Source organism: Rhea pennata, unplaced genomic scaffold, assembly GCF_028389875.1.
Source record: "Rhea pennata isolate bPtePen1 unplaced genomic scaffold, bPtePen1.pri scaffold_33, whole genome shotgun sequence".
Taxonomy (NCBI): Eukaryota; Metazoa; Chordata; class Aves; order Rheiformes; family Rheidae; genus Rhea; species Rhea pennata.
Window position 1 is genome coordinate 1,287,082 of NW_026907680.1, and position 141,426 is coordinate 1,428,507.

Sequence of the window (141,426 nt, forward strand, 5' to 3'; positions counted from 1 at the left end):
TGCATGGAGAGAAATTTTCACTGTGGTTGTTTCCAGAGCTCTCCTTCAGGCATGACGTGCAGCCCTGGGTGTTTTGTTAGGGGGTGATCCCCGTTCCTGTGGATGTGACCCCAGTCAGTGGGACCCACGTGCTTCTGCTACAGAACTGCCTTCTGTGGCAGAAGCAGGTGCCCAACTTGTCAGGCTGAAATGGGGACCCCACTCCCCCTGTGCTCATGCCACCTCCCCGCGGTGTGTATTTGCAGTCCATTCCTAGGCACCCCAGAGTGCTCTGCCCAGAAGGCAGTGCCAGGCGGGAGGAAGCCATCTTCAGAAGCTGGAGCACTTACTGAGTGGCTTGGGAATGAAGTGGATGAGAATGCCAGAGCAGTAAGTGTCACTGTTGGAGGCCCTTCTTCTGCCGGTGTGCATCCTGCAAAAGCCTTGTGCTATGGGCGCTGGCTCACAAGAGCCCTTCCCATGGGTTCACTGAGCCCTGCCCGACATCGCCCAGTCCTGCCTTCAAAGGCAGCAGTGGTGAATGTAGTTTTGGAATGCACACGCTGTTGCACCTTGCTCTCCGTGAACACACCAGCAGAGCCTCTGGGGCCCTCCTGCTGGTGGCACTGGAAGTGCTGGGCCTTTCTGTGATAGAAAGTGAAGAGTTTCTGCTCAGCTCTGTCATAATTCAGATGCCTGGTTCAAAGAGAATGGGATGTTCAGCCTTTCTGGGCTTCCCTTCAGGGTAAAAGGGTGCTGACAGGAAGGCTCCCGGGAAGGCTCAGAGCAGAGGCTGGAGAAGAACCTTCCCTTCTGCAAAATGGAGCTGCCATAGCCCCCCCCTACCCCCTCCTGTCCTCCCTAGCAGGACTGCCCTGCACATTGCCCTAGAGTTTAGTGAGCTGCCTTCCCCTGTGCTTGCCTCCCTTGACTCCATGCTCTTCTGGATCAGCCTTTTGGCTCTTCCCTTGACAAAAGCCTGCCAGAACATTTAGCTCTTTGCCCATATTCCCCTGCAGCTGCTCTTGTGTGGAATGGAGGGGCTGCTGTGAGCAAAAGCAATGGGTGTTTCTGCAGTTCTGAGAGGCAGCTTCTTCTCCGGAGCATGGAAACATGGGCTGCCCTTGCCAGGAGCAAGAGCCTTTACTTGGCAGCATCTCACCTCTCTTTCTCACCTTTGCAGATGAAAATACGCAGGGATTCAATCCTGACAGCCACTAAAGCAGCTTCGATTGTGTCCCCTGCACCTCTTCCAAGTATTTTTCCAACGTGAGTACTTTGCCTTCCTTCTTTCCCCCTGCCTCAGAAAGGCAGCAGCCTCGCCGCACAGGTTTGTTAGGGCTGCAGTGCCAGGGCTGGGGGAGGCTGCTCTGAAAGTGCTTTGGGAACAAGTCTTCCCAGCGGCTGGGTCCCTCTTATAGTTAGATTCCCGGGGGCCATATGCCCAGGTTGGCAAGCCGGCACAAACTCACTCACACACACACACACACAAACACTCTTTAGGAGCAAGCAGTTTATTAGTAGATACTTACGAACAGACCGACCCAATGGTAATCTCGAGGACCACCTCAATGCTTGTCCCAATCATCTGCATGATGAGAGAGCGAGAATCGGCAGGTACAATCTTTTCGGATGTCCCCGAGGAGGCAACGTGGTCCTCTGTTGTGTAGCAGCCTCTCTCTCCTTCAGAAAAACTCCGGTATTTATGATTACTTGTGGTAGGCGGGAGTCCCGGCACCTGGGGCCAGCAAGTGCAGGGAGTCTAGCCCAACTCCACCCCGGTTGCATAACCAGGCTATGATACTGCGCACGCGTGCAGACTTATTTCGGGGGCCACATTTGGCTTTGGGGGTCGCTATTTCACTACTCTTCAGCTTCTGACCTTCATGTTGACTGCTTCTCATGGTGATTCTGTAGCTGGAAGCCACCGAATCTACATGTAACCAACCACTGTTCTTTCTCACAGATTCCCAAGACCTTGTCAGTTACTTATTTGTATCCCGCTTAACACAGCGGTATTGTTCAGGCACTGAAAAGTTACAACACTAGACTATTCCCACCAAGTATCAGGTAGTACAGATACAAAAAGTTACAACACGGACCATTCCCATCAAGTGTCAGGTAGCAGGGATACAGTCGCAGTGACCTGCATGCATGCTCTGCCTACATCTGGGCTCTGAGGGTGGGGAGAGGGTTCTGCAGAACTCTGTGCTGTCGTCCACCTGCTAAGGGCTTTGTGTGTAAATGCTTGATGCCTTTCTCCTTCTTTGACACTGGGTGCCCAGCAACAACCTATTGCCCACCCCTGAACACAGAGTCTTTGGGGCCACAGAGCAGTCTTGTGTAGTTGGCAGGACAGCAGGTAATGGTGTGTTTCAGAGCCTGTCCTGGCAGATGACCCTGCTGCTCTCCTCACTGCCTGGAGAGAGTCTCCCTTGGGCTCCTGGAGCTCTCCTTCAGGCATGACGTGCAGCCCCAGGTGTTTTGATGGGAGGTGATGCTCTGATGTGGCCCCAGTCAGTGGAAGCCCTGTGCTTCTGCTGCAGAATTGCCTTCTGCTGCAGGAGCAGGTGTGAAGCTGGTGAGGGCCAGATGGGGACCCTACTCTCCCTGTGCTCATATCACCTCTCCGCGGGGTGTATTTGCAGGCCGGTGCCAGTCACCTCAGAGTGCTCTGCACAGAGTGCAGCAGCGGGCAGGAAGAAGGAACGGAGAGAAGCCCGAGCACTAGTGCATGTCCTCTGAGCGAGGGCTGTCAGAGGTCTGGAGTGGTAAGTGCTCCTCATTGAGGCCCTTCATGTGCCAGCCTGCTCTCTGCCCAGGCCTTGTGCTATGGGTGCTGGCTGTACAAGAGCCCTGCTGGGCCCTGGAAGGCTTTGCGCAGGGCTTTGTTTTCAGAGATGCCAGCTGTGCTCTACTTCTGCAATGTATCTGCCTCTCCAGCACTCTCTGTGAGCAACCCAACAAAGCCTCTGGGGCTCTCTGCTTGGTGGCTGTGGAACTGCAGGGCGTTTCCACGCTAGAAGATGGAGAGTTTCTCTTCAGCTGTGTGATGAGTTAGATCTTTGGTGTGAACAAGCAAGGGATGTTCAGCCTTGCTGGGCTTCCCTTCAGGGCAGAAGGGTGCTGACAGGAAGGCTCACAGGAAGAGTTAGGGAACAGGCCTTTCCCTTGCGGGAAAAGAGACCGGCTCTGGCCCCCACTGCGCACCCCTGTCCTCCCTAGCAGGACGGCCTTGGCCTTTCTGCCGCAGGAGAGCACAGCCTGTTCCTTTCTGCCTCCTTCTCCAGGGGGAAGAAGAGCCATGGGCGGAGACAGGGACAAGCAGGAGAAAGAGCAGCAGCAGTGGCAGTGTCAGCGGCAGACCCGGTGGCAACAGAAGACAGAGCAGCAGTGGCAGGGGCAGTGGCAGCATCAGTGGCAGCCACAGTGCCGGCAGCAGCCCCACTGGCAGTGGCAGTGGGAGCCCCAGTGGCAGACACAGCGGCAGCCCCACCGGGAGCCCCAGTGGCACTGGGAAACCCACTGTCAGACAGAGCGACAGCCCCAGTGTCAGCAGCAGCCTCACTGGCAGTGGCAGTGGAAGCTCCAGCTGCAGGCACAGCGGCAGCTCCAGTGCCAGTGTCAGACAGAGCGGCAGCGGCAGTGGAAGCTCCAGTGGCGGGGACAGCAGCAGATCCACTGGCGGTGGCAGCAGCAGTGGAAGCCCCGGTGGCGGGCACAGCGGCAGCCCCAGGGGCAGGCGCAGTCGAAGACCACATGTCAGACAGAGGGGAAGCGGCAGTGGGAGCCCCGGGGGCAGCGGCGGTGGCCACAGCAGCAGCCACAACGGCGGCAGCGGCGGCAGCAGCAGCAGCAGCTCTGCTTGTGAGCCGCGCGAGCACCCAGGAAGTTCTTGTGTGCTGAATTAAACCAGCTGCCCCAGGCCGGGTGGCTCTTGGCGGGGTGTGCGGCGCGCTCGCCCGCCTGCAGCGCGGCAGCTCTGGGGAGGCCTGAGGAGCGGAGCGGAGCAGCCGGGGCTCGGGGCCAGGAAGGCTCCTCCTCACAGCGGCTGCTCCCGCGAGGCGCCAGGGAGGGGGCGGGGCTCGGCGGCCGCGCTGCCTGCTGGGATTGCAGTTCCCGGCGCGGGGCGGCAGCGGCATCGCTGGGCCTGGGGGAGGGAAGGGGGCGCGGCGAGGGGCCCAGGCGTCCGAGCCGGCGCTCAGGTAACGGGGGTGGGGGGAGGGTGCTCGGACGCCTGGGCCCCTGGCGTGGGAAGGGATGGGGACTTCCTGGGCACGTGGAAGGAGGGGCCCAGACGCCTGGGCCCCTGGGGTAGGGGGAGGCAATGGGGTGTCCGGATGCCTGGGCCCTGGAGTCAGGGCGGGGCAGAGGGATGCCCGTACGCCTGGGCCGCTCGCGTAGTGGGCAGAAGAGAGGTGCCCGGACACCTGGGCCCCTCGGGTAGAGGCGGGCAGGAGAATGCCCAGATGCCTGGGCCCCTGGGGTGCAGGGGGGCAGAGGGGTGCCTGGACCCCTGGGGTGGGGGGGAGCAGGGGGGATGTTGCCCCAGTGGTCCCCATTGCGCTGCATATGTGTGTGCGTGGGGCTGCCGTGTGTGTGTCTTTGCCTGTGAAAGGCCCAGCTGTGTCGTTGGCATGTGCGTGTCGGCGTGTTTGTGGGGCAGCCATGTTGACGTGTGCATGGTTGCTGCAGAACAAACCAAGGGTGATGAGCTCAATTGAACGTATTTGCCATGACACTGTCTGAAATTAGCTTAAAACTCCAATGCAGTGAGTTCCCAGCAAGACATACAGGTTGAACCAGGTGATGGGATGTCTCCTCCCTGTCAGAGGTGCTCATCGTACATCATCCATAGCTCCAGCATTTCCCATGGCCAGTTCACACTGTGCAGCTGTGGTGGTCTCTGATAGGGCTGTAATTAGCTGTGCTGTCACTTGATGGCACTGGCTGAGTGGAGATGGGAGCAGCCGTGAGAAAGGGTCACCAGCAAGGCTGGGAGGTGGCCTGGGAGTCCTAGTCCCCTAAGGGAAGGAGCCTCCTTTGGAAAGGTGTCTGCTCTGTCCTTCCCTTCTGCAGCGCCCCGTCGACTGTGCAAGATTGGAGCTCCCTCCCATTGCTTCCCCTCTCATTTCTTTTCTGTTTTGCTGTCCCACAGGCTTTAGGGGCAGAGAACAAATCCCCAAAGAATCTGTTCAAATGTTGGCAGTGACAGGTGAGACTTTTGGGGGCAAAATGCCTCAAAACCAGGGGCAGGGGCTCAAACACCCACTCTAAAACACAGCATTGGCCCCGGCACAGCCCCAGTTTGAATTAGACCTTCACACGAGCCTCTGCTTTCGGCTAGATGCTGCCATCACCCACTAACAACAGAGAGGACTGGGTGCTCCGTGGTGCCGTTCATTTCCTCCTTGGGTCGTGCTAGCTCAGGCAAACCCCTCTCTGAAGTGGCTGCTGCTCCATGACCTGTGAAGCAGCTGAAAGAGCACCAGTGTGTCCACAGATGACTAACCCTTTGCTTCTGGCCTCCCCAGGGGAACACTTTGTTGATAGGCACTGAGTGGAGCTGACTGAACGCGTTGTTGAAGTGAAAGGTGTCCTGGACCTCCTGCTCGGGGACATTCTGGACTTTGAGCAATACCAAAGAATTCTGTCGGAGAAACCATCCCACACCATGATGCGTGAGCTGTTCAGGCTGATGCCGAGCTGGACTTATTGGTGCAAGGATCGCCTGTACGAGGCCCTGAAGAAAAAGCCCCCACCCCTTGTTGAAGCCCTTGAGAAGTAATTTGCCGAGGCACTGACTGCTCTGTGATACAGAGGAGTTCTTCCATGGAGAAGCAAAGTTCCTCTAGGCAGCTCACAAGTGACTTCACAAATGGCAGCATCACCAAATCACTGAATCAACGCATTGCTGAAGTTGGAAAGCACCCCTGGAGAACATCTGCCTCCACCCTCTTTTCTTTTATACCTGGAGGTATACCTGGAGCATGCTGACTGAGACCGTGTCCAGTTGGGTTTTGAGCAGCAGCAAGGATGGAGACTCACAGTCCTGCTGAGCAACTTGGTCCAGTCTTCCATCGCTCTTGCAGCAGAAAATCTTCTCTTACATTTCAATGGAATTTCTTGTATTTCTACATGTGCCTGTTGCCTCCCATCCTGCCACTGGCTGTCACAGAAGAATCTGTCTCTGTCTTCTTTATGCCATGTCCCCATCAGGTACTTCTGTACATTCAAATTGCCCTGAGCCTTCTCCCCTTACACACTGAACAGGCCCAGCTATCTCTGTCTCTCCTCATACAGGAGATGCTCCAGGCCCTTAGTCTTCTTTGTGGTTGGACTCACTCCAGTAGGTCCATGTTTCTCTTGTGCTGGTGGACCAAGCTCTCCAGGTGCGGCCTCACCAGTGCTGAGCAGAGGGGAAGGATCACCTGCCTCCACCTGCTGGCAATGCTCTTCCTGATGCAGCCCAGGATACCATGGCTGCTCTTTGCCACCAGAGCACATTGCTGGTTCATGGTCAGCTTGGTGCCCACCACAGCCCCCAGGTCCTTCTCTGAAAAGCTCCTTTCCAGCACAGCCAGGTATCAGCACCCCTCCCTGGTTACGCACCAAGTCCCTGCTTCATCAGGACATTGTTGAAGAAGCAATGGGAGACAGCGTGGAGCCCTTCTGGAGGCAGCTGCACAACACCTGCTGCTCTCCTCTCCTGCACTGAGCTTGCCAACACCCCTGCTGCCTCCCCAGGCTGGTTGCTCCCTCCCAGGCACTAACAGCAGCTTTGTGGCCACTGGTGGCCTCTCAGGTCTTGAGGCACAAGTGAGCTCACTAGCAGAAGCAGCAGCAAGCTTCCTCCTCCTGGCTTCCAGGTGGGTGGGGCTGGAATCACCTCCCTGTCAGCACTGACACCATTTTCCTGCTGCGACGCTCCCGGATGCAAGGCACAAGTGCCCTCACACTCAGCATCAAAGCCTTGTGCCTGCCAGTGGCCATGCTGGGCTGCACTACAGGGTTTTCCAGTGCAGGAGGACTGAAGTAGGGGACACAGAACAGATCCAGGAGCAATGTGCTCAGTGCTAAGAGAACGTTGAAAACGCTACATGGCTGTAGCAGGAAGAGAATGGAAGGGAGCAGAGGGACTGCTTTGGCTAAAAGGCAGCACCTGACTTGAGCAAGACCATACGTGTGCTTCCATACAAAATACTTAGGCAGCTCCATCAAGCTGCAGAAGAAAGGTTAGCCAGTTGGTTACTCGCACGAGAAGGAACATGGACTTTACGGTGCCAGACAAGCTCCGTATCCCTGCAGGCTTGTTAGAGGGAAGTGCCATGTGCCTGGCAGTTTTTGAAACCCCTTGGAGTTTAGATTCAGCCTGCGGCAAGGATTTCTCACAGCCAGACCACTTAGTGGGAAACCATTACCGTGCTGTGTAAAGCAAATATTTTTCACCAGCATTGCATTGTATTTTGTGCCGGTCACATCCTTTCTGCTCAGAATATCACAATGCCTCTGTATTGCCCTGGAAAGTGGCATTTGCTGAAGATCCTTCAGTAGATGCATGGAGGCCAACACATGTACTTCCAACTTCACCTGCACCTGGGAGAGGGGGAAAAAAAAACCCAGTGTTAGTTTTTCAGCACACACAGCCCAAAACGTTTGTGGAAATAAATAGTACATGGGAGTGGATGGTGCAAAAATGTAGAGAGATGTAAAGCCCTCAGAGGAACTCAAAATGAAAGGGGCCCACACAGAGGAAGACATTTGATTTTTTGTGTTTGATTATCACTCAACGGGCTCTTGAAAGAGAGTGAAGGAAATTCCACTGGATATCCCCATCAAAGGGATGGGGCCGAACTCTTTTCACTAGTGCCACGCAACAGGACAAGAGGCAACGGGCACAAACTGAACCAGCGGAAGCTCCGCCTCAATATGAGGAGGAATTTCTTTCCTGTGAGAGTGACCGAGCACTGGCAGAGGTTTCCCAGAGACATTGTAGAGTCTCCTCCTCTGGAGAGATTCAGACCCTGCCCGGATGCAACCCTGTCTAACATGGTCGAGGTGACCCTGCCTGAGCAGGGAGGTAGGACTAGATGATCCCCTGAGGTCCCTTCCAACCTTACCCATTCTGTGATTCTGTGATATGCCCCACACGTTTTCAGAAAACCCACCGACCATATCTACTTACACCACTGCCCAACCTGGACTCCTGCAGGTTGGACTCCTGTCTCCAAGCGTCCCATCTTCCTTCACAGCTCAGAAAGGCAGTTTTATGGAGGACAAATCTTTTAGCCGCTTTCTGCTGAGCCTTCTCGATGGAGATGTATATGCATACACAAACACACACACGGGTACCACTTGCCCTGTCGAAACTTCCTTTTTTTCCAGGGAAACTCCTCTACAGGACTATGTAAACCAACCAAGAAGACCCTCAGTGTCTTCCTGCATCGAGCACAATCAGATAAAGTCTCAGAAGCCAATAAATGACATTGCTCCCAGTCAGCACGGGATGACATTCAAAAATGCTAGTGTTAGGCAATAGGTTTGTGGACACGCCAGCAAATGTTGAAAGCTATAGAGAAACAAATCACAGTGCTGGGTGAGGAAAAGATCCTGGAGCAAAAAGGACCTCTCTGATGAGCTCCGTGCTTTGAAATAGGTCCTGTCACAAAGCAGGGACTCCAGAGGAACCAGTTTGCCCTCCTCCTCCGCCCATCCCTTTCCTTTGTCAGAGCCTGGGAAGCACACTGCATACACGAGTGGAAGGCCCACATCTCCAGTGGATCTGAGGAGCTTTCCTTCTCTGACAATACCTATGCAGACTCTTCCTGTGCCCTTCTGCGAATGGAGCCATTAGGAGCCACAGTCATCTCAGTGTGGCCGGGGACACTGGTGGGGAGTTCTTGTTTTCTTCTTGAAATTGTATGAGTAAAGAGAAAAGCAAGAACTCAGTCCCTTCAGGAGAGCTCCTGCTGAAGGTGGCAGCCCAGCATGCCAAGAGGCCCACTTGTGTTCTGAGGCCGTACTTGAAGACCGGGCTGAGAAAATTGTTGGCTTTACCTGAGGACTTTGGCTCCCCAGTATGGCTTAAGGCCTTTGTGATGAGGAGTTCCCGCACCCTTTTCTGATCCAAATCATGCTCCCATACGGGCAGCTGACTCTCTGCTGTGACAAACGTGGTCTGGAGGAAAAAGCCAGCCCAAGATGTCTTTCTGCCTTGCTTGCTTCTGGTAGGGATCAATCTTTTCAAACAAACCAAAACCAGAACCTCTCATTCCTCTCCATGTTATAGGCTCCCCAAATAAGAGCTACAGAAGGACCAAAGCACAGGGAATGGCTGGGCAATAAAGTGCCAGAGGGTATTTGCTGCAGGAGGAGTAAGGCCTCTTGGGGAGTAAATGACCACATCTGAACTTTGCATGCACCGGGGCAGGCTGTGAGCTAACAGCTCTTGGTCAGGAAGGAGAGGCAAGAGAGAGGTCGCTGAAAGCCGCATCTCCTTGCCCTTCAGAGGTGAAAAGAAGCCCAGCAGAAGTGCTTTGAAGAGGAAGAGAGAAGCCAAGCAAGGAGCCGCATCTGGCCCTGCCACAGGTTGACGGTGTGCTTTCAGCCCAAGGTGGGGGTGCGCTTCTGGAAGGACCAAGCGGACAAAGGCTTTGTGGCTCCTGCCTCTGGCTGAGGAAGCTCCCAGGCCCCAGGCTGCTGGAAGAAGACCCTGTTGGGGCAATCAGTGCATTTTTGGCTGTTCTGCACCTACTTGCTGCTGTTCCAGCCTGTGCTAGAAAGACTGTGCTGAAGCACCAGCAGCTCTCGGAACACTGGCCTCAAGCACTTAGTGAGCTGCAGTTTGCAAGCAGAACCTCCGTGTACTTGCTGCTGCTCCAGCCTTTGCAAGAGAGGCCTAGGCTGGAGTAACATCTCGTTGGAATCGGACTCTCTCCTAAGCCAGAGGTCTGTCTGCAGAGAAGGCAGTGCCTGGCCTGGCCCTGGGGCCTGTGGGGCAGAGGCTCTGCGGGCTGGCAGAGGCCATGTGGGGTTTTCTGGGAGGAAAACATCTGCACTGGAGGAGAAGAGAGCTAAATTCCCTAATTCTCCCTCCCACCGCACTTCTGTTCTGCCTTCCTCCCCTTCTCGCACCATGGCTCCACCGCCTGCAGCTTTTCCTGCCAGCACCAAATGCCCTCTCCCATGTCTATTGCCTGCCTTAGCCAACACACACCAGCCCACTTCTGGGGCACTTGGCTGTGCCCCAGAGAGCCCTCCCGGCAGCAGGGCACTGCCTTGGGGCACCCACCTCTTGGCAGGTGCCAAAAAGCAGCTGCCACAAAGGCTCCTGGGGCCAGCAGAGCTGCTGCTGCTGCTGCTGCTGTGCGTGGGCAGAGCAGGGGCAAAAGCACTTTCTGAGCTTCCCCACAGACCTGCTGACCCCTCAGCAGCCTCCCCAGTCTCCAGCTCTTCTCCAGCCTTGGCACCTCCTTTTCCCTTCCCCCAAAACAACAGCGTGGAACAGAAAGCCAACACTCAGGAAACCTCCTTCCCTGTGGAGTGGTCCCTGCCTTGACTTTCCTCCGGGCAAGCTCCTGGGGCTGAGCAGCAGCTCTGAGCAGCCTTGCCCCACACAGCCTCTGATCTGGGACAGCAAGATCCTGCCCTTCTGTGGGCTGCTACTTCCCACTATGGCTTCTCCACGCAGCGCTGCAGGCAGTTGCCCAGGCGGGCTGAGTGCTGACCAAGGCAGGTGGCAGAGGCATGGCCCTGGGCACCCTGACCTCCCAGGACACTGCTCTCAGCCACAGCCCTGGGCACACCTGGCTGCACGCACGCCCTGCTCGCACAGCCCTGCCGCCCTCCCCGGCAGAAGGGAGCCATGCCGCCCTGTCCCTCGGACACTGTGGCAGCAAGTCCCTGCCCTAAAGCACCAGCTGCTCCACCGAGAGAGCTCTCCGGAAAGATGGCCTCAACCATCGCCTGCGCGAGGTCTCCAGGACCCCGCGAGCAGCTCAGCAGCACTGCCCTGCAGCCAGAGACTTCCCACTGGAAGGGCTCTGCCCATTTCTGCCAGAAGGAGCTCTCAGCTGCTGCCTCCCTCCTGAGCGTCCGGAGCTTCCCTCAGTTTTGTCTCAGCTCAGCTCAGCACGGGCAGGCAGTGCCCTCAGCACTGCGGCTCCTGGCAGAGGAGCTGCTCCTGCACCCAGCAGGGAAGTCATTTCCCCAGGCTTCGGGGAGTGAGTGAGCTGAGTCAGCCTGGGCCCCTCATTTCTTTGGGGAGAAGCCCTCTAGGTGGTGGGGCAGACACCTCCATCCCATGCACGCCACCAACCCCCAGGATGGTTGTGGGATTCATCCTGCTTAAGCTGCCGTGTGCCCAAAAGAGGTGCACAGAAGTGTGCGAGCTCCTTGTCCCCCCTCCCATTTCCAGTCCAAGGTGGTGGAAGGTGGGAGTCAGCTGCTGCCGTGGAAACACTGGGTGACACCAGAGGTGCCAGAGGTGATCCAGGGCATGCGCAAGTGCCTGCGAGCTCTCCCTGGGCAATGTGGAGAGACACAGACCCGTGTGTGGCATCATCTGGGGGCTCTGGGGGACATTCCCAGAGGCAGGATGCACCAGCTGCCTACGCCTGGCAGGAAGAAACTTCTCCTTCGGCACTGAGCCAGGGCTTTGCTGCCTGCCAAGGCCTTGCTGGAGGTTTCCCTGCCATCGGTCCGTTCTCAGCACTTCCTTGCACTGGGGGCAGCAGGAGCCGCAGCCTGTGCTGTGTCGCCATGGGTGGAGGCTGGTGCAGTGCCCCACTGCCCCCCTCCCCTCGCAGCCAGGTTTCCCGCATGGGGCCATGGCTGGGCTGAGTGCAGCCGCAGCACCCAGCCCAGCCGGTCCCCCGGTGGGGTTATCCCTGCCCCAGGACCTCCCCAGTGCGGGGGTCACGGCAGCCCCACAAGTGCCCCGTGCAGCCCCTCCCCACTGCAGGGCCAGCACTGGCCGGGGGCCCCGGGGGTCCCGGTCCCCTCTGTGACATGGGCTGGCGTCACAGGGGACATCCCTGCTGGGTCACAGCCACCACTGCCCTCTCCCGCCCGCCCACGCACCCTCCCCACTCGTCCCGCACAGCCCGCCGCAGCGCAGGCGCTGGGGCTGCTCTGGGCACCACTGTGCTGCCAGGAGCTGACGAGCCCCAGCGGGAGCCGGCGACGGGAGCCCGGGGCAGCGCGGGGCTGCGCTGAAGGGCGCAGCAGGAGCAGCCGAGTGGCCAGGAAGCCTTTGCAGGGACTTTCCCGCTGCGCGGCCAAGCCAGAGCGCCCGGCACGGACATGGAGCTCCGGGACGCTGGCCGTGCCACGCAGCGTGAGCAGCGGGTGCCCGTCATCCCCCCGCGGGGTAAGGCCTTCGCGACCTCCTTGCCCAGGATCGCTGTCGAGAGGCTGAGCACCAAGATGGGTTGTAGATGCCCGGGGGCTGCGGGGGGCCTGGGCAGTCTGGGGGTGCCCCAAGGGTCCTCCGCTGATGGTGCCTTGTGGTGCAGGGGGCATGACGAGTCTTTGCCTTGCTTTGCAGTGGCCGTGCCCATCTGGGAGGGTGTCTCCAACTACATCCAGGAGAAGCTGGTGCTGAACAAGGTGGGTGTGCCATCCTCTCCCTCCCCTCCCATACCCATGCTGGCAGCAGCACTGACCCCTCGGGGCCATGGGCCGCAATAGTCCTGCCCCTCCTCTCCAAGCAGAAGCAACCTCCCTGCAGAAGCATGCTGCAAATGACAGCTGTGCCCCAGACCGACTTCTCCCAAAAGGGAGGTGCCCAATGTGCAGTGCAGCTGCGGTTGCTGGAAGGGTGGGAGGCTTTCTGGGCCCTCTCTGGAGATCCTGGCAGAGTGCAAGGCCAGAAAGGGAGCCGTTCTGGGAAAGCCTTTTCTTCGTGTGCTGGAGGGGCGGCAACGTTGCCTTTGGAGGCTGAGGAGGAGGGGGAGGAAACTATGGGGAATGGCCTTCTCAGGGAGTTCTCCAGGGCTTCCGCCAAGCTTTCCAGAAGGCTCTGTCTTGCCCCTTTGCATGCCAGCCATGGGCAGGGCACCTAGCACCGTGGCCATGCTTAGAGAACAACTCTCTCTTTGTCTGTCTCCCATGCTTCTAAGGCTTCTCTCTACTTCTCTGGCTGCAGGATGTGAGAATTATTCCCCTTGGCACCTTCAGTGTTGCTACAAAACAAGTCGTTGCTGGCAAGAACGGTCCTCTGACTGTTCAGAGACCCGCATTTCGCCTCTCAAGCAACCTTGTGGATCTTCACGGCCTCAGCCACGAGGAGGCCTCTGTTGCTGGTAAGAAGGCAGACTGAAACCTCGGCTTCCCCTGGGGACATCGCGGGGCTGTGGCTCTCTGCTGTTTCCCAGGGGCTGTTAGAAATTGAGACTTGCTGCCCCGGGTGCTGAGCAGAGCTTCAGGGTGTTTTGATTATCACAACATTATAATGCAGAATCCAACGAGAGTCTCTCGGTGTGTCTCTCTCTTGCACTGGCTCGAACACGTGGCTCCATAGTGGGGCTTTTGTGGCTGCTGCTTCCAGTGCCGTGTAGTTGCCACTGTTGTTCCCCGTTGATGCCACAGCAGCCGTCTGCTCAAAAGGACAAGTCCTTCCTATTGCTTCCTAACACCGATGGATTAAGAGGCAGCGTGGAAGGCTGTTGTGCAGCCCATGTGTTTTCCTCCTCCTTTGGAGCCAGCGTGACATGGCACAGCTAAGGCTCGTCAAAGCTGGCATGGCCTGAGTGCCGGCACCATTCCTCTGTGCACTGCCTTCTGCTGGCAGCTGGCCCCCTTGCTGCTCTGCTTGGCCTGCCCTCCTGCCTCCCGCTCCCAGGAGATGGTCAGGGCTTGCTCTTGGTGTCTGTGCAGGGAAGGAAGCCCTGCGGTAGCCTTGTCCCAGGAGGCTGCAGAGTGCTTTGAATTTGGGCCAGGGAGGGCTGACAGGAGCCTCCTGTGGGGGCTTTTGTGGGGGTTAAAGCAGAGAGCTCTGCAGCTCCGTGCTGCCACAAGACCTTCAGGCGCCCAGCACTGTGTGGGAGCCTGCTGAAGGGCTCCATCCGTGACTGTGCTGCTCTTTGCTTGTTGCCTAGGGCGCAGGAAAGCTGAGACCCTCAAGTATCCTCACGTAGCCGTGGCCATCTCCGTGCCTTGGAAAACAGTGGCGGCCTGCGTGGAGGAGACCGTGTACCTTCTGTCTTGCTGCCTGGCCAATGGGAAGAACGTGGCCCTTCTTTTCAAGGGCATTGGCGTGCTTCTCATTGAAGGCAAAGAGGTGACAATGTGGTTTTACAGAGGCTTTCTGCGCAGGCTGAATGCCTCCCCACAGCTGCTCGAAGCTCTTCTGGATGTAAGTCTGCCTTTTTCCACAGCTCTCCTTCTCACCCCTTTGCAAGCCTGGCCAAGTCCAAAGCAACCGCTTTCCCCCCACTGCCAGGTCCTGGGAGTTCTTTCCTGCTAGGCTTCCTCCAGAAGTCTTCCAGAAAGTCAGCCTTTCCTTGGGGTCTTTGTGTTAGGATCCCATTTGTCTCCAGGCCTCCTCTGGCCATGTTTGGGATTGTGGGGCAGTGCGTCCAACAGCTGCTCCTCAAGTTGCAGAAGACTCTCGGGGTTTGTCACAGACAAAGTCATTGCAAGCCAGGGCCTTTGCCCAGGTCTCCAGTGCAGCCGTGTCATTCAGCCTGGGCTTTCTGGTGCAGAAGACCTCTGCTTGCCTCCCTTGACTTCTCCACTGGGCAACAACTGCTCTCCTGCATCAGCCTCTTGGCTCTTGCCCTTGACAGAAGCCTGCCAGTGTTTCTGGCCATCTGCCTGTATTATTCCGCACCTGCTGGTCTGTAGAATGGAGGTGGGGGTGGCTGTGAGCAAGAGCGAGGGGTGTTTCCCTCTTTCTGAGTGGCAGCTTCTTCTCTGATTAGTGGAAACATGGTCTGCCCTTGTGGGCAGCAAGGTCCTTTTCTTCGTAGCATCTCACCCATGTCTCTGCCCTTTGCAGATGCCAGAGATGAGGCATTCAGTTCTCGCAAGCACCCAAACAGCGGCTTCCCTGATCCATTCTGGCTCTCTCATTGTCTTTCCAATGTGAGTACTTTGGTTTGCTCCTTTCCACCTGAGTTCCTGGCTCACCCAAGGAGCAGCTCCTCCCTGCAGGTTTGGTCGAGGTGTGTTGCCAGAGCTAGTGAAGGCTGCTCAGGATGTGCTTGCAGAGCAAGTCTTCCGAGGAGTTGGATCCCCGTGTGCTGCAGCCATGCCCTGGCTTCGTTTGGGCTCTGTGTGGGGGTTCTGCTGAGCTCTGTGCTGGCTCCCACCTTGTGAAGGCCTTTGTTGCACTAGGGGCCCAGGAATGGAGGCTGTTCTTTGCAGATGCTCTGCCCTGAGCTTGGGAGGGATTGCAAGGGCTGTGGAGGTCTAGATTAGAATTTCCTAAGAGGGTGGAAAGCTGGAGGAAAGGGGCCTTGTCTGATGTGCCTGCACAGGAGCCTGCTCAGGAGCTGTCAGACAGGCTGCAGTGTTGACCTGGAGGGTTTGCTTTGGAAAGCTGAGAAGGAGCTCTCTCCCCAGGGGTAGAGGGAAGGCCTGGAGCAGTGTGAGGAGGAAGCTTGTGGGCCTGCAGGCAGGCATGCTGGGTCCCTGCACTTCCTGAGGGAGTCTTCCAGGAGATGAGACCTGTCCTGCATATTCCCCCTTTGGGAAAGGCTGCTCTTCCTAGCAGCTGGGCCATGTGTCTGTGTGCCCAGAATTCACAGAAGCAGCAAAGGAAATGCGGGGCCCTTCCTTGCGAGTGGTGTCTTTTTCTGGTTTACAGGTATGTGCTTGAGAGTGCCCCTCGAAGACCATCTGTGGGAGCTGTGAAGCCCACGTGGGAAGAGGAGAAGGGACTAGATGTTGCCAGCAGCAAGGAAGGTAATGGAGTGGCTGATGCCTGGCTGGGCTTTGCACCTTCTCTTTTGTTGGTCCTTGGCAGGGCATTGGAGCCAAGGCTGCAGCACCGTGGCTCGCCTAGCATGAGGCACTAGAGGCAAGGCAGCTCAGCCCTGATGGGGAGTCGACAATCTGCTCACTTGTGCCAAGACTTCCTTCCACCTTCAAAGCAATTCGTTCTGCCCTTGCCTTCTGTGTTTCTCCTACACATTCCCAAAGCACAGCCTTTGGCTTGACTGTGTGTTTTCTTCCCTTCTGATTGCAGAGCATGTATCTGGCCAGCGCCTCCTCCAGCGAGAGAGGCAGCCTGAATCCAAAGTGGTGGCTACCAATGTGGAGGAAGGCACGGTGGAGGAAGAGCCTCGAGGCAGGTGAGACACTTGGGGGAATGGCGGAGGGTGACCCTGTAGCCTTGTGTGTCTTGGAGGGTGATGTTTCCCTTGGACACAAGGTCCCAGCAAGCTCTGAATGCCTTTTAAGCTCTGCCACGAGGACTAGGCCTCCGTTGCTGGCTGGGCAGACAAGAGCAAGTGCCTGGCAGAGCCTGCTCTTGGCTTTCTGCCCCCGCTGCCTCTGCTTCCAGCTTCCAGACCTTTGGGCAACTCAATGTAATTGGTCCTTTGGGAAGAGGAGGGCCTTTTCCCCTAGCCCATAGATGAAAGTAAGGAGAATGCTGCTCCTCTGTGGAGAGCAGGGCTGGGTGTCTCAGGGCAATTTTGGAGGCTGAGGAAGAGTCTGCATGCCCTTGTCAGGCCTTGTGAGGAGCTAAGTGGAAAAGCTCAACTGGTGTGAGGTGCAAGAGGGGTGTGCAGGGAATGCTGCTGGAGGGGAGGATGCCTTGGGTGAATATCTCCCCAAAGCTGTGGTGTTTCCCCTTGGGCAATGCCCTTCCTTTGACTGCCAGCAGCAAGGAGGAAGGAGGGTCATTTCCAGGCAGCAGTCAGGGGTGGCGAGCAGCAGGCTCGAGAGGGTGTGGCCATGGCTCAGGCAGCCCTTAGAGGCAAGGACGAGTTGTTTGGGCACTTTGAAGAGGATGGGAAGGAGGGACATGAGTGCCTGAAGACGGAAGGACTGCAAGGGACAGAGCAGTTATTCCCGGTTCCCTTTCTGAAGCTTCCAAGAAAGCTTGTCCTTGGGGGCCACACCGCAGAGGCTACTGGAGTGCTCAGGACAGTGGGTAATGGTGTGTGCTGGAGCCTGTCCTTGGAGCTGACGCTGCTGCTCTCCTTGGTGCCTGGAGAAAAAGTCTTGCTGTGGGCACCCAGAGCTTTCCCTCGGGCACGCTGTGCAGCCCTGGCTTTTTGGGTGGTGGAGAGTCTCTGTGTCACACTTCCCCACGGTGTGTATTTGCAGCATGCTGCCAGCAATTCAGCCTAGCTCTGCAAAGGAGGATTTAGTGGGCTGGAGGAAGCAGCTGCCAGAGGCCAGAGCGGGAGCTGGCGGGCCTGAGATTGGCTATCAGAATTCAAGAGAGGTAGGTGCTCCTGATGGAGGTCCTTCTTTTGGCAGCTTGCTTTCTGCCAAAGCATCGTGGTGTGGGCACTGGCTGGACAAGAGCCCTTCCCATGGGTTCCGCTGGGCCCTGCCTGACTGTCCCCGGGGTTTGCTGTCAAAGGCGCTGCTTGTGCTCTACTTCTGCAATGCATCTCTCACGACTCCTTCACTCTCCATTAACCTCTCCCAGCAGAGCCTCTGGGGCCCTCGCTCTAGTGGCCGTGGAACTGCTGGGCCTTTCTGCTATAGCAGATGGAGAGATTCTGTTCAGCGGTGTGATTATTCAGATGCTTGGTTCAAACAGGAAAGGGATGTTCAGCCTTGCTGGGCTTCCCTTCAGGGTAAAAGAGCACTGACAGCGAAGGGTCAGAGCAGAGGCTGAGAAAGAACCTTCCCTTCTGGGAAAACAGAGCTGCCGTAACCCCCACTGCACTCTCTCATCCTCCCTAGCAGGACTGCCCTGCACATTGCCCTAGAGTTTAGTGAGCTGCCTTCCCCTGCACTTGCCTGCCTTGACTTCCCAATGCTCTGCTGGATTAGCCTCTTTGTGCTTGCCCTGGACATAATCCTGCCAGAGCTTTTAGACTTTTGCCTATATTCCCCTGCAGCTGCTCTTGTGTGGAATGGAGGGGCTGCTGTGAGCCACAATGATGGGTATTTCAGAGTTTCTGAGAGGCAGCTTCTTCTTTTCTGAGTAGTGGAAACTTTAGCTGCCTTTGCCAGCAGCAAGATTCTTTCCTTGGCAGCATCTCACCGGTGTTTCTCACCTTTGCAGATGCTGGAGATGAGGGACTCAGTCCTCGAAGCCAGCCAGAGGAGTGAGACTGAGGCCCCTTGTGCTCTTCCAAGTATTTTTCCAACGTGAGTACTTTGCCTTGCTTCTTTTCCCCTGACTGACGAAGGCAGCAGCCTCTCAGCACAGGTTTGATAGGGCTGCAGTGCCAGGGCTGGGGGAGGCTGCTCTGAAAGTGCTTTGGGAGCAAGACTTCCCAGCAGCTGCATCCCAGTAGCCTGCACGCATGCTCTGCCTTCATACAGGGTCTGTTGGAGGCCCTAAGCCAAGATTTATGCTGTCTCCCACCATGCAAGAGCTTTATTCTGGACTGCCTTGATGCCTTTCTCTGTCTTTGTCACTGGGTGCCCAGCAGCAATCCATTGCCCATCCCGGAACACAGAGTCCTTGGGGCCATGGGGCAGTGACTAATGTAGTCGGCAGCACAGCGCGTAATGCTGTGCCTGGGAGCCTGTCCTGGCAGATGACCCTGCTGCTCGCCTCCCTGCATGGAGAGAAAATTTCACTGTGGTTGTTTCCAGAGCTCTCCTTCAGGCATGATCTGCAGCCCTGGGTGTTTTGTTAGGGGGTGATCCCCGTTTCTGTTGATGTGACCCCAGTGAGGGGGACACACGTGCTTCTGCTACAGAACTGCCTTCTGCGGTAGAAGCAGGTGCCCAACTTGTCAGGCTGAAATGGGGACCCTACTCCCCCTGTGCTCATGCCACCTCCCCGTGGTGTGTATTTGCAGTCCATTCCTAGGCACCCCAGAGTGCTCTGCCCAGAAGGCAGTGCCAGGCAGGAGGAAGCCATCATCAGAAGGTGGAGCACCTACTGAGTGGCCTGGGAATGAAGTGGACGAGAATGCCAGAGCAGTAAGTGTCACTGCTGGGGGCCCTTCTTTTCCAGCTTGCTTCCTGCAAACTCCTTGTGCTATGGGCGCTGGCTCACAAGAGCCCTTCCCATGGGTTCACTGAGCCCTGCCCGACATCGCCCAGTCCTGCCTTCAAAGGCATCGGTGGTGAATGTAGTTTTGGAATGCACACGCTGTTGCACCTTGCTCTCCGTGAACACACCAGCAGAGCCTCTGGGGCCCTCCTGCTGGTGGCACTGGAAGTGCTGGGCCTTTCTGTGATAGAAAGTGAAGTTTCTGCTCAGCTCTGTGATAATTCGGATGCTTGTTTCAAGCAGGAAAGGGATGTTCAGCCTTTCTGGGCTTCCCTTCAGGGTAAAAGGGTGCTGACAGGAAGGCTCCCGGGAAGGCTCAGAGCAGAGGCTGGGGAAGAACCTTCCCTTCTGGAGAAGCTTCTGAGCTGGCTTCCCCTGCGCTTGCCTCCCTTGATGTCTCCGTTCTGTCCTGGATCAGCCTTTTGGCTCTTCCCTGGACAAAAGCCTGCCAGAACATTTAGCTCTTTGCCCATATTCCCCTGCAGCTGCTCTTGTGTGGAATGGAGGGGCTGCTGTGAGCAAGAGCAAAGGGTCAACGGCTGTTTCTGCAATTCTGAGAGGCAGCTTCTTCTCTGAAGCATGGAAACATGGGCTGCCCTTGCCAGCAGCAAGATCCTTTCCTTGGCAGCATCTCACCTCTCTTTCTCACCTTTGCAGATGAAAATACACAGGGATTCAATCCTGACAGCCACTAAAGCAGCTCCGATTGTGTCCCCTGCACCTCTTCCAAACATGTTCCTAAGGTGAGTACTTTCCCTTCCTTCTTTCCCCTCTTCCTGACAAAGGCAGCAGCCTCTCCGCACAGGTTTGTTAGGGCTGCATTGCCAGGGCTGGGGGAGGCTGCTCTGAAAGTGCTTTGGGAGCAAAAATTCCAAGCGGCTGGGTCCCAGTGACCTGCACGCATGCTCTGCCTTCATCTGGGCTCTGTGGGTGGGGAGAGGGTTCAGCAGAGCTCTGTGCTGCCTCCCACTATGCAGGAGCTTAATGCTTGACTGTCTTGATGCCTTTGTCCTTCTTCAACACTGGGTGCCCAGCAACAACCTATTGCCCATCCCTGAACACAGAGTGTTCAGGTCTTATGTAGCTGACAGGACAGCAGGTAATGCTGTGCCTTGGAGCCTGTCCTGGCAGATGACCCTGCTGCTCTCCTCACTGCCTGGAGAGAGTCTCCCTTGGGCTCCTGGAGCTCTCCTTCAGGCATGACGTGCAGCCCCAGGTGTTTTGGTGGGAGGTGGTGCTCTGATGTGGCCGCAGTCAGTGGGAGCCCTGTGCTTCTGCTGCAGAATTGCCTTCTGCTGCAGGAGCAGGTGTGAAGCTGGTGAGGGCCAGGTGGGGACCCTACTCTCCCTGTGCTCATATCACCTCTCCGCGGTGTGTATTTGCAGGCTGGTGCCAGTCACCTCAGAGTGCTCTGCACAGAGTGCAGCAGCAGCGGGCAGGAAGAAGAAACGGAGAGAAGCCCGAGCACTAGCTGCATGTCCTCTGAGCGAGGGCCGTCAGAGGTCTGGCGTGGTAAGTGCTCCTCATTGAGTCAGGCCCTTCATGTGCCAGCCTGCTTTTTGCCCAGGCCTTGTGCTATGGGCGCTGTCTGTACAAGAGCCCTTCCCATGGGCTCTGCTGAACCTTGCAAGACTTGGCCCGGGGCTTGCCTTCACAGGCACCGCTTGTGCTCCAGGTTTGCAATATAGCTCTTGCTGCTGCGCCCTCCTTGAACACACCAGCAGAGGCACCGGGGTCCCGTTTTTGATTGCCTCTGAACTGCAGAGCCTTTCTGCGATAGAAAATTCAGTTTCTGCTCAGTTGAGTGATTATTGAGATGCTGGGTGCAAATGAGAACGGGATGTTCAGTGTGACTGGTCTTTCCTTCAGGGCAGTAGGGTGTTTGCAGGAAGGCGCATGGGAAGGGTCAGAGCAGAGCCTGAGAAATAATTTTCCCTTCTGGGAAAAGAGACCTGCTGTAGCCCCCACTGCCCCCTCCTGTCCTCCCTAGCAGGACTGCCCTGCACATTGCCCTTAATCTTAGTCAGCGGCCCTCCCCTGCGCTGCCCTCCTCAGTCTCTCCCCTAGGCAAGAACTGCTCTCCTGGATCAGCCTCTTGGCTCTTGCCCTGGACAAAAGCCTGCCAGAGCTTTTCCCCATTTGCCTGTATGTCCAGGGAGCAGCTATTGTGTAGAATGGAGGGGTTGCAGTGAGCAAGAGAGAAGGTTGTTTCTGCTGTTCTGAGAGGCAGCTTCCTCTCTGAACAGTGCAAACATTGGCTGCCCTTGTGAGCAGCAAGATCCTCTTCTTGGCAGCATCTCACCTGTGTTTCTCCCCTGTGCAGATGCTGGAGATGAGAGACTCGATCCTTGCAGCCACCAAAGCCCTCGATGTCCAGGCCCGTACTCCCCGCCGCCATATGTTTCCAATGTGAGTATATTTGTTGGCTCCCTAGCCTCCAGTTTAGCAAGAGAGCATCTTCTCGGCGCAGGTTTGTTAGGGCTGCAGTGCCAGGGCTGGCGAAGGCTGCTCTGAAAGTGCTTTGGGAGCAAGACTTCCCAGCGACAGTGTCCCTGTGACCTCCAGGCATGCTCTGCCTTCATGTGGGCTCTGTGGGGGGCTTTGGCCAACTCTGTGCTGGCTCCCACCACACAAGGGCTTTATTCTGGGCTGCCTTCATGCCTTTCTCCTTCTCTGTTGCTGGGTGCCCAGCAGCAATCCATTGCCCATCCCGGAACACCGAGTCCTTGGGGCCACGGAGCAGTGGCTAATGCAGTTGACAGGACACAGGTAATGGTGTGAGTTGGAGGCTGTCCTTGTAGGGGACCCTGCTGCTCTCCTTGCTGCCTGGAGAGAAAGTCTCGCTGTGGGCACCCGGAGCTCTCCAGCGGGCACGTTGTGCAGCTGTGGGTGTTTTGGCGGGAGGTGATTTCCGTGTCTGTGGATGTGATCCCCGTCAGTGGAACCCCCGTGCTGCTGCTGCAGAACTGCCTTCTGCTGCAGAGGCATGTGCCCCCCCTTGGGAGCGCTGCGTGGAGTCCAAACTCCCCAGCTTCCCCGGGCTCATGCCACCTCCCTGGTGCCTATTTGCAGGATGTTTTCCACCACCCCAGAGTGTTTTGCCAAACGGCCGGCCCCAGGCGCCTGGGAACAACCGCCACGTGCTAGAGTGCGAGCTGTGTGGGCTGTGAATGAAAGCGCTCCGAAGGCAAGACAGGTAGGTGCTCCTCCCTGAGCTCCTTTGTCTGCAGAAGCATTCTTCTCTGGGACAAGAGCCCTTCCCATGGGCTCTGCTGAGCCCTGGCTGACTTGGCCCAGGGCTTGCCTTCAAAGGCACTGCTTGGGCTCTAGTTTTGCAATATAGCTCTTGCTGCTGCTCCCTCCTTGAACACTCCAGCAGAGCCCCTGGGGCCCTCTCTTTTTTTCTGGCCATGGTAGTGCTGGGGTTTTCAGTGAGAGACCATGGAGAGTTTCTGCTCAGCTGTGTGATTATTGAGATGCTTGGTGTGAATGAGAAGGGGATGTTCAGCGTGGCTGGTCTTCCCTTCAGGGCAATAGGGTGCTGGCAGGAAGGCTCAGGAGAAAGGTCACAAAGCCTGGGACATGTTGCGGTGCCCCTTGCTCTTCTGCCGCTGGGGCTGCGGAGCCCTTGCCTGCAGCAGCCGTTGTCCGGCGGGGTGCCCCAGGCCAGGTCAGAGCTAGGGGCCTGGTGATTGCCAAGGTCCTGCAGTCCCCGGATGCTGGTGAGAAGGATGTGGAGAGCAGCGGAGTGGACTTGGAAGTGGGGCACATTGCACAGTGTGGAGTTGTCTTGCAGGTGCAGCAGGGTGCTGAGAATCTGGCTGAAGAAAAGCCCAGTATTCAGAAGATCGTCCGATACCAGCTGGGAGAAGACAAGCAAGTGACCCTGAAGGTCTACTTCTCCTGCCTAGAGGAAGAGGAGGAAGGGCTGGACAGTCAAGAGGGGCCTTGCAAGACAGGGCAGGTATGTGGCAGCTCCAGGAGAAGCCTGGCAGAACTGAGGGGCAGTGAGGCAGCAAGGGGTGCCACTTGTAATCCCAGAGCCACTGTGCTGCCTAGAGCGTGCTGTGACTTTTCCTGACATGAGATTTACGTGGCTTAAAGCTTGTCACTAAGTCCCTCCCTGCAGCCCCCAGCAAATGCCCAGCACTGCTGTGGAGCTGAAGGGCTGTGGCTGCAAATGGGAGCAGGGTTGAGGGAGTAGAGGAGGAGAGAAGCAGGAGGGCTCTGAGGCTGAGTGAGAGAGACAAGGTGTCAGTGCGGCTGCAGCCCCATTGCCCCATGAGCAAGCCACAGGGCTGGCCTGGGCTCAGCCTTGCCTTCCAGCCAAGGGGCAGCTGTTGAGTGCTGAGAATGGCCTCCAACAGTGGCACCTGCAAGATCTGAGCCGCTGAGCGCAAAGGGATGCTTCCAGTGTTGGTGTGCCCCTTTGCAAAGCTCTCCCTGACTGCTGAAGCCAAGACGACACAGGTACCCGCCAGTCCTGGCACCAGCAGCCTCAGCCGCAGGCTGATGAGCTGTGTCCAAACAAGCTCCCATGTCCCGAGACGGTGAGGCTGGCAACACCCTCAGAAGCTCCCAAAAACATCCCCGGCCCTCACGAGTCTGCAGTCTTCCTGGGCTTTCTGGCAGGGCAGAACACAGCCTGTTCTTTCTGCCTCCTTGTGCAGGGGGAAGAAGAGCCGTGTGCGGAGACACAGGCAAGCAGAAGAAAGAGCAGCAGCAGTGGCAAAGAGCCCAGCAGAGCCAGTTTCAGCAGAAGACGCAGCAGCAGTGGCAGGGGCAGTATCAGCGGCAGTGTCAGCGGGAGACCCAGAGGCAGCGGCAGTGGAAGCCCCACTGCAAAAGAGAACGGCAGCCCCAGTGTCAGTAGCAGGCAGCGTGGCAGTGGCAGCGGGAGTCCCAGTGGCAGACAGAGTGGCAGCCCCAGTGTCAGCGGCAGGGGCAGTGGAAGCCCCACTGTCAGACCAAGCGGCAGCCCCAGTGTCAATGGCAGCGTCACTGGAAGCCCCAGTGCCGGACACAGCGGCAGCCCAAGTGCCAGCGGCAACACAGCGGCAGTGACAGTGCTAGCTGAAATGTTGGACACAGCGGGAAACCCGCTCGTAGCAGCAGTGGCAGTGGAAGCTCCAATGCTGGACACAACGGCAGCCCCACTGGCAGTGGCAGCGGCACACGAAGACCCAGTGTCAGACAGAGCATCAGCGGCAGTGGGAGCCCCAGGGGCAGCGGCAGTGGCCACAGCAGCAGCCACAACGGAAGCAGCAGCAGCACTGCTTGTGAGCCACGCGAGCACCCAGGAAGTTCTCTGAAGCTGAATTAAACCAACTGCCCCAAGTCGGGTGCCTCTTGGCTGGGTGTGCGGTGAGCTCGTCCGTTTGCAGTGTGGGAGCTTTGGGGAGGCCTGAAGAGCAGAGCTGAGGAGTCAGGGCTCAGGGGCTGCTGCCAGGGCAGCTCTCCGCCGTGGTCGTGCTGTGGCTCTTTGGCTGCAGCTGTGGTGGCTGTGGCCTAGGGGTGTGCTGCGTCTTGTTGGTGCTGGGGAGAGGCGTGGAGAGGGCCCTGCCATGGCCAACGCATGTCCTGGGGCCAGGGGGCCTGTGGGGAGAGGAGGAAAAAGCTGCTGTATGCCTCTGAGGGGAGGAAGTGCTTGAGCCTGGGCCCCCCTTGCTGGGGCCCAGTGCTGGCGTCGTGGTGGGAGGGAACTGCCAGCTCTTGTGTGTGTCTTGGGTGCCCTTGAGTGCCGGGCTTTTGCGGGCGTGAGGGGAAGAAGGCGGGTGCCCAGGGCCAGAAGGGGAAGCGGCCACCCCGGAGGCTTGGTGCCAGCAGAGTCCATGGCCACCTGGACTGTAGCACCCGGGAACTAGTGGAGTTGCAGAGACCGAGGGCAGGTAGGAAGGAGAGCAGCAGAGCCCAGAGGCTGGCCTTGAGGCGAGCAGGCTTCCCCTTCTGCAGAGACCTGCTAGGGGGACGCCAGGGGAGGCAGCTCAGAAGGGCAAAGGAGGTCAGGAAAGCTGGCAGGCCTTTAAGCTGTTGAAGGAGAGCCTCCTCCAAGTGCCACTCTGCTCCACCTTGACACTCCAGCCAGCCCAAGTCAGGGCAAAGCCTGCGGCCCCTCACTAGCCATGGCGATTCTGGAGGACCAGGCTTCATCGTTCCATCTGGTGCATGCGCGTCTGCAAATGCAGGAGCTTTGCTTGAGCGCCTGCTCAGGGAGACTTTCATCAGCACTTCATGAGCACGCAGTCCCCTTCTCTCTGCAGACTGACAAGCCTCGGTAAGGATCTGCACCTCAGACCAGCTTCTAGCTTCTTTGTCCTCCACACATTTTCCATTCCCCCCACAGCAGGAGCTGCGAGAGAAAGCGCCCATCACAGAATCATCGAAGGGTGGAGGTTGGAAGGGGCCTCTGGAGATCATCTCGTCCAACCCCCCTGCTCAAGCAGGGTCACCTACAGCACACTGCACAGGATCACACCAGGCAGCCTCTGAATGTCTCCAGAGAAGGAAACTCGGAGGTTCTGCTTGCAGACTGCGGCTCACGCAGTACTTGAGGCCAGGGTTCCGAGAGCTGCAGCCCGCAGTGGGAGAAGAGGCCTTTGCTGTCTTTGGGCTCATTCCTCAGCTCTGTGCTTGCGTCCTATTTTCTGCCAGATTTTTCTGCTCTTGCACCTCTCATCCCTGAGGGGAAGACAAATGGAACAAGCCTGCCCTTCAAAGGTAGGACTCTGAGAGACAAAAAGAGGTTGCTCTTGCAAACTAAGCAGCAAGCGGAGGGAGCCAGAGCTCCAGTGCTGGGAAACACGAGGCATTAGACTGATCTCATCCGAAGCTGGCGTCCTTTGATGGCTTTGCTGTGGATGCCGAGGGAGTGAAGAGGCTTAGGCCAACAGCTTTGCAGAGCAGGAGCAGAGAGCACTGGCTCCAGTCACATGGTGTTTCAGCACAGGCTGCCTCAGCAGCAAGTAGGCACAGAACAGCAAAGAATGCAGTGATTGCCCCAACAGGGTCTTCTTCCAGCAGCCTGGGGCCTGGGAGCTTCCTCAGCCAGACGCAGGAGACACAAAGCCTTTGCCTGCTTGGTCCTTCCAGAAGCGCACCCCCACCTTGGGCTGAAAGCACACCGTCAACCTGTGGCAGGGCCAGATGCAGCTCCTTGCTTGGCTTCTCTCTTCCTCTTCAAAGCACTTCTGCTGGGCTTCTTCTCACCTCTGCAGGGCAAGGAGATTCGGCTTTCAGCGACCTCTCTCTTGCCTCTCCTTCCTGACCAAGAGCTGTTAGCTCACAGCCTGCCCCGGTGCATGCAAAGTTCAGATGTGGTCATTTTCTCCCCAACAGGCCTTACTCCTCCTGCAGCAAATACCCTCTGGCACTTTATTGCCCAGCCATTCCCTGTGCATTGATCCTTCTGTAGCTCTTATTTGGGGAGCCTATAACATGGAGAGGAATGAGTGGTTCTGGTTTCGGTTTGTTTGAAAAGATTGATCCCTACCAGAAGCAAGCAAGGCAGAAAGACATCTTGGGCTGGCTTTTTCCTCCAGACCTTGTTTGTCACAGCAGAGAGTCAGCTGCCCGTATGGGAGCATGATTTGGATTGGAAAAGGGTGCGGGAACTCCTCATCACAAAGGCCTTAAGCCATACTGGGGAGCCAAAGTCCTCAGCGAAAGCCCACAATTTTCTCAGCCTGGTCTTCAAGTACGGCCTCAGAACGCAAGTGGGCCTCTTGGCATGCTGGGCTGCCACCTTCAGCAGGAGCTCTCCTGGAGGGGCTGAGTTCTTGCTTTTCTCTTTACTCATACAATTTCAAGAAGAAAACAAGAACTCCCCTGCAGTGTCCCCTGCCACACTGAGATAACTGTGACTCCTAAGGGCACCATTTGCACAAGCACATGGGAAGAGTCAGCTTGCCTGCTGTCAGAGAAGGAAAGCTCCTCAGATCCACTGGAGATATGGGCCTTCCACTCGTGTATGCAGTGTGCTTCCCAGGCTCTGACAAAGGAAAGGTATGGGCGGGGGAGGAGGGCAAACTGGTTCCTCTGCAGTCCCTGCTTTGTGACAGGACCTATTTCAAAGCACAGAGATCATCAGAGAGGTCCTTTTTGCTCCAGGATCTTTTCCTCACCCAGCACTGTGATTTGTTTCTCTACAGCTTTTAACACTTGCTGGCGTGTCCACAAACCTATTGCCTAACACTAGCATTTTTGAATGTCATCCCGTGCTGACTGGGAGCAATGTCATTTATTGGCTTCTGAGACTTTATCTGATTGTGCTCGATGCAGGAAGACACTGAGGGTCTTCTTGGTTGGTTTACATAGTCCTGTAGAGGAGTTTCCCTGGAAAAAAAGGAAGTTTCGACAGGGCAAGTGGTACCCGTGTGTGTGTTTGTGTATGCATATACATCTCCATCGAGAAGGCTCAGCAGAAAGCGGCTAAAAGATTTGTCCTCCATAAAACTGCCTTTCTGAGCTGTGAAGGAAGATGGGACACTTGGAGACAGAGAGACCTGCAGGGGTCCAGGTTGGCCAATGGTGTAAGTAGATATGGTCGGTGGGTTTTCTGAAAATGTGTGGGGCATATCACAGAATTACAGAGTGGGTAAGGTTGGAAGGGACCTCAGGGGATCATCTAGTCCAACCTCCCTGCTCAGGCAGGGTCACCTAGACCATGTTAGACAGGGTTGCATCCGGGCAGGGTTTGAATCTCTCCAGAGAAGGAGACTCCACAATGTTTCTGGGAAACCTCTCCCAGTGCTCGGTCACTCTCACAGGAAAGAAATTCCTCCTCATATTGAGGCGGAGCTTCTGCTGGTTCAGTTTGTGCCCGTTGCCTCTTGTCCTGTTGCATGGCACTAGTGAAAAGAGTTCGGCCCCATCCCTTTGATGGGGATATCCAGTGGAATTTCCTTCACTCTCTTTCAAGAGCCCGTTGAGTGATAATCAAACACAAAAAATCAAATGTCTTCATCTGTGTGGGCCCCTTTCATTTTGAGTTCCTCTGAGGGCTTTACATCTCTCTACATTTTTGCACCGTCCAATCCCATGTACTATTTATTTCCACAAACACTTTGGGCTACGTGTTCTGGAATACTAACTGGATTTTTTTTCCCCCTCTCCCAGGTGCAGGTGAAGCTGGAAGTACATGTGTTGGCCTCCACACATCTATTGAAGGATCTTCAGCAAATGCCACTTTCTAGGGTAATACAGAGGCATTGTGATATTCTGAGCAGAAAGGATGTGACTGGAACAAAACACTACGCAAAGCTGGTGAAAAATATTTGCTTTACGCAGCACGGTAATGGTTTCCCACTAAATGGCCTGGCTGTGAGAAATCCTTGCTGCAGGCTGAACCTAAACTCCAAGGGGTTTCAAAAGTTGCTAGGCACACTGCAGTTCCCCCTAACAAGCCTGCAGGGATACGGAGCTTGTCTGGCACCGTAAAGTCCATATCCCTTCTTGTGCGAGTAACCAACTGGCTAACCTTTCTTCTGCAGCTTGATGGAGCTGCCTAAGTATTTTGTATGGAAGCACATGTGTGGTCTTGCTCAAGTCAGGTGCTGCCTTTTAGCCACAGCAGTCCCTCTGCTCCCTTCCATTCTCTTCCAGCTACAGGCATGTAGCGTTTTCAGCGTTCTCTTAGCACTGAGCACATTGCTCCTGGATCTGTTCTGTGTCCCCTACTTCAGTCCTCCTGCAGTGGAAAACCCTCCAGTGCAGCCCAGCATGGCCACTGGCAGGCACAAGGCTTTGATGCTGAGTGTGAGGGCACTTGTGCCTTGCTCCCGGGAGCCTCTCAGCAGGAAAATGGTGTCAGTGCTGACAGGGAGGTGATTCCAGCCCCACCCACCTGGAAGCCAGGAGGAGGAACCTTGCTGCTGCTTCTGCTAGTGAGCTCACTTGCGCCTCAAGACCTGAGAGGCCACCAGTGGCCACAAGGCTGCTGTTAGTGCCTGGGAGGGAGCAACCAGCCTGAGGAAGCAGCAGGGGTGTTGGTGTTAGAGAAATACTGTGGGGAAAACCTTGCAAATAGTTAACAAGACTCAAGGACACGGGGGAGAGAAAAACAGTACTGCAAAGGATAACCAGCTCCGGCTAAATGACCTTCATGAAACCACAGCGCTGTAAAGATTGCGAGGAGTAAGTAAGACAAAAACAGCAGAATAACCCAGAAGTGACCTGAGGTTCATTAAGGCTTATTAACATATTGAACTTCACACTCCTAAATGAATAATGAGATGGAAATGACATGATAATGATGTTACCGCCTCTTCTTCGCTTCCTGTGCTAATTAACAAGAATGTGAAAGCACAAGCGCAGAGCGATTACCTGAGGTAATGAAACTGTAACCAACAGGAAAACTTGCATGAAGTACTCTCTGAACAGCGTGTATAAACGAAGAACGAGAAGGGGAGAAAGTGTGCTAGCTCTGTGGATTTACCAGCTAGCCCCCATCTCTGCGCAGAAATGAAATCAACAAACACCTCGACCCTGTGTGTCTATTGGTTGCTTGCACACCGGGTAACAGAACCCAGATTTTGGGACAACAGTTTGGCGACCCAGGTGGGACTTGCCAGAAGGCCTTGCCCAGATCATCTTGCCGTTCCCGACAGCAGACTGGATCGGATCGAGCTCCAGGATGCACTGACCTGTTGATCGGGGAGTCCTCTGACCTCCCACCGAATTCGGGACGACAAGAGGCTCAAAGGTGCAACGCCGACCAGAGATATTTGTGCCAGGGCGAAAGGGGGGTGAATCTTTGGATTGGTGAGTATCAAATTTACTTACTTCCGCGGAAGACTATGTTGAATTATGTCACACATAGACACTCGGCAAAGGTTGCCTTAAATTGACCAGAGGGGTCAGAGCAGAGTGCGCACAAAGGTACGGGAAAAAAGGTATTTCTAGGTAATAAGGTTGGTATTTCTAGGTAATTAACATGGGATCAAGCCAATCCATGATTCCTCCCTGTAGCCCTTTGGGTTGTATTTTGAAACACTGGAATATTTTTGGAGGAGATCGGATGACAAAAAAAAAAAGAATGAAAAGATGTTGTAATCAATGGTGGCCAATGTATAAGCTGGAATGTGATGAGAAATGGCCAAAAAATGAACTATAACACTATATTGCAGTTACTGCTGTTTTGTTGCTGGAAGGGGAAGTGGGATGAGATACCCTATGTGGAGGCTTTTGTGTCACTATATAGGGAAGCAGAAATGCAGAGGGATTGTGAACTTATAAGTAAGGAGGAATCTGTAATGGTTGCAGTAGGAAAGAAGGAAGAGAGCGGGTATTGTGCTAACAGACAAATTCTGAATGGAGAGGAGCAGGAGGATGTACAACTACTGACAGTGCCCCCCTCTTGTGGAAACGATTCCACCGCAGTTGAAGCATCGGCCCCCCCGCTAGAAAGCCAAGAGTCCAGCCCTATTTCTGGCCAAACTAGGAGACGGAAACAACCTGTTCTACAGGCTCCTTTGAGACAAGCAGTGGGACCAGAAGGGCTGCCAGTATTTGTACATGTTCCTTTTACAGCCTCGGATTTACTAAACTGGAAGCAGTCTGTTGGATCATATAGGGAAAATCCTGAGAAGCTGCATCAGCTTTTGGAGACTATTATGATAACTCATAATCCGAACTGGGGAGATGTGCAGGCGCTGTTGAATGCTTTCCTGACGGGAGAAGAAAGGAGGCTGGTAGTTGCTAAGGCAAAAGAAGAGGGTGAGAGAAGGGACAGAAAGGGGGAACCTGAGGTCTATTTACGCACCAGAAAGGATCCAGAGTGGGATCCAAATAGGAGTGGGGGTAGGGAGCTATTGAGGCAGTATCAACAGCTAATCTTATACGGGTTTCGGTACAGAGTTCCGAAACCAAAGAACGCATCAAAACTGTATGAAGTAAAGCAAGGGCCTGAAGAAAATCCCTCGGCTTTTTATGAAAGATTATGCGAAAGAGCCAGAAAATGGACAGACCTGGATCCAAATGAGGAAGCAAATCAAAGGCTGTTTAATATGCTCTTCATTGGCTAGTCAGCTCAGGATATTAGAAAGAAGCTGCAGAAGGTAGATGGAGCTGGGGGAATGTCTATTCCACAGCTGATAGAAATAGCGTATAAGGTATAGAATAATCGAGATGAAAAGAGAACAAGAGAAATCGAATGAAACTGCAGGCTTCTCTCCTGGCAGCTGTCCAGAGGAATGAATTCCAAGGCAGGGGCAGGGGAAGCAGGAGAGGTAACAGAGGAGGAAGAGGTGGAAGGGGAGGGAGTCCAGGAGGAGGCCTCCCTAGACCCGCTTTGGGTCCAAATCAATGTGCAATTTTGTAGGCAGGAAGGGCACTGGAAAGATGAATGTCCAAATCGAAGAAGGATAACAAAGCTACAGAGCCCAGCAAACACCAACCTAATTATGTTAGAGGAGTCACATATGGAATGAAGGGGACCGGGGGAGAAATATAGTATTTCCTCAGCTGATCCCCTGGTTCCAGTAAAGCTGGGGAAAGAAACTATAGATTTTTTATTAGATAGTGGAGCCACTCATTCACTGATAACTATTTGTAAAGGACCCTTAAGTAAGACTGCTACCACCATTGTTGGGGCTACGGGAAGGAAAGCTTTGAGGCCATTTTTGCAACCAATGGAGTGCATGACTGGAGGTACTAAATTGACTCATGAATTTCTCTCTATGCCAGAGTGTCCCCTCCCTTTATTAGGACGGGATTTACTATGCAAACTGAATGCGCAGGTGACCTTTTCTGAGAGTTCCGTGCAGCTCCACAGCCCTCCAGAATCGGCATGGAGAGCACAAATCTGCCTTTTGATGGGATCGGCTCCAGACGATAACAGTGCAAGTATCCCTTCAAGTGTATTGGATGCGGTGATTCCCTTGGTTTGGGCCTCAACAAAGCCAGGCAAAGCAAAAAACGCGACTCCAGTCAAAATAGAGCTGCAACCAGGAGCGAAGCCAGTTAGGGTGCATCAGTACCCTATCAAGCTAGAAGCACGTAGAGGATTGGAACCCCTAATTAATGCCTTCTTGCAATATGGCTTGCTTAGAGAGTGTCAGTCTGAATTCAATACACCAATCCTGCCGGTAAGGAAACCGCACTCCCAAGAATATCGACTGGTCCAGGACCTGAGGGCAGTGAATCAAATAACAGAAGATATCCATCCAAGTGTGCCAAACCTATATACTCTTTTAGCCTCGGTGCCTGAGACTAACAATTGTTTTACAGTGCGAGATTTAAAAGATGCCTTTTTTTCTGTATTCCTATAGAAGAACAAAGCCAGACAATTTTCACCTTTGAATGGGAAAGTCCCACTACAAGGAGGAAGGAGCAGTTATGCTGGACGGTTCTTCCTCTAGGATTCAAGGACAGCCCTACCGTGTTTGGTGAGATCTTGGCCAAAGAACTAGCCCAATGGCAGGAAGGTAACAAAAATGTCACTCTTTTACAGTATGTGGATGACATTTTGAGTGGAGCGGATTCAGAGCAAATATGTTTAGAGGCGACAGTGAGTCTGTTCAATTTTTTGGGACTTGCCGGGTATCGTGTTTCAAAGAAAAAGGCTCAGATTGCGAAGAAGGAAGTCCAATATCTTGGATTTAAAATATCAAAAGGAGACCGTGCACTAGGAGCGGAAAGAAAAGAGGCTATATGCCGAATTGCAGGACCCCGCACAAAAAGACAGCTGAGGGGATTCTTGGGAATGGCAGGATTTTGCCGTATATGGATCCCTAATTTTGTGCTGATAACTAAACCTTTATATGCAGCCCTAAAGGGTCCGGAGGAATGGTTAGAGCGGACCCCAGAATGCCGTGCTAGTTTCGATGAAATAAAAAAGAAATTGACGGAAGCTCCAGCACTGGGACTCCCAGATATGGCTAAACCCTTTCAATTGTATGTGCATGAGCGGCAGCAGGTGGCCTCGGGAGTAATGACCCAAATGCTTGGGAGCCGGAAAAGACCGGTGGCATATCTTTCTAAACAATTAGACAAAGTAAGTAAAGGATGGCCGGCCTGCCTCCGGGCTATAGCAGCCACCGTCTTTATTAATACAAGAGGCCCGCACATTGACTGTGGGTAGCAGCTTTGTACAGAATGGAGAGAGAAAGGCTGGATATGCAGTAGTGACTCAGTGGAAAGAAGTAGAAGCTAAACCATTGCCACAAAACACCTCAGCAAGAAAGGCTGAAATCATTGCCCTTTTACGAGCCCTTGAAATCGGAAAGGGCCAAAGAGTAAATATAGATACTGACTCAAAGTATGCTTTTGGGGTAGTTCACACTCATGGAGCGATTTGGAAAGAACGAGGGCTCTTAAATTCTCAAGGAAGTAATATCAAGTATGGACAAGAGATATTAAGATTGTTCAAAGCAATAATGGAACCCAAAGAAGTAGCTATAATGCATTGCAAAGCCCACCAGAAGGGAAATAGTGAAGTGACACAAGGAAACAGGAGAGCAGATATGGCAGCCAAAAAGGCAGCACTAGCAGGACAGGTGATTGGGGCTTTATTACCCAGTAGAAAAATACAGGTGAGACGTCCTGAATATTCAGACAAAGAAAATCAGTTGGCATAAAGGCTAGAATGTACAAAAAATGCTAAAGGGTGGTGAGTCACCCCAAATGGACAAGTTTTAACTACAGCCAAAATGATGGAAGTGCTCCTCAAGAGACTGCATGAAGAAACTCACATGGGAGCAGATGCTATGATAAGCAGCGTAAAAAAGATATGCTGTGGGATCAAAGATGCTATCAAATGCTGACCTTATTGTAAGGAGATGCCCCACCTGTTGTGCAACTAACCCCAAAATTCAGAAGAAACCACCTATGGGAGAACTAAGAAGAGGATTAACCCCAGGGGAACACTGGCAGATCGATTTCTCTCAATTGCCTAAATGTGGTCGGTTTAAAGATTTACTTGTTTTGGTAGATACATTTTCTGGCTGGCCAGAAGCCTTCCCATGCTCCACCAATCGTGCAAAAGAGGTAATTAAGATTTTACTAAAAGAGATAGTTCCTCGATTTGTGATTCCTGAAGGTATATCCTCAGATAATGGACCTCATTTTATTTCAGAGGTGGTTCAAGGAACATCCAGATTTTTACAGATGAAATGGGAATTACACACTCCATGCAGACTCCAGTCTAGCGGTAAGGTAGAAAGAATGAACCAAACACTTAAAAGACATATTTCAAGACTGTGTCAGGAAACCCATCTTAAATGGGTAGATGTATTACCAATGGCCTTGATGAGAATAAGAATAACCCCAAGAATAAAAAAGGGAGTAAGCCCTTTTGAAACACTTTATGGGAAACCTTACCCAATTAATGAAATAGGGGGACGAAGTGATCAAATGCATGTAAGAGGGGAAGAAATGTTGAGAGAGTATTTATTGTCTTTGTCTCGGGTACTAACATCTTTACATAGGTACCTTAATCAACGTACCCCCCTTCCATTGGACTCCCCTGTGCATGACTTCAAGCCTGGGCATCTAGTTTATATTCGGACATGGAAAGAAGAACCACTAAGAGAAAAGTGGAAAGGACCTTACCTGGTGCTTCTGACAACTCCTACTGCAGTAAAGGTGGAGGGAATAAGTTCCTGGACCCACTATTCCCGAATACAGAAGGCACCTTTGAATGACTCGTGGACTGCCACACCCACAAGATAGCTCTCAAGAGAAGAACACAGAAGTTACAAAAGTGATGAACTGCACTTGGAAAATTGAACTCTTTTATATGGAAATAGAGTGCTCTTAAGTGTTATTAGGTGTTATTTTGCATTCTGATAGTATTGTTAATTATAGATAGAGCTGATTTACAAGAATATTGATTTGTTTAATTTAATTTGTTTGCTATAGAGTTAAGATGGAAAATGAGGACATTGTTAACTTTGTTATGCACGCTCATTGGTAGAGCTAACCTGATTTTGTAGCTTATACGGGCCTTCAGAAAAAGTGACTCAGATTACTGCTTGCTTCTCTATCCCCAGATCTCCTGGATTACCCATGCCATGGGAAATACTTAGAATTAACTTAACATTCATGTAAGAATAATTGAAGTTGTTTAAATGAGACTTGCTAGATAAGTGATATTAACAAGTCTCAGAGGGGGGAATTCTTAGAGAAATATCCCCCCCCTTAAAAAGCAGGGCCCGCTCTTTGAAACAAAGGCAAGTGTTTTCCCCCAAAAGACAATTCCGCAGAAGGGGAACGGCGGCACGTGCAGGTGTGGTGAGACGCTCGCGCAGGCGTCGTTCCGCAGCGGGGACGTTCCACTGCTGCCCGAGCTTTGAGCCCGTCACTGCAACGGGAACCGCAGCTTGCCCGGTGGCCCCAGAGCTTGACTCGTTCCCGAGAAGCCGGAGGCTCTGGCCAGGCGGCGGCCGCTCGCCCCCAGGGGAAAAAAAGAGAAAAAAGCCATTTCTGGGCACGCTCTGGCAAGGCAGCAGGAACTTCGGGGTGTTCCCCGAAGTTCCTGGGATGAGCCCACGCAGGTGTATCCACTCTGGTTTCATGCAGGGATGCTGAAGCCACATGCCAGTCTGCAAGGCCCTAAAAGTAAGGAGCTGCTAGCAGAAAAGCTAACATGAGAAATAAAAGAATTTTTAAAAAATTAAAAAGCAAAGGCAGGGTAACGTTCTAGTCGTACTCAATCACCCACAACATCTTCTGTCTCGTAAGATGGTCACATTTGAATGGTAGGGTTATTTTGTTTTGTTTTAAATCTATTTTAAAAATACCTACTGAAACCAGCAAGTCAAAAAATTTTCTCTTTCCCTTATATCTGCAGTGGAGACACCTGAAGCATCCAGAGAGGTCACAAAATCCAATTATTCCAATGAGCAGGGATAAAAGACAACGTCCTTTCAGATCGCATCTAATTAAATTAACCAAAAATCGGTTTAAGCGCTAACTTGGCGCCTGTTATGCCCGTCTGGAATCTCTTGGATCTTGTGAATCCGGCAGTTGGCCGCGTTGCAGTAACTGTCTTTTCAAGGGACTGCTCGCCAGCGAGCGGCTGGGTACAACTGCGGGAGACACGTCCCAGCTGCGCTGCTGCATTCCACCCTCAAACGCGGCAAGCGCGGGTTCATTGCTGAGCCCTGCGGTCAGTTAAGCTCTTTAGAGTGCTTGAAGAGTAAATGCAACAGAAATAGCAAGGGGGGTTTAAATACGATTTGTTAAGGTGAGGAGCCAAATAGAAAAGACCTGCCTGGAGTTCCTGTTTAGATACATTTCATCAGTAAAAAACAATACAACGTTTTACAGAGTATCCTCCCCAAAACTGTACAGAAATTACAAACATTTCCCCTCTGTCCATAAAGCAGAGTTTAAATTATCCCATTTCATAGTCCATATTCAAGGCAACAAGTGAAACGATGCTGCTCAGCTCGTCTTGTAGGAGAAGCAGGATCGTTCTTCTGAGCTGCAGTCCTGCTAGAGATGTTACTCTCCAAACACCCCTAGAACGTTGACTCCTGATGCACCAAAATTCACTCGCCTGCAAAAACAGCATTATAACGATAAGACACAAGTAAGTTAAAGCTCCTATTTAAAACAAATCTTCATTACAAGAAAAACTGCCAATCCCACACATCAGCATTTTAACATTTATGTAGGTATCGTGTTTCACCTCGAATTAAAGACAGCTCTTTCAGAACAAAAAAGTCCGGACATTGCTTTTATGTCAGTGCAGCTTTCACTGTGCACTCGAAACTCCTCTTGTTATGCCAAAAACAAGAGATTACAGCACTATGGCAGTGTCTGTCTCCTGTTTATAAATAGCACAGTACTTCTAGCAAGAAGGTAGCAACCTGGTTGTCTGGCCAAGGCCACTGTTCCGCAGCATGGACTCCACAGGATTTTTCAGCCAGGACAAGACCAAAGAAAAGCACAAAACATTTCCTGCACGCTCATGCACACAAAACTGACATGATTTTGTAAAAAGGCTGCCATTACTTAAAATGAGAAGAGCATTTTAATTCCATCAGTATCGTCCTATGATAGCAACTTCAGTTACGGTATTTCAAAACAGAAAGCTCCTGCTCGGATCTCGTGCGCAGCGCAATGATACGGAACGTTTGACACTTACCCAAGCATCCCAGATTCTTTTGTCTTTATGATGTACAGAAACATAAGCAATGTATGGAACATGTTGTTTCTGCCCTGAATACCACAGGAAGAGAAAAAAACTTGGAAATGAAATCACATGCAAACAACCATACTAATATCTTAGAATGTCTTATTTAAAACAACTGTCATCCCCTGTCCTGATCTTAGGTGGAGCAGCACAATTTTTCCTTCAAAACGTTTTGCAAGATACATATACTGCAGTGCGAGCCCTGTTGGCCTGTTATATCATCAGAGATGAGAAAAAACTATAACAGAGACCTCGCGAAATGGTATTACAGCTTAGACTGCTGGGGTTTTGCCTCAATTCTTATCTTTCAATTAGGCAAACACCAGAAAAAGACCAAGCTTGTTTTCTAGATGGATTATCACCCTCAAATATTTTTAAATGCTTTTTAAAAGAGCTTTTCTGAAATCAGAAAATCAAGTCACAATCGGGGCTCAATAATAAAATCAAGATGTACAGGAAAAGTCTAGTATTTTGATATTGAGATTAGATGTTTCCCTCCAAAAACTCTTACAGACAAGCATCAGTCTTGTTGGCAATGAGGAATAGCAACACACCTCAGAGCTTACATAAATTAGGATTTTAGAATAAATCATCAGAAAATAAACAACAAGAGGAAGCTGCTGCCTGGGCACTGATGTACCTAAGTTAGGCACTGAAGCTATCATTCAGCAGCAGACTAAATACCACACGATGGTCAAAGATTGTGGTAACATTTGCTTTCTGCACTGAGCCAGCCTACATATTCAATAGATGTGGCTAGTTCCAAAGGAAAAGGAAGAATGAAAAAGAAACAGATCAGGTCTGCTCAAGGTTTCCTGACAGCAGAAAAAACTAACACGATCATACCTCAGGCAGATTGTAGACCTGGCGGTGGTAGATCAGCTCATAGTGGGGTGGATTGATGTTGCTTTGGTAGATGCAAAATACATTTTCATTTGTAATGTCTGTGAATTAAAGTTTTAAAATAAGATAGGGATTTTAAGAGCGCTGATGGGATTCAAGCAGGAAACAGCAGCTAAACAAGCAGTCCAAGAATGCCAATACCTGGTTTATCTGGTGTTTGAACAAAGTGTTGGGCAGTGAAGGTTTTGCCATCGGGGTATTTGGGGCTAGGGGGCAGTCTGGCATCGAGGTAAGTGCAGAATATGTGCATAAGGATCTGTGCAAACAAAAACAAATCTCATTTTAGTATCATTAAGAAGACTGACAGGACAGCAGCTTTCTTTCCATAATCTCAGACATTAGTTAGGGTATTTGAGAGTCTGTTGCTGCATCATGGACTTAATTAATCCCACCATGTTTAGAAGCCCAAGGCAGCTTAACACTTAGAGCACTGAATTCAATGGTCCAGGGCACGCCACAGACATCAAGACAAGTTTATTCTTCCTGTAAATGAAACCCTTTCAGTCACAACACGTTAAAAAGGTGCTGCATGTGAACTGAACTCCTGACATACAAGTAACTATCTTCACATCTCACAGAATTTGCAGAGTCACAGATCTGAATAGCATGTATAGGACAAACTACAAGATACCTGATTTCATGATGGTTTCTACGCTAGCTGCAAAGATTTGGCTTAGAGAGGCCGATCCGATCTAATGACAACTTTTCCAAACACTACACTTACCCAGCAAGTTGCTCATCTCTTGTCAAAAATGGCAAAACAAAATCAATGGACAAACTTGAACTGCTCATGAATCTTACCAGCTTTCAACATTTTGGAAGAAAGTCCTAGAACAAGTATCTTCTTAGCTAACAGCGAGAAAATCGCAGTACTGCATGTTGTATTTTAACTCTTACAGTAGACTTCTCAACATTCTTTGGGTGCAGCGTGACCAAATTACTCTGTAGTATGATACCTCCTGTGTTCAACATAGGATTTGTTTGGCAGACAGAAGAATTTCTATGGGCTAAATGCCCAAAGCCTCAAGAGGTCTAGCAGAAATTATTGCTTTAAGTTGCACGCAATGAGACTAACATTACAGTTAAAAACTCTTCATTTGGCACTTATTGTCTTAAGTTAATGCCAAAGCTTCGAGACAAGTGTTCAATATTAATTTCATCTGTTATATCAGAACTTCTTTCCCAGAATCTTTACAAGTTTAGTACATTGTCCAATACTACCTCTCTTAGCTGGTTTCATTAAAAGACAATGAATTCAGGGTGTGATGGTCTGTGTTACGCTTGTCATTCCCAAATATTTAGTCATCTTCACAACTAGAAAATCAAATCTTATTTCAAGACAGATTTTGCTCAGCTTTAGCTTCCAGCAATTCAATCTTGTTGCATCTTTGTCAGCAAGGTTGTAAAACTTGCATATGAATCTTCTTTCTGCTTCTCCCCAGTAACTGAACATCTACAGAGGGAATCAAATCACCTGAACTCTCCTTTCAAATACAGAGTTCAACTGAAGAGTCACACGTGAAGCTTGTTCTCCACTACTTGGATTATCTTGTGGCCTTTCTTTTATCTATTTCAGTTGAATTTTCAAGTCACTGTATTCACTGAAGTGCTTTCTCCTGACCTTTTGCATTAATTGGCTAAGCATGACTACAAGTCTGTTCTCAAGTAAGATAATGTAATGCCTGTGGATCTCTCAAGAAATTACTGAATTAAATAAACATGAAGACACGCCACTTAATCCGTTTGTTCTTCTAACCATTACAGCACAGGAAAATTTTAAGGTTCATCTTGCATGAGAAATTATGAGGTTTGGTTAAAGCAGACTTTTTTTTTTTTTTTCTTTTTTTTTTTAATAAGGTAAGAATATTGCTCTAACAAATCCGCAACCTTCTGTCAGGTTGCTCCCAAAACAGTTACCTGACTGACATCTCAGATGAGTCTAAATAAGAGGCCGGCTTAAGACTAAGACATGAAATCGCATTTTTGTGATCTGCACAATGTCCAATCCCATTTGCATTATTCCTTGCATAATTTCACTGACTACAATGGGATTATCAGGATAGGGAGGCAAACAGGATTTTGACCATGTTCCTCAAAAGACTTAATTGCTACCACACACAAAAATCTACCCTGAAAGACACACTTTAGGAAGTTATATTAAGCCTTCTTTGAAAACTTACAGCACAGTCAGTGGGCAAGTCAGCATCCCACTTACGGCCCTTGAAATCTCCTCCTCTGTTCCATCGGAACGAGCTCATGTATCCTCCCTGAGAAAGCTCTGAAAAAACAAAATTTATTCAGCTACTGGAGGTTGAAGGTGCAAGAAGGACATATTTGACACTAGCTTCAAGAACACTGCATGTATTTTCAGTGCACAAAATAGGAAAAATTAAACTAAGGAAGTGCTTATAAAGATATAAAGTTAGGGGAGTGGAGTTTACAAGGTATTTTTTATTGGTAATTAATGAAGGGATTAAATAGGACACTTCACACCCCAAACTGAGAGAAGAAATAAAAACTTCCATGCCAAGTCCCACATCATTACATTGGTATGAAAAGAGGAAGTTGCAAAAACTACCTCTGCTACTTGAAAAGCAGCTCTTCTCCCTGCTGTGACTGTAGTTCAAACCTCTTAATTGACGGGGTATCTGACACCACTGACGCTTGACCCAGCTAACGGAAACGTTTTAAAGTCAGTATGGTTGACCACATACCTTTGACCCTTTCAACCAAATACTCTTGGTTCGCTGCAATATCCAAATACTGCATTATAGCGTACAGAGTTGGCATGACTGGAGCTTTAACAAGCGCTGCTTGTTTCAGATTGCTGATGCTGGCTTCTGCATGCGACAAGAGCCAGCACGACATCTGCATCCACGACAGAAATTTGAACATCCTCCCTTACAAGGCATTAACAAATGCAATGTTACAAGGAGGAACTGGCTTTTTTGTCTCACTATTTACTAAGGTAACTTACTAAGATAATTTACTAAGATTTATACAAAGTTAACAGCTTATCCAATACTCCAAATGTTTGTTTCCAATCCCAGTGAAGTACTAGCTGTCTCCCTTAAACCACAGAACATAAACGCTATGCAGCACTGTGCGGTCGCAAAAGACGACAGACCCTTATCTGAAGGGCTTGCATTCCAAAAGAAAACAGAAACCTATAGTGTGAAAAAGGGAAGAAGTAACATCCATTTTACAGAGCAGTAGGAGGGCAGCAAGGTGGAGATGAGGTCAGTAAGTGATCAGTTTTTCACAGGCACCACAACAGATGCAGATCTTGAGGACAAACTACAAACAGGCCAAAAAAAAGTAGGCTTTGTTTAAATGAAGCCTATCAAATCCTGCTCTTGATTGAGGGGGATATGCATGTGATAGGGCAACAGAAGGAGTTCCTTCAGAGTTGCACTATGAAATTTTAGCTAGAATTCTAGCTCATCAAAATGCTTAAAAAGGAGGGGGGGGACCCCAAAACAGCAAAAATCAACTGCCCCAACCAAAAGATCTTTTCTTCTAATGCCCATAGCTCTCCAAAATCCACCTGAGATTATCCTCCCCAACCCCACTTAGTGCTACACCTAGTACTTAAATAATCTTTAATGTATCTTAATCTTAAAATGATCTTAGATCTTAAATGCAAACGATTAATAGCCTATCTGTGATAACAGAACTATTCTAAGTTAAAATAAATAAATAAATAAACTTTAATGTATCTTAACCTTAAAATGATCTTAGATCTTAAATGCAAACGATTAATCGCCTGTGATAACAGAATTAATTTAAGTTAAAATAAATAAATAAATAAATACTTCCTAGGTCTATAGATTTATTATTATCACAGTCATAAGATGACTTCTCAGTTCTTAAACACTATTTGGATACAATGTATCACATCTAAGTTTTCATAAAACTTTTTGTGGCCTGTTTGCTTTCAGACAAGATAGCAGGTAACAATTTAAGGAAGGAACAGCAATAGGTTTTTCAGGAAGTAGCTGATTTTAAGGAAGTTTGGAAAGACACATACTAACGTAGACAGAGAGGGCTGACAGGCAACCATCCTTGCAACGTGTGATAGTTTTCTGACAGTTTAAGATACAAGGATGTTAATCTGAGCCTTTAACTCTCCAGGAATGAATTCAGAGGAAACAAGAGGCTTAAGAATTTTATGCTATTGCAGCATCAGCATGCCTTTATCAGTATTTCCAGAAATCCTATGAAGAATCCTTCCAGTTTAGTAAAATGCATTACATGAAGCAAAGATCACACCAATACAAACAGGAAACGGAACTGTAATTCTTAGCAGACTTGTTTTCTATACTACCTATGCAGTGCCCTGCTATGGGGTGGCCTGCTACCAACCACCACAGGGAACCCCCCAGTTACTCTATCATTATACCTCCAACCTGCATTTCTGGGTACCCCGTTCTTCTCAGCTGACTGCTCACAGACTCAATCTCTTGTACAAGTGGCACTAAAATAGTCTCATTAATCCACTAGGAAAGAGAAATGCAAAAATTAAAAAGCTTAGAAGCAACAAGAATGTGACAAAAATGTTAGTTTACTCTCTAGTCAGCATCACTGTTACAATCACAAAGGAGTTTAACAACAGGAACTTTGAAGTCAACCAAGGAGGAAAAGTAATTAAGAGCTCCAATTTAGATAGGGGTGATTGGCTCTAGAAAGACCCTCTAAAATGCCAAAAATTCACTATAGAGGACTTGGGAAAACAAATCTCCAGAAAGCAGTGATACTGATAAAGCTTTCCTGAACAATGAGAAAAGGGGTATTCTGAGGCACTGCACGTCACTCATAGTGGTAATTTAAACTTTCATGGGTCCACTCCCTCTCAAAACCCTTTCAGGAAATGAAGGGCCTGATAAACACAATATGTGACACTTGTATGTGACACGATTTGGGAACTGAAGCCAAGCTGCCTGTAGGTTTATGAACAGATGCTTAGGAATCTGCTACAGAACAGTCATAACCCCACATCTCATAGAAATCTTTTACTTTTCACTCGTCCCACTACTTAGAAGAACTACATACGTGATAGTTGCTGACTGAAGGGGTAATTCAAAGTTAGGCTTACAAATTATTTTGTCATAGTATGTGATTGTATTTCCTCTGCTAAAGCAATTGCCTAAGACCAAAATTTTCTTTTTGTTTTTTTATTACACTCCTCAAGGCTGTTGGAAAAAGTCAACGGGCTGGCATTTCCCATGCTTTATTTGAGTCCAGAAGGAGTTTGAAATACAGGAGAAAAAAAACAGAAAAAATTCAGAAAATTGGGTTGTAGAAAGAAAAAACAAGTCTTTTCACATCCACTGTGTGTTAAGATGCACGTGTCTTCATTCAAAGGTGGGTGAACTTTACAGCTGTAAAGTTTTCAGAACAGAAAACACCTAGGTCAGCAAGTGCAAAAGTTCAGGTTGAAAATGTGTCCTAATACTTCTTTGTTACAAGCATGCTGTTCTAGTCTCCATGTCCAAGCCCACCCTAATCCTCAAATAGACTCAAATATGTAATTCTTTTCACTTCCTTAGGTATACATGGAGCACTGAGGTACTTTTTCATTCTGCTGTACCTATTCTAACAGCAAGAACAGGCAGTTCATAGGGACAGGACTTACACTTCTGAACCTAGCGGTCCAGGAATCCAGGTAATCAAGCTGTCGTCGATTCACAATCACCCTTGCCCAAACCTATGGAAAGAACATTATTACCTACATACAGCAACCTAACAGAATACTAAAGAGTTTTTAGGGCCTAAGACGTTTTCTGACCGCAGCCACAGCACATAATTCAAATTGCATTTGTTCCAGAACTCTCATCTAATGGCTGTATCATGTGAATTCTACAGTAGCTTACCATACTACTCTCCTACTCTCTGTTCACAGTACACTAAATCTCCCGTGAGTCCAAACGCACAGTTTTGCGTTCCCTGCTCTGTTAGGATAAAATTGGTCCAAGTTGCAGGGTAGACTAAGTTAATGTACGACATAAAGAAAACAGATCAAATTTAATTAAAAGCTACGTTAATGACATTCTTTTGAATCAGACTTATTCCAGACACAAATGTAAAGGAGAACAATTTTACACACCTTCAACTATTTCACTACATTAGGTACAGGTCAGTTTCCAGTCATTTTTTATGTCACAAGTTTATTTTATCCAGAGTACAAAATGGTAAAAAAAGTTCCGCAACCACCATTCTTGAGTTGAACTCGAAGTCTGTCTGTTCTCAGACACACAGTAATATTAAACAACTTCAGATAAAATAATTCTGAAGAGTTGGCCAAACCAACAGAAGTTTCCAGCTTTCCACCGTGGCCTACACGGTGAGTATTAGTTAATTACAAAGACCACAAAGCATGAAACCTGAAATTCTCTCAGGAGTCACTTTTCCACCTAAACACAGGTACCTTGTTCACCAAGGAAGAAATCATTTTACAATTTTACAATTGTAAAATTTTACAGTCCGGAATTTGAAATGTATACCCCTTGTGGCAAAAAGTCTTACAAGCTGTATGAAGATGGTTAAATGCTATAGGATTTCTCCCTTTCTAGCACCGTTGACGGAGTTCACATTTGGATGGAGCCACATATTTTAGAGCCCTGTTTTTCTCTCTTGGCTCCTTTGGTGCTGAGCTTACTTCTTCTGCAGTCAGTGGAGAGCTCAGACGAGCTTCGTCCTTGTGTGCTGATGGAGCTTGGGGCATGCAAGCCACCTGATACTGGTACTTTCTCAGCACCTGTGCTTGCTCTACTAAGGAACGGCTGTAGTTCCAAAAGGTTGGGCTGCTGGAAGGAGAGCTGGAACATGAACTTGCTGAAATGACATTGAACAGCCATAAAATTATCACCAAGTAATCACAGAAGCAACACTGCAGGCAATAGGTCACTATATTAAGGCTTTGACAGGAGAGATGTGCTCATGAATTATCATAAATACATACACCAAAATCTGTCTGCATAAACACTGATTTCATCTTTATATTAATAAGGCACTGTCCCTATCCCAGACAAAAACTGCCTGCAGGTAATTCACCACCTTTAGCTCAACTGCCTTCTCCACAAAATATCCCTCTCATCGAGGTGATAAAGCCCTTCAACTCATTGTAGTCCACTATACACAACAAATGCTACAGAGATTATTAGTATATCTATAATATAGACTAGTACTTCAGCAGCTCTCTTTCTGTGCAGGAATCTTTTCCAACTTTTCTCATCCACTCCTCATCAATAAAACCAACATCCCCTCCTTGCCAAGCTTTTCAGGCTACATGAAGTTATTTACGTACCCAATTGAAGTCTACGCTGTTTCTCTTCTTCGCTTCGAAGGTACTTTTGCAGTGACTTGCGGTCTGTGATTTCATCATCTTGACTCATACGGGAATTATACCGCATTGGTGAAAAGTGGCAACGAGACCTTAGCCCGGTGCTTTCCACTGGCCCAACACTTGAGGCATATGGTGAACCAGTAGGAGAAGAGCTGAAGCTGGAAAGCTTTGGGAAACAAAAGCAAACAGTTGTGTCACATGAGGAAAGTGAGAGTTCCATTTTGACTTTATAAACTAAATGAATAGATCGACTCAGCATAAGAATTGATTACTCTGCTGATTGCTGCTATAAAATATGCTCTCGTTTGGGGGAAGGTTTTTGCTATTTTGTAGTTACATTCTAGTTTCTTATTTTTGCTGTGCTCTGAAAGAATCTAGCTACTCTAAAACAAATAAATTAACACCAGGGAAAGAGGATGAATACTGACAAGACAAATTTCATCTGCTTTGCAAACAAAGCGAACACACACACAGGACCCTCCACTGCCCGCCGCACACCTCCAATGGCTTACAGCACAACACAAGGACACGATAAGCAAAGCCAAACCATTCCCCTTGAAGCCACCTTGGTCATTACCTTACTGTAGCTGCTGCTTGGTGAATAGGTTAAAGCACTGCTATAAGAAGCGCTGTTGCTTGACAGAGCCTGCCGCTGAGGGCTGTACCCTGAGATACAACCAGAAGTAAACTTTGGACTGGCCCTGAAGGGCCGGGATGGGCTGTAACTCAGCACAGTTTGACCCTGGACTCTAGGAGAAGGCGTAGAAGAAGGGACTTTCTTCGCTGCCAGCTCATGTGCTGGAATTATTTGTACCGCTGCAATAAGCAAAAAAAACCACAATCAGCACTGTACATGCAGCAGCCCAGAACTCTCCTCCTCACTTTAAATACACAGCAAAACACACATACACAACTCTCTTCCCTTAAGGAAATTCTAGGACACTAAAAAGACTATTCTAGTCTGACCCCTACAGGATTCAGCAGTCAACCCCAAAGACATAAAAATCAGAAAACTGGGACACGTGATCATAATTCAATACAAATTCTACAATTTAAAATTTCAGTTAAATTCTACCAAGCACCTTTGCATAGCCCGAGGCAATTATTTAACTTATTTGGTCAGCTACTCTACCTGCCTGCTTCATGTGTCTTTAGCACATCTAATGTCTCATTTACCTGTGCAAACCCAGATATTACACTCCTCAGCTGCGGTGATATAACCCTACTCCCGTATCTGCCGCTCTTTCTCTGGAGGCAGCCTAGTAGTATGTAACACATTGTACTAGCACCTTGCTTTTGCTGTATTTTCAAACTCTGCCAAGTTTTTCTATATTTTACAACATCACTCAGACGTTCAGAACTTTTCAGAGCAACTCCTCTCTAGCCTGTCATTTTCAGACTGCACACTAAGGTCTCTTTTCTCTTTCTAATTTGGCGCTCTCCAGTCAGTATGATGATAGTAGGATACCAAATTTAAATACAAACCTATACACTCTGCCTTGTTCTCAATCCCATTTATAGGTTACAAATTCCTTGTCCAGCTTCATAAAGTTTAAGTCTCTCTCACTGCCCTTTAACAGCCCACTCTCCTTTTGTATTGGTTGCTTCCTCTCCACTTCTCCCCTTAATTGCTCATCAATTTATCACTTTTATTTTGAATTTTTATAGGCTGCAGTTAGTTCATCTTACTGCTCTTGTCAGATGAGGTAACTGAGAACTCACTTCACTAAAGATTCATGGGCTTGAGAAAGATATCATCTTTAAAAAAAGTATTTATAATTTATAACACCTACCTGCATTCTGCATCCCTAGAAGGATCTGCTGTCTACGAGTCATGACCAAGGTAGTTGGTGCCATTGTGTACTTGAAGTACATCCAAAAATCAAATAAGGCATTCAGACTGAACAGGGATACAAGCGCAAGCTCTAGAACAAACACAAAGGTTTTTATCATGCTAGGCACCATAAACAGGAGTAACAGTAAATGATCTGAGAAAACAAGTTTATACACAAATCAAGAATAGTTTATTGTTAGGGCTACCAATAACTGCCAGTCTGAGCACGGACGTAAGACAACTTCTCCTTTTCATGCAAGAACCATTAGAGATAAATTTCCTTTCTATATTGAAATTCATTTCTGTTGCTACAATATGTATTTGTAAAAGCGAAAGGTATTTTCCAGACAGGATACAAAGCACTGCAATGAAGTTTCATGCTATTTATCAAGTGTCTTCTGCCAAACCTTCTGTCACTCGTTACCTGACATTGCTCTCACTCTTCTTCCTTTTCATCCGCTAATAGTATTAGATACAACTACTTTTGAGCCTACTCATTTGAAACCAAATTTGATTATTTGGAAATGTCCTGCAGCCCTACAATACAACACAATGCTACTATTTCAACTATTCCCCAAAGCCTTATTGCACACATTAAACACATTTAAGGTAGGAAACCTGTTCTTCACACTCTTTCTTACTTGTCACTAAAATGATGAAATTCCAACAGCACCAAAAGGGATAAAGGAAAACAAAATGAAGCTTGGTTATTAAAAAACAACAACAACAACGAAAAACCCCAAACCTTAAAAATGAATTCCCCAGCAAGAAGAATGAAGGCTGAAACCTTCCCTCCTCCCTAAAACTAATTCATATGCTGTGACAACTCACCAATATACCAGAGCGGCCAAAATGCGATGTTGTAATAGGAACTTATAAGTTTTCCAGTCCTAAAAAGGAAAAGGAAGAAGCGATCAATTTAACAGTAACTGGGTCCTATGAAATATTTAAGCATATACAAAGTAGAATGCTTTACTTAGTTGAGTCAGATATAACAATCAACATACATGTCAGTATATATCATCCCCCCAACAGACATATTAAGGAGGCCCCAGGCCCAGACCACTTTCCGCTCTTCAGCCTCCCTCCTAATCTTCACAGTCCTGTCAAGGAGCGAAGCTGCAGAAATCTGTTCTGCCGCCATTGTCTGCAACAGGAAGCACACAAAGAAAGTTAAAGATTGAAAATTTATATACAAGAGTTAGATTCTCACTCTGTACAAGACCTTTAAAAAAGTAAAAAAGCAAAAAGAAATTACATAAAAGGACTTCACATTGAGGTACCAAATCGTGTGTAGTGTTAAGAATGAGCTTCAGTGGTTTAAAAACAAAAAACAAAAAACAAAAACAAAAAACCCAAAACAATATTCCTCTTATAAACTGCATAAGCACTGTCACCTCTTCACAGTGAAACAGTTTCCATTTTCTCCACTGAGGTACAGAGGACAGAAAAGAGAGCCAGATTCCAACAGCGTTTTTGAGAAATAGCATTTTTCGGAATGCTGAGGCAACACTGCCTTCTCCAAGCAAGGAAAACAGACCAAGAAAACATCTTGCACAACCTGGCAGTTTTCCTACTGAAAACACCCACCTATCTCCTTCTGTCAGCTCAGGACAGCTCTGTACCCTCCCCACACCCTCCCCCCTTTACACCACAAAATGCCCTATGTAACAGAAATAACGCTTCCTGCATATTCTACTCCTCTCATCACTCTAGCACACACCATGCCACACACACACACACACACACGCGGGCGCGCTTGTCACCCGCCGGCAGCCCGCCGCACTCCCAGGCCTCGCTGCCAGGCCCTGAGTCGGCAGCGACACCGCCGCTCCGCTCCGCTCCGCCCCCGAGGGCGCCGCGGCCCAGGCCCAGGCCCAGGCCCCGCCCGCCGCCCCCACCGCAGCCGCCTCCAACGATTGGTCGCGCGGACGTGACGTCACCGGAATCAGTTCTGCGGGGGGGGCGGGGCGGGGGGGAACGCCGTTGCCGGGGAGATGCCGTTAACGGCGGGGGGGGGAGGGGGGCGGGGGAGACGACTCCGCTTTTGAAAAACAACGTTCGCCCGTGCACAGCCCGGCCGCTTTCCTACTGAAAACCCCCGCCCGTGTCCGTCTCCAGACCCTCCGCACACCCCCCCGCCTTTACGCCACAAAATGCCGCACACAACAGCAGTAACACTGGCCACTTTCCCTGCTCCTCCCATCAGCGCAGGAAACTGCCACGCCTCCCCCGGCCACAGGCTTCAAAACCTCTCAGGTACTTCGTCGCTGAACACAAACATACAGGAGTTACCTCAGAGAACACGCGGTTTAACTGAAATGACAGGATTTCACACGCACAGCCCTCTCCCACCTCCACCACCCTAGACCCTTCCCCACACCCCCCCCACTCTGGCACACACCACGACACGCACGGACACTTGTCACCTGCCAGCGGCCCGCCGCGCTCCCAGGCCTCGCTGACAGGCCCTGAGCGCGCACGCCCCGGCTCCCCCGCAGCCAAACCCCGCCGACCACAAGCAGACTCGGCCCCGCAACGAGCAGGCGCCCCGGGAGGGCGGCGACACCGCCGCTCCGCTCCGCTCCGCCCCCGAGGGCGCCCAGGCCCCGCCCCAGGCCCAGGCTCCGCCCGCCGCCCTCACCGCAGCCGCCCTCACCGCAGCCGCCTCCAACGATTGGTCGCGCGGACCTGTGACGTCACTGGAGGCAGTTCCGCGGGGGCGGGGTGCCGTTGCCAGGGGTACGCCGTTGCCAGGGGAACGCCGATCCCAGCCGGATGCCGTTGCCAGGGGGACGCCGTTGCCAGGGGGACGCCGTTGCCAGGGGGACGCTCGTGCAGCCGCCCCGGACGCCCCGGCCGATGGCGCCTGCCCGACCCGGCCGCAAGCGGCGCCAGGCGCCATGGCGGCCCCAGCGCGGCGGCCGCGACGCCCCCCGCACCCTGCCGCCCGCCTTGGCCGCCACCGGCCGTGCCCACACCCGGCCGTACCCTTCCCCTGCTCGGCTCCCACTACGGCCGCGTGCGGGCACACCCCCCGGCTGCCCCACGCCAGAGCCTGGCCAAACGTGTTGCTCCTGCCTGCAAACCTCACCACGAGGAGCAGGGAGGAATAAAAGCACCGCTGGCCGCTGAAAGGGAGCACAACGAGTTACAGCAGACCGCTCTGTGAGCGCGGGCCAGCGGACAACCTCAGCTGCTCCAAAACCCTTCCTGCCTTTGCCTCAGATCCCAAGCACCAACCTGAAATTAAGAAAGCCTAAAAAAGGAGATTAACTACAAGCCTAGACTGCACAGTTATCGATAAACACAGTGTCTAACGCTTGGCCACTCTGTACAGTGTGCTGTAGGTGACCCTGCTTGAGCAGGGGGGTTGGACGAGATGATCTCCAGAGGCCCCTTCCAACCTCCATCCTTCGATGATTCTGTGATGGGCGCTTTCTCTCGCAGCTCCTGCTGTGGGGGGAATGGAAAATGCGTGGAGGACAAAGAGGCTAGAAGCTGGTCTGAGGTGCGGATCCTTACCGAGGCTTGTCAGTCTGCAGAGAGAAGGGGACTCAATCCTCATGTAGTGCTGATGAAAGTCTCCCTGAGCAGGCTCTCAAGCAAAGCTCCTGCATTTGCAGATGCGCACGCACCAGATGGAACGATGAAGCCTGGTCCTCCAGAATCGCCATTGCTAGTGAGGGGCCGCAGGCTTTGCCCTGACTTGGGCTTGCTGGAGTGTCAAGGTGGAGCAGAGTGGCACTTGGAGGAGGCTCTCCTTCAGCAGCTTAAAGGCCTGCCAGCTTTCTTGAGCTCCTTTGCCCTTCTGAGCTGCCTCCCCTGGCGTCCCCCTAGCAGGTCTCTGCAGAAGGGGAAGCCTGCTCGCCTCAAGGCCAGCCTCTGGGCTCTGCTGCCCTCCTTCCTACCTGCCCTCAGGCTCTGCAACTCCACTAGTTCCCGGGTGCTACAGCCCAGGTGGCCATGGACGCTGCTGGCACCAAGCCTCCGGGGTGGCCGCTTCCCCTTCTGGCCCTGGGCACCCGCCTTCTTCCCCTCACGCCCGCAAAAGCCCAGCACTCAAGGGCACCCAAGACACACACAAGAGCTAGCAGTTCCCTCCCACCATGCAGCCAGTGGACAAAGTCAGCCAGGGCTCAAAGAAGGGCACTGGAAGGGCTCTTGTACAACCAGCAACCACAGGACAATGCATTTGCAGAATGCAGGCTAGCACAAGAAGGACCCCAGTCAGGAACACTTACCACTCCTGTGTTCTGATGGCCTACATTCACAGGCTGTGTAGCACGTACCCTAGCTTCTGGACGTGGTTTCTTTCCACCTGCTGCTGCATTCTGTGCAGAGCACTGTGAGGAGACTGGGAATGGACTGCAAATATACACGCGGGGAGGTGGTATGAGCACAGGGGGAGTAGGATCTCCACTCCCCCCTCACAAGCTGGGCACCTGCTTCTGCAGCAGAAGGCAGTGCTGCAGCAGAAGCACAGGGATTCCACTGACTGCAGGTACATCAACAGCTGTGAAGACTACCCCCAAATAAAACACTCAGGGCTGCACATCATGCCCGAAAGAGAGCTCTAAGCTCGCCCACAGCATGACTTTCTCTCCATGCAGTGAGGATAGAAGCAGGGTCATCTACAGGACAGGCTCCAACTCATACCACTACCCCTGTCCTGCCACATGCATTAGCCACTGCTCCATGGCCCCAAAGACTCTGTGTTCAGGGATGGGCAATGGATGGTTGCTGGGCTCCCAGTGTCAAAGAAGGAGAAAGGCATCAAGGCAGTCAAGCACAAAGCTCTGAGCAGGTGGGAGCCAGCACAGAGCTCTGAAGAACCCTTCCCCACAGACAGAGCCCATATGAAGGCGGAGCATGCGTGCAGGTCACTGGGACTCAGCCGCTGGGAAGCCTTGCTCCCAAAGCACTTTCAGAGCAGCCTGCCCCAGCCCTGGCAATGCAGCCCTAACCAACCTGTGCTGGGTGGCTGCTCCCTTCATCAGGCAGGGGGGAAAGAAGGAAGGCAAAGTACTCACGTTGGAAAAATACTTGGAAGAGGAGTAGAGGACAAAAAAGGAGCCGCTCTAGTGGCTGTGAACATTGATTCCCTCATCACCTTCATCTGCAAAGGTGAGAAAGAGAGGTGAGATGCTGCCAAGGAAAGGATCTTGCTGCTCACAAGGGCAGCCCATGTTTCCATGCTCCGGAGAAGAAGCTGCCTCTCAGAACTGCAGAAACAACCCTTGCTCTTGCTCTGCAGCCCCTCCATTCTACACAACAACAGCTGTGGGGGAATAGGGGAGAATGGCTAAAAGCTCTGGCAGGCTTTTGTCGAGGGTAAGAGCCGAGAGTCTGAGTTAAGAGAGCAGTTCCTGCCTATAGAGAATTCAAGGGAGGAAAGCCCAGGGGAAGGCAGCTCACTAAACTCTAGGGAAATGTGTCGGTCAGCCTGCTAGGGAGGATGAGAGAGAGCAGTGGGGGTGCAATACATCTGTTTTACCAGGAGGAAACGTTTTTCTCAGTCCCTGCGCTCATCCTTTCCCTAAACCTTCCTGTCAGCACCCTTTTGCTCTGAAAGGCAGTTGAGCAAGGCTGAACATCCCTTTCTTGTTCAGACCAAGCATCTGAATAATCACACAGCTGAGCAAAAACTCTCCATCTCGTATTACAGAAAGGCTCAGTGCTTCCATGGCCACCAGAAAGAGCAGTGTGTTCATGGAGAGTGCAGGAGTTACAGATATATTGTAAAACTAGTGCACAAGTGGCATTTCTGAAAGCAAAGCCCCAGGGAAAGTCCGACAAGGCTAAGCAGAACCCATGGGAAGGGCCCTTCTACAGCCAGTGCCCAGAGCACAATGCTTTGGCAGAAAGCAAGCTGGCAAAAGAAGGACCTCCATCAGGAGCACCTACCTCTGTTGACTTCTGATGGCCATGTACAGGCCACGCAGCTGCTGCTCGAGCTTCTGGCATTTGTGTCCTCCTGCCCAGTAATTCCTTCTTCGCAGAATGTGAGTGAATTCCTGGAAGCATGCTGCAAATACACACCGCGGGGATGTGTGCCACAGGACACTCAGGACTGCACAACATGCCCAAAAGAAAACTCGAGGAGCCCACAGTTGAGACTTTTTCTCCAGGCACCAAGGAGAGCAGCAGCGTCAGCTCCAAGGACAGGCTCCAGGACACACCATTACCCACTGTCCTGAGCACTCTAGTAGCCACTGCTGTGTAGCCCCCAAGGACAAGCTTTCTTGGAAGCTTCAGAAATGGAACCGGGAATAACTGCTCCGTCCCTTGCAGTCCTTCTCTCTTCAGGCACTTACGTCCCTCCTTCCCATCCTCTTCAAAGAGCCCAAACAACCTGTCCTTGCCTCTAAGGGCTGCCTGAGCCAAGGGCACATCCTCTCGAGCCTGCTGCTTGCCACCCCTGACTGCTGCCTGGAAATGACCTTCCTTCCTCCTTGCTGCTGGCAGTCAAAGGAAGGGCATTGCCCAAGGGGAAACACCACAGCTTTGGGGAGATATTCACCCAAGGCACTCCTCCCCTCCAGCAGCATTCCTTGCAGCCCTCTCTTCCACCTCACTCCTCTCTACTAGGCTGCTCACCACAGCTCTACATGCCTGGAGACATTGTTGGCAAAGGATTCTGTGGCAGCAGGCACAAAGGCTCTCTCTCACCTGAAACAGGGCCCTTCTGCCTCTTCCAGGCCCTGCATGTATGTGCACACACATAGACTCCCCTTTGCATTCACATCCACCAACTCTGCACAAGTGTGTGTCATGCTTCAGCGACACACAGAGATGCCAGCCAGTGGGGTGTAGTCACACTCTGTTGGTGCCAGCCACCAGAGGGGACTTCAAAGGAAGAAAAGGGCTCCTAGCTCCCAAAATTCATCCACAACTCTGCAAACAGCCTCTGCTCCTTGGCCTTGCTGCCAGCAGAGCTCCGATTTCACTTTGACATACAAAGCTCGATCCTGTCCTGGCCACAAAAGACATCCTCCGCCTTTCCTCCTGCCTAACTGCATACTCACAGGTCTGAGCAAACAACGCACACCCTGCGGCAAAGCTCACACCAACACCTCCCTCTTCACAAGGCTTGACAAGAGCATGCAGACTTTTCCTCAGCCTCCAAAATTGCCCTGAGACACCCAGCACTGCTCTCCGCAAATGAGCAGCATCCACATTTATTTCACCTACGCGCTAGGAGAAAAGGCCCTCCTCTTCCAAAAGGACCACTTACATTGACTTTCCCAAAGGTCTGGGACTGACAGTCTGACAGGCACTTGCTCCGGGCTGCCCAGCCAGCAAGAGAGGCCTAGTCCTCATGGCAGAGTTTAAAAGGCATTCAGGCGGCACGGCTCCCTTCTGCCGGGGAGGGCGGCAGGGCTGTGTGAGCAGGGTGTGCGTGCAGCCAGGTGTGCCCAGGGCTGTGCCTGAGAGCAGTGTCCTGGGAGGTCAGGGTGCCCAGGGCCATGCCTCTGCCACCTGCGATGGTCAGCACTCAGCCCGCCTGGGCAACTGCCTGCAGGGCTGCGGGGAGAAGCCGTGGGGGGAAGGAGCAGCCCACAAAAGGGCAGGATCACAGTGCCCCAGAGTGGGGGCTGCGTGGGGCAAGGCTGCTCAGAGCTGCTGCTCAGCCCCAGGAGCTTGCCCGGAGGAAAGTCAAGGCAGGGATGACTCCACAGGGAAAGAGGTTTCCCCAGTGTTGGCTTTCTGTTCCACGCTGTTTTTTGGGGGGAAGGGAAAAGGAGGTGCCAAGGCTGGAGAAGAGCTGGAGACTGGGGAGGCTGCTGAGGGGTCAGCAGGTCTGTGAGGAAGCTCAGAAAGTGCTTTTGCCCCTGCTCTGCCCATGCACAGCAGCAGCAGCAGCAGCTCTGCTGGCCCCAGGAGCCTTTGTGGAGCTGCTCCTTGGCACCTGCCAAGAGGTGCGTGCCCCGAAGCAGTGCCCTGCTGCTGGGAGGGATCTGTGGGGCACAGACAAGTGCCCCAGAAGTGGGCTGGGGTCTGTTGGCTAAGGCAGGCAATGGACGCAGGAGAGGGCATTTGGTGCTGACAGGAAAAGCTGCAGGCGGTGGAGCCATGGTGCGAGAAGGGGAGGAAGGTAGAGCAGAAGTGCGGTGGGAGGGAGAGTTAGGGAATTTAGCTCTCTTCCCCTCCAGTGCAGACGTTTTCTTCCCAGAGAACCCCACATGGCCTCTGCCAGCCTGCAGAGCCTCTGCCCCACAGGCCCCAGGGCAGGCACTACCTTCTCTGCAGACAGACCTCTGGCTGAGGAGAGGGTCTGACTCCAACGAGATGTTACTCTAGCCTAGGCCTCTCTTGCAAAGGCTGGAGCAGCAGCAAGTACACGGAGGTTCTGCTTGCAGACTGCAGCTCACTAAGTGCTTGAGGCCAGTGTTGCGAGAGCTGCTGGTGCTTCAGCACAGTCTTTCTAGCACAGGCTGGAACAGCAGCAAGTAAATGCAGAACCGCAAAGAATGCAGTGATTGCCCCAACAGGGTCTTCTTCCAGCAGCCTGGGGCCTGGGAGCTTCCTCAGCCAGACGCAGGAGCCACAAAGCCTTTGCCTGCTTGGTCCTTCCAGAAGCACACCCCCACCTTGGGCTGAAAGCACACCGTCAACCTGTGGCAGGGTCACATGCGCCTCCTTGCTTGGCTTCTCTCTTCCTCTTCAAAGCACTTCTGCTGGGCTTCTTTTCACCTCTGCAGGGCAAGGAGATGTGGCTTTCAGCGACCTCTCTCTTGCCTCTCCTTCCTGACCAAGAGCTGTTCGCTCACAGCCTGCCCCGGTGCATGCAAAGTTCAGATGTGGTCATTTTCTCCCCAACAGGCCTCACTCCTCCTGCAGCAAATACCCTCTGGCACTTTATTGCCCAGCCATTCCCTGTGCTTTGGTCCTTCTGTAGCTCTTATTTGGGGAGCCTATAACATGGAGAGGAATGAGTGGTTCTGGTTTTGGTTTGTTTGAAAAGGTTGATCCCTACCAGAAGCAAGCAAGGCAGAAAGACATCTTGGGCTGGCGTTTTCCTCCAGACTACGATTGTCGCAGCAGAGAGTCAGCTGCCTGTATGGAAGCATGATTTGGATCGGAAAAGGGCGCAGGATCTCCTCATCACAAAGGCCTTAAGCCATACTGGGGAGCCAAAGCCCTCAGGGAAAGCCCACAATTTTCTCAGCCCGGTCTTCAAGTATGGCCTCAGAAGGCAAGTGGGCCTCTTGGCATGCTGGGCTGCCACCTTCAGCAGGAGCACTCCTGAAGGGGTTGAATTCTTGCTTTTCTCTTTACTCATACAGTTTCAAGAAGAAAACAAGAACTCCCCGGCCTTGTCCCCTGCCACACTGAGATAACTGTGGCTCCTACGGGCTCCATTTGCACAACCACCCAGGAAGAGTCTGCATAGGTATTGTCAGAGAAGGAAAGCTCCTCAGATCCACTGGAGATGTGGGCCTTCCACTTGTGTATGCAGTGTGCTTCCCAGGCTCCGACAAAGGAAAGGCAGACTTTATGCACCCTGAGAGCTCCTGGAGAGACAACACAGCAGGGCCAGCAAGCAGACGGGCTCTGCTGGACCTCCTACTTAAAAAGAAGGGAAGGCTGCATGCGGATATCAAGACTGGCAGCAACCTTGGCTGCAGTGGCCGTGAGAGTGTGGAGCTGAGGATCCTGAGAGGATGGAAGAGCACAAAATGTGGGATGCCAACACTAGACTGCAGCAGAGCAGACTTTGGCCTCTACAGGCAGCTGTCTAGGAGAACCCCATGCCAGAGGCTCCCAGAAGTAAGAGGGAAATCAAAGAAAGCTTCTTTGGAGTCCCGGAGTTCCTCCTCCAGGCTGCGTCCAATTCTGGGCTCCACAACACAAGAGAGACGTGGAGCTACCAGGTGGAGTCCTGCCCCAGAAGGGCTACTAAGATCAGGAAGGGAGTGGAGCATCTCTCCCACAGGGAACGGTGGAGAGAGCTGGGCCTGTTCAGCCTGGGGCAGAGAAGGCTGAGGGGGGGAATCTCAGCAATGTGTATAAGTATCTGCAGGGTGGGTGTCGAGAGGATGGGGCCAGACTCTGTTCAGTGGAGCCCAGCGATAGGACGAGAGGCAACAGGCCAGAGTGAAACCCAGGAAGGTCCATCTGAAGACAAAGGAATAAGCCTTTTCCCTGGGAGGAGTGACAGAGCACTGGAACAGGTTGCCCAGAGAGGCTGTGGAGTCTCCATGCCCGGAGACAGTCAGAAGCCGTCTGGACAGGGTCCTAGGCAAGCTGCCCTAGGTGACCCTGCGTGAGCAGGGCAGGTGCACTAGAGGCTCTCCAGGTCCCTTCCAACCTCAAAGAGCTCTGTGATTCTGTGGTTCTGAGAGCTGAGGCCAGGTCCTGCACAGGGCCGTGCAGGGAGAGCTCCTGTCATGCCAGGGCTGGCTGAGTCTTGCCATGGCCCTGGCATCACTGCAGCTTCTGCTCACATGCTGCGTGGGATGGAAAGTAGAGAGAGCCTTTGTGGAGGCTCTGTGCAGGTGTTTGGGCTGCTTGATGGCCTGGTCAGGTTGCTGTGTCCACCTGTAGATGAGGTTGAGGTGAGACTTCAGCCCAGGCTTAGCCCAGGTGGAGCAGGGCTGCAGCCTGGGTCATTGCAGGCTGCTCAGGTGCTGTCCTGCCACTGGGGCCAGGCGTGGACCCTTGTCTCTGGCACGCAGCCCTCCCCGGCGAGGCCCATGCACAGCACCCACAAGCGGGCAGTGCCAGGCCAGCGTGCACCTGACACCTTCATGTTCACCATCAACCCAGCTGTCCCTGCCCTGCCTCGGAGCAGGGATCTCGCCCCAGGCACCGGGGCTGCAGCTCGGCCGCCTTCCCCTCAGCACGGTCACACGGCAGGTCCTGGCCTGGCAGCAGCGCCGGCAGCAGCCGCTCTCCCAGCCCCCGGGGCTCCGCACGCTCCAGCTGGGGAAAGACGTGGCTGCGTTTGCAGAGCTCGCGGGGCTTTAGTCTCCTGGGGCTCCAGCCAGAGATGTCTGTTCCCGAGGTGCTGGAGCAGGTCAGGCTGCTTCCCGCGGCAGGAAGCCCAGCTGCAGCTGGCTCCAGCGCTGCGCCTGGCACAGCTGCATCCCAGTCCGGGGCAGGAGCTGCCAGCAGCGGCGGTCTCAGCCACAGGGGCCTCAGCTCTCCCTGCCTACCCGTAGGGCATAGACAGCAGGAAAGCATAGCACAGGCACGTTCTGTGAATATGATAGTGCTTGATGTTTGCCACAGCTCTTATCCATTGCTAAGCACGAGCAGTACTGACCAGGCCAGAAGGTGGGCTTTCTTGAAGAAAAGCCGAGCAGTCTTTAAGCACTGCCAGCCCCCTTGGACATCTTCAGATACTGCAGGCTCTTGTAGATGGAAATTCATCATTCAAAGGTCATTTCTCCAGAGACTAATTCAACCTCTTTCACAACAATTGCTCCTCTGCAGTCCCTGCTTTGGGACAGGACTATTTCAAAGCAGCGAGCTCATCAGAGCAGTGCTTTTTGCTCCAGGATCTTTTGCTTGCCCAGCACTGAGCTGTTCTTCTACAGCTTTTGCCAGTTGCTGGAATGTCCACAAACCTATTGCCTAACGCTGGCATTTTTGAATGTCATCCCATGCAGTGTCATTTATTGGCCTCTGAGAATTTATCAGATCATGTGGGATGGAGGAAGACAGTGAGGGTCTTCGTGGTTGGTTTAAATACTCCTGTAGATGAGCTTTCCTGGAAGCAAGGCTGTTTCGACAGGGCAAGTTATGTGTGTGTGTTCTAAGCTGACCAACGGCGTAAGAAGATGTTGTCTCTGGGTTTAAACAAAATGTGTGGTGCATATCCAGTGGAATTTCCTTCACTCAAGAGCCCATTGAGTGATAATCAAACACAAAAAATCAAATGTCTTCCTCTGTATGGGCCCCTTTCATTTTGAGTTCCTCTGAGGGCTTTACATCTCTCTACATTTTTGCACCATCCACTCCCAAGTACTATTTATTTCCACAAACGTTTTGGGCTGTGTGTGCTGAAAAACTAACATTGGATCTTTTTCCCCTCTCCCAGGTGCAGGTGAAGTTGGAAGTGCATGTGTTGGCCTCCACGCATCTACTGAAGGATCTGCAGCAAATGCAGATGTACCCCAGGACTCCACTTTCCAGGGCAATACAGAGGAATCGTGATATTCTGAGCAGAAAGGATGTGGCTTGCACAAAAGACTATGCAAAGCTGGTGAAAAATATTTGCTTTACACAGCACGGTAATGGTTTCCCACTAAGTGGTCTGGCTGTGAGAAATCCTTGCTGCAGGCTGAACCTAAACTCCAAGGGGTTTCAAAAGTTGCCAGGCACACTGCACTTCCCTCTAACAAGCCTGCAGGGATATGGAGCTTGTCTGGCACCGTAAAGTCCATGTCCCTTCTCGTGTGAGTAACCAACTGGCTAACCTTTCTTCTGCAGCTTGATGGAGCTGCCTAAGTATTTTGTATGGAAGCACACGTGTGGTCTTGCTCAAGTCAGGTGCTGCCTTTTAGCCACAGCAGTCCCTCTGCTCCCTTCCATTCTCGTCCTGCTACAGACATGTAGCGTTTTCAACGTTCTCTTAGCACTGAGCACATTGCTCTTGGATCTGTTCTGTGTCCCCTACTTCAGTCCTCATGCACTGGAAAACCCTGTAGTGAAGCTGAAAGCTTTCCGAGGGTTCAGCCGGCAGTGCTGGGCACTACAGATTGCTGCTGCTTCCGTGCGCCTCTGGAGGTGGCTGTAAAAGCACGGTCGAGTGAGAGGAGTGCCAAGACAACTACAGTGTGGTTTTGTTATACGAGTTTCACTACGCCACGTTGGTTTGGAGATACCTTAATGTTGCAGCTCTAGAGGCTTTCAGGCACTAGACTAACCACGCTGCCACTCCGGGGACACTTCCTCTGAGAAGTCCAGGGATGTTAAGATACAGGTGTGTCTGTCCCCGCCTCCTCATTCCTCAATCCTTTCTAGAAGCTGGCCTGACAGATGAGCCAAGCTTTCGGTTACTGTGACTTGCTGGTCACGCCAGAGCTGTAGCCCTGCTGAAGGGCAGAGTAAAGGGTGTCTCAGTAACACGAGCTTCTCAGCGAGTTCTCTGCCGTCATCGAACACCTGCATTTGTCATCCCACAGCTGCACACGTGCCCCTTGGAGGGCAGTGAGCCCAGGCTGCTGGGACAGGGGAAGTTCCTTCCAAGGGCTGCTGAGGAAGAGCGGTTGTACTGCGGGGAAGAAAGAGCTCGGAAATTCTCTTCTACCTAGGATTTCTCAGTCCCTGAGAGGCAGGAGCCGTCACCTGGCTTCAGCGGTGCTTGGGAGGTGACTTGCGCCTCATCAGCTCCTAGGCCAGCAGCAGGCATGTGGATTTCCTCCTGGTTCTGATGCCACTTCTCCCGAAGAACCACCAGCACCAGGCCCAGTGCCCCTTTGGGAGCTTCCGAGGTCACTTCTGGTAGGCCAGGAGCAGGCCCACTGCTGCTGCTCCACTTCAGGAGGTCACTTCTGCCTCAGGACCTGACAGGTCAGTGGCAGGCCCAGGATGGCAGTGCTGACTGCGAGGCCACTACTCCCTCAGGCCCGGAGAGACCAGTGGCAGGCAGAAGGCTTTGATGCTGAGTGTGAGGGCACTTGTGCCTTGCACCCGGGAGCCTCGCAGCAGGAAAATGGTGTCAGTGCTGACAGGGAGGTGATTCCAGCCACACCCACTTGGAAGCCAGAGGAGGAACCTTGCTGCTGCTTCTGCTAGTGAGCTCACTTGCGCCTCAAGACCTGAGAGGCCACCAGTGGCCACAAAGCTGCTGTTAGTGCCTGGGAAGGAGCAACCAGCCTGGGGAGGCAGCAGGTGTGTTGGCAAGCTCAGTGCCGGAGGGGAGAGCAGCAGGTGTTGTGCAGCTGCCTCCAGGAGGGCTCCACGCTGTCTCCCATTGCTTCTTCAACAATGTCCTGATGAAGCAGGGACTTGGTGTGTAACCAGGAAGGGGTGCTGATACCTGGCTGTGCTGGAGAGGAGCTTTTCAGAGAAGGACCTGGGGGTTGTGGTGGGCACCACGCTGACCATGAACCAGCAATGTGCTCTGGTGGCAAAGAGCAGCCATGGTATCCTGGGCTGCATCAGGAAGAGCATTGCCAGCAGGTGGAGGCAGGTGATCCTTCCCCTCTGCTCAGCACTGGTGAGGCCGCACCTGGAGAGCTTGGTCCACCAGCACAAGAGAAACATGGACCTACTGGAGTGAGTCCAACCACAAAGAAGACTAAGGGCCTGGAGCATCTCCTGTATGAGGAGAGGCAGAGATAGCTGGGCCTGTTCAGTGTGTAAGGGGAGAAGGCTCAGGGCAATTTGAATGTACAGAAGTACCTGATGGGGACATGGCATAAAGAAGACAGAGACAGATTCTTCTGTGACAGCCAGTGGCAGGATGGGAGGCAACAGGCACATGTAGAAATACAAGAAATTCCATTGAAATATAAGAAAAGACTTTCTACTGCAAGAGCGATGGAAGACTGGACCAAGTTGCTCAGCAGGACTGTGAGTCTCCATCCTTGCTGCTGCTCAAAACCCAACTGGACACAGTCTCAGTCAGCATGCTCCAGGTATACCTCCAGGTATAAAAGAAAAGAGGGTGGAGGCAGATGTTCTCCAGGGGTGCTTTCCAACTTCAGCAATGCGTTGATTCAGTGATTTGGTGATGCTGCCATTTGTGAAGTCACTTGTGAGCTGCCTAGAGGAACTTTGCTTCTCCATGGAAGAACTCCTCTGTATCACAGAGCAGTCAGTGCCTCTGCAAATTACTTCTCAAGGACTTCAACGAGGCGTGGGGGCTTTTTCTTCAGGGCCTCGTACAGGCGATCCTTGCACCAGGGAGTCCAGCTCAGCAACAGCCTGAACAGCTCACGCATCATGGTGTGGGATGGTTTCTCCGCCAGAATTCTTTGGTATTGCTCAAAGTCCAGAATGTCCCCGAGCAGGAGGTCCAGGACACCTTTCACTTCAACAACGCGTTCAGTCAGCTCCACTCGGTGCCTATCAACAAAGTGTTCCCCTGGGGAAGACAGAAGCAAAGGGTTAGTCATCTGTGGACACACTGGTGCTCCTTCAGCTGCTTCACAGGTCATGGAGCAGCAGCCACTTCACAGCGGGGTTTGCCTGAGTTAGCACGACCCAAGGAGGAAATGAACGGCACCACGGAGCACCCAGTCCTCTCTGTTGTTAGTGGGTGATGGCACCGTCTAGCCGAAAGCCGAAAGCATTCTAGTGTGAATGTCTAATTCAAACTGGGGCTGTGCCGGGGCCAATGCTGTGTTTTAGAGTGGGTGTTTGAGCCGCAGCCCCTGGTTTTGAGGCGTTTCGCCCCCAAAAGTCTCACCTGTCACTGCAACATTTGAGCAGATTTGGGGATTTGTTCTCTGCCCCTAAAGCCTGTGGGACAGCAAAACAGAAAAGAAATGAGAGGGGAAGCAATGGGAGGGAGCTCCAATCTTGCACAGTCGACGGGGCGCTGCAGAAGGGAGGGACAGAGCAGACACCTTTCCAAAGGAGGCTCCTTCCCTTAGGGGACCAGGACTCCCCAGGCCACCTCCCAGCCTTGCTGGTGACCCTCTCTCACGGCTGCTCCCATCCCCAGCGAGCCAGTGCCATCAAGTGACAGCACAGCTAACTGCAGCCCTATCAGAGACCACCACCGCGCGGTGTGAACTGGCCATGGGAAATGCTGGAGCTACGGATGATGTTCCATGAGCACCTCTGACAGGGAGGAGACATCCCATCACCTGGTTCAACCCGTATGTCTTGCTGGGAACTCACTGCATTGGAGTTTTAAGCTAATTTCAGACAGTGTCATGGCAAAAACAGTCAATCGAGCTCATCACCCTTGGTTTGTTCTGCAGCAACCACACACATGCCAACATGGCCGCCCCAATAACATGCCAACGACACGCACATGCTAACGACACAGCTGTCCCACACACATGCCAATGAGACACACACACGCCAAGGATACGGCTGCCCCTTTCACAGGCAAAGACACGCACACGGCAGCCCCACGTACACAGCAGCCCCACGCACACCCATATGAAGGGCAATTGGGACCAGTGGGACAACATCCCCCCTGCACCCCCCCACCCCAGGGGCCCAGGCATCCAGACACCCCTCAGCCCCCCATCCTGGGGGGCATCCAAGCACCCCCCTGGGCCCCACCACCCCAGGGACCCAGCATCCAGACACCCCATTGCCTCCCCCCACACCAGGCGTCCAGACCTCCTGACATCCCTCTGCCCCCCCACACGAGGGGTCCAGTCGTCTGGGCCCCTCCTTCCACGTGCCCAGGAAATCCCGATCCCTTCCCACACCAGGGGCCCAGGCGTCCGAGCACCCCCCCTTCCCCCCGCCCCCCGTTACCTGAGCGCCGGCTCGGACGCCTGGGCCCCTCCCCGCGCCCCCTTCCCTCCCCCAGGCCCAGCGATGCCGCTGCCGCCCCGCGCCGGGAACTGCAATCCCAGCAGGCAGCGCGGCCGCCGAGCCCCGCCCCCTCCCTGGCGCCTCCTCGAGCCCTGACAGAGGGGACGAGAGAGACACGGAGCTGCTGGAGAGAGGGCGGCGTGGGGCTGCGAAGGTGGTCGGGGGCTGGAGCAGCTGCCCTCCGAGGAACGGCTGCGAGAGCTGGGGCTGTTTAGCCTGCGGAGGAGAAGCCTGAGGGGGATCTTATCAGTGTGTCTAAGTACCTGAAGGGAGGGTGTCAAGGGGACGGGGCCAAACTCTTTTCAGTAGTGCCGTGCGACAGGACTAGAGGCAGCGGGCACAAACTGAACCAGCGGACGCTCCGCCTGAATATGAGGAGGAATTTCTTCACAGTGACAGTGACCGAGCACTGGGAGAGGTTACCCAGAGAGGTGGAGGAGTCTCCTTCCCTGGAGAGATTCAAGGCCTCTCTGGATGCAGTCCTGTCTACGATGGTCTAGGTGACCCTGTCTGAGCAGGGAGGTTGCACTAGATGATCTCCACAGGTCCCTTCCAACCTTCCTGATTCTGTGATTCTGCTGAGCCTGCTCGCCTCAAGGCCAGCCTCTGGGCTCTGCTGCCCTCCTTCCTACCTGCCCTCGGTCTCTGCAACTCCACTAGTTCCCGGGTGCTACAGCCCAGGTGGCCATGGACTCTGCTGGCACCAAGCCTCCGGGGTGGCCGCTTCCCCTTCTGGCCCTGGGCACCCGCCTTCTTCCCCTCACGCCCGCAAAAGCCCAGCACTCAAGGGCACCCAAGACACACACAAGAGCTGGCAGTTCCCTCCCACCACGCAGCCAGCACTGGGCCCCAGCAAGGGGGGCCCAGGCTCAAGCACTTCCTCCCCTCAGAGGCGTACAGCAGCTTTTTCCTCCTCTCCCCACAGGCCCCCTGGCCCCAGGACATGCGTTGGCCATGGCAGGGCCCTCTCCACGCCTCTCCCCAGCACCAACAAGACGCAGCACACCCCTAGGCCACAGCCACCGCAGCTGCAGCCAAAGAGCCACAGCAGGACCGTGGCGGAGAGCTGCCCTGGCAGCAGCCCCCAAGCCCTGACTCCTCATCTCTGCTCTTCAGGCCTCTCCAAAGTTCCCATGCTGCAAACAGATGATCTCACTGCACACCCAGCCAAGAGCCACCCGACTTGGGGCAGTTGGTTTAATTCAGCTTCAGAGAACTTCCTGTGTGCTCGCATGGCTCACAAGCAGTGCTGCTGCTGCCGTTGCCGCCGTTGTCAGGCAGTTGTGCCGTTGCCGGTCAGCGCCACTGCTGGAGAGGGCCACTCTCCAGGCTCACAGCACTTGCTGCCCATTAAAGCTCCAGCGAGCAGAAGAGGTCTGGGTGGAGGTAGGTGGGTACCATGTCATGGTGAGCTAGTGGTAAATAGGTACCTTGCAAAGTCTTCCCCAAGACCTGGTCCCCTCCCACCTCTGCAACACTGAATATGGTACAGTTCAAGTGTTGAAGACAGAATTAAGAAACTATGACAGAGGGAGAAAGAAGCCAGACATGTGCCCTGGCAACAGAGTGAGAGCCTGACACCTTTCCTCTCTGCTTTGATCCTGCCTTAACACAACAGTCGTGTGGCTGTATTCCAGCTTAGGCTGTCCCTTGTAGGATGACCTCGTAAGGCCACCGGACCAAGGAAGACAGGCAGCAAACCATTGCCCATCCTGTAACAGAGTCCCTGGGGCCACGGAGCAGTGGCTAATGTAGCTGGCAGCACAGTGCGTAATGCTGTGCCTCGGAGCCTGTCCTGGCAGATGACCCTGCTGCTCGCCTTCCTGCATGGAGAGAAATTTTCACTGTGGTTGTTTCCAGAGCTCTCCTTCGGGCATGATCTGCAGCCCTGGGTGTTTTGTTAGGGGGTGATCCCCGTTCCTGTGGATGTGACCCCAGTCAGTGGGACCCACGTGCTTCTGCTACAGAACTGCCTTCTGCGGCAGAAGCAGGTGCCCAACTTGTCAGGCTGAAATGGGGACCCTACTCCCCCTGTGCTCATGCCACCTCCCCGCGGTGTGTATTTGCAGTCCATTCCTAGGCACCCCAGAGTGCTCTGCCCAGAAGGCAGTGCCAGGCAGGAGGAAGCCATCTTCAGAAGCTGGAGCACCTACTGAGTGGCTTGGGAATGAAGTGGACGAGAATGCCAGAGCAGTAAGTGTCACTGTTGGAGGCCCTTCTTCTGCCGGTGTGCATCCTGCAAAAGCCTTGTGCTATGGGCGCTGGCTCACAAGAGCCCTTCCCATGGGTTCACTGAGCCCTGCCCGACATCGCCCAGTCCTGCCTTCAAAGGCGCCGGTGGTGAATGTAGTTTTGGAATGCACACGCTGTTGCACCTTGCTCTCCGTGAACACACCAGCAGAGCCTCTGGGGCCCTCCTGCTGGTGGCACTGGAAGTGCTGGGCCTTTCTGTGATAGAAAGTGAAGAGTTTCTGCTCAGCTCTGTCATAATTCAGATGCCTGGTTCAAAGAGAATGGGATGTTCAGCTTTTCTGGGCTTCCCTTCAGGGTAAAAGGGTGCTGACAGGAAGGCTCCCAGGAAGGCTCAGAGCAGAGGCTGGGGAAGAACCTTCCCTTCTGCAAAATGGAGCTGCCATAGCCCCCCCCTACCCCCTCCTGTCCTCCCTAGCAGGACTGCCCTGCACATTGCCCTAGAGTTTAGTGAGCTGCCTTCCCCTGTGCTTGCCTCCCTTGACTCCATGCTCTTCTGGATCAGCCTTTTGGCTCTTCCCTTGACAAAAGCCTGCCAGAACATTTAGCTCTTTGCCCATATTCCCCTGCAGCTGCTCTTGTGTGGAATGGAGGGGCTGCTGTGAGCAAAAGCAATGGGTGTTTCTGCAGTTCTGAGAGGCAGCTTCTTCTCCGGAGCATGGAAACATGGGCTGCCCTTGCCAGGAGCAAGAGCCTTTACTTGGCAGCATCTCACCTCTCTTTCTCACCTTTGCAGATGAAAATACGCAGGGATTCAATCCCGACAGCCACTAAAGCAGCTTCGATTGTGTCCCTTGAACCTCTTCCAAGTATTTTTCCAACGTGAGTACTTTGCCTTCCTTCTTTCCCCCTGCCTCAGAAAGGCAGCAGCCTCTCCGCACAGGTTTGTTAGGGCTGCAGTGCCAGGGCTGGGGGAGGCTGCTCTGAAAGTGCTTTGGGAACAAGTCTTCCCAGCGGCTGGGTCCCTCTTATAGTTAGATTCCCGGGGGCCATATGCCCAGGTTGGCAAGCCGGCACAAACTCACTCACACACACACACACACAAACACTCTTTAGGAGCAAGCAGTTTATTAGTAGATACTTACGAACAGACCGACCCAATGGTAATCTCGAGGACCACCTCAATGCTTGTCCCAATCATCTGCATGATGAGAGAGCGAGAATCGGCAGGTACAATCTTTTCGGATGTCCCCGAGGAGGCAACATGGTCCTCTGTTGTGTAGCAGCCTCTCTCTCCTTCAGAAAAACTCCGGTATTTATGATTACTTGTGGTAGGCGGGAGTCCCGGCACCTGGGGCCAGCAAGTGCAGGGAGTCTAGCCCAAATCCACCCCGGTTGCATAACCAGGCTATGATACTGCGCACGCGTGCAGACTTATTTCGGGGGCCACATTTGGCTTTGGGGGTCGCTATTTCACTACTCTTCAGCTTCTGACCTTCATGTTGACTGCTTCTCATGGTGATTCTGTAGCTGGAAGCCACCGAATCTACATGTAACCAACCACTGTTCTTTCTCACAGATTCCCAAGACCTTGTCAGTTACTTATTTGTATCCCGCTTAACACAGCGGTATTGTTCAGGCACTGAAAAGTTACAACACTAGACTATTCCCACCAAGTATCAGGTAGTACAGATACAAAAAGTTACAACACGGACCATTCCCATCAAGTGTCAGGTAGCAGGGATACAGTCGCAGTGACCTGCATGCATGCTCTGCCTACATCTGGGCTCTGAGGGTGGGGAGAGGGTTCTGCAGAACTCTGTGATGTCGTCCACCTGCTAAGGGCTTTGTGTGTAAATGCTTGATGCCTTTCTCCTTCTTTGACACTGGGTGCCCAGCAACAACCTATTGCCCACCCCTGAACACAGAGTCTTTGGGGCCACAGAGCAGTCTTGTGTAGTTGGCAGGACAGCAGGTAATGGTGTGTTTCAGAGCCTGTCCTGGCAGATGACCCTGCTGCTCTCCTCACTGCCTGGAGAGAGTCTCCCTTGGGCTCCTGGAGCTCTCCTTCAGGCATGACGTGCAGCCCCAGGTGTTTTGATGGGAGGTGATGCTCTGATGTGGCCCCAGTCAGTGGAAGCCCTGTGCTTCTGCTGCAGAATTGCCTTCTGCTGCAGGAGCAGGTGTGAAGCTGGTGAGGGCCAGGTGGGGACCCTACTCTCCCTGTGCTCATATCATCTCTCCGCGGTGTGTATTTGCAGGCTGGTGCCAGTCACCTCAGAGTGCTCTGCACAGAGTGCAGCAGCGGGCAGGAAGAAGGAACGGAGAGAAGCCCGAGCACTAGTGCATGTCCTCTGAGCGAGGACTGTCAGAGGTCTGGAGTGGTAAGTGCTCCTCATTGAGGCCCTTCATGTGCCAGCCTGCTCTCTGCCCAGGCCTTGTGCTATGGGTGCTGGTTGTACAAGAGCCCTGCTGGGCCCTGGAAGGCTTTGCGCAGGGCTTTGTTTTCAGAGATGCCAGCTGTGCTCTACTTCTGCAATGTATCTGCCTCTCCAGCGCTCTCTGTGAGCAACCCAACAAAGCCTCTGGGGCTCTCTGCTTGGTGGCTGTGGAACTGCAGGGCGTTTCCACGCTAGAAGATGGAGAGTTTCTCTTCAGCTGTGTGATGAGTAAGATCTTTGGTGTGAACAAGCAAGGGATGTTCAGCCTTGCTGGGCTTCCCTTCAGGGCAGAAGGGTGCTGACAGGAAGGCTCACAGGAAGAGTTAGGGAACAGGCCTTTCCCTTGCGGGAAAAGAGACCGGCTCTGGCCCCCACTGCACACCCCTGTCCTCCCTAGCAGGACGGCCTTGGCCTTTCTGCCGCAGGAGGGCACAGCCTGTTCCTTTCTGCCTCCTTCTCCAGGGGGAAGAAGAGCCATGGGCGGAGACAGGGACAAGCAGGAGAAAGAGCAGCAGCAGTGGCAGTGTCAGCGGCAGACCCGGTGGCAACAGAAGACAGAGCAGCAGTGGCAGGGGCAGTGGCAGCATCAGTGGCAGCCACAGTGCCGGCAGCAGCCCCACTGGCAGTCGCAGTGGGAGCCCCAGTGGCAGACACAGCGGCAGCCCCACTGGGAGCCCCAGTGGCACTGGGAAACCCACTGTCAGACAGAGCGACAGCCCCAGTGTCAGCAGCAGCCTCACTGGCAGTGGCAGTGGAAGCTCCAGCTGCAGGCACAGCGGCAGCTCCAGTGCCAGTGTCAGACAGAGCGGCAGCGGCAGTGGAAGCTCCAGTGGCGGGGACAGCAGCAGATCCACTGGCGGTGGCAGCAGCAGTGGAAGCCCCGGTGGCGGGCACAGCGGCAGCCCCAGGGGCAGGCGCAGTCGAAGACCACATGTCAGACAGAGGGGAAGCGGCAGTGGGAGCCCCGGGGGCAGCGGCGGTGGCCACAGCAGCAGCCACAACGGCGGCAGCGGCGGCAGCAGCAGCAGCAGCTCTGCTTGTGAGCCGCGCGAGCACCCAGGAAGTTCTTGTGTGCTGAATTAAACCAGCTGCCCCAGGCCGGGTGGCTCTTGGCGGGGTGTGCGGCGCGCTCGCCCGCCTGCAGCGCGGCAGCTCTGGGGAGGCCTGAGGAGCGGAGCGGAGCAGCCGGGGCTCGGGGCCAGGAAGGCTCCTCCTCACAGCGGCTGCTCCCGCGAGGCGCCAGGGAGGGGGCGGGGCTCGGCGGCCGCGCTGCCTGCTGGGATTGCAGTTCCCGGCGCGGGGCGGCAGCGGCATCGCTGGGCCTGGGGGAGGGAAGGGGGCGCGGGGAGGGGCCCAGGCGTCCGAGCCGGTGCTCGGGTAACGGGGGTGGGGGGAGGGTGCTCGGACGCCTGGGCCCCTGACGTGGGAAGGGATGGGGACTTCCTGGGCACGTGGAAGGAGGGGCCCAGACGCCTGGGCCCCTGGGGTAGGGGGATGTAATGGGGTGTCCGGATGTCTGGGCCCTGGAGTCAGGGCGGGGCAGAGGGATGCCCGTACGCCTGGGCCGCTCGCGTAGTGGGCAGAAGAGAGGTGCCCGGACACCTGGGCCCCTCGGGTAGAGGCGGGCAGGAGAGTGCCCAGATGCCTGGGCCCCTGGGGTGCAGGGGGGCAGAGGGGTGCCTGGACCCCTGGGGTGGGGGGGAGCAGGGGGATGTTGCCCCAGTGGTCCCCATTGCGCTGCATATGTGTGTGCGTGGGGCTGCCGTGTGTGTGTCTTTGCCTGTGAAAGGCCCAGCTGTGTCGTTGGCATGTGCGTGTCGGCGTGTTTGTGGGGCAGCCATGTTGACGTGTGCATGGTTGCTGCAGAACAAACCAAGGGTGATGAGCTCAATTGAACGTATTTGCCATGACACTGTCTGAAATTAGCTTAAAACTCCAATGCAGTGAGTTCCCAGCAAGACATACGGGTTGAACCAGGTGATGGGATGTCTCCTCCCTGTCAGAGGTGCTCATCGTACATCATCCATAGCTCCAGCATTTCCCATGGCCAGTTCACACTGCGCAGCTGTGGTGGTCTCTGATAGGGCTGTAATTAGCTGTGCTGTCACTTGATGGCACTGGCTCAGTGGAGATGGGAGCAGCCATGAGAAAGGGTCACCAGCAAGGCTGGGAGGTGGCCTGGGAGTCCTAGTCCCCTAAGGGAAGGAGCCTCCTTTGGAAAGGTGTCTGCTCTGTCCTTACCTTCTGCAGCGCCCCATTGACCATGCAAGATTGGAGCTCCCTCCCATTGCTTCCCCTCTCATTTCTTTTCTGTTTTGCTGTCCCACAGGCTTTAGGGGCAGAGAACAAATCCCCAAAGAATCTGTTCAAATGTTGGCAGTGACAGGTGAGACTTTCGGGGGCAAAATGCCTCAAAACCAGGGGCTGCGGCTCAAACACCCACTCTAAAACACAGCATTGGCCCCGGCACAGCCCCAGTTTGAATTAGACCTTCACACGAGCCTCTGCTTTCGGCTAGATGCTGCCATCACCCACTAACAACAGAGAGGACTGGGTGCTCCGTGGTGCCGTTCATTTCCTCCTTGGGTCGTGCTAGCTCAGGCAAACCCCGCTGTGAAGTGGCTGCTGCTCCATGACCTGTGAAGCAGCTGAAGGAGCACCAGTGTGTCCACAGATGACTAACCCTTTGCTTCTGGCCTCCCCAGGGGAACACTTTGTTGATAGGCACCGAGTGGTGCTGATTGAACGTGTTGTTGAAGTGAAAGGTGTCCTGGACCTCCTGCTCGGGGACATTCTGGACTTTGAGCAATACCAAAGAATTCTGGCGGAGAAACCATCCCACACCATGATGCGTGAGCTGTTCAGGCTGATGCCGAGCTGGACTTCCTGGTGCAAGGATCGCCTGTACGAGGCCCTGAAGAAAAAGCCCCCACCCCTCGTTGAAGCCCTTGAGAAGTAATTTGCAGAGGCACTGACTGCTCTGTGATACAGAGGAGTTCTTCCATGGAGAAGCAAAGTTCCTCTAGGCAGCTCACAAGTGACTTCACAAATGGCAGCATCACCAAATCACTGAATCAACGCATTGCTGAAGTTGGAAAGCACCCCTGGAGAACATCTGCCTCCACCCTCTTTTCTTTTATACCTGGAGGTATACCTGGAGCATGCTGACTGAGACTGTGTCCAGTTGGGTTTTGAGCAGCAGCAAGGATGGAGACTCACAGTCCTGCTGAGCAACTTGGTCCAGTCTTCCATCGCTCTTGCAGTAGAAAGTCTTTTCTTATATTTCAATGGAATTTCTTGTATTTCTACATGTGCCTGTTGCCTCCCATCCTGCCACTGGCTGTCACAGAAGAATCTGTCTCTGTCTTCTTTATGCCATGTCCCCATCAGGTACTTCTGTACATTCAAATTGCCCTGAGCCTTCTCCCCTTACACACTGAACAGGCCCAGCTATCTCTGTCTCTCCTCATACAGGAGATGCTCCAGGCCCTTAGTCTTCTTTGTGGTTGGACTCACTCCAGTAGGTCCATGTTTCTCTTGTGCTGGTGGACCAAGCTCTCCAGGTGCAGCCTCACCAGTGCTGAGCAGAGGGGAAGGATCACCTGCCTCCACCTGCTGGCAGTGCTCTTCCTGATGCAGCCCAGGATACCATGGCTGCTCTTTGCCACCAGAGCACATTGCTGGTTCATGGTCAGCTTGGTGCCCACCACAGCCCCCAGGTCCTTCTCTGAAAAGCTCCTTTCCAGCACAGCCAGGTATCAGCACCCCTCCCTGGTTACACACCAAGTTCCTGCTTCATCAGGACATTGTTGAAGAAGCAATGGGAGACAGCGTGGAGCCCTCCTGGAGACAGCTGCACAACACCTGCTGCTCTCCCCTCCGGCACTGAGCTTGCCAACACCCCTGCTGCCTCCCCAGGCTGGTTGCTCCCTCCCAGGCACTAACAGCAGCTTTGTGGCCACTGGTGGCCTCTCAGGTCTTGAGGCGCAAGTGAGCTCACTAGCAGAAGCAGCAGCAAGGTTCTTCCTCCTGGCTTCCAGGTGGGTGGGGCTGGAATCACCTCCCTGTCAGCACTGACACCATTTTCCTGCCGCGACGCTCCCGGGTGCAAGGCACAAGTGCCCTCACACTCAGCATCAAAGCCTTGTGCCTGCCAGTGGCCATGCGGGGCAGCACTACAGGGTTTTCCACTGCAGGAGGACTGAAGTAGGGGACACAGAACAGATCCAGGAGCAATGTGCTCAGTGCTAAGAGAACGCTGAAAATGCTACATGTCTGTAGCAGGAAGAGAATGGAAGGGAGCAGAGGGACTGCTTTGGCTAAAAGGCAGCACCTGACTTGAGCAAGACCACACGTGTGCTTCCATACAAAATACTTAGGCAGCTCCATCAAGCTGCAGAAGAAAGGTTAGCCAGTTGGTTACTCACAGTAGAAGGGACATGGACTTTACGGTGCCAGACAAGCTCCGTATCCCTGCAGGCTTGTTAGAGGGAAGTGCAGTGTGCCTGGCAGTTTTTGAAACCCGTTGGAGTTTAGGTTCAGCCTGCAGCAAGGATTTCTCACAGCCAGACCATTTAGTGGGAAACCATTACCGTGCTGTGTAAAGCAAATATTTTTCACCAGCTTTGCTTTGTATTTTGTGCCGGTCACATCCTTTCTGCTCAGAATATCACAATGCCTCTGTATTGCCCTGGAAAGTGGCATTTGCTGCAGATCCTTCAGTAGATGCGTGGAGGCCAACACATGTACTTCCAACTTCACCTGCACCTGGGAGAGGGGGAAAAAAAAACCCCAGTGTTAGTTTTTCAGCACACGTAGCCCAAAGCGTTTGTGGAAATAAATAGTACATGGGACTGGAGAGTGCAAAAATGTAGAGAGATGTAAAGCCCTCAGAGGAACTCAAAATGAAAGGGGCCCACACAGAGGAAGACATTTGATTTTTTGTGTTTGATTATCACTCAACGGGCTCTTGAAAGAGAGTGAAGGAAATTCCACTGGATATCCCCATCAAAGGGATGGGGCCGAACTCTTTTCACTAGTGCCACGCAACAGGACAAGAGGCAACGGGCACAAACTGAACCAGCGGAAGCTCCGCCTCAATATGAGGAGGAATTTCTTTCCTGTAAGAGTGACCGAGCACTGGGAGAGGTTTCCCAGAGACATTGTGGAGTCTCCTCCTCTGGAGAGATTCAAACCCTGCCCGGATGCAACCCTGTCTAACATGGTCGAGGTGACCCTGCTTGAGCAGGGAGGTTGGACTAGATGATCTCCTGAGGTCCCTTCCAACCTTACCCATTCTGTGATTCTGTGATATGCCCCACACGTTTTCAGAAAACCCACCGACCATATCTACTTACACCATTGGCCAACCTGGACTCCTGCAGGTTGGACTCCTGTCTCCAAGCGTCCCATCTTCCTTCACAGCTCAGAAAGGCAGTTTTATGGAGGACAAATCTTTTAGCCGCTTTCTGCTGAGCCTTCTCGATGGAGATGTATATGCATACACAAACACACACACGGGTACCCCTTGCCCTGTCGAAACTTCCTTTTTTCCAGGGAAGCTCCTCTACAGGACTATGTAAACCAACCAAGAAGACCCTCAGTGTCTTCCTGCATCGAGCACAATCAGATAAAGTCTCAGATGCCAATAAATGACATTGCTCCCAGTCAGCACGGGATGACATTCAAAAATGCTAGTGTTAGGCAATAGGTTTGTGGACACGCCAGCAAATGTTGAAAGCTGTAGAGAAACAAATCACAGTGCTGGGTGAGGAAAAGATCCTGGAGCAAAAAGGACCTCTCTGATGAGCTCTGTGCTTTGAAATAGGTCCTGTCACAAAGCAGGGACTGCAGAGGAACCAGTTTGCCCTCCTCCCCCGCCCATACCTTTCCTTTGTCGGAGCCTGGGAAGCACACTGCATACGTGAGTGGAAGGCCCACATCTCCAGTGGATCTGAGGAGCTTTCCTTCTCTGACAATACCTATGCAGACTCTTCCTGGGCGGTTGTGCAAATGGTGCCCATAGGAGCCACAGTTGTCTCAGTGTGGCCGGGGACACTGCCAGGGAGTTCTTGTTTTCTTCTTGAAATTGTATGAGTAAAGAGAAAAGCAAGAACTCAGCCCCTCCAGGAGAGCTTCTGCTGAAGGTGGCAGCCCAGCATGCCAAGAGGCCCACTTGTGTTCTGAGGCCATACTTGAAGACCAGGCTGAGAAAATTGTGGGCTTTCCTAGCCCAGATGTGGTCAACAGCATGCTTGTAACAAAGAAGTATTAAGACACATTTTCAACTTGAACTTCGGCACTTACTGACCTAGGTGTTTTCTGTTCTGAAAACTTCACAGCTGTAAAGTTCACCCACCTTTGAATGAAGACACGTGCATCTTAACACACAGTGGATGTGAAAAGACTTGTTTTTTCTTTCTACAACCCAAATTTCTGAATTTTTTCTGTTTTTTTTTTCTCCTCTATTTCAAACTCCTTCTCACTCAAATAAAGCATGGGAAATGCCAGCCCGTTGACTTTTTCCAACAGCCTTGAGGAGTGTAATTTGAAAACAAAAAGAAAATTTTGGTCTTAGGCAATTGCTTTGGCAAAGGAAATACAATCACATATGATGACAAAATAATTTGTAAGCCTAACTTTGAATTACCCCTTCAGTCAGCAACTATCACGTATGTAGTTCTTCTAAGTAGTGGGACGAGTGAAAAGTAAAAGATTTCTATGAGATGTGGGATTATGACTGTTCTGTACCAGATTCCTAAGCATCTGTTCATAAACCTACAGGCAGCTTGGCTTCAGTTCCCAAATCGTGTCACATACAAGTGTCACATATTGTGTTTATCAGGCCCTTTATTTCCTGAAAGGGTTTTGAGAGGGAGTGGACCCATGAAAGTTTAAATTACCACTATGAGTGTCGTGCAGTGCCTCAGAATACCCCTTTTCTCATTGTTCAGGAAAGCTTTATCAGTATCACTGCTTTCTGGAGATTTGTTTTCCCAAGTCCTCTATAGTGAATTTTTGGCATTTTAGAGGGTCTTCATAGAGCCAATCACCCCTATCTAAATTGGAGCTCTTAATTAGTTTTCCTCCTTGGTTGACTTCAAAGTTCCTGTTGTTAAACTCCTTTGTGATTGTAACAGTGATGCTGACTAGAGAGTAAACTAACATTTTTGTCACATTCTTGTTGCTTCTAAGCTTTTTAATTTTTGCATTTCTCTTTCCTAGTGGATTAATGAGACTATTTTAGTGCCACTTGTACAAGAGATTGAGTCTGTGAGCAGTCAGCTGAGAAGAATGGGGTACCCAGAAATGCAGGTTGGAGGTATGATGATAGAGTAACTGGGGGGTTCGCTGTGGTGGTTGGTAGCAGGCCACCCCATAGCAGGGCACTGCATAGGTAGTATAGAAAACAAGTCTGCTAAGAATTACAGTTCCATTTCTTGTTTGTATTGGTGTGATCTTTGCTTCATGTAATGCATTTTACTAAACTGGAAGGATTCTTCATAGGATTTCTGGAAATACTGATAAAGGCATGCTGATGCTGCAATAGCATAAAATTCTTAAGCCTCTTGTTTCCTCTGAATTCATTCCTGGAGAGTTAAAGGCTCAGATTAACATCCTTGTATCTTAAACTGTCAGAAAACTATCACACGTTGCAAGGATGGTTGCCTGTCAGCCCTCTCTGTCTACGTTAGTAAGTGTCTTTCCAAACTTCCTTAAAATCAGCTACTTCCTGAAAAACCTATTGCTGTTACTTCCTTAAACTGTTACCTGCTATCTTGTCTGAAAGCAAACAGGCCACAAAAAGTTTTATGAAAACTTAGATGTGATACATTGTATCCAAATATTGTTTAAGAACTGAGAAGTCATCTTATGACTGTGATAATAATAAATCTATAGACCTAGGAAGTATTTATTTATTTATTTATTTTAACTTAAATTAATTCTGTTATCACAGGCGATTAATCGTTTGCATTTAAGATCTAAGATCATTTTAAGGTTAAGATACATTAAAGTTTATTTATTTATTTATTTTAACTTAGAATAGTTCTGTTATCACAGATAGGCTATTAATCGTTTGCATTTAAGATCTAAGATCATTTTAAGGTTAAGATACATTAAAGATTATTTAAGTACTAGGTGTAGCACTAAGTGGGGCTGGGGAGGATAATCTCAGGTGGATTTTGGAGAGCTATGGGCATTAGAAGAAAAGATCTTTTGGTTGGGGCAGTTGATTTTTGCTGTTTTGGGGTTCCCCCCCTCCTTTTTAAGCATTTTGATGAGCTAGAATTCTAGCTAAAATTTCATAGTGCAACTCTGAAGGAACTCCTTCCGTTGCTCTATCACATGCATATCCCCCTCAATCAAGAGCAGGATTTGATAGGCTTCATTTAAACAAAGCCTACTTTTTTTTTTTTTTTTTGGCCTGTTTGTAGTCTGTCCTCAAGATCTGCATCTGTTGTGGTGCCTGTGAAAAACTGATCACTTACTGACCTCATCTCCACCTTGCTGCTCTCCTACTGCTCTGTAAAATGGATGTTACTTCTTCCCTTTTTCACACTATAGGTTTCTGTTTTCTTTTGGAATGCAAGCCCTTCAGATAAGGAACTGTCGTCTTTTGCGACCGCACAGTGCTGCATAGCGTTTATGTTGTGTGGTTTAAGGGAGACAGCTAGTACTTCACTGGGATTGGAAACAAACATTTGGAGTATTGGATAAGCTGTTAACTTTGTATAAATCTTAGTAAATTATCTTAGTAAGTTACCTTAGTAAAGAGTGAGACAAAAAAGCCAGTTCCTCCTTGTAACATTGCATTTGTTAACGCCTTGTAAGGGAGAATGTTCAAATTTCTGTCGTGGATGCAGATGTCGTGCTGGCTCTTGTCGCATGCAGAAGCCAGCATCAGCAATCTGAAACAAGCAGCGCTTGTTAAAGCTCCAGTCATGCCAACTCTGTACGCTATAATGCAGTATTTGGATATTGCAGCGAACCAAGAGTATTTGGTTGAAAGGGTCAAAGGTATGTGGTCAACCATACTGACTTTAAAACGTTTCCGTTAGCTGGGTCAAGCGTTGGTGGTGTCAGATACCCCATCAATTAAGAGGTTTGAACTACAGTCACAGCAGGGAGAAGAGCTGCTTTTCAAGTAGCAGAGGTAGTTTTTGCAACTTCCTCTTTTCATACCAATGTAATGATGTGGGACTTGGCATGGAAGTTTTTATTTCTTCTCTCAGTTTGGGGTGTGAAGTGTCCTATTTAATCCCTTCATTAATTACCAATAAAAAATACCTTGTAAACTCCACTCCCCTAACTTTATATATTCCTTAGTTTAATTTTTCCTATTTTGTGCACTGAAAATACATGCAGTGTTCTTGAAGCTAGTGTTAAATATGTCCTTCTTGCACCTTCAACCTCCAGTAGCTGAATAAATTTTGTTTTTTCAGAGCTTTCTCAGGGAGGATACATGAGCTCATTCCGATGGAACAGAGGAGGAGATTTCAAGGGCCGTAAGTGGGATGCTGACTTGCCCACTGACTGTGCTGTAAGTTTTCAAAGAAGGCTTAATATAACTTCCTAAAGTGTGTCTTTCAGGGTAGATTTTTGTGTGTGGTAGCAATTAAGTCTTTTGAGGAACATGGTCAAAATCCTGTTTGCCTCCCTATCCTGATAATCCCATTGTAGTCAGTGAAATTATGCAAGGAATAATGCCAATGGGATTGGACATTGTGCAGATCACAAAAATGCGATTTCATGTCTTAGTCTTAAGCCAGCCTCTTATTTAGACTCATCTGAGATGTCAGTCAGGTAACTGTTTTGGGAGCAACCTGACAGAAGGTTGCGGATTTGTTAGAGCAATATTCTTACCTTATTAAAAAAAAAAAAAAAAAAAGAAAAAAAAAAAAGAAAAGAAAAAAAGTCTGCTTTAACCAAACCTCATAATTTCTCATGCAAGACGAACCTTAAAATTTTACTGTGCTGTAATGGTTAGAAGAACGAACGGATTAAGTGGCGTGTCTTGATGTTTATTTAATTCAGTAATATTTCTTGAGAGATCCACAGGGATTACATTATCTTACTTGAGAACAGACTTGTAGTCATGCTTAGCCAATTAATGCAAAAGGTCAGGAGAAAGCACTTCAGTGAATACAGTGACTTGAAAATTCAACTCTGTATTTGAAAGGAGAGTTCAGGTGATTTGATTCCCTCTATAGATGTTCAGTTCCTGGGGAGAAGCAGAAAGAAGATTCATATGCAAGTTTTACAACCTTGCTGACAAAGATGCAACAAGATTGAATTGCTGGAAGCTAAAGCTGAGCAAAATCTGTCTTGAAATAAGATTTAATTTTCTAGTTGTGAAGATGACTAAATATTTGGGACTGACAAGCTGGGAAGCAGCTCTGGCTATCTTGGTAGAGAGCAAGCTGAGCAGTTTGAAAGTATTAAAGACCGTAACACAGACCATCACACCCTGAATTCATTGTCTTTTAATGAAACCAGCTAAGAGAGGTAGTGTTGGACAATGTACTAAACTTGTAAAGATTCTGGAAAAGAAGTTCTGATATAACAGATGAAATTAATATTGAACACTGTCTCGAAGCTTTGGCATTAACTTAAGACAATAAGTGCCAAATGAAGAGTTTTTAACGGTAATGTTAGTCTCATTGCATGCAACTTAAAGCAATAATTTCCACTAGACCTCTTGAGGCTTTGGGCATTTAGCCCATAGAAATTCTTCTGTCTGCCAAACAAATCCTATGTTGAACACAGGAGGTATCATACTACAGAGTAATTTGGTCACGCTGCACCCAAAGAATGTTGAGAAGTCTACTGTAAGAGTTAAAACACAACATGCAGTACTGCGATTTTCTCGCTGTTAGCTAAGAAGATACTTGTTCTAGGGCTTTCTTCCAAAATGTTGAGAGCTGGTAAGATTCATGAGCAGTTCAAGTTTGTCCATTGATTTTGTTTTGCCATTTTTGACAAGAGAGGAGCAACTTGCTGGGTAAGTGTAGTGTTTGGAAAAGTTGTCATTAGATCGGATCGGCCTCTCTAAGCCAAATCTTTGCAGCTAGCGTAGAAACCATCATGAAATCAGGTATCTTGTAGTTTGTCCTATACATGCTATTCAGATCTGTGACTCTGCAAATTCTGTGAGATGTGAAGATAGTTACTTGTATGTCAGGAGTTCAGTTCACATGCAGCACCTTTTTAACGTGTTGTGACTGAAAGGGTTTCATTTACAGGAAGAATAAACTTGTCTTGATGTCTGTCGCATGCCCTGGACCATTGAATTCAGTGCTCTAAGTGTTAAGCTGCCTTGGGCTTCTAAACATAGTGGGATTAATTAAGTCCATGATGCAGCAACAGACTCTCAAATACCCTAACTAATGTCTGAGATTATGGAAAGAAAGCTGCTGTACTGTCAGTCTTCTTAATGATACTAAAATGAGATTTGTTTTTGTTTGCACAGATCCTTATGCACATATTCTGCACTTACCTCGATGCCAGACTGCCCCCTAGCCCCAAATACCCCGATGGCAGAACCTTCACTGCCCAACACTTTGTTCAAACACCAGATAAACCAGGTATTGGCATTCTTGGACTGCTTGTTTAGCTGCTGTTTCCTGCTTGGATCCCATCAGCGCTCTTAAAATCCCTATCTTATTTTAAAACTTTAATTCACAGACATTACAAATGAAAATGTATTTTGCATCTACCAAAGCAACATCAATCCACCCCACTATGAGCTGATCTACCACCGCCAGGTCTACAATCTGCCCGAGGTATGATCGCGTTAGTTTTTTCTGCTGTCAGGAAACCTTGAGCAGACCTGATCTGTTTCTTTTTCATTCTTCCTTTTCCTTTGGAACTAGCCACATCTATTGAATATGTAGGCTGGCTCAGTGCAGAAAGCAAATGTTACCACGATCTTTGGCCATCGTGTGGTATTTAGTCTGCTGCTGAATGATAGCTTCAGTGCCTAACTTAGGTACATCAGTGCCCAGGCAGCAGCTTCCTCTTGTTGTTTATTTTCTGATGATTTATTCTAAAATCCTAATTTATGTAAGCTCTGAGGTGAGTTGCTATTCCTCAGTGCCAACAAGACTGATGCCTGTCTGTAAGAGTTTTTGGAGGGAAACATCTAATCTCAATATCAAGATACTAGACTTTTCCTGTACATCTTGATTTTATTATTGAGCCCCGATTGTGACTTGATTTTCTGATTTCAGAAAAGCTCTTTTAAAAAGCATTTAAAAATATTTGAGGGTGATAATCCATCTAGAAAACAAGCTTGGTCTTTTTCTGGTGTTTGCCTAATTGAAAGATAAGAATTGAGGCAAAACCCCAGCAGTCTAAGCTGTAATACCATTTCGCGAGGTCTCTGTTATAGTTTTTTTCATCTCTGATGATATAACAGGCCGACAGGGCGCACACTGCAGTATATGTATCTTGCAAAAAGTTTTGAAGGAAAAATTGTGCTGCTCCACCTAAGATCAGGACAGGGGATGACAGTTGTTTTAAATAAGACATTCTAAGATATTAGTATGGTTGTTTGCATGTGATTTCATTTCCAAGTTTTTTTCTCTTCCTGTGGTATTCAGGGCAGAAACAACATGTTCCATACATTGCTTATGTTTCTGTACATCATAAAGACAAAAGAATCTGGGATGCTTGGGTAAGTGTCAGACGTTCCGTATCATTGCGCTGCACACGAGATCCGAGCAGGAGCTTTCTGTTTTGAAATACCGTAACTGAAGTTGCTATCATAGGACGATACTGATGGAATTAAAATGGTCTTCTCATTTTAAGTAATGGCAGCCTTTTTTCAAAATCATGTCAGTTTTGTGTCCATGAGCGTGCAGGAAATGTTTTGTGCTTTTCTTTGGTCTTGTGCTGGCTGAAAAATCCTGTGGAGTCCATGCTGCGGAATAGTGGCCTTGGCCAGACAACCAGGTTGCTACCTTCTTGCTAGAAGTACTGTGCTATTTATAAACAGGAGACAGACACTGCCATAGTGCTGTAATCTCTTGGTTTTGGCATAACAAGAGGAGTTTCGAGTGCACAGTGAAAGCTGCACTGACATAAAAGCAATGTCCGGACTTTTTTGTTCTGAAAGAGCTGTCTTTAATTCGAGGTGAAACACGATACCTACATAAATGTTAAAATGCTGATGTGTGGGATTGGCAGTTTTTCTTGTAATGAAGATTTGTTTTAAATAGGAGCTTTAACTTACTTGTGTCTTATCATTATAATGCTGTTTTTGCAGGCAAGTGAATTTTGGTGCATCAGGAGTCAACGTTCTAGGGGTGTTTGGAGAGTAACATCTCTAGCAGGACTGCAGCTCAGAAGAACGATCCTGCTTCTCCTACAAGACGAGCTGAGCAGCATCGTTTCACTTGTTGCCTTGAATATGGACTATGAAATGGGATAATTTAAACTCTGCTTTATGGACAGAGGGGAAATGTTTGTAATTTCTGTACAGTTTTGGGGAGGATACTCTGTAAAACGTTGTATTGTTTTTTACTGATGAAATGTATCTAAACAGGAACTCCAGGCGGGTCTTTTCTATTTGGCTCCTCACCTTAACAAGTCGTATTTAAACCCCCCTTGCTATTTCTGTTGCATTTACTCTTCAAGCACTCTAAAGAGCTTAACTGACCGCAGGGCTCAGCAATGAACCCGCGCTTGCCGCGTTTGAGGGTGGAATGCAGCAGCGCAGCTGGGACGTGTCTCCCGCAGTTGTACCCAGCCGCTCGCTGGCGAGCAGTCCCTTGAAAAGACAGTTACTGCAACGCGGCCAACTGCCGGATTCACAAGATCCAAGAGATTCCAGACGGGCATAACAGGCGCCAAGTTAGCGCTTACACTGATTTTTGGTTAATTTAATTACATGCGATCTGAAAGGACGTTGTCTTTTATCCCTGCTCATTGGAATAATTGGATTTTGTGACCTCTCTGGATGCTTCAGGTGTCTCCACCGCAGATATAAGGGAAAGAGAAAATTTTTTGACTTGCTGGTTTCAGTAGGTATTTTTAAAATAGATTTAAAACAAAACAAAATAACCATACCATTCAAATGTGACCATCTTACGAGACAGAAGATGTTGTGGGTGATTGAGTACGACTAGAACGTTACCCTGCCTTTGCTTTTTAATTTTTTAAAAATTCTTTTATTTCTCACGTTAGCTTTTCTGCTAGCAGCTCCTTACTTTTAGGGCCTTGCAGACTGGCATGTGGCTTCAGCATCCCTGCATGAAACCAGAGTGGATACACCTGCGTTGGCTCATCCCAGGAACTTCAGGGAACACCCCGAAGTTCCTGCTGCCTTGCCAGAGCGTGCCCAGAAATGGCTTTTTTCTCTTTTTTTGCCCTGGGGGGCGAGTGGCCGCCGCCTGGCCAGAGCCTCTGGCTTCTCGGGAACGAGTCAAGCTCTGGGGCCGCCGGCCAAGCTGCGGTTCCCGTGGCAGTGACGGTCTCAAAGCTCGGGCAGCAGTGGAACGTCCCCGCTGCGGAACGACGCCTGCGCGAGCGTCTCACCACGCCCACACGTGCCGCCGTTCCCCTTCTGCGGAATTGGCTTTTGGGGGAAAACACTTGCCTTTGTTTCAAAGAGCAGGCCCTGCTTTTAAAGGGGGGGAAACCATTGCAAATTCAGGCAAATCAAAAAGGGCGTTAGAAGTTGATGTGGTTTATTTTTTTAAACAGAGGGGTAAAACTGCAATACTGTTGTCCCAAAATCTGGGTTCTGTTACCCGATGTGCAAGCAACCAATAGACACACAGGGTCGAGGTATTTGTTTATTTCATTTCTGCGCAGAGATGGGGGCTAGGTGGTAAATCCACAAAGCTAGCACACCTCCTCCCCCTCCCATTCTTGATTTACACACGCTTTCCAGGGAGTATTTTATACAAATCTTTCTATTGGTTACAGTTTCGTTAACTCAGGTTAACGAGCAAAAGCTCTGCGTTTGCGCTTTCACATTCTTGTTAATTAGCATAGGAAGAGAAGAAGATGCGGTAATATCATTATCATGTCATTTCCATCTCATTATTCATTTAGGGGTGTGAAATTTAGTATGTTAATAAGCCTTAATGAACCTAAGGTCACTTCTGGGTTATTCTGCTGTTTTTGTCTCACCTACCCCTCACAATCTTCACAGCGCTGTGGTTTCATGAAGGTTATTTAGCCGGAACTGGTTATCCTTTGCAGTACTGTTTTTCTCTCTCCCTTGTCCTTGAGTCTTGTTAACTATTTGCAAGGTTTTTTCTCACAGTATTTCTCTAGCAATTCCCCCCTCTGAGACTTGTTAATATCACTTATCTAGCAAGTCTCATTTAAACAACTTCAATTATTCTTACATGGATGTTAAGTTAATTCTAAGTATTTCCCATGGCATGGGTAATCCAGGAGATTTGGGGAATAGAGAAGCAAATAGTAATATCTGAGTCACTTTTTCTGAAGGCCCAAATAAGCTACAAAATCAGGTTAGTTGTACCAATGAGCATGCATAACAAAGCTAACAATGTCCTCATTTTCCATCTTAACTCTATACCAAACAAATTAAATTAAACAAATCAATATCCTTGTAAATCAGCTTTATCTATAATTAACAATACTATCAGAATGCAAAATAACACCTAATAACACTAAGAGCACTCTATTTCCATATAAAAGAGTTCAGTTTTCCAAGTGCAATTCATCACTTTTGTAACTTCTGTGTTCTTCTCTTGAGAGCTATCTTGTGGGTGTGGCAGTCCACGAGTCATTCAAAGGTGCCTTCTGTATTCGGGAATAGTGGGTCCAGGAACTTATTCCCTCCACCTTTACTGCAGTAGGAGTTGTCAGAAGCACCAGGTAAGGTCCTTTCCACTTTTCTCTTAGTGGTTCTTCTTTCCATGTCCAAATATGAACTAGATGCCCAGGCTTGAAGTCATGCACAGGGGAGTCCAATGGAAGGGGGGTACGTTGATTAAGGTACCTATGTAAAGATGTTAGTACCCGAGACAAAGACAATAAATACTCTCTCAACATTTCTTCCCCTCTTACATGCCTTTGATCACTTCATCCCCCTATTTCATTAATTGGGTAAGGTTTCCCGTAAAGTATTTCAAAAGGGCTTACTCCCTTTTTTATTCTTGGGGTTATTCTTATTCTCATCAAGGCCATTGGTAATACATCTACCCATTTAAGATGGGTTTCCTGACACAGTCTTGAAATATGTCTTTTAAGTGTTTGGTTCATTCTTTCTACCTTACCGCTAGACTGGGGTCTGCATGGAGTGTGTAATTCCCATTTCATCTGTAAAAATCTGGATGTTCCTTGAACCACCTCTGAAATAAAATGAGGTCCATTATCTGAGGATATACCTTCGGGAATCCCAAATCGAGGAATTTTCTCTTTTCGTAAAATTTTAATTACTTCTGTTTGCACGATTGGTGGAGCATGGGAAGACTTCTGGCCAACCAGAAAATGTATCTACCAAAACAAGTAAATATTTAAACCGACCACATTTAGGCAATTCAGAGAAATCGATCTGCCAGTGTTCCCCTGGGGTTAATCCTCTTCTGAGATCTCCCATAGGTGGTTTCTTCTGAATTTTGGGATTAGTTGCACAACAGGTGGGGCATCTCCTTACAATAAGGTCAGCATTTGATAGCATCTTTGATCCCACAGCGTATCTTTTTTACGCTGCTTATCATAGCATCTGCTCCCATGTGAGTTTCTTCATGCAGTCTCTTGAGGAGCACTTCCATCATTTTGGCTGTAGTTAAAGCTTGTCCATTTGGGGTGACCCACCACCCTTCAGCATTTTTTGTACATTTTAGCCTTTCTGCCAATTGATTTTCTTTGTCTGAATATTCAGGAGGTCTCATTTGCATTTTTCTACTGGGTAATAAAGCCCCAATCACCTATCCTGCTAGTGCTGCCTTTTCGGCTGCCATATCTCCTCTCCTTCTTGTGTCACTTCACTATTTCCCTTCTGGTGGGCTTTGCAATGCATTATAGCTACTTCTTTGGGTTCCATTATTGCTTGTAACAATCTTGCTTGTATTAATAAGATGGTGGCTGCTATAGCCCGGAGGCAGGACAGCCATCCTTTACTTACTTCGTCTAATTGTTTAGAAAGATACGCCACCGGTCTTTTCCAGCTCCCAAGCATTTGGGTTTAGCCATATCTGGGAGTCCCAGTGCGGGAGCTTCCATCAATTTCCTTTTTATTTCATCGAAACTAGCACGGCATGCTGGGGTCCACTCTAACCATTCTCCTGGACCCTTTAGGGCTGCATATAAATTATCAGCCCAAAATTAGGGATCCATATACGGCAAAATCCTGCCATTCCCAAGAATCCCCTCAGCTGTCTTTTTGTGCGGGGTCCTGCAATTCGGCATATAGCCTCTTTTCTTTCCACTCCTAGTGCACGTTGTCCTTTTGATATTTTAAATCCAAGATATTGGACTTCCTTCTTCGCAATCTGAGCCTTTTTCTTTGAAACACGATACCCGGCAAGTCCCAAAAAATTGAACAGACTCACTGTCGCCTCTAAACATATTTGCTCTGAATCCGCTCCACTCAAAATGTCATCCACATACTGTAAAAGAGTGACATTTTTGTTACCTTCCTGCCATTGGGCTAGTTCTTTGGCCAAGATCTCACCAAACACGGTAGGGCTGTCCTTGAATCCTTGAGGAAGAACCGTCCAGCATAACTGCTCCATCCTCCTCGTAGTGGGACTTTCCCATTCAAAGGTGAAAATTGTCTGGCTTTGTTCCTCTATAGGAATACAGAAAAAAAGGCATCTTTTAAATCTAGCACTGTAAAACAACTGTTAGTCTCAGGCACCGAGGCTAAAAGAGTATATAGGTTTGCCACACTTGGATGGATATCTTTTGTTATTTGGTTCACTGCCCTCAGGTCCTGGACCAGTCGATATTCTTGGGAGTGCGGTTTCCTTACTGGCAGGATTGGTGTATTGAATTCAGACTGACACTCTCTAAGCAAGCCATATTGCAAGAAGGCATTAATTAGGGGTTCCAATCCTCTACGTGCTTCTAGCTTGATAGGGTACTGATGCACCCTAACTGGCTTCGCTCCTGGTTGCAGCTCTATTTTGACCGGAGTCGCGTTTTTTGCCTTGCCTGGCTTTGTTGAGGCCCAAACCAAGGGAATCACCGCATCCAATACACTTGAAGGGATACTTGCACTGTTATCGTCTGGAGCCGATCCCATCAAAAGGCAGATTTGTGCTCTCCATGCCGATTCTGGAGGGCTGTGGAGCTGCACGGAACTCTCAGAAAAGGTCACCTGCGCATTCAGTTTGCATAGTAAATCCCATCCTAATAAAGGGAGGGGACACTCTGGCATAGAGAGAAATTCATGAGTCAATTTAGTACCTCCAGTCATGCACTCCATTGGTTGCAAAAATGGCCTCAAAGCTTTCCTTCCCGTAGCCCCAACAATGGTGGTAGCAGTCTTACTTAAGGGTCCTTTACAAATAGTTATCAGTGAATGAGTGGCTCCACTATCTAATAAAAAATCTATAGTTTCTTTCCCCAGCTTTACTGGAACCAGGGGATCAGCTGAGGAAATTCTAAATTTCTCCCCCGGTCCCCTTCATTCCATATGTGACTCCTCTAACATAATTAGGTTGGTGTTTGCTGGGCTCTGTAGCTTTGTTATCCTTCTTTGATTTGGACATTCATCTTTCCAGTGCCCTTCCTGTCTACAAACTGCACATTGATTTGGACCCAAAGTGGGTCTAGGGAGGCCTCCTCCTGGCCTCCCTCCCCTTCCACCTCTTCCTCCTCTGTTACCTCTCCTGCTTCCCCTGCCCCTGCCTTGGAATTCATTCCTCTGGACAGCTGCCAGGAGAGAAGCCTGCAGTTTCATTCGATTTCTCTTGTTCTCTTTTCATCTCGATTATTCTGTACCTTATACGCTATTTCTATCAGCTGTGGAATAGACATTCCCCCAGCTCCATCTACCTTCTGCAGCTTCTTTCTAATATCCTGAGCTGACTGGCCAATAAAGAGCATATTAAACAGCCTTTGATTCGCTTCCTCATTTGGATCCAGGTCTGTCCATTTTCTGGCTCTTTCGCATAATCTTTCATAAAAGGCCGAGGGATTTTCTTCAGGCCCTTGCTTTACTTCATACAGTTTTGATGCGTTCTTTGGTTTCGGAACTCTGTACCGAAACCCGTATAAGATTAGCTGTTGATACTGCCTCAATAGCTCCCTATCCCCACTCCTACTTGGATCCCACTCTGGATCCTTTCTGGTGCGTAAATAGACCTCAGGATCCCCCTTTCTGTCCCTTCTCTCACCCTCTTCTTTTGCCTTAGCAATTACCAGCCTCCTTTCTTCTTCCGTCAGGAAAGCATTCAACAGCGCCTGCACATCTCCCCAGTTAGGATTATGAGTTATCATAATAGTCTCCAAAAGCTGATGCAGCTTCTCAGGATTTTCCCTATATGATCCAACAGAATGCTTCCAGTTTAGTAAATCCGAGGCTGTAAAAGGAACATGTACAAATACTGGCAGCCCTTCTGGTCCCACCGCTTGTCTCAAAGGAGCCTGTAGAACAGGTTGTTTCCGTCTCCTAGTTCAGCCAGAAATAGGGCTGGACTCTTGGCTTTCTAGCGGGGGGGCCGATGCTTCAACTGCAGTGGAATCGTTTCCACAAGAGGGGGGCACTGTCAGTAGTTGTACATCCTCCTGCTCCTCTCCATTCAGAATTTGTCTGTTAGCACAATACCCGCTCTCTTCCTTCTTTCCTACTGCAACCATTACAGATTCCTCCTTACTTATAAGTTCACAATCCCTCTGCATTTCTGCTTCCCTATATAGCGACACAAAAGCCTCCACATAGGGTATTTCATCCCACTTCCCCTTCTGGCAACAAAACAGCAGTAACTGTAATATAGTGTTATAGTTCAAGGTCCCATTTTTTGGCCATTGCTCATCACATTCCAGCTTATACATTGGCCACCATTGATTACAACATCTTTTCTTTCTTTTTTTTGTCATCCGATCTCCTCCAAAAATATTCTAGTGTTTCAAAATACAACCCAAAGGGCTACAGGGAGGAATCGTGGATTGGCTTGATCCCATGTTAATTACCGAGAAATACCAACCTTATTACTTAAAAATACCTTTTTTCCCGTACCTTTGTGCGCACTCCGCTCTGACCCCTCTGGTCAATTTAAGGCAACCTTTGCCGAGCGTCTACGTGCGACGTAATTCAACATAGTCTTCCACGTAAGTAAGTAAATTTGATACTCACCAATCCAAAGATTCACCCCCCTTTCGCCCTGGCACAAATATCTCTGGTCGGCGTTGCACCTTTGAGCCTCTTGTCATCCCAACTTCGGAGGGAGGTCAGAGGACTCCCCGATCAACAGGTCGGTGCATCCTGGAGCTCGATCCGATCCAGTCTGCTGTCGGGAACAGCAAGATGATCCGGGCAAGGCCTTCTGGCAATTCCCATCTGGGTCGCCAAACTGTTGTCCCAAAATCTGGGTTCTGTTACCCGGTGTGCAAGCAACCAATAGACACAAAGGGTCGAGATATTTGTTGATTTCATTTCTGCGCAGAGATGGGGGCTAGGTGGTAAATCCACAGAGCTAGCACACCTCCTCCCCCTCTCATTCTTTGTTTATACACGCTTTTCAAAGAGTACTTCATGCAAGTTTTCCTATTGGTTACAGTTTCGTTAACTCAGGTAATTGCTCTGCGCTTGCGCTTTCACATTCTTGTTAATTAGCATAGGAAGTGAAGAAGAGGCGGTAACATCATTATCATGTCATTTCCATCTCATTATTCATTTAGGGGTGTGAAGTTCAATATGTTAATAAGCCTTAATGAACCTGAGGTCACTTCTGGGTTATTCTGCTGTGTTTTTCTTATCTACCCCTCGCAATCTTCAAAGCGTTGTGGTTTCATCAAGGTTACTTAGCCGGAGCTCGTTATCCTTTGCAGTACTGTTTTTCTCTCCCCCGTGTCCTTGAGTTTTGTTAACTATTTGCAAGGTTTTCCCCACAGTATTTCTCTAACACCAACACCCCTGCTGATTCCTCAGGCTGGTTGTGTCCCGCCAGGCACTAACAGCAGCCTTGTGGCCACTGGTGGCCTCTCAGGTCTTGAGGCCCAAGTGAGCTCACTAGCAGAAGCAGCAGCAAGGTTCCTCCTCCTGGCTTCCAGGTGGGTGGGGCTGGAATCACCTCCCTGTCAGCACTGACACCATTTTCCTGCTGCGAGGCTTCCAGGTGCAAGGCACAAGTGCCCTCACACTCAGCATCAAAGCCTTGTGCCCGCCAGTGGCCATTCTGGGCTGCACTACAGGGTTTTCCAGTGCATGAGGACTGAAGTAGGGGACACAGAACAGATCCAGGAGCAATGTGCTCAGTGCTAAGAGAACGCTGAAAATGCTACATGTCTGTAGCCGGAAGAGAATGGAAGGGAGCAGAGGGACTGCTTTGGCTAAAAGGCAGCGCCTGACTGGAGCAAGACCACACATGTGCTTCCATACAAAATACTTAGGCAGCTCCATCAAGCTGCAGAAGAAAAATTAGCCAGTTGGTTACTCACATGAGAAGGGACATGGACTTTACGGTGCCAGACAAGCTCCGTATCCCTGCCGGCTTGTTAGAGGGAAGTGCAGTGTGCCTGGCAGTTTTTGAATACCCTTGGAGTTTAGGTTCAGCCTGCAGTAAGGATTTCTCACAGCCAGACCATTTAGTGGGAAACCATTACCGTGCTGTGTAAAGGAAATATTTTTCACCAGCATTGCATAGTATTTTGTGCCGGTCACATCCTTTCTGCTCAGAATATCACAATGGCTCTGTATTGCCCTAGAAAGTGGCATTTGCTGAAGATCCTTCAGAAGACCCCTCATTCTGGAGGCCAACACATGTACTTCCAACTTCACCTGCACCTGGGAGAGGGGAAAAAAAATCCAGTGTTAGTATTTCAGCACACGTAGCCCAAAGCGTTTGTGGAAATAAATAGTACATGGGACTGGCGATTGCAAAAATGTAGAGAGATGTAAAGCCTTCAGAGGAAATCAGAATGAAAGGGGCCCACACAGAGGAAGACATTTGATTTTTTGTGTTTGATTATCACTCAACATGCTCTTGAAAGAGAGTGAAGGAAATTCCACTGGATATCCTCGTCAAAGGGATGGGGCCGAACTCTTTTCACTAGTGCCATGCAACAGGACAAGAGGCAACGGGCACAAACTGAACCAGTGGAAGCTCCGCCTCAATATGAGGAGGAATTTCTTTCCTGTGAGAGTGACCGAGCACTGGGAGAGGTTTCCCAGAGACATTGTAGAGTCTCCTCCTCTGGAGAGATTCAGACCCTGCCCGGATGCAACCCTGTCTAACATGGTCGAGGTGACCCTGCCTGAGCAGGGAGGTTGGACTAGATGATCCCCTGAGGTCCCTTCCAACCTTACCCATTCTGTGATTCTGTGATATGCCCCACACGTTTTCAGAAAACCCACCGACCATATCTACTTACACCATTGGCCAACCTGGACTCCTGCAGGTCTCTCTGTCTCCAAGCATCCCATCTTCCTTCACAGCTCAGAAAGGCAGTTTTATGGAGGACAAATCTTTTAGCCGCTTTCTGCTGAGCCTTCTCGATGGAGATGTATATGCATACACAAACACACACACACGGGTACCACTTGCCCTGTCGAAACTTCCTTTTTTCCAGGGAAGCTCCTCTACAGGACTATGTAAACCAACCAAGAAGACCCTCACTGTCTTCCTGCATCGAGCACAATCAGATAAAGTCTCAAAAGCCAATAAATGACACTGCTCCCAGTCAGCACAGGATGACATTCAAAAATGCTAGTGTTAGGCAATAGGTTTGTGGACACGCCAGCAAGTGTTGAAAGCTGTAGAGAAACAAATCACAGTGCTGGGTGAGGAAAAGATCCTGGAGCAAAAAGGACCTCTCTGATGATCTCCGTGCTTTGAAATAGGTCCTGTCACAAAGCAGGGACTGCAGAGGAACCAGTTTGCCCTCCTCCCCCGCCCATACCTTTCCTTTGTCAGAGCCTGGGAAGCACACTGCATACACGAGTGGAAGGCCCATATCTCCAGTGGATCTGAGGAGCTTTCCTTCTCTGACAATACCTATGCAGACTCTTCCTGGGCCCTTCTGCGAATGGAGCCATTAGGAGCCACAGTCATCTCAGTGTGGCCGGGGACACTGGTGGGGAGTTCTTGTTTTCTTCTTGAAATTGTATGAGTAAAGAGAAAAGCAAGAACTCAGTCCCTCCAGGAGAGCTCCTGCTGAAGGTGGCAGCCCAGCATGCCAAGAGGCCCGCTTGCGTTCTGAGGACATACTTGAAGACCAGGCTGAGAAATTGTGGGCTTTCGCTGAGGACTTTGGCTCCCCAGTATGACTTAAGGCCTTTGTGATGAGTTCCCGTGCCCTTTTCCGATCCAAATCATGCTCCATACGTGCCCCATACAGGCAGCTGACTCTCTGCTGTGACAAACAAGGTCTGGAGGAAAAAGCCAGCCCAAGATGTCTTTCTGCCTTGCTTGCTTCTGGTAGGGATCAATCTTTTCAAACAAACCAAAACCAGAACCTCTCATTCCTCTCCATGTTATAGGCTCCCCAAATAAGAGCTACAGAAGGACCAAAGCACAGGGAATGGCTGGGCAATAAAGTGCCAGAGGGTATTTGCTGCAGGAGGAGTAAGGCCTCTTGGGGAGTAAATGACCACATCTGAACTTTGCATGCACCGGGGCAGGCTGTGAGCTAACAGCTCTTGGTCAGGAAGGAGAGGCAAGAGAGAGGTCGCTGAAAGCCGCATCTCCTTGCCCTGCAGAGGTGAGAAGAAGCCCAGCAGAAGTGCTTTGAAGAGGAAGAGAGAAGCCAAGCAAGGAGCCGCATCTGGCCCTGCCACAGGTTGACGGTGTGCTTTCAGCCCAAGGTGGGGGTGCGCTTCTAAAAGGACCAAGCAGGCAAAGGCTTTGTGTCTCCTGCCTCTGGCTGAGGAAGCTCCCAGGCCCCAGGCTGCTGGAAGAAGACCCTGTTGGGGCAATCAGTGCATTTTTGGCTGTTCTGCACCCACTTGCTGCTGTTCCAGCCTGTGCTGAAACACCATGTGACTGGAGCCAGTGCTCTCTGCTCCTGCTCTGCAAAGCTGTTGGCCTAAGCCTCTTCACTCCCTCGGCATCCATGGCAAAGCCATCAAAAGACGCCAGCTTCGGATGAGATCAGTCTAATGCCTCGTGTTTCCCAGCACAGGAGCTCTGGCTTCCTCCGCTTGCTGCTTAGTTTGCAAGAGCAACCTCTTTTTGTCTCTCAGAGTCCTACCTTTGAAGGGCAGGCTTGTTCCATTTGTCTTCCCCTCAGGGATGGGAGGTGCAAGAGCAGAATCTGGCAGAAAATAGGACGCAAGCACAGAGCTGAGGAATGAGCCCAAAGACAGCAAAGGCCTCTTCTCCCACTGCGGGCTGCAGCTCTCGGAACCCTGGCCTCAAGTACTGCGTGAGCCGCAGTCTGCAAGCAGAACCTCCGTGTTTGTGGAGAAAATGGGCACAGGCATCTTGGATGTCTGCAGTCTTCTCCACGGGACTTGCCAGAGTTGATGTACTGCTATGAAGATGGTTAGAAGGCTGGGTCATCTCTCTAAGTAGGAAAGGCTGTAAGGGCTGCGCTTGTTTAGCCTCCAGAAGAGAAGCCTGAGAGGGGATCTTACCCATGTCTACAAATACCTCAAGGGAGGGTGTCAAGAGGATGGGAGCGGGCTCTTTTCTGTGGTGCCAAGTGCTAGGAGAAGAGGCAGCGCACACGAACAAGAACACAGGGAGCTCCACCTGACTCTGAGGAAAAACTTCTTTCTGGTGAGAGTGACCGAGCATTGGGACAGGTTGTCCAGAGAGGTAGTGGAGTTTCCTTCTCTGGAGACATTCAGAGGCTGCCTGGTGTGATCCTGTGCAGTGTGCTGTAGGTGACCCTGCTTGAGCAGGGGGGCTGGACGAGATGATCTCCAGAGGCACCTTCCAACCTCCACCCTTCGATGATTCTGTGATGGGCGCTTTCTCTCGCAGCTCCTGCTGTGGGGGTAATGGAAAATGTGTGGAGGACAAAGAGGCTAGAAGCTGGTCTGAGGTGCGGATCCTTACCGAGGCTTGTCACTCTGCAGAGAGAAGGGGACTGCGTGCTCATGAAGTGCTGATCAAAGTCTCCCTGAGCAGGCGCTCAAGCAAAGCTCCTGCATTTGCAGATGCGCACGCACCAGATGGAACGATGAAGCCTGGTCCTCCAGAATCGCCATTGCTAGTGAGGGGCTGTAGGCTTTGCCCTGACTTGGGCTTGCTGGAGTGTCAAGGTGGAGCAGAGTGGCACTTGGAGGAGGCTCTCCTTCAGCAGCTTAAAGGCCTGCCAGCTTTCTTGAGCTCCTTTGCCCTTCTGAGCTGCCTCCCCTGTCGTCCCCCTAGCAGGTCTCTGCAGAAGGGGAAGCCTGCTCGCCTCAAGGCCAGCCTCTGGGCTCTGCTGCCCTCCTTCCTACCTGCCCTCCGGCTCTGCAACTCCACTAGTTCCTGGGTGCTACAGCCCAGGTGGCCATGGACTCTGCTGGCACGAAGCCTCCGGGGTGGCCGCTTCGCCTTCTGGCCTGGGGCACCCGCTTTCTTCCCCTCACACCTGCAAAAGCCCAGCACTCAAGGGCACCCAAGACACACACAAGAGCTGGCAGTTCCCTCCCACCACGCAGCCAGCACTGGGCCCCAGCAAGGGGGGCCCAGGCTCAAGCACTTCCTCCCCTCAGAGGCGTACAGCAGCTTTTTCCTCCTCTCCCCACAGGCCCCCTGCCCCCAGGACATGCGTTGGCCATGGCACGGCCCTCTCCACGCCTCTCTCCAGCACCAACAAGACGCAGCACACCCCTAGGCCACAGCCACCGCAGCTGCAGCCAAAGAGCTACAGGACGACCGCGGCGGCGAGCTGCCCTGGCAGCAGCCCCTGAGCCCTGACTCCTCAGCTCTGCTCTTCAGGCCTCCCCAAAGCTCCCACACTGCAAACGCACGAGCTCACCACACACCCAGCCAAGAGCCACCCGACTTGGGGCAGTTGGTTTAATTCAGCTTCAGAGAACTTCCTGGGTGCTCGCGTGGCTCACAAGCAGTGCTGCTGCTGCTTCCGTTGTGGCTGCTGCTGTGGCCACTGCCGCTGCCCCTGGGGCTCCCACTGCCGTTGATGCTCTGTCTGACACTGGGTCTTCGTGTGCCGCTGCCACTGCCAGTGGGGCTGCCGTTGTGTCCAGCATTGGAGCTTCCACTGCCACTGCTGCTACGAGCGGGTTTCTCGCTGTGTCCAACATTGCAGCTCCCACTGTCACTGCCGCTGTGTTTGCCGCTGGCACTTGGGCTGCCGCTGTGCCCGCCACTGGGGCTTCCAGTGACGCTGCCACCGCCAGTGGATCTGCTGCTGCGTCTGCCACTGGGGCTTCCAGTTCCGCTGCCGATGTGTCCGGCACTGCCACTGCCGCTGCCACTTGGTCTGACAGTGGGGCTTCCACTGCCCCTGCCGCTGACACTGGGGCTGCCGCTGTCTCTGACAGTGGGGCTTCCAGTGCCACTGCCACTCTGTCCGGCACTGGCACTGGGGCTGCCACTTGGTCTGACAGTGGGGCTTCCACTGCCCCTGCCGCTGACACTGGGGCTGCCGCTCTGCCTGCCACCAGGGCTCCCGCTGCCACTGCCACGCTGCCCGCTACTGACACTGGGGCTGCCGTTCTCTTTTGCAGTGGGGCTTCCACTGCCGCTGCCTCTGGGTCTCCCGCTGACACTGCCGCTGATACTGCCCCTGCCACTGCTGCTGCGTCTTCTGCTAAAACTGGCTCTGCTGGGCTCTTTGCCACTGCTGCTGCTCTTTCTTCTGCTTGCCTGTGTCTCTGCACACGGCTCTTCTTCCCCCTGCACAAGGAGGCAGAAAGAACAGGCTGTGTTCTGCCCTGCCAGAAAGCCCAGTAAGACTGCAGACTCGTGAGGGCCAGGGATGTTTGCAGGAGCTTCTGAGGGTGTTGCCAGCCTCACCGTCATGGGACAGGGGAGCTTGTTTGGACACAGCTCATCAGCCCGTGGCAGAGGCTGCTGGTACCAGGACTGGCAGATACCTGTGTCGTCTTGGCTTCAGCGGTCAGGGAGAGCTTTGCAAAGGGGCACACCAACGCTGGAAGCATCCCTTTGCGCTCAGCTGCTCAGATCTTGCAGGTGCCACTGTTGGAGGCCATTCTCAGCACTCAACAGCTGCCCCCTTGGCTGGAAGGCAAGGCTGAGCCCAGGCCAGCCCTGTGGCTTGCTCATGGGGCAATGGGGTTGCACCTTGTCTCTCTCGCTCGGCCTCCGAGCCCTCCTGCTTCTCTCCTCCCCTACTCCCTCAACCCTGCTCCCATTTGCAGAAACAGCCCTTCAGCTCCACAGCAGTGCTGGGCTTTTGCTGGGGGCTGCAGAGAGGGACTTAGTGACAGGCTTTAAGCCACATCAAGCCCATGTCAGGAAAAGTCACAGCACGCTCTCGGCAGCACAGTGGCTCCGGGATTACAAGTGGCACCCCTTGCTGCCTCACTGCCCCTCAGTTCTGCCAGGCTTCTCCTGGAGCTGCCACATACCTGCCCTGTCTTGCAAGGCCCCTCTTGACTGTCCAGCCCTTCCTCCTCTTCCTCTAGGCAGGAGAAGTAGACCTTCAGGGTCACTTGCTTGTCTTCTCCCAGCTGGTATTGGACGATCTTCTGAATACTGGGCTTTTCTTCAGCCAGATTCTCAGCACCCTCCTGCACCTGCAAGACAACTCCACACTGTGCAATGTGCCCCACTTCCAAGTCCACTCCGCTGCTCTCCACATGCTCCTCGCCAGCATCCAGGGACTGCAGGACCTTGGCAATCACCAGGCCCCTGGCTCTGACCTGGCCTGGGGCACCCTGCCGAACAACGGCTGCTGCCGCCCCAGCAGCAGAAGAGCAAGGGGCACCGCAACATGTCCCAGGCTTTGTGACCTTCTCCTGAGCCTTCCTGCCAGCACCCTATTGCCCTGAAGGGAAGACCAGCCATGCTGAACATCCCCTTCTCATTCGCACCAAGCATCTCAATAATCACACAGCTGAGCAGAAACTCTCCATGGTCTCTCACTGAAAACCCCAGCACTACCATGGCCAGAAAAAAAGAGAGGGCCCCAGGGGCTCTGCTGGAGTGTTCGAGGAGGGCGCAGCAGCAAGAGCTATATTGCAAAACTAGAGCCCAAGCAGTGCCTTTGAAGGCAAGCCCTGGGCCAAGTCAGCCAGGGCTCAGCAGAGCCCATGGGAAGGGCTCTTGTCCCAGAGAAGAATGCTTCTGCAGACAAAGGAGCTCAGGGAGGAGCACCTACCTGTCTTGCCTTCGGAGCGCTTTCATTCACAGCCCACACAGCTCGCACTCTAGCACGTGGCGGTTGTTCCCAGGCGCCTGGGGCCGGCCGTTTGGCAAAACACTCTGGGGTGGTGGAAAACATCCTGCAAATAGGCACCAGGGAGGTGGCATGAGCCCGGGGAAGCTGGGGAGTTTGGACTCCACGCAGCGCTCCCAAGGGGGGGCACCTGCCTCTGCAGCAGAAGGCAGTTCTGCAGCAGCAGCACGGGGGTTCCACTGACGGGGATCACATCCACAGACACGGAAATCACCTCCCGCCAAAACACCCACAGCTACACAATGTGCCCGCTGGAGAGCTCCGGGTGCCCACAGCGAGACTTTCTCTCCAGGCAGCAAGGAGAGCAGCAGGGTCCCCTACAAGGACAGCCTCCAACTCACACCATTACCTGTGTCCTGTCAACTGCATTAGCCACTGCTCCGTGGCCCCAAGGACTCGGTGTTCCGGGATGGGCAATGGATTGCTGCTGGGCACCCAGCAACAGAGAAGGAGAAAGGCATGAAGGCAGCCCAGAATAAAGCCCTTGTGTGGTGGGAGCCAGCACAGAGTTGGCCAAAGCCCCCCACAGAGCCCACATGAAGGCAGAGCATGCCTGGAGGTCACAGGGACACTGTCGCTGGGAAGTCTTGCTCCCAAAGCACTTTCAGAGCAGCCTTCGCCAGCCCTGGCACTGCAGCCCTAACAAACCTGCGCCGAGAAGATGCTCTCTTGCTAAACTGGAGGCTAGGGAGCCAACAAATATACTCACGTTGGAAACATATGGCGGCGGGGAGTACGGGCCTGGACATCGAGGGCTTTGGTGGCTGCAAGGATCGAGTCTCTCATCTCCAGCATCTGCACAGGGGAGAAACACAGGTGAGATGCTGCCAAGAAGAGGATCTTGCTGCTCACAAGGGCAGCCAATGTTTGCACTGTTCAGAGAAGAAGCTGCCTCTCAGAACAGCAGAAACAACCTTCTCTCTTGCTCACTGCAACCCCTCCATTCTACACAATAGCTGCTCCCTGGACATACAGGCAAATGGGGAAAAGCTCTGGCAGGCTTTTGTCCAGGGCAAGAGCCAAGAGGCTGATCCAGGAGAGCAGTTCTTGCCTAGGGGAGAGACTGAGGGAGGGCAGCGCAGGGGAGGGCCGCTGACGAAGATTAAGGGCAATGTGCATGGCAGTCCTGCTAGGGAGGACAGGAGGGTACAGTGGGGGCTGCAGCAGGTCTCTTTTCCCAGAAGGGAAAATTATTTCTCAGGCTCTGCTCTGACCCTTCCCATGCGCCTTCCTGCAAACACCCTACTGCCCTGAAGGAAAGACCAGTCACACTGAACATCCCGTTCTCATTTGCACCCAGCATCTCAATAATCACACAACTGAGCAGAAACTGAATTTTCTATCGCAGAAAGGCTCTGCAGTTCAGAGGCAACCAAAACCGGGACCCCGGTGCCTCTGCTGGTGTGTTCAAGGAGGGCGCAGCAGCAAGAGCTATATTGCAAACCTGGAGCACAAGCGGTGCCTGTGAAGGCAAGCCCTGGGCCAAGTCTTGCAAGGTTCAGCAGAGCCCATGGGAAGGGCTCTTGTACAGCCAGCGCCCATAGCACAAGGCCTGGGCAAAAAGCAGGCTGGCACATGAAGGGCTGACTCAATGAGGAGCACTTACCACGCCAGACCTCTGACGGCCCTCGCTCAGAGGACATGCAGCTAGTGCTTGGGCTTCTCTCCGTTCCTTCTTCCTGCCCGCTGCTGCTGTACTCTGTGCAAAGCACTCTAAGGTGACTGGCACTGGCCTGCAAATACACACCGCGGAGAGGTGATATGAGCACAGGGAGAGTAGGGTCCCCACCTGGCCCTCACCAGCTTCACACCTGCTCCTGCAGCAGAAGGCAATTCTGCAGCAGAAGCACAGGGCTCCCACTGACTGCGGCCACATCAGAGCACCACCTCCCACCAAAACACCTGGGGCTGCACGTCATGCCTGAAGGAGAGCTCCAGGAGCCCAAGGGAGACTCTCTCCAGGCAGTGAGGAGAGCAGCAGGGTCATCTGCCAGGACAGGCTCCAAGGCACAGCATTACCTGATGTCCTGTAAGCTACATAAGACCTGAACACTCTGTGTTCAGGGATGGGCAATAGGTTGTTGCTGGGCACCCAGTGTTGAAGAAGGACAAAGGCATCAAGACAGTCAAGCATTAAGCTCCTGCATAGTGGGAGGCAGCACAGAGCTCTGCAGAACCCTCTCCCCACCCACAGAGCCCAGATGAAGGCAGAGCATGCATGCAGGTCACTGGGACCCAGCCGCTTGGAATTTTTGCTCCCAAAGCACTTTCAGAGCAGCCTGCCCCAGCCCTGGCAATGCAGCCCTAACAAACCTGTGTGGAGAGGCTGCTGCCTTTGTCAGGGAGAGGGGAAAGAAGGAAGGGAAAGTACTCACTTTAGGAACATGTTTGGAAGAGGTGCAGGGGACACAATCGGAGCTGCTTTAGTGGCTGTCAGGATTGAATCCCTGTGTATTTTCATCTGCAAAGGTGAGAAAGAGAGGTGAGATGCTGCCAAGGAAAGGATCTTGCTGCTGGCAAGGGCAGCCCATGTTTCCATGCTTCAGAGAAGAAGCTGCCTCTCAGAATTGCAGAAACAGCCGTTGACCCTTTGCTCTTGCTCACAGCAGCCCCTCCATTCCACACAAGAGCAGCTGCAGGGGAATATGGGCAAAGAGCTAAATGTTCTGGCAGGCTTTTGTCCAGGGAAGAGCCAAAAGGCTGATCCAGGACAGAACGGAGACATCAAGGGAGGCAAGCGCAGGGGAAGCCAGCTCAGAAGCTTCTCCAGTAGGGAAGGTTCTTCCCCAGCCTCTGCTCTGAGCCTTCCTGTCAGCACCCTTTTTCCCTGAAGGGAAGCCCAGAAAGGCTGAACATCCCTTTCCTGCTTGAAACAAGCATCTGAATTATCACAGAGCTGAGCAGAAGCTCTTTACTTTCTATCACAGAAAGGCCCAGCACTTCCAGTGCCACCAGCAGGAGGGCCACAGAGGCTCTGCTGGTGTGTTCACAGAGAGCAAGGTGCAACACTGTGTGCATTCCAAAACTACATTCACCACCGATGCCTTTGAAGGCAGGACTGGGCGATGTCGGGCAGGGCTCAGTGAACCCATGGGAAGGGCTCTTGTGAGCCAGCGCCCATAGCACAAGGCTTTTGCAGGAAGCACGCTGGAAAAGAAGGGCCCCCAGCAGTGACACTTACAGCTCTGGCATTCTCGTCCACTTCATTCCCAGGCCACTCAGTAGGTGCTCCACCTTCTGATGATGGCTTCCTCCCGCCTGGCACTGCCTTCTGGGCAGAGCACTCTGGGGTGCCTAGGAATGGACTGCAAATACACACCGCGGGGAGGTGGCATGAGCACAGGGGGAGTAGGGTCCCCATTTCAGCCTGACAAGTTGGGCACCTGCTTCTACCGCAGAAGGCAGTTCTGTAGCAGAAGCACGTGGGTCCCACTGACTGGGGTCACATCCACAGGAACGGGGATCACCCCCTAACAAAACACCCAGGGCTGCACATCATGCCTGAAGGAGAGCTCTGGACACAACCACAGTGAAATTTTCTCTCCATGCAGGGAGGCGAGCAGCAGGGTCATCTGGCAGGACAGGCTCCCAGGCACAGCATTACGCGCTGTGCTGCCGACTACATTAGTCACTGCCCCGTGGCCCCAAGGACTCTGTGTTCCGGGATGGGCAATGGATTGCTGCTGGGCACCCAGTGACAAAGACAGAGAAAGGCATCAAGGCAGTCCAGAATAAAGCTCTTGCGTGGTGGGAGACAGCATAAATCTTGGCTTAGGGCCTCCAACAGACCCTGTATGAAGGCAGAGCATGCGTGCAGGCCACTGGGATGCAGCCGCTGGGAAGTCTTGCTCCCAAAGCACTTTCAGAGCAGCCTCCCCCAGCCCTGGCACTGCAGCCCTATCACACCTGTGCTGAGAGGCTGCTGCCTTTGTCAGTCAGGGGAAAAGAAGCAAGGCAAAGTACTCACGTTGGAAAAATACTTGGAAGAGCACAAGGGGCCTCAGTCTCACTCCTCTGGCTGGCTTTGAGGACTGAGTCCCTCATCTCCAGCATCTGCAAAGGTGAGAAACACCGGTGAGATGCTGCCAAGGAAAGAATCTTGCTGCTGGCAAAGGCAGCTAAAGTTTCCACTACTCAGAAAAGAAGAAGCTGCCTCTCAGAAACTCTGAAATACCCATCATTGTGGCTCACAGCAGCCCCTCCATTCTACACAAGACCAGCTGTAGGAGAATATAGGCAAAAGTCTAAAAGCTCTGGCAGGATTATGTCCAGGGCAAGCACAAAGAGGCTAATCCAGCAGAGCATTGGGAAGTCAAGGCAGGCAAGTGCAGGGGAAGGCAGCTCACTAAACTCTAGGGCAATGTGCAGGGCAGTCCTGCTAGGGAGGATAAGAGAGGGCAGTGGGGGTTACGGCAGCTCTGTTTTCCCAGAAGGGAAGGTTCTTTCTCAGCCTCTGCTCTGACCCTTCCCTGTCAGTGCTCTTTTACCCTGAAGGGAAGCCCAGCAAGGCTGAACATCCCTTTCCTGTTTGAACCAAGCATCTGAATAATCACACCGCTGAACAGAATCTCTCCATCTGCTATAGCAGAAAGGCCCAGCAGTTCCACGGCCACTAGAGCGAGGGCCCCAGAGGCTCTGCTGGGAGACGTTAATGGAGAGTGAAGGAGTCATGAGAGATGCATTGCAGAAGTAGAGCACAAGCAGCGCCTTTGACAGCAAAGCCCGGGGACAGTCAGGCAGGGCCCAGAGGAACCCATGGGAAGGGCTCTTGTCCAGCCAGCGCCCACACCACGATGCTTTGGCAGAAAGCAAGCTGCCAAAAGAAGGACCTCCATCAGGAGCACCTACCTCTCTTGAATTCTGATAGCCAATCTCAGGCCCGCCAGCTCCCGCTCTGGCGTCTGGCAGCTGCTTCCTCCAGCCCACTAAATCCTCCTTTGCAGAGCTAGGCTGAATTGCTGGCAGCATGCTGCAAATACACACCGTGGGGAAGTGTGACACAGAGACTCTCCACCACCCAACCACCCAGGGCTGCACAGCGTGCCCGAGGGAAAGCTCTGGGTGCCCACAGTAGGACTTTTTCTCCAGGCACCAAGGAGAGCAGCAGGGTCAGCTCCAAGGACAGGCTCCAGCACACACCATTACCCACTGTCCTGAGCACTCCAGTAGCCTCTGCGGTGTGGCCCCCAAGGACAAGCTTTCTTGGAAGCTTCAGAAAGGGAACCGGGAATAACTGCTCTGTCCCTTGCAGTCCTTCCGTCTTCAGGCACTCATGTCCCTCCTTCCCATCCTCTTCAAAGTGCCCAAACAACTCGTCCTTGCCTCTAAGGGCTGCCTGAGCCATGGCCACACCCTCTCGAGCCTGCTGCTCGCCACCCCTGACTGCTGCCTGGAAATGACCCTCCTTCCTCCTTGCTGCTGGCAGTCAAAGGAAGGGCATTGCCCAAGGGGAAACACCACAGCTTTGGGGAGATATTCACCCAAGGCATCCTCCCCTCCAGCAGCATTCCCTGCACACCCCTCTTGCACCTCACACCAGTTGAGCTTTTCCACTTAGCTCCTCACAAGGCCTGACAAGGGCATGCAGACTCTTCCTCAGCCTCCAAAATTGCCCTGAGACACCCAGCCCTGCTCTCCACAGATGAGCAGCATTCTCCTTACTTTCATCTATGGGCTAGGGGAAAAGGCCCTCCTCTTCCCAAAGGACCAATTACATTGAGTTGCCCAAAGGTCTGGAAGCTGGAAGCAGAGGCAGCGGGGGCAGAAAGCCAAGAGCAGGCTCTGCCAGGCACATGCTCTTGTCTGCCCAACCAGCAACGGAGGCCTAGTCCTCGTGGCAGAGCTTAAAAGGCATTCAGAGCTCCTCAGGACCTTGTGTCCAAGGGAAACATCACCCTCCAAGACACACAAGGCTACAGGGTCACCCTCCGCCATTCCCCCAAGTGTCTCACCTGCCTCGAGGCTCTTCCTCCACCGTGCCTTCCTCCACATTGGTAGCCACCACTTTGGATTCAGGCTGCCTCTCTCGCTGGAGGAGGCGCTGGCCAGATACATGCTCTGCAATCAGAAGGGAAGAAAACACACAGTCAAGCCAAAGGCTGTGCTTTGGGAATGTGTAGGAGAAACACAGAAGGCAAGGGCAGAACAAATTGCTTTGAAGGTGGAAGGAAGTCTTGGCACAAGTGAGCAGATTGTCGACTCCCCATCAGGGCTGAGCTGCCTTGCCTCTAGTGCCTCATGCTAGGCGAGCCACGGTGCTGCAGCCTTGGCTCCAATGCCCTGCCAAGGACCAACAAAAGAGAAGGTGCAAAGCCCAGCCAGGCATCAGCCACTCCATTACCTTCCTTGCTGCTGGCAACATCTAGTCCCTTCTCCTCTTCCCACGTGGGCTTCACAGCTCCCACAGATGGTCTTCGAGGGGCACTCTCAAGCACATACCTGTAAACCAGAAAAAGACACCACTCGCAAGGAAGGGCCCCGCATTTCCTTTGCTGCTTCTGTGAATTCTGGGCACACAGACACATGGCCCAGCTGCTAGGAAGAGCAGCCTTTCCCAAAGGGGGAATATGCAGGACAGGTCATCTCCTGCAGGACTCCCTCAGGAAGTGCAGGGACCCAGCATGCCTGCCTGCAGGCCCACAAGCTTCCTCCTCACACTGCTCCAGGCCTTCCCTCTACCCCTGGGGAGAGAGCTCCTTCTCAGCTTTCCAAAGCAAACCCTCCAGGTCAACACTGCAGCCTGTCTGACAGCTCCTGAGCAGGCTCCTGTGCAGGCACATCAGACAAGGCCCCTTTCCTCCAGCTTTCCACCCTCTTAGGAAATTCTAATCTAGACCTCCACAGCCCTTGCAATCCCTCCCAAGCTCAGGGCAGAGCATCTGCAAAGAACAGCCTCCATTCCTGGGCCCCTAGTGGAACAAAGGCCTTCACAAGGTGGGAGCCAGCACAGAGCTCAGCAGAACCCCCACACAGAGCCCAAACAAAGCCAGGGCATGGCTGCAGCACACGGGGATCCAACTCCTCGGAAGACTTGCTCTGCAAGCACATTCTGAGCAGCCTTCACTAGCTCTGGCAACACATCTCGACCAAACCTGCAGTGAGGAGCTGCTCTTTGGGTGAGCCCGGAACTCAGGTGGAAAGGAGCAAACCAAAGTACTCACATTGGAAAGACAATGAGAGAGCCAGAATGGATCAGGGAAGCCGCTGTTTGGGTGCTTGCGAGAACTGAATGCCTCATCTCTGGCATCTGCAAAGGGCAGAGACATGGGTGAGATGCTACGAAGAAAAGGACCTTGCTGCCCACAAGGGCAGACCATGTTTCCACTAATCAGAGAAGAAGCTGCCACTCAGAAAGAGGGAAACACCCCTCGCTCTTGCTCACAGCCACCCCCACCTCCATTCTACAGACCAGCAGGTGTGGAATAATACAGGCAGATGGCCAGAAACACTGGCAGGCTTCTGTCAAGGGCAAGAGCCAAGAGGCTGATGCAGGAGAGCAGTTGTTGCCTAGTGGAGAAGTCAAGGGAGGCAAGCAGAGGTCTTCTGCACCAGAAAGCCCAGGCTGAATGACACGGCTGCACTGGAGACCTGGGCAAAGGCCCTGGCTTGCAATGACTTTGTCTGTGACAAACCCCGAGAGTCTTCTGCAACTTGAGGAGCAGCTGTTGGATGCACTGCCCCACAATCCCAAACATGGCCAGAGGAGGCCTGGAGACAAATGGGATCCTAACACAAAGACCCCAAGGAAAGGCTGACTTTATGGAAGACTTCTGGAGGAAGCCTAGCAGGAAAGAACTCCCAGGACCCAGCAGTGGGGGGAAAGCGGTTGCTTTGGACTTGGCCAGGCTTGCAAAGGGGTGAGAAGGAGAGCTGTGGAAAAAGGCAGACTTACATCCAGAAGAGCTTTGAGCAGCTGTGGGGAGGCATTCAGCCTGCACAGAAAGCCTCTGTAAAACCACATTGTCACCTCTTTGCCTTCAATGAGAAGCACGCCAATGCCCTTGAAAAGAAGGGCCACGTTCTTCCCATTGGCCAGGCAGCAAGACAGAAGGTACACGGTCTCCTCCACGCAGGCCGCCACTGTTTTCCAAGGCACGGAGATGGCCACGGCTACGTGAGGATACTTGAGGGTCTCAGCTTTCCTGCGCCCTAGGCAACAAGCAAAGAGCAGCACAGTCACGGATGGAGCCCTTCAGCAGGCTCCCACACAGTGCTGGGCGCCTGAAGGTCTTGCGGCAGCACAGAGCTGCAGAGCTCTCTGCTTTAACCCCCACAAAAGCCCCCACAGGAGGCTCCTGTCAGCCCTCCCTGGCCCAAATTCAAAGCACTCTGCAGCCTCCTGGGACAAGGCTACCGCAGGGCTTCCTTCCCTGCACAGACACCAAGAGCGAGCCCTGGCCACCTCCTGGGAGCGGGAGGCAGGAGGGCAGGCCAAGCAGAGCAGCAAGGGGGCCAGCTGCCAGCAGAAGGCAGTGCACAGAGGAATGGTGCCGGCACTCAGGCCATGCCAGCTTTGACGAGCCTTAGCTGTGCCATGTCACGCTGGCTCCAAAGGAGGAGGAAAACACATGGGCTGCACAACAGCCTTCCACGCTGCCTCTTAATCCATCGGTGTTAGGAAGCAATAGGAAGGACTTGTCCTTTTGAGCAGACAGCTGCTGTGGCATCAACGGGGAACAACAGTGGCAACTACACGGCACTGGAAGCAGCAGCCACAAAAGCCCCACTATGGAGCCACGCGTTCGAGCCAGTGCAAGAGAGAGACACACCGAGAGACTCTCGTTGGATTCTGCATTATAATGTTGTGACAATCAAAACACCCTGAAGCTCTGCTCAGCACCCGGGGCAGCAAGTCTCAATTTCTAACAGCCCCTGGGAAACAGCAGAGAGCCACAGCCCCGCGATGTCCCCAGGGGAAGCCGAGGTTTCAGTCTGCCTTCTTACCAGCAACAGAGGCCTCCTCATGGCTGAGGCCATGAAGATCCACAAGGTTGCTTGAGAGGCGAAATGCGGGTCTCTGAACAGTCAGAGGACTTTTCTTGCCAGCAACGACTTGTTTTGTAGCAACACTGAAGGTGCCAAGGGGAATAATTCTCACATCCTGCAGCCAGAGAAGTAGAGAGAAGCCTTAGAAGCATGGGAGACAGACAAAGAGAGAGTTGTTCTCAAAGCATGGCCACGGTGCTAGGTGCCCTGCCCATGGCTGGCATGCAAAGGGGCAAGACAGAGCCTTCTGGAAAGCTTGGCGGAAGCCCTGGAGAACTCCCTGAGAAGGCCATTCCCCATAGTTTCCTCCCCCTCCTCCTCAGCCTCCAAAGGCAACGTTGCCACCCCTCCAGCACACGAAGAAAAGGCTTTCCCAGAACGGCTCCCTTTCTGGCCTTGCACTCTGCCAGGATCTCCAGAGAGGGCCCAGAAAGCCTCCCACCCTTCCAGCAACCGCAGCTGCACTGCACATTGGGCACCTCCCTTTTGGGAGAAGTCGGTCTGGGGCACAGCTGTCATTTGCAGCATGCTTCTGCAGGGGGGTTGCTTCTGCTTGGAGAGGAGGGGCAGGACTATTGCGGCCCATGGCCCCGAGGGGTCAGTGCTGCTGCCAGCATGGGTATGGGAGGGGAGGGAGAGGATGGCACATCCACCTTGTTCAGCACCAGCTTCTCCTGGATGTAGTTGGAGACACCCTCCCAGATGGGCACGGCCACTGCAAAGCAAGGCAAAGACACGTCATGCCCCCTGCACCACAAGGCACCATCAGCAGAGGACCCTTGGGGCACCCCAAGACCGCCCAGGCTCCCCACAGCCCCTGGGCATCTACAGCCCATCTTGGTGCTCAGCCTCTCGACAGCAATCCTGGGCAAGGAGGTCGCGAAGGCCTTACCCCGCGGGGGAATGATGGGCACCCGCTGCTCACGCTGCGTGGCGCGGCCAGCATCCCGGAGCTCCATGTCCGTGCCGGGCGCTCTGGCTTGGCCGCGCAGTGGGAGGGTCCCTGCAAAGGCTTCCTGGCCGCTCGGCTGCTCCTGCTGCGCCCTTCAGCACAGCCCCGCGCTGCCCCGGGCTCCCGTCGCCAGCTCCCGCTGGGGCTCGTCGGCTCCTGGCAGCACAGCGGTGCCCAGAGCAGCCCCAGCGCCTGCGCTGCGGTGGGCTGTGCGGGACGAGTGGGGAGGGTGCGTGGGCGGGCGGGAGAGGGCAGCGGTGGCTGTGACCCAGCAGGGATGTCCCCTGTGACGCCAGCCCATGTCACAGAGGGGACCGGGACCCCCGGGGCCCCCGGCCAGGGCTGGCCCTGCAGTGGGGAGGGGCTGCACGGGGCACTTGTGGGGCTGCCGTGACCCCCGCACTGGGGAGGTCCTGGGGCAGGGATAACCCCACCGGGGGACCGGCTGGGCTGGGTGCTGCGGCTGCACTCAGCCAGGCCATGGCCCCATGCGGGAAACCTGGCTGCGAGGGGAGGGGGGCAGTGGGGCACTGCACCAGCCTCCACCCATGGCGACACAGCACAGGCTGCGGCTCCTGCTGCCCCCAGTGCAAGGAAGTGCTGAGAACGGACCGATGGCAGGGAAACCTCCAGCAAGGCCTTGGCAGGCAGCAAAGCCCTGGCTCAGTGCCGAAGGAGAAGTTTCTTCCTGCCAGGCGTGGGCAGCTGGTGCATCCTGCCTCTGGGAATGTCCCCCAGAGCCCCCAGATGATGCCACACACGGGTCTGTGTCTCTCCACATTGCCCAGGGAGAGCTCGCAGGCACTTGCGCATGCCCTGGATCACCTCTGGCATCTCTGGTGTCACCCAGTGTTTCCACGGCAGCAGCTGACTCCCACCTTCCACCACCTTGGACTGGAAATGGGAGGGGGGACAAGGAGCTCGCACACTTCTGTGCACCTCTTTTGGGCACACGGCAGCTTAAGCAGGATGAATCCCACAACCGTCCTGGGGGTTGGTGGCGTGCATGTGATGGAGGTGTCTGCCCCACCACCTGGAGGGCTTCTCCCCAAAGAAATGAGGGGCCCAGGCTGACTCAGCTCACTCACTCCCCGAAGCCTGGGGAAATGACTTCCCTGCTGGGTGCAGGAGCAGCTCCTCTGCCAGGAGCCGCAGTGCTGAGGGCACTGCCTGCCCGTGCTGAGCTGAGCTGAGACAAAACGGAGGGAAGCTCCGGACGCTCAGGAGGGAGGCAGCAGCTGAGAGCTCCTTCTGGCAGAAATGGGCAGAGCCCTTCCAGTGGGAAGTCTCTGGCTGCAGGGCAGTGCTGCTGAGCTGCTCGCGGTGTCCTGGAGACCTCGCGCAGGTGATGGTTGAGGCCATCTTTCCAGAGAGCTCTCTCGATGGAGCAGCTGGTGCTTTAGGGCAGGGACTTGCTGCCACAGTGTCCGAGGGACAGGGCGGCATGGCTCCCTTCTGCCGGGGAGGGTGTAGGGCTGTGCGAGCAGGGCGTGCGTGCAGCCAGGTGTGCCCAGGGCTGTGGCTGAGAGCAGTGTCCTGGGAGGTCAGGGTGCCCAGGGCCATGCCTCTGCCACCTGCGATGGTCAGCACTCAGCCCGCCTGGGCAACTGCCTGCAGCGCTGCGTGGAGAAGCCATGGTGGGAAGTAGCAGCCCACAGAAGGGCAGGATCTTGCTGTCCCAGATCAGAGGCTGTGTGGGGCAAGGCTGCTCAGAGCTGCTGCTCAGCCCCAGGAGCTTGCCCGGAGGAAAGTCAAGGCAGGGACCACTCCACAGGGAAGGAGGTTTCCCCAGTGTTGGCTTTCTGTTCCACGCTGTTGTTTTGGGGGAAGGGAAAAGGAGGTGCCAAGGCTGGAGAAGAGCTGGAGACTGGGGAGGCTGCTGAGGGGTCAGCAGGTCTGTGGGGAAGCTCACAAAGTGCTTTTGCCCCTGCTCTGCCCACGCACAGCAGCAGCAGCAGCAGCAGCTCTGCTGGCCCCAGGAGCCTTTGTGGCAGCTGCTCCTTGGCACCTGCCAAGAGGTGGGTGCCCCAAGGCAGTGCCCTGCTGCCGGGAGGGCTCTCTGGGGCACAGCGAAGTGCCCCAGAAGTGGGCTGGGGTCTGTTGGCTAAGGCAGGCAATGGACGCAGGAGAGGGCATTTGGTGCTGGCAGGAAAAGCAGCAGGCGGTGGAGCCATGGTGCGAGAAGGGGAGGAAGGCAGAACAGAAGTGCGGTGGGAGGGAGAATTAGGGAATTTAGCTCTCTTCTCCTCCATTGCAGATGTTTTCCTCCCAGAAAACCCCACATGGCCTCTGCCAGCCCGCAGAGCCTTTGCCCCACAGGCCCCAGGGCCAGGCCAGGCACTGCCTTCTCTGCAGACAGACCTCTGGCTTAGGAGAGAGTCTGATTCCAACAAGATGTTACTCCAGCCTAGGCCTCTCTTGCAAAGGCTGGAGCAGCAGCAAGTACACGGAGGTTCTGCTTGCAAACTGCAGCTCACTAAGTGCTTGAGGTCAGTGTTCCGAGAGCTGCTGGTGCTTCAGCACAGTCTTTCTAGCACAGGCTGGAACAGCAGCAAGTAGGTGCAGAACAGCCAAAAATGCACTGATTGCCCCAACAGGGTCTTCTTCCAGCAGCCTGTGGCCTGGGAGCTTCCTCAGCCAGAGGCAGGAGACACAAAGCCTTTGTCCGCTTGGTCCTTCCAGAAGCGCACCCCCACCTTGGGCTGAAAGCACACCGTCAATGTGTGGCAGGGCCAGATGCGGCTCCTTGCTTGGCTTCTCTCTTCCTCTTCAAAGCACTTCTGCTGGGCTTCTTTTCACCTCTGAAGGGCAAGGAGATGCGGCTTTCAGCGACCTCTCTCTTGCCTCTCCTTCCTGACCAAGAGCTGTTAGCTCACAGCCTGCCCCGGTGCATGCAAAGTTCAGATGTGGTCATTTACTCCCCAAGAGGCCTTACTCCTCCTGCAGCAAATACCCTCTGGCACTTTATTGCCCAGCCATTCCCTGTGCTTTGGTCCTTCTGTAGCTCTTATTTGGGGAGCCTATAACATGGAGAGGAATGAGAGGTTCTGGTTTTGGTTTGTTTGAAAAGATTGATCCCTACCAGAAGCAAGCAAGGCAGAAAGACATCTTGGGCTAGCTTTTTCCTCCAGACCACGTTTGTCACAGCAGAGAGTCAGCTGCCCGTATGGGAGCATGATTTGGATCGGAAAAGGGTGCGGGAACTCCTCATCACAAAGGCCTTAAGCCATACTGGGGAGCCAAAGTCCTCAGCGAAAGCCCACAATTTTCTCAGCCTGGTCTTCAAGTACGACCTCAGAACACAAGTGGGCCTCTTGGCATGCTGGGCTGCCACCTTCAGCAGGAGCTCTCCTGGATGGGCTGAGTTCTTGCTTTTCTCTTTACTCATACAATTTCAAGAAGAAAACAAGAACTCCCCACCAGTGTCCCCGGCCACACTGAGATGACTGTGGCTCCTAATGGCTCCATTCGCACAAGGGCACAGGAAGAGTCTGCATAGGTATTGTCAGAGAAGGAAAGCTCCTCAGATCCACTGGAGATGTGGGCCTTCCACTCGTGTATGCAGTGTGCTTCCCAGGCTCTGACAAAGGAAAGGTATGGGCGGAGGAGGAGGGCAAACTGGTTCCTCTGGAGTCCCTGCTTTGTGACAGGACCTATTTCAAAGCACGGAGATCATCAGAGAGGTCCTTTTTGCTCCAGGATCTTTTCCTCACCCAGCACTGTGATTTGTTTCTCTACAGCTTTCAACATTTGCTGGCGTGTCCACAAACCTATTGCCTAACACTAGCATTTTTGAATGTCATCCCGTGCTGACTGGCAGCAATGTCATTTATTGGCTTCTGAGACTTTATCTGATTGTGCTCGATGCAGGAAGACACTGAGGGTCTTCTTGGTTGGCTTACATAGTCCTGTAGAGGAGTTTCCCTGGAAAAAAAGGAAGTTTCGACAGGGCAAGTGGTACCCGTGTGTGTGTTTGTGTATGCATATACATCTCCATCGAGAAGGCTCAGCAGAAAGCGGCTAAAAGATTTGTCCTCCATAAAACTGCCTTTCTGAGCTGTGAAGGAAAATGGGATGCTTGGAGACAGGAGTCCAACCTGCAGGAGTCCAGGTTGGGCAGTGGTGTAAGTAGATATGGTCGGTGGGTTTTCTGAAAACGTGTGGGGCATATCACAGAATCACAGAATGGGTAAGGTTTGAAGGGACCTCAGGGGATCATCTAGTCCTACCTCCCTGCTCAGGCAGGGTCACCTCGACCATGTTAGACAGGGTTGCATCCGGGCAGGGTCTGAATCTCTCCAGAGGAGGAGACTCTACAATGTCTCTGGGAAACCTCTCCCAGTGCTCGGTCACTCTCACAGGAAAGAAATTCCTCCTCATATTGAGGCGGAGCTTCCGCTGGTTCAGTTTGTGCCCGTTGCCTCTTGTCCTGTTGCGTGGCACTAGTGAAAAGAGTTCGGCCCCATCCCTTTGACGAGGATATCCAGTGGAATTTCCTTCACTCTCTTTCAAGAGCCCGTTGAGTGATAATCAAACACAAAAAATCAAATGTCTTCCTCTGTGTGGGCCCCTTTCATTTTGAGTTCCTCTGAGGGCTTTACCTCTCTCTACATTTTTGCACTCTCCAGTCCCATGTACTATTTATTTCCACAAACGCTTTGGGCTACGTGTGCTGAAAAACTAACACTGGGGTTTTTTTTTCCCCCTCTCCCAGGTGCAGGTGAAGTTGGAAGTACATGTGTTGGCCTCCACGCATCTACTGAAGGATCTGCAGCAAATGCCACTTTCCAGGGCAATACAGAGGGATTGTGATATTCTGAGCAGAAAGGATGTGACCGGCACAAAATACAATGCAATGCTGGTGAAAAATATTTGCTTTACACAGCACGGTAATGGTTTCCCACTAAGTGGTCTGGCTGTGAGAAATCCTTGCCGCAGGCTGAACCTAAACTCCAAGGGGTTTCAAAAACTGCCAGGCACATGGCACTTCCCTCTAACAAGCCTGCAGGGATACGGAGCTTGTCTGGCACCGTAAAGTCCATGTCCCTTCTCGTGCGAGTAACCAACTGGCTAACCTTTCTTCTGCAGCTTGATGGAGCTGCCTAAGTATTTTGTATGGAAGCACACGTGTGGTCTTGCTCCAGTCAGGCGCTGCCTTTTAGCCAAAGCAGTCCCTCTGCTCCCTTCCATTCTCTTCCTGCTACAGACATGTAGCATTTTCAGCGTTCTCTTAGCACTGAGCACATTGCTCCTGGATCTGTTCTGTGACCCCTACTTCAGTCCTCATGCACTGGAAAACCCTCCAGTGCAGCCCAGCATGGCCACTGGCAGGCACAAGGCTTTGATGCTGAGTGTGAGGGCACTTGTGCCTTGCTCCTGGGAGCCTCGCAGCAGGAAAATGGTGTCAGTGCTGACAGGGAGGTGATTCCAGCCCCACCCACCTGGAAGCCAGGAGGAGGAACCTTGCTGCTGCTTCTGCTAGTGAGCTCACTTGGGCCTCAAGACCTGAGAGGCCACCAGTGGCCACAAGGCTGCTGTTAGTGCCTGGCTGGACACAACCAGCCTGAGGAATCAGCAGGGGTGTTGATGTTAGAGAAATACTATGGGAAAAACCTTGCAAATAGTTAACAAGACTCAAGGACACGGGGGAGAGAAAAACAGTACTGCAAAGGATAACCAGCTCCGGCTAAGTAACCTTGATGAAACCACAACGCTTTGAAGATTGCGAGGGGTAGATAAGACAAACACAGCAGAATAACCCAGAAGTGACCTCAGGTTCATTAAGGCTTATTAACATATTAAACTTCACACCCCTAAATGAATAATGAGATGGAAATGACATGATAATGATGTTACCGCCTCTTCTTCACTTCCTATGCTAATTAACAAGAATGTGAAAGCGCAAGTAACGAAACTGTAACCAATAGGAAAACTTGCATGAAGTACTCTTTGAAAAGCGTGTATAAACAAAGAATGAGAGGGGGAGGAGGTGTGCTAGCTCTGTGGATTTACCACCTAGCCCCCATCTCTGCGCAGAAATGAAATCAACAAATATCTCGACCCTTTGTGTCTATTGGTTGCTTGCACACCGGGTAACAGAACCCAGATTTTGGGACAACAGTTTGGCAACCCAGGTGGGACTTGCCAGAAGGCCTTGCCCGGATCATCTTGCCGTTCCCGACAGCGGACTGGATCGGATCGAGCTCCAGGATGCACCGACCTGTTGATCGGGGAGTCCTCTGACCTCCCTCCGAAGTTGGGATGACAAGAGGCTCAAAGGTGCAACGCCAACCAGAGATATATGTGCCAGGGCGAAAGAGGGGTGAATCTTTGGATTGGTGAGTATCAAATTTACTTACTTACGTGGAAGACTATGTTGAATTACGTCGCACGTAGACGCTCGGCAAAGGTTGCCTTTATTGACCAGAGGGGTCAGAGCGGAGTGCGCACAAAGGTACGGGAAAAAAGTTATTTCTAAGTAATAAGGTTGGTATTTCTCGGTAATTAACATGGGATCAAGCCAATCCACGATTCCTCCCTGTAGCCCTTTGGGTTGTATTTTGAAACACTAGAATATTTTTGGAGGAGATCGGATGACAAAAAAAAGAAAGAAAAGATGTTGTAATCAATGGTGGCCAATGTATAAGCTGGAATGTGATGAGCAATGACCAAAAAATGGGACCTTGAACTATAACACTATATTACAGTTACTGCTGTTTTGTTGCCGGAAGGGGAAGTGGGATGAAATACCCTATGTGGAGGCTTTTGTGTCGCTATATAGGGAAGCAGAAATTCAGAGGGAATGTGAACCTATAAGTAAGGAGGAATCTGTAATGATTGCAGTAGGAAAGAAGGAAGAGAGCGGGTATTGTGCTAACAGACAAATTCTGAATGGAGAGGAGCAGGAGGATGTACAGCTACTGACAGTGCCCCCCTCTTGTGGAAACGATTCCACCGCAGTTGAAGCATCGGCCCCCCCGCTAGAAAGCCAAGAGTCCAGCCCTATTTCTGGCCGAACTAGGAGACGGAAACAACCTGTTCTACAGGCTCCTTTGAGACAAGTAGTGGGACCAGAAGGGCTGCCAGTATTTGTACATGTTCCTTTTACAACCTCGGATTTACTAAACTGGAAGCAGTCTATTGGATCATATAGGGAAAATCCTGAGAAGCTGCATCAGCTTTTGGAGACTATTATGATAACTCATAATCCTAACTGGGGAGATGTGCAGGCGCTGTTGAATGCTTTCCTGACGGGAGAAGAAAGGAGGCTGGTAATTGCTAAGGCAAAAGAAGAGGGTGAGAGAAGGGACAGAAAGGGGGAACCTGAGGTCTATTTACGCACCAGAAAGGATCCAGAGTGGGATCCAAATAGGAGTGGGGGTAGGGAGCTATTGAGGCAGTATCAACAGCTAATCTTATACGGGTTTCGGTACAGAGTTCCGAAACCAAAGAACGCATCAAAACTGTATGAGCAAGGGCCTGAAGAAAATCCCTCGGCCTTTTATGAAAGATTATGCGAAAGAGCCAGAAAATGGACAGACCTGGATCCAAATGAGGAAGCGAATCAAAGGCTGTTTAATATGCTCTTCATTGGCCAGTCAGCTCAGGATATTAGAAAGAAGCTGCAGAAGGTAGATGGAGCTGGGGGAATGTCTATTCCACAGCTGATAGAAATAGCGTATAAGGTACAGAATAATCGAGATGAAAAGAGAACAAGAGAAATCGAATGAAACTGCAGGCTTCTCTCCTGGCAGCTGTCCAGAGGAATGAATCCCAAGGCAGGGGCAGGGGAAGCAGGAGAGGTAACAGAGGAGGAAGAGGTGGAAGGGGAGGGAGGCCAGGAGGAGGCCTCCCTAGACCCACTTTGGGTCCAAATCAATGTGCAGTTTGTAGACAGGAAGGGCACTGGAAAGATGAATGTCCAAATCAAAGAAGGATAACAAAGCTACAGAGCCCAGCAAACACCGACCTAATTATGTGAGAGGAGTCAGATATGGAATGAAGGGGACCGGGGGAGAAAATCAGAATTTCCTCAGCTGATCCCCTGGTTCCAGTAAAGCTGGGGAATGAAACTATAGATTTTTTATTAGATAGTGGAGCCACTCATTCATGATAACTAGTTGTAAAGGACCCTTAAGTAAGACTGCTACCACCATTGTTGGGGCTACGGGAAGGAAAGCTTTGAGGCCATTTTTGCAACCAATGGAGTGCATGACTGGAGGTACTAAATTGACTCATGAATTTCTCTCTATGCCAGAGTGTCCCCTCCCTTTATTAGGATGGGATTTCCTATGCAAACTGAATGCGCAGGTGACCTTTTCTGAGAGTTCCGTGCAGCTCCACAGCCCTCCAGAATCGGCATGGAGAGCACAAATCTGCCTTTTGATGGGATCGGCTCCAGACGATAACAGTGCAAGTATCCCTTCAAGTGTATTGGATGCGGTGATTCCCTTGGTTTGGGCCTCAACAAAGCCAGGCAAAGCAAAAAATGTGACTCCAGTCAAAATAGAGCTGCAACCAGGAGCGAAGCCAGTTAGGGTGCATCAGTACCCTATCAAGCTAGAAGCACGTAGAGGATTGGAACCCCTAATTAATGCCTTCTTGCAATATGGCTTGCTTAGAGAGTGTCAGTCTGAATTCAATACACCAATCCTGCCGGTAAGGAAACCGCACTCCCAAGAATATCAACTGGTCCAGGACCTGAGGGCAGTGAACCAAATAACAAAAGATATCCATCCAAGTGTGGCAAACCTATATACTCTTTTAGCCTCGGTGCCTGAGACTAACAGTTGTTTTACAGTGCTAGATTTAAAAGATGCCTTTTTTTCTGTATTCCTATAGAGGAACAAAGCCAGGCAATTTTCACCTTTGAATGGGAAAGTCCCACTACGAGGAGGAAGGAGCAGTTATGCTGGACGGTTCTTCCTCAAGGATTCAAGGACAGCCCTACCGTGTTTGGTGAGATCTTGGCCAAAGAACTAGCCCAATGGCAGGAAGGTAACAAAAATGTCACTCTTTTACAGTATGTGGATGACATTTTGAGTGGAGCGGATTCAGAGCAAATATGTTTAGAGGCGACAGTGAGTCTGTTCAATTTTTTGTGGGCTTGCCGGGTATCGTGTTTCAAAGAAAAAGGCTCAGATTGCGAAGAAGGAAGTCCAATATCTTGGATTTAAAATATCAAAAGGACAACGTGCACTAGGAGTGGAAAGAAAAGAGGCTATATGCCGAATTGCAGGACCCCGCACAAAAAGACAGCTGAGGGGATTCTTGGGAATGGCAGGATTTTGCCGTATATGGATCTCTAATTTTGTGCTGATAACTAAACCTTTATATGCAGCCCTAAAGGGTCCGGAGGAATGGTTAGAGTGGACCCCAGCATGCCGTGCTAGTTTCGATGAAATAAAAAAGAAATTGATGGAAGCTCCCGCACTGGGACTCCCAGATATGGCTAAACCCAAATGCTTGGGAGCTGGAAAAGACCGGTGGCATATCTTTCTAAACAATTAGACGAAGTAAGTAAAGGATGGCTGTCCTGCCTCCGGGCTATAGCAGCCACCATCTTATTAATACAAGCAAGATTGTTACAAGCAATAATGAAACCCAAAGAAGTAGCTATAATGCATTGCAAAGCCCACCAGAAGGGAAATAGTGAAGTGACACAAGAAGGAGAGGAGATATGGCAGCCGAAAAGGCAGCACTAGCAGGACAGGTGATTGGGGCTTTATTACCCAGTAGAAAAATGCAAATGAGACCTCCTGAATATTCAGACAAAGAAAATCAATTGGCAGAAAGGCTAAAATGTACAAAAAATGCTGAAGGGTGGTGGGTCACCCCAAATGGACAAGCTTTAACTACAGCCAAAATGATGGAAGTGCTCCTCAAGAGACTGCATGAAGAAACTCACATGGGAGCAGATGCTATGATAAGCAGCGTAAAAAAGATACGCTGTGGGATCAAAGATGCTATCAAATGCTGACCTTATTGTAAGGAGATGCCCCACCTGTTGTGCAACTAACCCCAAAATTCAGAAGAAACCACCTATGGGAGAACTAAGAAGAGGATTAACCCCAGGGGAACACTGGCAGATCGATTTCTCTCAATTGCCTAAATGTGGTCGGTTTAAATATTTACTTGTTTTGGTAGATACATTTTCTGGTTGGCCAGAAGCCTTCCCATGCTCCACCAATCGTGCAAACAGAAGTAATTAAAATTTTACTAAAAGAGAAAATTCCTCGATTTGGGATTCCCGAAGGTATATCCTCAGATAATGGACCTCATTTTATTTCAGAGGTGGTTCAAGGAACATCCAAATTTTTACAGATGAAATGGGAATTACACACTCCGTGGAGACCCCAGTCTAGCGGTAAGGTAGAAAGAATGAACCGAACACTTAAAAGACATATTTCAAAACTGTGTCAGGAAACCCATCTTAAATGGGTAGATGTATTACCAATGGCCTTGATGAGAATAAGAATAACCCCAAGAATAAAAAAGGGAGTAAGCCCTTTTGAAATACTTTACGGGAAACCTTACCCAATTAATGAAATAGGGGGATGAAGTGATCAAAGGCATGTAAGAGGGGAAGAAATGTTGAGAGAGTATTTATTGTCTTTGTCTCGGGTACTAACATCTTTACATAGGTACCTTAATCAACGTACCCCCCTTCCATTGGACTCCCCTGTGCATGACTTCAAGCCTGGGCATCTAGTTCATATTTGGACATGGAAAGAAGAACCACTAAGAGAAAAGTGGAAAGGACCTTACCTGGTGCTTCTGAAAACTCCTACTGCAGTAAAGGTGGAGGGAATAAGTTCCTGGACCCACTATTCCCGAATACAGAAGGCACCTTTGAATGACTCGTGGACTGCCACACCCACAAGATAGCTCCCAAGAGAAGAACACAGAAGTTACAAAAGTGATGAATTGCACTTGGAAAACTGAACTCTTTTATATGGAAATAGAGTGCTCTTAAGTGTTATTAGGTGTTATTTTGCATTCTGATAGTATTGTTAATTATAGATAGAGCTGATTTACAAGGATATTGATTTGTTTAATTTAATTTGTTTGCTATAGAGTTAAGATGGAAAATGAGGACATTGTTAACTTTGTTATGCACGCTCATTGGTACAGCTAACCTGATTTTGTAGCTTATACGGGCCTTCAGAAAAAGTGACTCAGATTACTGCTTGCTTCTCTATTCCCCAAATCTCCTGGATTACCCATGCCATGGGAAATACTTAGAATTAACTTAACATTCATGTAAGAATAATTGAAGTTGTTTAAATGAGACTTGCTAGATAAGTGATATTAACAAGTCTCAGAGGGGGGAATTCTTAGAGAAATATCCCCCCCCCTTAAAAAGCAGGGCCCGCTCTTTGAAACAAAGGCAAGTGTTTTCCCCCAAAAGACAATTCCGCAGAAGGGGAACGGCGGCAGGCGCAGGCATGGTGAGACGCTCGCACAGGCGTCGTTCCGCAGCGGGGACGTTCCACTGCTGCCCGAGCTTTGAGACTGTCACTGCAACGGGAACCGCAGCTTGGCCGGCGGCCCCAGAGCTTGACTCGTTCCCGAGAAGCTGGAGGCTCTGGCCAGGCGGCGGCCGCTCGCCCCCAGGGGAAAAAAAGAGAAAAAAGCCATTTCTGGGCACGCTCTGGCAAGGCAGCAGGAACTTCGGGATGTTCCCCTAAGTTCCTGGGATGAGCCCACGCAGGTGTATCTGCTCTGGTTTCATGCAGGGATGCTGAAGCCACATGCCAGTCTGCAAGGCCCTAAAAGTAAGGAGCTGCTAGCAGAAAAGCTAACGTGAGAAATAAAAGAATTTTTAAAAAATTAAAAAGCAAAGGCAGGGTAATGTTCTAGTCGTACTCAATCACCCACAACATCTTCTGTCTTGTAAGATGGTCACATTTGAATGGTATGCTTATTTTGTTTTGTTTTAAATCTATTTTAAAAATACCTACTGAAACCAGCAAGTCAAAAAATTTTCTCTTTCCCTTATATCTGCGGTGGAGACACCTGAAGCATCCAGAGAGGTCACAAAATCCAATTATTCCAATGAGCAGGGATAAAAGACAACGTCCTTTCAGATCGCATCTAATTAAATTAACCAAAAATCGGTGTAAGCGCTAACTTGGCGCCTGTTATGCCCGTCTGGAATCTCTTGGATCTTGTGAATCCGGCAGTTGGCCGCGTTGCAGTAACTGTCTTTTCAAGGGACTGCTCGCCAGCGAGCGGCTGGGTACAACTGCGGGAGACACGTCCCAGCTGCGCTGCTGCATTCCACCCCCAAATGCGGCAAGCGCGGGTTCATTGCTGAGCCCTGCGGGCAGTTAAGCTCTTTAGAGTGCTTGAAGAGTAAATGCAAGAGAAATAGCAAGGGGGTTTTAAATATGATTTGTTAAGGTGAGGAGCCAAATAGAAAAGACCTGCCTGGAGTTCCTGTTTAGATACATTTCATCAGTAAAAAACAATACAACGTTTTACAGAGTATCCTCCCCAAAACTGTACAGAAATTACAAACATTTCCCCTCTGTCCATAAAGCAGAGTTTAAATTATCCCATTTCATAGTCCATATTCAAGGCAACAAGTGAAACGATGCTGCTCAGTTCGTCTTGTCGGAGAAGCAGGATCGTTCTTCTGAGCTGCAGTCCTGCTAGAGATGTTACTCTCCAAACACCCCTAGAACGTTGACTCCTGATGCACCAAAATTCACTCGCCTGCAAAAACAGCATTATAACGATAAGACACAAGTAAGTTAAAGCTCCTATTTAAAACAAATCTTCATTACAAGAAAAACTGCCAATCCCACACATCAGCATTTTAACATTTATGTAGGTATCGTGTTTCACCTCGAATTAAAGACAGCTCTTTCAGAACAAAAAAGTCCGGACATTGCTTTTATGTCAGTGCAGCTTTCACTGTGCACTCGAAACTCCTCTTGTTATGCCAAAACCAAGAGATTACAGCACTATGGCAGTGTCTGTCTCCTGTTTATAAATAGCACAGTACTTCTAGCAAGAAGGTAGCAACCTGGTTGTCTGGCCAAGGCCACTATTCCGCAGCATGGACTCCACAGGATTTTTCAGCCAGCACAAGACCAAAGAAAAGCACAAAACATTTCCTGCATGCTCGTGCACACAAAACTTACATGATTTTGTAAAAAGGCAGCCATTACTTAAAATGAGAAGAGCATTTTAATTCCATCAGTGTCGTCCTATGATAGCAACTTCAGTTACGGTATTTCAAAACAGAAAGCTCCTGCTCAGATCTCATGCGCAGCGCAATGATACGGAACGTTTGACACTTACCCAAGCATCCCAGATTCTTTTGTCTTTATGATGTACAGAAACATAAGCAATGTATGGAACATGTTGTTTCTGCCCTGAATACCACGGGAAGAGAAAAAAACTTGGAAATGAAATCACATGCAAACAAACATACTAATATCTTAGAATGTCTTATTTAAAACAACTGTCATCCCCTGTCCTGATCTTAGGTGGAGCAGCACAATTTTTCCTTCAAAACTTTTTGCAAGATACATATACTGCAGTGTGCGCCCTGTCGGCCTGTTATATCATCAGAGATGAGAAAAAACTATAACAGAGACCTCGCGAAATGGTATTACAGCTTAGACTGCTGGGGTTTTGCCTCAATTCTTATCTTTCAATTAGGCAAACACCAGAAAAAGACCAAGCTTGTTTTCTAGATGGATTATCACCCTCAAATATTTTTAAATGCTTTTTAAAAGAGCTTTTCTGAAATCAGAAAATCAAGTCACAATCGGGGCTCAATCATAAAATCAAGATGTACAGGAAAAGTCTAGTATTTTGATATTGAGATTAGATGTTTCCCTCCAAAAACTCTTACAGACAAGCATCAGTCTCGTTGGCACTGAGGAATAGCAACACACCTCAGAGCTTACATAAATTAGGATTTTAGAATAAATCATCAGAAAATAAACAACAAGAGGAAGCTGCTGCCTGGGCACTGATGTACCTAAGTTAGGCACTGAAGCTATCGTTCAGCAGCAGACTAAATACCACACGATGGCCAAAGATCGTGGTAACATTTGCTTTCTGCACTGAGCCAGCCTACATATTCAATAGATGTGGCTAGTTCCAAAGGAAAAGGAAGAATGAAAAAGAAACAGATCAGGTCTGCTCAAGGTTTCCTGACAGCAGAAAAAACTAACGCGATCATACCTCGGGCAGATTGTAGACCTGGCGGTGGTAGATCAGCTCATAGTGGGGTGGATTGATGTTGCTTTGGTAGATGCAAAATACATTTTCATTTGTAATGTCTGTGAATTAAAGTTTTAAAATAAGATAGGGATTTTAAGAGCGCTGATGGGATCCAAGCAGTAAACAGCAGCTAAACAAGCAGTCCAAGAATGCCAATACCTGGTTTATCTGGTGTTTGAACAAAGTGTTGGGCAGTGAAGGTTCTGCCATCAGGGTATTTGGGGCTAGGGGGCAGTCTGGCATCGAGGTAAGTGCAGAATATGTGCATAAGGATCTGTGCAAACAAAAACAAATCTCATTTTAGTATCATTAAGAAGACTGACAGGACAGCAGCTTTCTTTCCATAATCTCAGACATTAGTTAGGGTATTTGAGAGTCTGTTGCTGCATCATGGACTTAATTAATTCCACTATGTTTAGAAGCCCAAGGCAGCTTAACACTTAGAGCACTGAATTCAATGGTCCAGGGCACGCCACAGATGTCAAGACAAGTTTATTCTTCCTGTAAATGAAACCCTTTCAGTCACAACACGTTAAAAAGGTGCTGCATGTGAACTGAACTCCTGACATACAAGTAACTATCTTCACATCTCACAGAATTTGCAGAGTCACAGATCTGAATAGCATATGTAGGACAAACTACAAGATACCTGATTTCATGACGGTTTCTACGCTAGCTGCAAAGATTTGGCTTAGAGAGGCCGATCCGATCTAATGACAACTTTTCCAAACACTACACTTACCCAGCAAGTTGCTCCTCTCTTGTCAAAAATGGCAAAACAAAATCAATGGACAAACTTGGACTGCTCATGAATCTTACCAGCTCTCAACATTTTGGAAGAAAGTCCTAGAACAAGTATCTTCTTAGCTAACAGCGAGAAAATCGCAGTACTGCATGTTGTGTTTTAACTCTTACAGTAGACTTCTCAACATTCTTTGGGTGCAGCGTGACCAAATTACTCTGTAGTATGATACCTCCTGTGTTCAACATAGGATTTGTTTGGCAGACAGAAGAATTTCTATGGGCTAAATGCCCAAAGCCTCAAGAGGTCTAGCGGAAATTATTGCTTTAAGTTGCATGCAATGAGACTAACATTACAGTTAAAAACTCTTCATTTGGCACTTATTGTCTTAAGTTAATGCCAAAGCTTCGAGACAAGTGTTCAATATTAATTTCATCTGTTATATCAGAACTTCTTTCCCAGAATCTTTACAAGTTTAGTACATTGTGCAGTACTATCTCTCTTAGCTGGTTTCATTAAAAGACAATGAATTCAGGGTGTGATGGTCTGTGTTACGGTCTTTAATACTTTCAAACTGCTCAGCTTGCTGTCTACCAAGATAGCCAGAGCTGCTTCCCAGCTTGTCAGTCCCAAATATTTAGTCATCTTCACAACTAGAAAATCAAATCTTATTTCAAGACAGATTTTGCTCAGCTTTAGCTTCCAGCAATTCAATCTTGTTGCATCTTTGTCAGCAAGGTTGTAAAACTTGCATATGAATCTTCTTTCTGCTTCTCCCCAGTAACTGAACATCTACAGAGGGAATCAAATCACCTGAACTCTCCTTTCAAATACAGAGTTCAACTGAAGAGTCACACGTGAAGCTTGTTCTCCACTCCCTGGATTATCTTGTGGCCTTTCTTTTAACTATTTCAGTTGAATTTTCAAGTCACTGTATTCACTGAAGTGCTTTCTCCTGACCTTTTGCATTAATTGGCTAAGCATGACTACAAGTCTGTTCTCAAGTAAGATAATGTAATCCCTGTGGATCTCTCAAGAAATATTACTGAATTAAATAAACATCAAGACACGCCACTTAATCCGTTCGTTCTTCTAACCATTACAGCAAAGGAAAATTTTAAGGTTCATCTTGCATGAGAAATTATGAGGTTTGGTTAAAGCAGACTTTTTTTCTTTTCTTTTTTTTTTCTTTTTTTTTTTTTTTTTAATAAGGTAGAATATTGCTCTAACAAATCCACTACCTTCTGTCAGGTTGCTCCCAAAACAGTTACCTGACTGACATCTCAGATGAGTCTAAATAAGAGGCTGGCTTAAGACTAAGACATGAAATCGCATTTTTGTGATCTGCACAATGTCCAATCCCATTGGCATTATTCCTTGCATAATTTCACTGACTACAATGGGATTATAAGGATAGGGAGGCAAACAGGATTTTGACCATGTTCCTCAAAAGACTTAATTGCTACCACACACAAAAATCTACCCTGAAAGACACACTTTAGGAAGTTATATTAAGCCTTCTTTGAAAACTTACAGCACAGTCAGTGGGCAAGTCAGCATCCCACTTACGGCCCTTGAAATCTCCTCCTCTGTTCCATCGGAATGAGCTCATGTATCCTCCCTGAGAAAGCTCTGAAAAAACAAAATTTATTCAGCTACTGGAGGTTGAAGGTGCAAGGAGGACATATTTGACACTAGCTTCAAGAACACTGCATGTATTTTCAGTGCACAAAATAGGAAAAATTAAACTAAGGAAGTGCTTATAAAGTTAGGGGAGTGGAGTTTACAAGGTATTTTTTATTGGTAATTAATGAAGGGATTAAATAGGACACTTCACACCCCAAACTGAGAGAAGAAATAAAAACTTCCATGCCAAGTCCCACATCATTACATTGGTCTGAAAAGAGGAAGTTGCAAAAACTACCTCTGCTACTTGAAAAGCAGCTCTTCTCCCCGCTGTGACTGTAGTTCAAACCTCTTAATTGACGGGGTATCTGACACCGCCGACGCTTGACCCAGCTAACGGAAACGTTTTAAAGTCAGTATGGTTGACCACATACCTTTGACCCTTTCCACCAAATACTCTTGGTTCGCTGCAATATCCAAATACTGCATTACAGCGTACAGAGTTGGCATGACTGGAGCTTTAACAAGCGCTGCTTGTTTCAGATTGCTGATGCTGGCTTCAGCATGCGACAAGAGCCAGCACGACATCTGCATCCACGACATAAATTTGAACATTCTCCCTTACAAGGCATTAACAAATGCAATGTTACAAGGAGGAACTGGCTTTTTTGTCTCACTATTTACTAAGGTAACTTACTAAGATAATTTACTAAGATTTATACAAAGTTAACAGCTTATCCAATACTCCAAATGTTTGTTTCCAATCCCAGTGAAGTACTAGCTGTCTCCCTTAAACCACACAACATAAACGCTATGCAGCACTGTGCGGTCGCAAAAGACGACAGACCCTTATCTGAAGGGCTTGCATTCCATAAGAAAACAGAAACATATGGTGTGAAAAAGGGAAGAAGTAACATCCATTTTAAAGAGCAGTAGGAGAGCAGCAAGGTGGAGATGAGGTCAGTAAGTGATAAGATGCAGATCTTGAGGACAGACTACAAACAGGCCCCCCCAAAAAAAAAAAAAAAAAAGTAGGCTTTGTTTAAATGAAGCCTATCAAATCCTGCTCTTGATTGAGGAGGATATGCATGTGATAAGGCAATGGAAGGAGTTCCTTCAGAGTTGCACTATGAAATTTTAGCTAGAATTCTAGCTCATCAAAATGCTTAAAAAGGAGGGGGGGGGAACCCCAAAACAGCAAAAACCAACTGCCCCAACCAAAAGATCTTTTCTTCTAATGCCCATAGCTCTCCAAAATACACCTGAGATTATCCTCCCCAACCCCACTTAGTGCTACTCCTAGTACTTAAATAATCTTTAATGTATCTTAACCTTAAAATGATCTTAGATCTTAAATGCAAACGATTAATAGCCTATCTCTGATAACAGAACTATTCTAAGTTAAAATAAATAAATAAATAAACTTTAATGTATCTTAACCTTAAAATGATCTTAGATCTTAAATGCAAACGATTAATCGCCTGTGATAACAGAATTAAGTTAAAATACATAAATAAATAAATACTTCCTAGGTCTATAGATTTATTATTATCACAGTCATAAGATGACTTCTCAGTTCTTAAACACTATTTGGATACAATGTATCACATCTAAGTTTTCATAAAACTTTTTGTGGCCTGTTTGCTTTCAGACAAGATAGCAGGTAACAATTTAAGGAAGGAACAGCAATAGGTTTTTCAGGAAGTAGCTGATTTTAAGGAAGTTTGGAAAGACACATACTAACGTACACAGAGAGGGCTGACAGGCAACCATCCTTGCAACGTGTGATAGTTTTCTGACAGTTTAAGATACAAGGATGTTAATCTGAGCCTTTAACTCTCCAGGAATGAATTCAGAGGAAACAAGAGGCTTAAGAATTTTATGCTATTGCAGCATCAGCATGCCTTTATCAGTATTTCCAGAAATCCTATGAAGAATCCTTCCAGTTTAGTAAAATGCATTACATGAAGCAAAGATCACACCAGTACAAACAGGAAACGGAACCGTAATTCTTAGCAGACTTGTTTTCTATACTACCTATGCAGTGCCCTGCTATGGGGTGGCCTGCTACCAACCACCACAGGGAACCCCCCAGTTACTCTATCATCATACCTCCAACCTGCATTTCTGGGTACCCCATTCTTCTCAGCTGACTGCTCACAGACTCAATCTCTTGTACAAGTGGCACTAAAATAGTCTCATTAATCCACTAGGAAAGAGAAATGCAAAAATTAAAAAGCTTAGAAGCAACAAGAATGTGACAAAAATGTTAGTTTACTCTCTAGTCAGCATCACTGTTACAATCACAAAGGAGTTTAACAACAGGAACTTTGAAGTCAACCAAGGAGGAAAAGTAATTAAAGAGTATCAATTTAGATAGGGGTGATTGGCTCTAGAAACACCCTCTAAAATGCCAAAAATTCACTATAGAGGACTTGGGAAAACAAATCTCCAGAAAGCAGTGATACTGATAAAGCTTTCCTGAACAATGAGAAAAGGGGTATTCTGAGGCACTGCACGACACTCATAGTGGTAATTTAAACTTTCATGGGTCCACTCCCTCTCAAAACCCTTTCAGGAAATGAAGGGCCTGATAAACACAGTATGTGACACTTGTATGTGACACAGTTTGGGAACTGAAGCCAAGCTGCCTGTAGGTTTATGAACAGATGCTTAGGAATCTGGTACAGAACAGTCATAACCCCACATCTCATAGAAATCTTTTACTTTTCACTCGTCCCACTACTTAGAAGAACTACATATGTGATAGTTGCTGACTGAAGGGGTAATTCAAAGTTAGGCTTACAAATTATTTTGTCATAGTATGTGATTGTATTTCCTTTGCCAAAGCAATTGCCTAAGACCAAAATTTTCTCTTTGTTTTCTTATTACACTCCTCAAGGCTGTTGGAAAAAGTCAACGGGCTGGCATTTCCCATGATTTATTTGAGTCCAGAAGGAGTTTGAAATACAGGAGAAAAAAACGAGAAAAAATTCAGAAATTTGGGTCGTAGAAAGAAAAAACAAGTCTTTTCACATCCACTGTGTGTTAAGATGCACGTGTCTTCATTCAAAGGTGGGTGAACTTTACAACTGTGAAGTTTTCAGAACAGAAAACACCTAGGCCAGCAAGTGCAAAAGTTCAGGTTGAAAATGTGTCCTAATACTTCTTTGTTACAAGCATGCTGTTCTAGTCTCCATGTCCAAGCCCACCCTAATCCTCAAATAGACTCAAATATGTAATTCTTTTCACTTCCTTAGGTATACATGGAGCACTGAGGTACTTTTTCATTCTGCTGTACCTATTCTAACAGCAAGAACAGGCAGTTCATAGGGACCGGACTTACACTTCTGAACCTAGCGGTCCAGGAATCCAGGTAATCAAGCTGTCGTCGATTCACGATCACCCTTGCCCAAACCTATGGAAAGAACATTATTACCTACATACAGCAACCTAACAGAATACTAAAGAGTTTTTAGGCCCTAAGATGTTTTCTGACCGCAGCCACAGCACATAATTCAAATTGCATTTGTTCCAGAACTCTCATCTAATGGCTGTATCATGTGAATTCTACAGTAGCTTACCATACTACTCTCCTACTCTCTGTTCACAGTACACTAAATCTCCCGTGAGTCCAAACGCACAGTTTTGCGTTCCCTGCTCTGTTAGGATAAAATTGGTCCAAGTTGCAGGGTAGACTAAGTTAATGTACGACATAAAGAAAACAGATCAAATTTAATTAAAAGCTACGTTAATGACATTCTTTTGAATCAGACTTATTCCAGACACAAATGTAAAGGAGAACAATTTTACACACCTTCAACTATTTCACTACATTAGGTACAGGTCAGTTTCCAGTCATTTTTTATGTCACAAGTTTATTTTATCCAGAGTACAAAATGGTAAACAAAAGTTCCGCAACCACCATTCTTGAGTTGAACTCGAAGTCTGTCTGTTCTCAGACACACAGTAATATTAAACAACTTCAGATAAAATAATTCTGAAGAGTTGGCCAAACCAACAGAAGTTTCCAGCTTTCCACCGTGGCCTACACGGTGAGTATTAGTTAATTACAAAGACCACAAAGCATGAAACCTGAAATTCTCTCAGGAGTCACTTTTCCACCTAAACACAGGTACCTTGCTCACCAAGGAAGAAATCATTTTACAATTTTACAATTGTAAAATTTTACAGTCCGGAATTTGAAATGTATACCCCTTGTGGCAAAAAGTCTTACAAGCTGTATGAAGATGGTTAAATGCTATAGGATTTCTCCCTTTCTAGCACCGTTGACGGAGTTCACATTTGGATGGAGCCACATATTTTAGAGCCCTGTTTTTCTCTCTTGGCTCCTTTGGTGCTGAGCTTACTTCTTCTGCAGTCAGTGGAGAGCTCAGACGAGCTTCGTCCTTGTGTGCTGATGGAGCTTGGGGCATGCAAGCCACCTGATACTGGTACTTTCTCAGCACCTGTGCTTGCTCTACTAAGGAACGGCTGTAGTTCCAAAAGGTTGGGCTGCTGGAAGGAGAGCTGGAACATGAACTTGCTGAAATGACATTGAACAGCCATAAAATTATCACCAAGTAATCACAGAAGCAACACTGCAGGCAATAGGTCACTATATTAAGGCTTTGACAGGAGAGATGTGCTCATGAATTATCATAAATACATACACCAAAATCTGTCTGCATAAACACTGATTTCATCTTTATATTAATAAGGCACTGTCCCTATCCCAGACAAAAACTGCCTGCAGGTAATTCACCACCTTTAGCTCAACTGCCTTCTCCACAAAATATCCCTCTCATCGAGGTGATAAAGCCCTTCAACTCATTGTAGTCCACTATACACAACAAATGCTACAGAGATTATTAGTATATCTATAATATAGACTAGTACTTCAGCAGCTCTCTTTCTGTGCAGGAATCTTTTCCAACTTTTCTCATCCACTTCTCATCAATAAAACCAACATCCCCTCCTTGCCAAGCTTTTCAGGCTACATGAAGTTATTTACGTACCCAATTGAAGTCTACGCTGTTTCTCTTCTTCGCTTCGAAGGTACTTTTGCAGTGACTTGCGGTCTGTGATTTCATCATCTTGACTCATACGGGAATTATACCGCATTGGTGAAAAGTGGTAACGAGACCTTAGCCCGGTGCTTTCCACTGGCCCAACACTTGAGGCATATGGTGAACCAGTAGGAGAAGAGCTGAATCTGGAAAGCTTTGGGAAACAAAAGCAAACAGTTGTGTCACATGAGGAAAGTGAGAGTTCCATTTTGACTTTATAAACTAAATGAATAGATCGACTCAGCATAAGAATTGATTACTCTGCTGATTGCTGCTATAAAATATGCTCTCGTTTGGGGGAAGGTTTTTGCTATTTTGTAGTTACATTCTAGTTTCTTATTTTTGCTGTGCTCTGAAACAAACTAGCTACTCTAAAACAAATAAATTAACACCAGGGTAAGAGGATGAATACTGACAAGACAAATTTCATCTGCTTTGCAAACAAAGCGAACACACACACAGGACCCTCCACTGCCCGCCGCACACCTCCAATGGCTTACAGCACAACACAAGGACACGATAAGCAAAGCCAAACCGTTCCCCTTGAAGCCACCTTGGTCATTACCTTACTGTAGCTGCTGCTTGGTGAATAGGTTAAAGCACTGCTATAAGAAGCGCTGTTGCTTGACAGAGCCTGCCGCTGAGGGCTGTACCCTGAGATACAACCAGAAGTAAACTTTGGACTGGCCCTGAAGGGCCGGGATGGGCTGTAACTCAGCACAGTTTGACCCTGGACTCTAGGAGAAGGCGTAGAAGAAGGGACTTTCTTCGCTGCCAGCTCATGTGCTGGAATTATTTGTACCGCTGCAATAAGCAAAAAAAACCACAATCAGCACTGTACATGCAGCAGCCCAGAACTCTCCTCCTCACTTTAAATACACAGCAAAACACACATACACAACTCTCTTCCCTTAAGGAAATTCTAGGACACTAAAAAGACTATTCTAGTCTGACCCCTACAGGATTCAGCAGTCAACCCCAAAGACATAAAAATCAGAAAACTGGGACACGTGATCATAATTCAATACAAATTCTACAATTTAAAATTTCAGTTAAATTCTACCAAGCACCTTTGCATAGCCCGAGGCAATTATTTAACTTATTTGGTCAGCTACTCTACCTGCCTGCTTCATGTGTCTTTAGCACATCTAATGTCTCATTTACCTGTGCAAACCCAGATATTACACTCCTCAGCTGCAGTGATATAACCCTACTCCCGTATCTGCCGCTCTTTCTCTGGAGGCAGCCTAGTAGTATGTAACACATTGTACTAGCACCTTGCTTTTGCTGTATTTTCAAACTCTGCCAAGTTTTTCTATATTTTACAACATCACTTAGACGTTCAGAACTTTTCAGAGCAACTGCTCTCTAGCCTGTCATTTTCAGACTGCACACTAAGGTCTCTTTTCTCTTTCTAATTTGGCGCTCTCCAGTCAGTATGATGATAGTAGGATACCAAATTTAAATACAAACCTATACACTCTGCCTTGTTCTCAATCCCATTTATAGGTTACAAATTCCTTGTCCAGCTTCATAAAGTTTAAGTCTCTCTCACTGCCCTTTAACAGCCCACTCTCCTTTTCTCCTTTTGTATTGGTTGTTTCCTCTCCACTTCTCCCCTTAATTGCTCATCAATTTATCACTTTTATTTTGAATTTTTATAGGCTGCAGTTAGTTCATCTTACTGCTCTTGTCAGATGACGTAACTGAGAACTCACTTCACTAAAGATTCGTGGGCTTGAGAAAGATATCATCTTTAAAAAAAGTATTTATAATTTATAACACCTACCTGCATTCTGCATCCCTAGAAGGATCTGCTGTCTACGAGTCATGACCAAGGTAGTTGGTGCCATTGTGTACTTGAAGTACATCCAAAAATCAAATAAGGCATTCAGACTGAACAGGGATACAAGCGCAAGCTCTAGAACAAACACAAAGGTTTTTATCATGCTAGGCACCATAAACAGGAGTAACAGTAAATGATCTGAGAAAACAAGTTTATACACAAATCAAGAATAGTTTATTGTTAGGGCTACCAATAACTGCCAGTCTGAGCACGGACGTAAGACAACTTCTCCTTTTCATGCAAGAACCATTAGAGATAAATTTCCTTTCTATATTGAAATTCATTTCTGTTGCTACAATATGTATTTGTAAAAGCGAAAGGTATTTTCCAGACAGGATACAAAGCACTGCAATGAAGTTTCATGCTATTTATCAAGTGTCTTCTGCCAAACCTTCTGTCACTCGTTACCTGACATTGCTCTCACTCTTCTTCCTTTTCATCCGCTAATAGTATTAGATACAACTACTTTTGAGCCTACTCATTTGAAACCAAATTTGATTATTTGGAAATGTCCTGCAGCCCTACAATACAACACAACGCTATTATTTCAACTATTCCCCAAAGCCTTATTGCACACATTAAACACATTTAAGGTAGGAAACCTGTTCTTCACACTCTTTCTTACTTGTCACTAAAATGATGAAATTCCAACAGCACCAAAAGGGATAAAGGAAAACAAAATGAAGCTTGGTTATTAAAAAACAACAACAACAACGAAAAACCCCAAACCTTAAAAATGCTTTCCCCAGCAAGAAGAATGAAGGCTGAAACCTTCCCTCCTCCCTAAAACTAATTCACATGCTGTGACAACTCACCAATATACCAGAGCGGCCAAAATGCGATGTTGTAATAGGAACTTATAAGTTTTCCAGTCCTAAAAAGAAAAGGAAGAAGCGATCAATTTAACAGTAACTGGGTCCTATGAAATATTTAAGCATATACAAAGTAGAATGCTTTACTTAGTTGAGTCAGATATAACAATCAACATACATGTCAGTATATATCATCCCCCCAACAGACATATTAAGGAGGCCCCAGGCCCAGACCACTTTCCGCTCTTCAGCCTCCCTCCTAATCTTCACAGTCCTGTCAAGGAGCGAAGCTGCAGAAATCTGTTCTGCCGCCATTGTCTGCAACAGGAAGCACACAAAGAAAGTTAAAGATTGAAAATTTATATACAGTTAGATTCTCACTCTGTACAAGACCTTTAAAAAAGTAAAAAAGCAAAAAGAAATTACATAAAAGGACTTCACATTGAGGTACCAAATCGTGTGTAGTGTTAAGAATGAGCTTCAGTGGTTTAAAAACAAAAAACAAAAAACAAAAACAAAAAACCCAAAACAATATTCCTCTTATAAACTGCATAAGCACTGTCACCTCTTCACAGTGAAACAGTTTCCATTTTCTCCACTGAGGTACAGAGGACAGAAAAGAGAGCCAGATTCCAACAGCGTTTTTGAGAAATAGCATTTTTCGGAATGCTGAGGCAACACTGCCTTCTCCAAGCAAGGAAAACAGACCAAGAAAACATCTTGCACAACCTGGCAGTTTTCCTACTGAAAACACCCACCTATCTCCTTCTGTCAGCTCAGGACAGCTCTGTACCCTCCCCACACCCTCCCCCCTTTACACCACAAAATGCCCTATGTAACAGAAATAACGCTTCCTACATATTCTACTCCTCTCATCACTCTAGCACACACCATGCCACACACACACACACACGCGCGGGCGCGCTTGTCACCCGCCGGCAGCCCGCCGCACTCCCAGGCCTCGCTGCCAGGCCCTGAGTCGGCAGCGACACCGCCGCTCCGCTCCGCTCCGCCCCCGCGGCCCAGGCCCAGGCCCAGGCCCCGCCCGCCGCCCCCACCGCAGCCGCCTCCAACGATTGGTCGCGCGGACGTGACGTCACTGGAGCAGTTCTGCGGGGGGGGGAACGCCGTTGCCGGGGAGATGCCGTTAACGGCGGGGGGGGGAGGGGGGCGGGGGAGACGACTCCGCTTTTGAAAAACAACGTTCGCCCGTGCACAGCCCGGCCGCTTTCCTACTGAAAACCCCCGCCCGTGTCCGTCTCCAGACCCTCCGCACACCCCCCCGCCTTTACGCCACAAAATGCCGCACACAACAGCAGTAACACTGGCCACTTTCCCTGCTCCTCCCATCAGCGCAGGAAACTGCCACGCCTCCCCCGGCCACAGGCTTCAAAACCTCTCAGCTACTTCGTCGCTGAACACAAACATACAAGAGTTACCTCAGAGAACACGCGGTTTAACTGAAATGACAGGATTTCACACGCACAGCCCTCTCCCACCTCCACCACCCTAGACCCTTCCCCACACCCCCCCCACTCTGGCACACACCACGACACGCACGGACACTTGTCACCTGCCAGCGGCCCGCCGCGCTCCCAGGCCTCGTTGACAGGCGCTGAGCGCGCACGCCCCGGCTCCCCCGCAGCCAAACCCCGCCGACCACAAGCAGACTCGGCCCCGCAACGAGCAGGCGCCCCGGGAGGGCGGCGACACCGCCGCTCCGCTCCGCTCCGCCCCCGAGGGCGCCCAGGCCCCGCCCCAGGCCCAGGCTCCGCCTGCCGCCCCCACCGCAGCCGCCCTCACCGCAGCCGCCTCCAACGATTGGTCGCGCGGACCCGTGACGTCACTGGAGGCAGTTCCGTGGGGGCGGGGACGCCGTTGCCAGGGGGACGCCGTTGCCAGGGGGACGCTCGCGCAGCCGCCCCGGACGCCCCGGCCGATGGCGCCTGCCCGACCCGGCCGCAAGCGGCGCCAGGCGCCATGGCGGCCCCAGCGCGGCAGCCGCGACGCCCCCCGCACCCTGCTGCCCGCCTTGGCCGCCACCGGCCGTGCCCACACCCGGCCGTACCCTTCCCCTGCTCGGCTCCCACTACGGCCGCGTGCGGGCACACCCCCCGGCTGCCCCACGCCAGAGCCTGGCCAAATGTGTTGCTCCTGCCTGCAAACCTCACCACGAGGAGCAGGGAGGAATAAAAGCACCGCTGGCCGCTGAAAGGGAGCACAACGAGTTACAGCAGACCGCTCTGTGAGCACGGGCCAGCGGACAACCTCAGCTGCTCCAAAACCCTTCCTGCCTTTGCCTCAGATCCCAAGCACCAACCTGAAAGTAAGAAAGCCTAAAAAAGGAGATTAACTACAAGCCTAGACCGCACAGTTATCGATAAACACAGTGTCTAACGCTTGGCCACTCTGTGCAGTGTGCTGTAGGTGACCCTGCTTGAGCAGGGGGGGTTGGACGAGATGATCTCCAGAGGCCCCTTCCAACCTCCACCCTTCAATGATTCTGTGATGGGCGCTTTCTCTCGCTTTTTCTCCTGCTGTGGGGGGAATGGAAAATGTGTGGAGGACAAAGAGGCTAGAAGCTGGTCTGAGGTGCAGATCCTTACCGAGGCTTGTCAGTCTGCAGAGAGAAGGGGACTCAATCCTCATGTAGTGCTGATGAAAGTCTCCCTGAGCAGGCTCTCAAGCAAAGCTCCTGCATTTGCAGATGCGCACGCACCAGATGGAACGATGAAGCCTGGTCCTCCAGAATCGCCATTGCTAGTGAGGGGCCGCAGGCTTTGCCCTGACTTGGGCTTGCTGGAGTGTCAAGGTGGAGCAGAGTGGCACTTGGAGGAGGCTCTCCTTCAGCAGCTTAAAGGCCTGCCAGCTTTCTTGAGCTCCTTTGCCCTTCTGAGGTGCCTCCCCTGGCGTCCCCCTAGCAGGTCTCTGCAGAAGGGGAAGCCTGCTCGCCTCAAGGCCAGCCTCTGGGCTCTGCTGCTCTCCTTCCTACCTGCCCTCGGTCTCTGCAACTCCACTAGTTCCCGGGTGCTACAGCCCAGGTGGCCATGGATGCTGCTGGCACCAAGCCTCCGGGGTGGCCGCTTCCCCTTCTGGCCCTGGGCACCCGCCTTCTTCCCCTCACACCTGCAAAAGCCCAGCACTCAAAAGCCCAGCACTCAAGGGCACCCAAGACACACACAAGAGCTGGCAGTTCCCTCCCACCACGACGCCAGCACTGGGCCCCAGCAAGGGGGGTCCAGGCTCAAGCACTTCCTCCCCTCAGAGGCGTACAGCAGCTTTTTCCTCCTCTCCCCACAGGCCCCCTGGCCCCAGGACATGCGTTGGCCATGGCACGGCCCTCTCCACGCCTCTCTCCGGCACCAACAAGACGCAGCACACCCCTAGGCCACAGCCACCACAGCTGCAGCCAAAGAGCTACAGCATGACCGCGGCGGCGAGCTGCCCTGGCAGCAGCCCCTGAGCCCTGACTCCTCAGCTCTGCTCTTCAGGCCTCTCCAAAGTTCCCATGCTGCAAACGCACGAGCTCACTGCACACCCAGCCAAGAGCCACCCGACTTGGGGCAGTTGGTTTAATTCAGCTTCAGAGAACTTCCTGGGTGCTCGCATGGCTCACAAGTAGTGCTGGTGCTGCTGCTGCTGCTCCTGCTGCTACTTGGCTGTGTCTCTGCACACAGCTCTTCTAACCCCTGGGAAGAAGGTAGAAATGAACAGGCTGTGTTCTGCCCCACTAGAAAGGCTGAGAAAGTCTGCAGAGTAGTGCAGGCTAGTGTTCGCTGATGGTTTTGCTATATTGACTGTCATGGGACTTGAGACCTTGTTTGGACACTGCTAATCTGTTGTGAACCAAGACTGGGGGGTACCTGTGTCCAGTATTCAGCAGTCAAGGAGAGCTTTGCAAAGGGGCACACCAACACTGGAAGCATCCCTTTGCGCTCAGCTACTCAGATTTTGCAGGTGCCACTGTTGAAGGCCATTCTCAGCACTCAACAGCTGCCCCCTTGGCTGGAAGGCAAGGCTGAGCCCAGGCCAGCCCTGTGGCTTGCTCATGGGGCAATGGGGTTGCACCTTGTCTCTCTCGCTCGGCCTCAGAGCCCTCCTGCTTATCTCCTCCCCTACTCCCTCAACCCTCCTCCCATTTGCAGAAACAGCCCTTCAGCTCCACAGCAGTGCTGGGCTTTTGCTGGGGGCTGCGGAGAGGGACTTAGTGACAGGCTTTAAGCCACATCAAGCCCATGTCAGGAAAAGTCACAGCACGCTCTCGGCAGCACAGTGGCTCCGGGATTACAAGTGGCACCCCTTGCTGCCTCACTGCCCCTCAGTTCTGCCAGGCTTCTCCTGGAGCTGCCACATACCTGCCCTGTCTTGCAAGGCCCCTCTTGACTGTCCAGTCCTTCCTCCTCTTCCTCTAGGCAGGAGAAGCAGACCTTCAGGGTCACTTGCTTGTCTTCTCCCAGCTGGTATTGGACGATCTTTTGAATACTGGGCTTTTCTTCAGCCAGATTCTCAGCACCCTCCTGCACCTGCAAGACAACTCCACACTGTGCAATGTGCCCCACTTCCAAGTCCACTCCGCTGCTCTCCACATGTTCCTCATCAGCATCTGGAGACTGCAGGACCTCGGCAATCACCAGGCCCCTGGCTCTGGCTTGGCCTGGGCCCCCCGCCGGACAACGGCTGCTGCAGGCAGGGACTCTGCAGCCCCAGCTGCAGAAGAGCAAGGGGCTCCACAACATTCCCCAGCTACATCACAGCCTGAGCAGGGTTCCCTGCCTTTCCCATGGGATCAGTCTCCGATGTCTCCTGCTGCCAAATAAATTGTGGAGGGCATTGTCACTTCCAGGAGCAGCAAGTGCGGGCTTCAACATGGTGGTTTTCTTGAAGGGAAGGTTACTTACACTCTCCTTTGAACCTTGTTTTGAACCTTCCTGTCAGCATCCTTTTGCCCCAAAGGAAAGCTGAACAAGGCTGAATATCCCTTTCTTGTTTGCACCAAGCATCTCAATAATCACGCAGCTAAGCAGAAACTGCCCATCTTCTATCACAGAAAGAACCAGAAATTCCACTGCCACCAGAAAGAGGACCCCAGTGGCTCTACAGGCGTGTTCATGGAGAGTGCAGCACTGAGAGATGCATTGTAAAACTAGAGCACCGCCTTTGAACTCAAAGCCCTGGACAAAGTCAGCCAGGGCTCAAAGAAGGGCACTGGAAGGGCTCTTGTACAACCAGCAACCACAGGACAATGCATTTGCAGAATGCAGGCTAGCACAAGAAGGACCCCAGTCAGGAACACTTACCACTCCTGTGTTCTGATGGCCTACATTCACAGGCTGTGTAGCACGTACCCTAGCTTCTGGACGTGGTTTCTTTCCACCTGCTGCTGCATTCTGTGCAGAGCACTGTGAGGAGACTGGGAATGGACTGCAAATATACACACGGGGAGGTGGTATGAGCACAGGGGGAGTAGGATCTCCACTCCCCCCTCACAAGCTGGGCACCTGCTTCTGCAGCAGAAGGCAGTGCTGCAGCAGAAGCACAGGGGTTCCACTGACTGCAGGTACATCAACAGCTGTGAAGACTACCCCCAAATAAAACACTCAGGGCTGCACATCATGCCCGAAAGAGAGCTCTAAGCTCGCCCACAGCATGACTTTCTCTCCATGCAGTGAGGATAGAAGCAGGGTCAGCTACAGGACAGGCTCCAACTCATACCACTACCCCTGTCCTGCCACATGCATTAACCACTGCTCCATGGCCCCAAAGACTCTGTGTTCAGGGATGGGCAATGGATGGTTGCTGGGCTCCCAGTGTCAAAGAAGGAGAAAGGCATCAAGGCAGTCAAGCACAAAGCTCTGAGCAGGTGGGAGCCAGCACAGAGCTCTGAAGAACCCTTCCCCACAGACAGAGCCCATATGAAGGCGGAGCATGCGTGCAGGTCACTGGGACTCAGCCGCTGGGAAGCCTTGCTCCCAAAGCACTTTCAGAGCAGCCTGCCCCAGCCCTGGCAATGCAGTCCTAACCAACCTGTGCTGGGTGGCTGCTCCCTTCATCAGGCAGGGGGAAAGAAGCAAGGCAAAGTACTCACGTTGGAAAAATACTTGGAAGAGGAGTAGAGGACAAAAGAGGAGCCGCTCTAGTGGCTGTGAACATTGATTCCCTCATCACCTTCATCTGCAAAGGTGAGAAAGAGAGGTGAGATGCTGCCAAGGAAAGGATCTTGCTGCTCACAAGGGCAGCCCATGTTTCCATGCTTCAGAGAAGAAGCTGCCTCTCAGAATTGCAGAAACAACCCTTGCTCTTGCTCTGCAGCCCCTCCATTCTACACAACAACAGCTGTGGGGGAATAGGGGAGAATGGCTAAAAGCTCTGGCAGGCTTTTGTCGAGGGCAAGAGCCGAGAGTCTGAGTTAAGAGAGCAGTTCCTGCCTATAGAGAATTCAAGGGAGGGAAGCCCAGGGGAAGGCAGCTCACTAAACTCTAGGGAAATGTGTCGGTCAGCCTGCTAGGGAGGATGAGAGAGAGCAGTGGGGGCTGCAATACATCTGTTTTACCAGGAGGAAACGTTTTTCTCAGTCCCTGCGCTCATCCTTTCCCTAAACCTTCCTGTCAGCACCCTTTTGCTCTGAAAGGCAGTTGAGCAAGGCTGAACATCCCTTTCTTGTTCAGACCAAGCATCTGAATAATCACACAGCTGAGCAAAAACTCTCCATCTCGTATTACAGAAAGGCTCAGTGCTTCCATGGCCACCAGAAAGAGCAGTGTGTTCATGGAGAGTGCAGGAGTTACAGATATATTGTAAAACTAGTGCACAAGTGGCATTTCTGAAAGCAAAGCCCCAGGGAAAGTCCGACAAGGCTAAGCAGAACCCATGGGAAGGGCCCTTCTACAGCCAGTGCCCAGAGCACAATGCTTTGGCAGAAAGCAAGCTGGCAAAAGAAGGACCTCCATCAGGAGCACCTACCTCTGTTGACTTCTGATGGCCATGTACAGGCCACGCAGCTGCTGCTCGAGCTTCTGGCATTTGCGTCCTCCTGCCCAGTAATTCCTTCTTCGCAGAATGTGAGTGAATTCCTGGAAGCATGCTGCAAATACACACCGCGGGGATGTGTGCCACAGGACACTCAGGACTGCACAACATGCCCAAAAGAAAACTCGAGGAGCCCACAGTTGAGACTTTTTCTCCAGGCACCAAGGAGAGCAGCAGCGTCAGCTCCAAGGACAGGCTCCAGGACACACCATTACCCACTGTCCTGAGCACTCCAGTAGCCACTGCTGTGTAGCCCCCAAGGACAAGCTTTCTTGGAAGCTTCAGAAATGGAACCGGGAATAACTGCTCCGTCCCTTGCAGTCCTTCTCTCTTCAGGCACTTACGTCCCTCCTTCCCATCCTCTTCAAAGAGCCCAAACAACCTGTCCTTGCCTCTAAGGGCTGCCTGAGCCAAGGGCACATCCTCTCGAGCCTGCTGCTCGCCACCCCTGACTGCTGCCTGGAAATGACCTTCCTTCCTCCTTGCTGCTGGCAGTCAAAGGAAGGGCATTGCCCAAGGGGAAACACCACAGCTTTGGGGAGATATTCACCCAAGGCATCCTCCCCTCCAGCAGCATTCCTTGCAGCCCTCTCTTCCACCTCACTCCTCTCTACTAGGCTGCTCACCACAGCTCTACATGCCTGGAGACATTGTTGGCAAAGGATTCTGTGGCAGCAGGCACAGAGGCTCTCTCTCACCTGAAACAAGGCCCTCCTGCCTCTTCCAGGCCCTGCATGTATGTGCACACACATAGACTCCCCTTTGCATTCACATCCACCAACTCTGCACAAGTGTGTGTCATGCTTCAGTGACACACAGAGATGCCAGCCAGTGGGGTGTAGTCACACTCTGTTGGTGCCAGCCACCAGAGGGGACTTCAAAGGAAGAAAAGGGCTCCTAGCTCCCAAAATTCATCCACAACTCTGCAAACAGCCTCTGCTCCTTGGCCTTGCTGCCAGCAGGGCTCCGATTTCACTTTGACATACAAAGCTCGATCCTGTCCTGGCCACAAAAGACATCCTCCGCCTTTCCTCCTGCCTAACTGCATACTCACAGGTCTGAGCAAACAACGCACACCCTGCGGCAAAGCTCACACCAACACCTCCCTCTTCACAAGGCTTGACAAGAGCATGCAGACTTTTCCTCAGCCTCCAAAATTGCCCTGAGACACCCAGCACTGCTCTCCGCAAATGAGCAGCATCCACATTTATTTCACCTACGCGCTAGGAGAAAAGGCCCTCCTCTTCCAAAAGGACCACTTACATTGACTTTCCCAAAGGTCTGGAAGCTGAAAGCAGAAGCAGCAGCAGAAAGAAGCCAAGAGCAGGCTCTGACAGGCACTTGCTCCGGGCTGCCCAGCCAGCAAGAGGCCCTAGTCCTCATGGCAGAGTTTAAAAGGCATTCAGGCGGCACGGCTCCCTTCTGCCGGGCAGGGCGGCAGGGCTGTGTGAGCAGGGTGTGCGTGCAGCCAGGTGTGCCCAGGGCTGTGCCTGAGAGCAGTGTCCTGGGAGGTCAGGGTGCCCAGGGCCATGCCTCTGCCACCTGCGATGGTCAGCACTCAGCCCGCCTGGGCAACTGCCTGCAGGGCTGTAGGGAGAAGCCGTGGGGGGAAGGAGCAGCCCACAAAAGGGCAGGATCACAGTGCCCCAGAGCGGGGGCTGCGTGGGGCAAGGCTGCTCAGAGCTGCTGCTCAGCCCCAGGAGCTTGCCCGGAGGAAAGTCAAGGCAGGGACGACTCCACAGGGAAAGAGGTTTCCCCAGTGTTGGCTTTCTGTTCCACGCTGTTTTTTGGGGGGAAGGGAAAAGGAGGTGCCAAGGCTGGAGAAGAGCTGGAGACTGGGGAGGCTGCTGAGGGGTCAGCAGGTCTGTGAGGAAGCTCAGAAAGTGCTTTTGCCCCTGCTCTGCCCATGCACAGCAGCAGCAGCAGCAGCTCTGCTGGCCCCAGGAGCCTTTTTGGAGCTGCTCCTTGGCACCTGCCAAGAGGTGCGTGCCCCGAAGCAGTGCCCTGCTGCTGGGAGGGATCTCTGGGGCACAGACAAGTGCCCCAGAAGTGGGCTGGGGTCTGTTGGCTAAGGCAGGCAATGGACGCAGGAGAGGGCATTTGGTGCTGACAGGAAAAGCTGCAGGCGGTGGAGCCATGGTGCGAGAAGGGGAGGAAGGTAGAGCAGAAGTGCGGTGGGAGGGAGAGTTAGGGAATTTAGCTCTCTTCCCCTCCAGTGCAGACGTTTTCTTCCCAGAAAACCCCACATGGCCTCTGCCAGCCCGCAGAGCCTCTGCCCCACAGACCCCAGGGCAGGCACTACCTTCTCTGCAGACAGACCTCTGGCTGAGGAGAGGGTCTGACTCCAACGAGATGTTACTCCAGCCTAGGCCTCTCTTGCAAAGGCTGGAGCAGCAGCAAGTACACGGAGGTTCTGCTTGCAGACTGCAGCTCACTAAGTGCTTGAGGCCAGTGTTGCGAGAGCTGCTGGTGCTTCAGCACAGTCTTTCTAGCACAGGCTGGAACAGCAGCAATTAAATGCAGAACCGCAAAGAATGCAGTGATTGCCCCAACAGGGTCTTCTTCCAGCAGCCTGGGGCCTGGGAGCTTCCTCAGCCAGAGGCAGGAGCCACAAAGCCTTTGTCCGCTTGGTCCTTCCAGAAGCACACCCCCACCTTGGGCTGAAAGCACACCGTCAACCTGTGGCAGGGTCACATGCGCCTCCTTGCTTGGCTTCTCTCTTCCTCTTCAAAGCACTTCTGCTGGGCTTCTTCTCACCTCTGCAGGGCAAGGAGATTCGGCTTTCAGCGACCTCTCTCTTGCCTCTCCTTCCTGACCAAGAGCTGTTCGCTCACAGCCTGCCCCGGTCTATGCAAAGTTCAGATGTGGTCATTTTCTCCCCAACAGGCCTCACTCCTCCTGCAGCAAATACCCTCTGGCACTTTATTGCCCAGCCATTCCCTGTGCTTTGGTCCTTCTGTAGCTCTTATTTGGGGAGCCTAAAACATGGAGAGGAATGAGTGGTTCTGGTTTTGGTTTGTTTGAAAAGGTTGATCCCTACCAGAAGCAAGCAAGGCAGAAAGACATCTTGGGCTGGCGTTTTCCTCCAGACCACGATTGTCGCAGCAGAGAGTCAGCTGCCTGTATGGGAGCATGATTTGGATCGGAAAAGGGCACGGGATCTCCTCATCACAAAGGCCTTAAGCCATACTGGGGAGCCAAAGCCCTCAGGGAAAGCCCACAATTTTCTC

General features: G+C 50.9%; 2 protein-coding genes across 2 annotated transcripts; both read right to left on the reverse strand.

Moving 5' to 3' along the window:
- Positions 1 to 36,562: 36,562 nt before the first annotated feature.
- Positions 36,563 to 106,838, reverse strand: LOC134154681 (transmembrane protein 209-like). The gene is made up of 17 exons (XM_062601362.1): positions 106,772 to 106,838; positions 102,846 to 102,951; positions 49,240 to 49,292; positions 48,346 to 48,472; positions 48,170 to 48,228; positions 47,298 to 47,429; positions 46,082 to 46,320; positions 45,462 to 45,670; positions 44,818 to 44,989; positions 43,795 to 43,866; positions 42,562 to 42,658; positions 40,874 to 40,999; positions 40,340 to 40,437; positions 38,301 to 38,415; positions 38,103 to 38,200; positions 37,209 to 37,282; positions 36,563 to 36,617 (listed from the first exon to the last, which is right to left on the reverse strand). The coding sequence occupies exons 1-17, from the start codon at positions 106,836 to 106,838 to the stop codon at positions 36,563 to 36,565; spliced, it is 1,899 nt and encodes a 632-aa protein (XP_062457346.1).
- A 12,658-nt stretch (positions 106,839 to 119,496) lies between these two features.
- Positions 119,497 to 133,152, reverse strand: LOC134154682 (transmembrane protein 209-like). The gene is made up of 16 exons (XM_062601363.1): positions 133,126 to 133,152; positions 132,229 to 132,280; positions 131,349 to 131,475; positions 131,174 to 131,232; positions 130,302 to 130,433; positions 129,078 to 129,316; positions 128,458 to 128,666; positions 127,814 to 127,985; positions 126,790 to 126,861; positions 125,556 to 125,652; positions 123,878 to 124,000; positions 123,352 to 123,449; positions 121,235 to 121,349; positions 121,037 to 121,134; positions 120,143 to 120,216; positions 119,497 to 119,551 (listed from the first exon to the last, which is right to left on the reverse strand). Exons 1-16 carry the CDS (start codon positions 133,150 to 133,152, stop codon positions 119,497 to 119,499), a joined length of 1,749 nt encoding a protein of 582 aa, XP_062457347.1.
- Positions 133,153 to 141,426: the final 8,274 nt, after the last annotated feature.

Bases quoted from the DNA above. Each gene is read 5' to 3' on its own strand.
- LOC134154681 (XM_062601362.1), bottom strand. From the start codon at position 106,838: ATGGAGCTCCGGGATGCTGGCCGCGCCACGCAGCGTGAGCAGCGGGTG. The intron at 45,671-46,081 runs GTAATGACCAAG...TGTTTCCCAAAG, and splicing joins CAAGCAGCAGCTACAGTAAG to CTTTCCAGCTTCAGCTCTTC. The intron at 37,283-38,102 runs GTATGATCGTGT...TGTGGTATTCAG, and splicing joins AGGTCTACAATCTGCCTGAG to GGCAGAAACAACATGTTCCA.
- LOC134154682 (XM_062601363.1), bottom strand. From the start codon at position 133,152: ATGGCGCCTGGCGCCGCTTGCGGCCGG. The intron at 129,317-130,301 runs GTAGGTGTTATA...TGCTTATTGCAG, and splicing joins TCTAGGGATGCAGAATGCAG to CGGTACAAATAATTCCAGCA. The intron at 126,862-127,813 runs GTAAGCTCAGCA...TTCTTTCCATAG, and splicing joins CTCCACTGACTGCAGAAGAA to GTTTGGGCAAGGGTGATCGT.